General features: G+C 46.4%; 2 protein-coding genes and 1 long non-coding RNA gene across 6 annotated transcripts; 1 reads left to right on the forward strand and 2 right to left on the reverse strand.

Annotated features, from left to right (window-relative positions):
• Window positions 1–441: 441 nt before the first annotated feature.
• Window positions 442–48,394, reverse strand: FBXO15 (F-box protein 15). Of its 3 annotated transcripts, none has more exons than XM_017644507.3 (10): window positions 48,160–48,394; window positions 44,580–44,690; window positions 31,793–31,897; window positions 27,526–27,768; window positions 26,776–26,985; window positions 23,370–23,496; window positions 21,994–22,076; window positions 20,913–21,055; window positions 6,714–6,838; window positions 442–824 (listed from the first exon to the last, which is right to left on the reverse strand). In XM_017644507.3, exons 1-10 carry the CDS (start codon window positions 48,264–48,266, stop codon window positions 558–560), a joined length of 1,521 nt encoding a protein of 506 aa, XP_017499996.1. In that variant the 5' UTR covers window positions 48,267–48,394; the 3' UTR covers window positions 442–557. The 3 variants fall into 3 exon arrangements, with proteins under 3 accessions (XP_017499996.1, XP_017499997.1, XP_073069319.1); XM_073213218.1 differs by lacking the exons at window positions 442–824; window positions 6,714–6,838 and adding exons at window positions 10,320–10,338; window positions 14,451–14,550; XM_017644508.3 differs by lacking the exon at window positions 27,526–27,768.
• Window positions 48,395–48,928: 534 nt separating this feature from the next.
• Window positions 48,929–54,569, forward strand: TIMM21 (translocase of inner mitochondrial membrane 21). 2 transcript variants are annotated; one of them, XM_037007366.2, is made up of 7 exons: window positions 48,929–49,511; window positions 51,625–51,687; window positions 51,782–51,879; window positions 53,089–53,162; window positions 53,248–53,353; window positions 53,445–53,554; window positions 54,352–54,569. In XM_037007366.2, exons 1-6 carry the CDS (start codon window positions 49,214–49,216, stop codon window positions 53,547–53,549), a joined length of 744 nt encoding a protein of 247 aa, XP_036863261.1. In that variant the 5' UTR covers window positions 48,929–49,213; the 3' UTR covers window positions 53,550–53,554; window positions 54,352–54,569. The 2 variants fall into 2 exon arrangements, with proteins under 2 accessions (XP_036863261.1, XP_036863260.1); XM_037007365.2 differs by lacking the exon at window positions 54,352–54,569 and having other exon boundaries at window positions 48,931–49,511; window positions 53,445–53,920.
• Window positions 54,570–64,536: 9,967 nt separating this feature from the next.
• LOC140843558 (uncharacterized) lies at window positions 64,537–76,206 on the reverse strand. Its single transcript, XR_012121411.1, has 3 exons — window positions 76,132–76,206; window positions 65,392–66,136; window positions 64,537–64,985 (listed from the first exon to the last, which is right to left on the reverse strand). It is a non-coding gene; the product is annotated as an uncharacterized lncRNA (long non-coding RNA).
• Window positions 76,207–102,418: the final 26,212 nt, after the last annotated feature.

Genomic DNA, 102,418 nt, shown 5'->3' on the forward strand with positions numbered 1-102,418 from the left:
GACACTTGCACCACACTCGGCTCTTTTAGGCAATGAGTTTCTTTTGTTGATTTCACATGCATCTTCCCTTGTGAGGTAGGCACTTGTCCATTTTGCTTTATTAAGTACTAATGTGGCTGCTGAATGCCATGATAAAGCACTTTCTCATTTTAATGTATACCATCAAGTTTATATTTAAATATATATTCTTGTTTGGGGTTCTAGCCAATAAAGAAAAAAAAACATCTATACAAGACACAGACCCCCCCCCACACACACACAGGACATAATCACATGCTTAAGTAGAATTTGTTTCTTATACTGTAATGTCAGAAGAGATGTAAATTTTTTTTTTATTTTACATGAATTTTCATTAGGGTGTGCTATTTTCATGATTTTAAAATTAAACTTAATCCTCTACACATTAACTTTAAAATGACCCAGGAATCAGAATTTCTGATGTGAAATAAGAAAGCATCAGACTACTGTTTAATTTTTTAACTTCCAACACCAAGAACAAAACTGGTTATTTCAAAATAAACAAAGAGCAACAACAATTTGCCACCTACTGCTAATATTTAGTACTTTGTCCCAAACCAACGGTTTACTTTTGCTACACTCAGGTAAAGAACCAGGCTGACAACGAAGTATTCTTCGGTCTCTTCGATCCACACCAGCTCCATACACACTTTCCCTTCTGCGTCCATGTAGTTGACATTGTATGTCTGTCCCAGGAAATCAGGGCTGTCTGAGGACCTGGGAGACCTCACGCAAACCGGGGAACTGAAACACCAAAAGGGCTTCCCATATTCATCCAAGAGAGTTACGTCCAGGATGGAACAACTCTACGAAACAAACAGACATTTATAAGCGTAACGGCGGGTGGCCAATCATACCTGATTTTCATCATCAAGGATGAGTAAGAGTTAAGTGAAAGGCGGGAAAAGAAAAGAGAGAACAAATTTCCCAGAAGAGGGAACAGCACACACACAGCGTGAGAGTACCAGACACGGCGGCGGTACTAGGAATTCCTCCGCACCACTCAGGCAGAGAGCATGAGACAGAGTCAGGAGCGTGACATCGGGCCAGCTCGGTCCACCGCAGAATCGCTGCCACCTGCACGCAGGAACTGCTGCAAATAAATGTGTGTCAGATAAATAAACACAAGCAGTGAAGTGCGGTGGTTGCTGGAGAAGGACAGAGGTGGCTGCTTCACACAAGGGGAGATGGTGACAGCCCTGTCATCGCAGCAGCGACTCACATGAGGAAAGAGGGAAGAGGGACTCACAAGACAACCTGAGCGTGACCTGGTATCTGGAGGTGAGAGTAAAGGAGGAGGAGGTCTAATCTGTCTCATCAGGGAAGAGGGGGATCTGGGGAAAAAACACAGACTCATTGCAGACACGCTGAATCTAAAACGCCAGGTGAACAGTCATCACTGTATGGGGACTGGAGTCAGGGGGAGGCTACAGGGCCAGAGATACTGATAATTATTAATCTTATGGATGAGCTATATTTCTACATTTACTTTTTAATTGTGGTAAAATGCAACATAAAATATACCATCTTCACGATTCTAAGTGTACAGTTCAGCTGCACTGAGTTCATTCACACTGACGGCAACCATCACCACCATCCATCTCCAGACCTCTTTTCATCTTGCAAAACTGAAACTCTGGGCCCATTAGATGGTAGTGCCCCACTCCTCGCTCCCCAGGCCCCAGGAACGGCCACTCCGTTTTCTGTCTCTGAGTGTGACCACTCTAGGGACCTCAGGTAAGTGGAATCATACGGCACTTGTCCTTTTGTGTCAGGCTTATTTCACGCAGGTTTATTCATGCTGCACATGTGTTAGAATTTCCTTCCTTCTCAAAGTGCAATAAAACCCCACTGTATAGAGACCACATTGTGCTTGTCCACTCATCTGCTGAGGGGCATCTGGATTTCTTCCCCCTTTTGACTCTTGTGAATGCTGCTGCTATGAACATGGGTGTACAACTTAAGCTATATTCTTTAACATGTTCTATGTACCAGACATGAATCCAAGAAGTTTACATATGCTATTTTAATCAAGAAACTGTGAGGTATATCAAGGCTAATATGTTCTAACACCTACCTTGTCAGATACAGCTTATTATTTGCCATGACTTGGGTCCTGTATTAGTGTTTTATTAATTAGAATTTAAATGCTTACTCGTAGGTAACAGCATAAACTGAGAGATAGGAATCAGCCCCATTCTAGACCCATGGAGCTATTACAGATCCCTAGAGAGATGGCGACAGTACAGATGTCAGCAGAGACACCGCCTCCAGAGGTCTCTGGCCACCAGCACTGACCATCTGGACCTGAGGATGATCAGGTCAAAGGGCCTTGACTCAAAAAATATCTATCTTAGAGAAATTTAAGGAACACAAACTTTCCAAAAGTTGGAAAGAAAAAGCCCAGCAAGATGGCTTGATAAGTGAGTAACGGGAGACCTGAGTGAAGGACCAGCCAGCATAAAACAGCCCTAACCCCCGCCCGCCAGCGAGAGTACAAGAGAGAGCCGAGAGCCCCTCCCCTCCTAAGGGGGCAGGGGGGGGTGCCCCCCAGCAGGGCCACCCCAGGGGAAGAGGGGGATCCAAGGCTGCACCTTGCTCCTCCTGCCTTTTCCAGTCCCGGCACAGCACAGGCCAGCCTGAGGGGAGCCCACGCCACCACACGCATGCATCTGGCACAAGAGGGCCTCATGCTCACAGGCCAAGAAGGGCGCTCCTCGCTGCAGCCTCCCTGGACTCAACAGGGGGATCGGGGCCAGTACTGAAAGCAGGAGGGGGTCGCTGTCATCTTCCAGAATAAGAAGCTTCCGGCCACTGTGGCCACGTCAGAGAGGAAGCCCTGTGGCCGTAGCAATTCCCAAGAAAATTCAGCAGGTGAACAGCCAGGCGAACCCGAGCCTTTCTTTACTCCACCCCCTTCACGACCCTAATTACTAGGGCAGCAGTGTCGGCTTTGTAGCTGAGAACCTCACCAAACTCTCCGCCCAGAGACAGCGACTAGAGCCACCAGCAAGGAGGGGAGCAGGGGGAAGGCGAGGCCCCTGGGGAGCCCTGCACTCAGAGGAAGGGGGGGAGGAGGAGGCCCTGAGGAGCTCCGCAGGAGTGTCCGGAGGGACGAGGGCTCCTCGGTGGGGGTGCCACTCCTAAGTCCTGCGCCCCGCAGCCAGCGCCCGTCTCTGCCTGCAGCCCCTCAGCTGCCGGATGAGGGGCTGTGAGCTGTACCCGGAGCTCTCCCAGTGCCAAGAGCCTAGCGTTCTCCACCTTCCTCATGGGCCTGTGGAACAGCCGAGCACACAGGGGACACAGAAGACCCTTAACGATTTCCCAGGACCCCTAGCCCAGAAAGCAGGTGTTCTCCCACGGGTGGTAGGGCACGGCAGGAACTGCCCCAGCTTGCCGTTCCAGCTCCTCTCCTGATGCCCCCCCACCTCTAGTGCCAGCATGGTCCACGGTCCACAGCGAAGCCGTGTCACGCCTAGACTGGAAGGTGCTCGAGCTGCGGGCACCGGGACCCAGGTGGGCAGAAAGCCTCTGCTGGGCTGGGCTCCTCCGGCCCAGCTGCGCCCCGGTCCTCACAGAGCTCCTTGCCTTTGGAGCCCGGCTCCTCACCCCCCATCCTGCGTGGGGCTCCTTTCCCATTTGGTTCCTTCTCCGTAACAAGCAGTCTGACCTCCCGGAAGCCTTCCTCCCACTCACTCCCCACCTTCTCCTCAGGGGAGCTGCTGCAGTTACCCGTTCCCAAATCAGCCTCTCAGCACAAACTTCTAGAGTGTCTCTGCCTCAGCAGTCAGGGAACTGTCCTGCCCTACAGCAGCCAACCAGTTTTCCTCACTGTCCCCCATTCACATTCACCAAGCAACTCCGCCAGAGTCCAAATCTGATGCTGCAAAGCATGCAGTGTCCACACCCGGAAACGGCAGTCCTTCACGGGTGCGTGAGCTCATGGGCGGCCTCATCTTTAATCACCCATCTCGCCACAGTGCTTGTGAGCAAACTGGCCAAGGCATCGTTTTGGGGGGAGCAGGATGTGGAACCCGTGATACGCCCATCAGCAGTCTCTTCTAGTCTTGCTTAACACAGAACCACAGAGTTATACTAAAATATCCAGCTTGAATTAAAATCGATGCCAAGTTCCACATAGATTTAGAAGTTACATTAAAATAACACCAAAAATTGCCAAGACAAGAAAGAAAAGAGGAAAAGGAACAAGTATAAGCAAGGCCATCCCAAGAGGAACCCCATCAGTCAGCGCTTCTGGCAGGAACACAGCCTGAGCTTGGTCCCAGATGATGCCGGAGCCTGCGGGGCACTACGCACGGCCTGCTCGGGACGTCGTAAACTGCATGCACACGGTGACCCGGTGACTCAGTGACCGCCCTGTGTAGATGCACTGCAACCTCAGCCACTGCAGCACCTCTAACAGATACTGAATATCATAATTGGACTTCGGGGAAAGAAAAAAAAAACTGATCTACTGATAGCATTTGTTTTTTGTTTTTTTTTAAATTTTTTAAGTTGAATAATCTACCATGTAAAACTATGGGTTGTTGAAATTAGACTCCATGCACTCAAACTAGATACTTTCGACTTGACCTGCCATGCCAGGAAGCATTGGCTGGAGGTCAGCACACTGCAAGCTCCCGTGAAAGAGGGGATTCTTCCGAGAACGGTAAGGCGGGAGGGCTTCAAAGACGGTGCCCGTGACTACACGGCCCTTCCAGTGATGATGCAAAGCAAGTGCAGCTCCCCTATCTCACTGTCGTCGCCAGTGTCCTGTGGCCAGAACCAGACTCGGGCGACGCTCGCTCCTACTGACCTGTGCTCGCTGGGCGTGTTAAATGACAGTATCGGGAGGGTGTTCCTACAGTTTTTAGGAGAAGCAGGGATTTTTTTCTTCATTGGTTTTTAATAGCTATGTGTACCTAAGAAACTTTGCATCGTATGCACTTACTTACTGTAGGAAGTTTTTTAACTCCTTGAGATCGGTTTCTTAAAGCATAGTTTACGGTTCCAATCTACTTAAAGCAGATCAAGTAGCTGGAAGGAAATTCTTGATTTGCATGGCAAACACAAGGGATATGGGATCACTTACCTTCACTCTTTTCTTTAGAAACTCCAAAGACCCCTTAGTACCGATCCCAAACCCAAAATTATGAGCAGCAGATGCTCACTGGCCACACCCACCTTGGCCCAGGGGAGGGCACAGCTCTGAAGTCCCTCCCCACCTTCCCACAAAGCCCCCTAGAAAAAGGAATTTATAGAGAAAACTGACCACAGAGCATGTAACCCATGCCTGACTTCAAGGACTCAAAGTCCTTTTCCAGATCAAGCCCTTTTGCTGGAAACCTGCCTCCGTGATCACGCTGGCTCGGCGGCCCACCGAGTCACTGCTTGCGGCTCCTTCTGAAGCTCTGCCTGCAGCTCCCACGACAGTTGCTGCAAGAAGCCTGTCGCTGCTTTTGCTGCAGAGACACTGCCTAGGGTTGGGCCATCACGGAGTTCAGCCTGCCCCACAGAGGGCCCCATTGGAGACTGAGTTTCTAATGATCGGAGCTGGAATAAAAAGCTCTGGCTCTTCGTGTAATCACTACATTTTTCTTTCCCCCACAATAAGAACTAACTACCCTCATTCTGCTCTAAATAACAGAAAACACAGACCAAATTATTATTTTATAATTATGCTGACCTTTCAAGTCTGTCATTTATATTCTGCCTTTCTTAGTCCTTAAGGTCTATTGGGATTTTAATGTTTTATTATGGCACATATTTTTATAAGACACATCTAAATCCATAAAAACATTCTTTGTTCTTAAAGATATGAAATAATATTCTTTTGTATATGATAGACATAATCTTTACCAAACTTTAAACATTTATTTACAAATAGGATTAGTAAAACATCTCACTAAACCAAACAGGAAGTACTGCAAGAGATAACGCTTAACAATAATTAAGTGCATTTAATGCCCGATTATAATAGCCCTCTTGGTCTCAGTCAGCATCGCTCACAGTTCTAACCAGGTGTCCGCGCACGGAAGGCAGCAGAGAGCCATGTTACTGCAGGGCACCGGCATTCACAGGAGACAGGTCCCGCCGGTTCCCCTGAATACAAACATCCTATGATCCCACAAAATAAAGATGAAGCCCACTGAGAACCACAGGCAGCCATGGACACAAGGATCGCAGAAGAAAAGGAGACTGTGTCAAAACGACTCTCACCCCTCCCCCTCCTCCTCTCCCCTTCCCTGCGATTTCCGACCATTGCATTAACTCTCCTATCCTGGGGCTAATTCTTGATAGAGGTACAGATTGATTTAACTGTTCAAATATCTGAAACCTTAACAGTAACTTGGTATATGAATCAGTAAAATGCTGAGTACATGCTAGCCGCTTTATCCGACCTATAGCTCTACTCTTTCTCTACAGAACAAGCAGCGGCTGGGAGGAGTTGAGGGGTGTAATTAGCACTGCTCAGAAACACCCCTGCACGCTACTACCTACCCCACCACACTCCATGAGAACAAAAGGCGCTCGATAGACATGTGACAAAGCAATCAGGTGCCTGCAAATGACTAAGAGGATGTATATCAATCTTCAGATGCCAGACCAAATCTAGGACTTTAGAAGTATCAAGACATACATCAACATTTTTTATTATACAGAAACCATGTTACTTTAAGAAAACAACAAATTACCTTTATATAGCCATCAAAAACATCAGTTCTCCAAAAAAGGCCAAGTTTTCCAATAAGGGGTATGTGTTCTGTGTTATTTTTAAAACTTATGACGACAAGCTTCACATATCCATTTTCAATGTACCCTGAGAAGAGTTAAGATTTTTTGCGTTACTATATACCGGTGCAGGACACATCAGGAGTCTTCAGTTTTGCTGCTCCATAAAGAATGCCTCCTGTAGCTATGTGCCAGACCCCAGGTGGAAGGCCACACCGGCACAGGGGATCCAGGTGCCTGGCCTGAGGCCGGGGCACCACACCTGTGCCTCAGAGACAGAGAAGTGAGCATGAACTCTGCAAACACAATCTCAACGGTGATGCGTGGAGAGAACCTGGACCCACTGTCACAGGTGGGGGGCTGCTGAGGAGACGGGCTCTTCTGATTTGATTGACCGAACAGCAATGAAAATGGCAAATCAGAACTGTGGAGCTTAAGAAAGATGACAGAAATGGCCCAGAAAGGACAGTAAATGTGAGGGAGCAAGAAGGGAAAGGCCCATAGAAAGGAGGGGTCTGTGAGCAGGAGACTAATATTAAACAAACATCTCTGCACATGCTTACAAATAAGTGAAAATCTTTGCACACATTTACCAAAAGCTTGAGACAGAGGCTGGGTGCCCCCCGGCCCAGGTGAATGCTAAGAGCAGCCTTGCCTAGTGAGAGGCCCTCACGGGGTGGGGGCCCAGAGCACACTGGTCTGCTTGCCGAGGTACCTGTGGTCAGGGAGCCTCCAGCACCCACTGAACCCGTCGCACACGACGACGCAACAGCACTCTTACTCTTGTGCAGGATTTCTTCAGAGAGAGATGCCCGAGCAAAGGTGAGATTAGTGCACAGGGCACAGCGGTCAGGAAGAAAGGAGAAGAGCAGATGCTGTTTGCCCCTAGGCTGATGATTTCACAGGACAAACCAAACCAGAGCTAAGGTGTCATGGGAGACAAAGCCCTGTTCTAGAGATTCTATAGAGTGTTCTCACTTAAGTGCAGCCAAAAGATTAAATGCTTCGCCAGCAGCCTCTTAAGTGATACGACAACATGCTGTGAGAGGTGCCCTCAGAGGCAGAGGCTCCCAGCCCTGCAGGAGGGTGCTGCTTAGCCCTTCTGTTCCAAGGACAGAGGTAGCCCTCACCTTCTCCTAAGTAATTAGCAAGAACCGTGCTGCTTCTCCCCGCTCTCCCTAGGTGCAGGAGCCAGTGCCAGACGACACTGACCCTTCCTGGCCAACAGCTCTCCTGCCACTTCGCAGGGTCTGCCAGAAGCAGGGAGGAAATCTGTGAGAAGAGAAGCCCCAGAGGAGGTGCAGTAATGACATTCTCCACAGAGCAGATGCGGCTCTCTCTGCTCTATGTTACTGCACGGCCACGTGCACAATCGAGAGACCGCCGACCGGCTGGCATGTGTGCTGGCAGCCGGACGGGGCTGTACAGAAAACCAGGAGCTCATTTTCCATGTGTCTTGTCCTCAGGACACTGCAGAAAATGGACCCCAAAGTGTAACAGCCAAGAACATCTCAGTGGCAATTGTCTGAGCTAATGAACATGAAACCTCTGTAGGGAACAAGGACTGTTGTTATTTTATTACCAAATATTCTCCCACACTAGAACGACTATAACATTTGCAGTATCTTAAAAGGTCAGAGCACTTTCAACCAATTTTCTGTAGCCATTTATATCCGATATCCTTAAGATAAAAAGCTTAAGTCCTTCCTACATTTAAATAATCTGCACACAGAACGTATGTGTGAAAGTGTGTATATATAAAATAGCTAATATTTTTCGGTACTTACTGTACACCATTGTGTTAAGCACATTATGTATAGTAGCTTAAAAGATTACTTTAAAAGAATACCTTAAAATAATACTATTAATTAGGTAATATAATTTTCTGAACTCACAGGTAAGAAAACTATGCAGAGAGGGGCTAAGAGTACCTTGCCCAGGGTCACAGCATTGTTCAGTGGCAGAGACAGGATTCAAACGTTGGTCTGTCTAGAAACAATGTTATCATAATCTAAAACATATACAAAAGGGGGAAACACATAATCACTTATTAGTTTACATACTAGCTGAGAATCTATAATGTAGATTTAAATTCTCATGAAGTTTTACTTTCATATTATCGCCCATAGAAAAAATCTGTAACTTAGCAGACACTATATGTTGGGGCTCATTTATCAGCTCCCCAAAGTTTTTGGTGGTTTCTCCATTGATGAGCCCATGCTCCTTCTCGCCCATTCCCAGCCTCCCTACAACTAGGTCATGGGTGACCTGAGTTCCTTTGCTCTGAGCTAACCACCCTTATTGAATTCCTGTGTTGCTTAAACCATTCAGAATCAATTCTGTTGCTGGAGACTTGAACCTTCGCATTCCAATATACAAGAGCACCCCCAAAATGCAGAGAAATGCCTATTCATTCAGGGGAATACAACTCATCAACAGGAATGGTGATCAATACTTGCAACAGCAGAGATGAAACTCAAAGACATTTCACTAAAAGAAAAAATGTAGACACAAAAGAGTGCACACTGTAGGGTCCCATACATATGAAGTTCTGAAAAGGAAAACTATGTTGAAAAAGATCAGACAGAAGGAGAGGGCCGGGGTTCTTGTACTGTCTTGTAATTTTTTTCTAAATTATGTCAAAAAATAAAAAGTTACGAAGAAAGCAGCACTCAATAAAGGTTAGCTGCTACCAGCTGTATCGAACTTCCTCCGAAGGCCCCCTCGCTTATCACAGCAGCCATTCTTCTCCCTCCCGACCTGTGTCCTCGGCCTTCCTCCTCTCCCCCTACTCCCTGAGGGAGTTTAACCCCTCGAAATTCCAGCACTCACCCCTGCGGCGGATGGCACACCCTGCGACCGACACTAATCTCTTCCTTTTCTAAACCCCAACTGCACACACTTGAAAATTTCATCATATTGGATTATTTGTACATGTTAGATCTGTTTCCTCAAATAAGCTACAGTCTTCTGTGGACTGGTATTTTCACAAGACCTGATTATATTTTCCATGCCTTTGGACCAATTTTCTATCAGTCCAGTCCATTTGAGTATAATTTTCTAGACTGGTCCTTCCCAAGAAGTTAAAAGGTATATGTGGAGCACATGGTTATTTGTTTGGGGCTCTCTGACACCTATTCTGCTTCTGCTAAGCATATCCTAATATTCTCTTAAGAAATACAGGTCAGTCCCCGGGCTTCACATGGTAAAGCCAGGCTCAGACAGGGAGCAGCCCATTCACCTGGCTACATGACTGGGTCGGGGTGAATTCACAGCCTGACCAGAGCCAGAACATGCGGTGAGGTTCCTGGTGGGGAGCAGGGAGATGGGAAGGAGAACCTCCCACTTGGACGTGACATCTAAGGCTAGCCAGAGCTGCCCCAAAGGAGGAAGTCTGACTCGGAATACAGTGAAGCACGATCAATGAGAGACAAAGAGGGACAGAAGGGCTGCCTATACACAACTAGCCCCCCAACGGCAATGAGCCCATGTACCAAAGTGCAGGTGAAATAAAACCTACCCCTGAATTCTTCAACATGATTCCTTTCTGCTAAGCCAGTTTTAGGTTAGGTTTTCTGTAGCTTTCATCTAAAAAAAAAAAATTACTTGTACAGAAGGGTTCTTTTTCTTTTACAATAATGTTTGAATCAGAAAACATGACTATATTTATAGGTGGAATGGAAGGTGCCGGGAGTCAGGCTTGGGGTGCTGACAGGAGAAGAGAGGGGGCCACACCAGGGCTCGAGCGGGCAGGGGCAGACATACGCAGGGACAGGGATTGGAAAGTGCCTCTGCAAAGAAGTGCGACATCATCTTCTCTGAAGCAGGAAAATAAACCAACAAGACTACAAAGAGCCTGTGCTACAGTGTGGACGTGAAGGCTGGCGCAGGGGAAGGTCAGGACGCACAACAGTGACCCTGTTCTTAGCACGTCAGGTAGAGAGGCCAGAACAAGGAGCAGGAGAAGGAAGGCGGCTGCGATCTCACTTAAACAGCCTTACGTGGAACGAGAATTAACAGGAGCTGACTGAAATATTTCTGAGTAGCAACGAGGGATAAGTTGAAATCTGATAGTGACACAGGACATGCTTTTGTGATTTTCCCCAAGGAACTGCTGACATTCAGAGTTCGAAAAGCAACATCAAGATGAGGGGTGCAATTATCACTAGACAGAAGCCACCAGGCAACAAGGGACTCTGTGGTGCTTGGGGCACGAGGCGACACAGTGCAACCCAGGCTGTGTACGCAGGAAAATGGAGCCAGTGAGGAACACAGGACCAAAAGGCTGAGAAGAGCCCCCAGCATTTTATATCCGATATAAATCCGATGAATCAGGCACAGGGACCACGGACGGTGACAGTTCTGTGAGCCGAGAGGTGGCTCTCAGCTCGCCATCTGGGACATCTCAAGTCCTGCCACCAACTAAAGTCACACCAGGGGAAAAAGGAGAAAACTCATTCCTTATGTTTCTGAATAGACTAATCTTCCTCAAACTTGTTTTAAGAGATTCTATTTCCACATGTGTCTTAATGTCTATGAAAAGGGTACAGTACCTTAAACAATATCTTTGAAAATGAACATATGAACAAAATAAAGAACTCAACATTTAAAGAACACTCTTTAAATGATGAAAAGAATTTAAATCACCAGAGAGAAAGAACAAATCAGAATCTGAGGACAGAGCTCAAATGGCCGTCAGAGTGTGGAAATGCGAGAGCGGCTGAGACACGCTCGGCCCCCAGGAGGCTCTGTCCTCATGCCTTGGGCCCCAGCAGGCCCGCATTGGGGTGCCACCTGCACAGCGGGAAGGCCCCTCGTGGCCTAAGGCTCTGTGGCTGGCCGCGCTCTTGAAATCCGCTCTTGAAACAAGGAGCCCCACAGCTGCATTTTGCACCACGTCCCTCAAATCCCATAGCCTGTCTTGCTTACAGGGAAAGTGACACCTGCTCCTGATGAACTGACGTGACACGTATGGAGATCTGAGCTCTACTCTGGGACAGTCATTTGTGATGCTGACTCTTCCTAACAGGTTACCAGATGGACAAAACAGGAAAAATGTACTAACCGCCACCGATGAAGATGCTATAAAGCATTATCTGTTCCCCTAGAAATCACCACCTAGACCAGACTGTACTATTTCTAACACTTTCCTGTTACGACAAATGCTGAGAGAGAATCATCTGGCCTAGAAACATAGAAAGCAATTAGTATCAAGGAACAAAGGGAACAAAAAAGTCATCTATTTTTGGAATCACAACAAAAATGAGGTAACACTATATATGAAAAGTATCTGAAACAAGTAAAACTTTAAAGTAAAATTCCTTAAAGAGAGGTTATCTGGGATGGTTCTGCTGCTGAAGAGCTGAACAACCCTACTTTTTTGGAAGAAAACAAAAGGTTTCTGAGGCCCATAATAACTTCTTTTCATACCTTTAACACTTCCTATTACACCTAATACAGTAATCAATGAATATGTATTATTTAATCAGTACCTTAATGAAGAGCATATTGCAGAGACCCTACAGGACACCGAAGTAATCTGACAGATAATGAAACATAACGCAGAAGGAGTGCTCGACGTGGCCAGAGGAAGTGAACATTGCCGAGTGAGGAAAGGTGCAGGATCTGCATAAAAATTCTCTCAAAAAAATTAAAATAAGCAACTAACATTCAAAGATGTGCAAATTTAAAGCCATCAGATGTCACTTTCACTTCTCAAATAACCAAATTTGTTTCAAAATAGTGCTATAAACATGAAAAATGGAGACTTACATGCCCAACATTAATAGAATGGGTCAGGAAGTCATGAAAAAAACCAAACAATGGAATGTCACAGAACTTTCCAAAACCCAAAGCCAAAGGCTGACACGGGAAAGTTCTCAGAATGTAATAGGAATGGGAAAGAGGAGAACAGGCCGCTGTTCACATAACGTGGCCCACAGGTGTAAACATAGCTATGTATTTGAAAATGGATCAACAGATGAAAAGTAGGTGTCTTTGGCTGATTTTTATTTGCTTCTTTAAAAACGTCTATATATTCAGAATTTTCAAATCCCATAAGAAAAAGACATTTAGTCTCCATGCATTTTTACAACAGCTCAAATAGAAAGTCAAGTGAAAGCAGCAGCACCATGTTATTTAAAAGTGCTTTCCTTTTGCTTCTTTCCTATCACTTTCCCTCTCAATACTGATAAAAAGACTACAAGATGCTTTTTTCTTCAGTTTCTGAAAATTGGTAGCAATTAGCTTGATACAAAGATTAAAAAATTCACATTTCTTTATGCTTTGCACTGCTGACCATGCCCTTTTTCAAGCTCTGTCCACACTTCAAAGACCACTGGCCCACCTTCTGTCCACTCTCCCATGAGGCTGGCCGCCGCTCCCCCGCCAGCGTTCATGCAGGGCACGTTGGCACCGCCGGCCTGAGACCACCTCTCCTCGGCAAGGCCTGCTTGCGGGCTGGCCCTTGGCTGGTGTCTGGGCCTCACATCTCCGGAGAGTCCCCAGCGTTCCTGGCCAACAGAAGCGGTCACTGCGCCTGAAGAGTCTGGACCAGGAGTGCGCTCACGCCACACACCTCCTCTCCCCAGGGCCTGGGGTTTGGGCAATGCCAGGCAGGAGGCCTACAGAGACCCAGCCCCCAGGGAGGGCCCCACGGGGCTGAGGCTCTACTGAGCTTCCCCGGAAAACCTCTCACAGATGTTCTCAACCCATTCTGGGAGAAAATATGGACACCGCAGGTGATCCCGCAGGGAGAGGCCCCAGGAATACGCACCTGAGCCCCCAGCCTTCACCCGGGAGCCTCTGCCCCTGGCTGATTTTCCTCTGCACCCTTCCACTGTAATAAATCTTACCAGTTACAGAACTATATCCTGAGTCCTGTGAGTGCTCCCAAACCTGGGGCAGGTCTTGGAGACCCAACCCAACAGCCCCTCAATGTTGCCAAAAGAAGAGAAGACAAGGTCCACAGAAAAAACCCACAGTACAGGCACCCTCACCAGCTCGCCAGTCCCCACGTACAGGCACCCTCTCGGTACCTCCTCTACAGCTTACGCCCCCCACCCTCGTCTCTCATAAATCCAGTTCAGGCGACAGAATATTTTGTCATCTAAACTTCCTTTTAGCTTGATTTTAGAGGCAGTGCACAAAGCAGTGGTTAGCAAATATGTACACATTCAGGGACATAAATTCCTCTTTGAAAGATAATATGAATCCTTTAAGAAAACTCTTAATGCAGCCATGACTTGTCAAAGCAGCAGAACACATAAAAATACAAAGTTCCTTGGGGGGAAAATGTGACAAAGTCCAAGGAGAAGCAGTCAAATAAACCTTCAGGGAAAGAAGAAGGGACTCAGACCCTTTTTATTCACCATAAGGTAGTGTTGAGAGGTAGGAAACGCCACCCCTTGACAGTGCCTAGCTGAGGGAGGGTCAGGGGCCATCTATTAGGAAATGAGGACTGAGGCTACTCCTGAGGCTACAAAAAAGGCTGCCAGAACAGAACCTGCTCTGATCTGAAAGGGCGGCGATGAAGGGTGAAAAATAAAGGAGGGCTTGGTGGTCACCAGCCTGGGAACTGAGCCCGGCGGACCAGCGTCGGCATGCAAACCCCAGAGGCGTTCTCTACGGCCTCAGGTGCAGGAGGACGGCACTAGGTGAGAGCAGGGGCCTTGCTGGGGGGCCACAGAGGGGATGCTCACCCCTGGGCATCTGCCTCTGCGTCAGATCCGGCCTGATCCTCTCCTCCTCGTCTCAGGAGTCTCACTCCAGGCACCAAGAACCAATTAGGGGTCTTCTGGTCTGTTTTCAGTAAAATGCATTATAAAAAATTTAAAAAATTAAAAAATCCAAAGACCCTTGTTAGCAAAGTACATGAGACAAAGCTCAGAAAATAGAACAAAGGGATTTTTTGTTCTAAGAAAATATTGTGACCAAGAGGCAGTGAGCCCCAAATGGCCAGTACTCAGTCTGAATGCTTCCTTGGGATGGTCCTACCTGAACATGAACACGGCCCGGGTCCTTCAGTGACCCGTTTTCCCTGCAAAGGCAATTCCAGTGGTATCTTAAGCCAATCTGAGGCAAAGCATCTAAACAAGACATTCTAAACTACACTCCGAAGAAATACATACATACCCTCCAAAGGATGAAGACATTCTTAGATATATAGGTATATCATGGTACAATTAATTAAAATAGCTACTGACTGCTCTACTCTAAGTCCAGTATTTATCAGAATAACTTGACAGGAGGAGCCATACAGGTATTCGGCACCACTCACCTGGGCATCTGTCACTCAATGAAACCATACTTTCTGGGTTACTGTGGTTCTGTAGTGAGCTTCACATCTGGTCAGGCCAGTCCCCTTACTATTCATTTTCAAAACTTTAGACCTGGATGGTGATCACACAGGTGTTTGCTTTACAATAATTAATTTTCTGCATTCCTCTATGTATCATTTCACAATACAAAGAAGTTTAATTACAAAAAAGGAAAAGCAAGGGGATAATTACTACAACATACAGAACAGTGCTAGCACAATATACAGAACTGGCAGGAAGGAGGTAGGTAAGAGCAGAAGGGACACGCAGGTGGCTCCAGAGCCCCGGTACTGGGTGTTTCTTACACCGCGTGGTAGCTGCATGGGGTTTTGCTGTTGTTGTGTAGCCAATACACATATCACATACAGTAAAGATTTTAGTGTCTCATACTTAACATTTTAAAGCAAAAATGTTGTCAGCCATTCACATACATATGTCTATTTCTAAATGGATTTTAGACTACCTTTGCAAGTTTTATCATAAACTGGCATTGGGATTTTTAAGTTGAACTGCAATGAATTTGTGGACTCAACTGATACATCTTCAGAGTTCTTAATTAAAGATGGAATGCTAGAAATGGCCCTACAAAATGACCAACACCTCAATTCAAGGGACATGATGGTAAAACATTTTATCCTTGGTAGGAAGAAAATATTCTTCAACAACAGGGGCAAAGTGCTGTCAGCCCCAAGTGCAATACCACAGCCAGAACGTACTAAATATACCACACGGTCCCACAAGAGGGTTTCTCAAAACTGTGGAGGACATTGTAGTCAGTACTTTTTTTAAATGAGAGAAAGACTCTGATGGCAACAGTGCCCTCTGCTGACACCTAATCACAGAGCCACACGCAGAGGAAACGGGAGTCTTTTTTGCTGAAAATTTGTCTTCTTATTGTGAAAACAACAAATGAAAAGTGAATGAGTCCCACGTCAGTTTCCCAATCTCCTTTATTTTACTTAGCCTCTTTCATGTTATAATAACCATGTAACCTTCTCAGTGAGTCAGCAACATTAACAGAAAACGGGTTTAAAGTCTGCTCCAGCAAGCCAGCAGAGCTGGGCCCTACCTGACCACCCTTACCACGCCAGCACTTTGTAAAGACAAACAGAGCCACACACAAGAAGATACACTCTGGAAGCACACCACTGAGAAGTTCAAATATATAGGAGACAGTGTAGCCAAGCGCTTAAGACTCTCAGCTCTGGAGTCAGGCCTGCCTGAACACAGATGGAGCTCAGCTCCGCAAGAGCTCACGTCACTAGAGATCTGACCTACACGACCAGCTCCAGCCACTTCGTCAGTAACACAGGAGAGATAAAGGCACCCAACCCACAGGCCTTGCAATGAAGATTAAGTTAAATAATTACCATAAATACAAAACATTCAGCAAGAACATGTAACAAGTGCCCATAAATGTTCTCTGTCACTATCACCTTCATTAGTAAGGGCACAGCTATGGTTTGAAGAATGCACACAAAGCTTAATCATTATGCTGTATTTGCTTAGAACTGGAGAGAGTAGTAGCTCTTAGGTACCCACGGAAAGACCTAGACCTAACAGACCGCACCCCTGGAGGGCATGGCCATCAGGCCGGGGAGGAGACTGCAGAGCGCGGCAGACAGGCAGTGCTGGAAGTGAGGGGCACCACAGGACAGGGTGTTGGCACCATGGAGAGTGAGAAACTAAGTTCTCGGCCTTCTGTGTCCCAGCAGCCACACACGTGTACGTGTGCACTGCCTGGGACACTAGGAGGAGGAGGACCCTCAGCAGCACACACTGGGAGGAGAGACAAAGTTTTATTCTCTACTGTAAGTTACTGTAAGTGACAAGAGAAAGGTAAATGGGATAAAGCCCAGAGAAGAAAGAATGCACATGCCTTTGAAAAACTAAGTGGGACCCTCGAAGGGCAGGACCACTACCCGAGGCTGCAGAGCTCATGCAAGCCGAGAGGGGCTTGAATTCTCTTGATCACCTGTCAATTCCTTTCTAAATCTGAGTCCAAGATTCTGGGCATAGCACAAGAGCCCTGAAGAGAAACAAGAAACCCTGAAAATTAAATATTCTAAGCAGTCAACTCAAGAAACTAGAGAAAGATCAAAATAAACCTAAAGGAAGATGATTCTCTAGGTAATCATATGAATACTAAAACCAATTCATAAAAAGTAGAAAACCTGATAATTTCATCAGAAAGTTTTTTTTAATGAAAACTACAGATGCTCCAGTATGTGAATATGAATGGAAAAAAAGTAAATGCCAAATAACCAAAACTGATAACTTAAAAAGCAGCATACAAGAAAAGCGTATCTTAGGATTTTAGGATGTTTACCATTAGAAGACATATTAATGAAACTTGCTGTATTAATAGTATAAAGGAGAAAGATCATCAATAGTTACCAAAGATGCATTCGATAGCATTTAACAATTCCTGATTTTAATCTACAGAAATTTTCTATAGAAACTAATCTATAAAACTGATCTATAGAAACTTTCTTAACTTGTAAAAACACTTAACAAAAACCTAGAACAAAAATACTCAGTAACAAAACATTTTATTATCTTAATACCCCCTCCTAGAGGGTTATTTGCAGCGTCTTTCAAAGTCATACGTGCATTTACCCTTGACCCACAATCCTATTTGTAAGAAAGTATTCCAAAGGCAAGACGGGAAAATACAAAGTGCATGAACCAGGCTATTCACTATACCACTATCTTCAACAGCAAAGACTGGAAACCATGGAAAGAAACTATTAACAAACCACCTACCTATACCTGTTTTAAAAAGTGAAAATGGCAAAGACCTCTATCTTGTTCTACAGAATATATTGTTAATCGGGAAAAAGCAAGGAACTTAAAAGGAGGCTCATGTGCCTCATTGTAAAAATCTGGGAGAAACAGGAAAATACTGATGTACAGCATGGTATATACTTTTTAAAAACATTTAAAGCAGCAGCCATGGCTAATGGAAGGGTTACCTGGGGAGGGAAAGAACAGGGTGAGGGTACAAGGAGGCCAGCAAGCCCCCTGCACTTCCCGGTTCACAGTCTCAACTTTGGAAACATGTAAATCTTATGTAATCTTTTTTAAATGCAAAAACAGAAACAAAGCAACCCTGAAAAATGAAAACAAATGAAAGAATCACTCTAATTGTACATCAAAGTGGCAGCACAACCACCCAGAGCGCTGTGTCAGGCAACATGACTGCATGTCTCAACCACAGTGCATCTCAACCACATCAAGAACCACAAGAAAAATCTTAATTTAAAGAGCATTCAAGAGGCTCACTATTATAATATCAGTATTGTTTTTTTGAAATTATGTATTTTGATGTTGTTTGGAACAAAGACTTTCGGCCTAAGAGATATAGGTATATAATCAAATAAGTTAATTAAAAACCCTAAGATCTTTAAATTAATGCATGAATATTTACTCACATTATAAAATCTATAAACTTCTTAGCTCTGCTTCCTCATAACCGTAAAAGGAATGAAAATTCAAGAGGAATGGGCATCCTGGGGATCCAGATTATGGTCTCTAAATATCACGGCGTAGCGGGAACTAAAAAGAACCAGAATTCCCAGGGAAAATGGCTGATTCCAGGCCTGGGGAGGAAACTGACAAACCAAGCTGGAGGTTCGCTCAATGTGTCATGCAGAACACAAGCAAACCGCCAAGGGTGACTGGTCAGAAGAAATGAGCGAAGGCAACGGGTGACAGGGTGACTTGAGCACCACAGCAACACTAAAAAGAGTATGACTGCAAATAGACTAAAATATATAAACTGTACTTTTTAATTCTTGAGTTCATAATAATAATACTTCCCCTAAAAAAACTTACAAGTCATCTCTGAAGACAGAGCATTAATCACTCTTCCACAACTTGAAGAGAAAGAGTCAAGTACACACCCTGCCTTTCCTGTACTGATTGTATTTCATAGTAACTAAATAGCTGATAAGAGGAAACCCTTCTTTACAGAAGAATACTGCATAATAGACATAGGAGGCATGACAGAACTAGGAAGTCATCATTTTGTAACCTCTGATAAAACAATGCATATGGTGCACATCATTTGGCAGGCATTCGTGGAAAAATTTAGAATAGAAGGAGCAGACTGAGAAATCCCTGAACCCACTGATCGTAACATAATTAATATGTAGACAATTTCTTGAAAAACAAAATACCAAAGCTCACTCAAGAAGAAATGACCTAAAAATAGCCCTATATCTACAAAAGAAATTGAAACTGTAGTTAAAAACCTCCCCACAAAGAAAGCTGCAAGCCTTGATGGCTTCACAGATGAATTCTAACAACCATTTAAGGAAGAAATACTACCGATTCTATGCAAAATCCTCCAAGAAATTCAAGAATTGTAAGTACTTCCCAACTCATCCTACGAGATTAGCATGGCCTGAGACCAAAAACACACAAAGAATTACAAAACATTTAGAAAACAAAATGGAAGAGAAGGAACACAGATGAAATGCTTACTAAAGATCTTAACAAGAAATGTGCAAAACTAATATAAAGAAAATTCTAAAACACTCCCAAAAGACATAAAAAAAAAGTATTTTTGAAAAAAATGAAAGACATTCCACATTCTTGGATAGGACATTCAACAACAAAGAGTCAGTTTACCCAGGTTAATATATACATTTGATATAATTCTAATAAAAATGCCAGCAAGTACAGAAAACCTAGCAGTCTTCCAAATCAAAAAGCAAAGAGGACTCAGAGCCTAATGGGAGTGCAATAAAAGGGCACAGAAGCCTGCTCGGGGCAGATCCCACGGACCAAGCTGGGGACAACTGCAGCTTCAAAAGGAGTGATGTCTGTAATCAATTATAAGTTACTGAATAAACAAAACACAAGAGTCCAAAGACACGCAACAAGACAGGGAGCGCAGAGAGCCCACGCAGAACCACCTCACCACAGGAGGCGACTTCACAGCAATTTCTTAGTCAGAAAGTTGGTGGTTAAAAGCAGAAGGACTAAAGCATTTGCCCTCCATTATAAGAAATCACCCAGTTGATGAAAGTTCTTTACAAAAAGCTCAGCTAATGAATGTAGAAATGATGATGTGCTAAGCAAAACACCGTTTTCTAAACTCAAAAAAAAATTGACTTAGGCAGGGATTAATAATGGATGTCAAATCCATTAGGTAGAAGAATTTGGGAGAACAGGATATTTGGAAATAACGTACCTAGTTTCCCCTATGAAATATTACCAAAACTGTTAAACTAGAATATCTGTGCAAGTTTATACATCGAACTCCAAGTTTAAAGGATATGGAGGAATGACACCAAGAGGAGGCAGGCAGACAAACCAGAGCTGAGGGCACTCTACATGCCTTCTCCCCTTCAGGGGGGCTGAAGTCCCACCCTTTCTCTTTCGACTGCAGCCTCTGTCTCAGCTTTGGTAAACGTGACAGACACTGAAGCAGTCTGTACAGAAGGGCTGATGTCCCTTTATTCTTATCTTGGACAGATGCTACACTGGCCCTGTTAGCAAATTTACCAGATTCCTTTGAGATAAAGAGAAGAAGTGGGGGAAGGTGGGAGCAGTCAAAACAACAAGAAAAGTATCGATAGAAAAGATGCACAGAGAATATTCTAGAAGGTAGAGCAGAGAGATGGTGATGAAGACGCCAGAGCCAGAAGCTACTGAGATGAGAGTTGGCCAGGTATTTCACAAGACCTAGAATGCCAGAGGGCCTGGGAGGACAGCGAGCCGACAGAGATGCAATGACTCGTTAGGAGCACAGAGCTTCACTCAGATATAAAACTGGTCCTCTGTTGGCTCCAATCTCCTAATTTCAAACTGAAAGAAAAAGTCAATTCGTTTCACCTTTCTTGGTACAGAGACTGCGAAATGTGCCACTCAGGTAGGAAATTCCACTGCTGTGCATATCAACATGGAGTTGGTAGTCATGCAGTCCATATTCTGGGTTGTCATCCAAAAGGGGGCTATGAGGAGGCGGCTCATAAGGGCTAAAAAGCAAAACAAAGCATATACACAAATTTGTCAACACCAGAGATAAAATGCTCGAATTGAAAAAACCCTTTTAAAATATTAACATCCATTCAAAGCACCAGCTATCATATCAATTCTGTGTAGGATTCCCAATCATATTCATACCATGAACTCAAACAACTCCTGTTTCTTCTATACTTGATTACCTCTGTACTTCACCAACTTCTATAAAAACAGGCAGAGATATGAGTTCCACAGGTGTCCACAGGACCACCACAGGCCAACGTGTTTCTGAGACCTGTCCCAGGGCAGCAGAGGTCGGCAAAGGCGCCCTGCACCCAGGGGGCCAGGAGCCACGGAGCAGACCTGCTCAGCAGGAAAATGCACCACGTAGCAGACCTACAGGTCAGGACCCTGAGCAGAAGACCCAAAGCTAAACAAAGTTTTATTCAGTAAGAAAAACTTTATATATAAGGTAACAAACTCAAAAGCATTCAGGAGCTTTGCAGGTGATTTTTTAAAATGAGCATGAGAGCTGTAGTGAAACTGAATGTATATTCACCTCCTGAAGACCTTCAAACTCATTTGGAGACACAAGCTGTACAGACCCAGTAAAAGCACATCTGCCAGCCCTGCCCAGCCAAGAAGCCATGGGTCTGCATGTGTACCAAGGATGCATACAGAGGATTAGTGCCCTGGCATCTTGGAGTAATGAAGCTATCCTGCCCTTATAAATAATACTCCACTAGGGACATAATCCTTAACCCAGAACAAAGAAAGTAAATGTGTGCTCATGAATAATCCAATTGTTTCAGCAAGAGCTAAATAATTATGCCTGGCTGCTGACTAAAAACAAAGTATATTTGTAATTATTCTCAGGATATTTAGATGGTATCAACTTCTAATCTTTACGTCGACTACACAAAAAGTGATACACCCACACACAAATACATACACAGTGGCCGAGCCTAATGCACTCCTCTCCACAAGGTGATGGAAATGAAGATTTGCCATAACAAAAGCCAGTTCTTCCTCCCTCTGAAAGTTAATTAAAAAGAATACATTTTTCAACTGAAATATTTTAATTTTTCACAATGGCATTGTGAGCATCAATGGCATTCATCCTGCAGATGGATGCAGTTTCTTACAACTAAGGTTTCCACAGTGCACCTGCATTATTACTACTAAAATATTATTACTGCCTAATGAGGCTTAGTGTCCTAGTGACAACCCAAACATGCAGAGTGTGCAGTATCTGAAGGGTTAACATCCTAGTCCTTGTGAGACATCAGAACACTGCATTATGTATGATGGTTTCAATAACACATGTTATTTATTCCAGGTTGTTCCAACTCTTTACCAAAATCAAGACAATACTGGTAAGACCTTCAAAGATACATGATTAATTCCACAAATACTTAACCTTAGTAGCATAACATTCCTCTCTCGAGTACCTGCTTGACTTGGCAAAGCCAGTGAATGATTATATTCAAACTCCACTCATCGGTCGGGTTGAGTAGCAGAAAACGTGACTATACAGGAACTGGTCTCCATTCCTCCCCAAACTCACAGCTGACTCGGGGGAACCCAGAATGTAAATGTGAAGGACCTGCTCTCTGGCAGTCCAAGGGAGGACAATCAGATCATAGTCCTCGTGACTGGGGGGCCAACAAAGATTGACCAGTGCAGGTCAAGAAACACAAAGCAAGCACAGCAGTGCCTGTGCCCGGCCCACAAGTCACGCCCCCTCAGGAAGCTGGAGGGACAGGGACCAACTGCCACGGCTGCTTGAGGAAAGGGTCCGAGGATGCGGCTGCTGCAGACCTGGTTCTGTCCAGTCACCACGTAAAGATGCGCGCTGTTATTCTCAGAACACAGTGTGTAAACTGCTATCTTAAAACAGCCACAGGTCAAAGCCACAGATTTCAACAAACCTGTGGTGCACAGAGGAACACTACACTATGATGCTTTTCACTGAAGCGCCTGCCCAGAAAATGACCCCCGACAAGGGAGCCAGCCAAGAGTGTCACCTAGTGAAAAAGAGACCTTATCTGGTGGGAAAGGATAACTCCTCAGACACTTCATCCTGAGGGCAGAGCACACTCAACGCCACCCCCACAGGCTCAGAACGCGTGCTGAGAGAGACTCGGGCAGCGCCAGGACACTGCAGTAGGAACGGGCACCTGGCAGGAGGCGCCAGCCGTGGCCCCGGCAGGACAGAGGGTCTCCTGGAGGGCACTGGGTGACAGGGCTGAGAGGATGCTCCAGCGGGTGGGTGCAGGACAGCGGAGGGAGGAGACCGCATGGCGTGGGCAGGGACTCGACTCTCACCTTCCACAGCCCCACCAGCAGGCCTGGGTTGAGGCAGAAGATCCGAATGAGCCCATCACAGCCAATCATGGTGGATCCAGTTAGATCACTCAGATTGTACTCTGCCATTAATGAATGCCATCGAGGTCTGTGAACATCCATGCCGAAGAGAGGAAAGAGAAATGAGCTTTCACCTCTGAAGTGTTACCAGTTCTCTTTAGTGTTGTGTTATCTGAAAATATTTCTGAAGTGTGTGCACGCTGTTAACAAGTGACCTACTGACGGGCAAGGACATGAGCAGCTTGTGCAAGTGAAAGGCCAGCGGGCCCATTTCTCATGCAGTGTCCCTCCCTCCCGCCCGCTCACTCAGTGGCCTGGGCACAGGTGGCATTAGGGTCATGAAAGGAAGAGGTGGAAGCGCTTTCCATTCCCTCCAAACCCGGCACAATGCTGCGGTCAAGGCAGACTCTCATTTGCATTCCTGAGTCAGATAATGCATAAAGGCAAAATACATTAAATGACAAGAAAGCATGTGGTCTCGGTAGGCTAGCTGAAAGCAGATATACTTTTTAAAGTTACTATCAAGAATACCTCAGAGAAAATGAAAATTTTAACATCAGAAAATAAATTTAAAACAAAACTATGTATGTTTCTATGAAGGAGATACACTGTGAACTGTAAGAATTAGTGTCTAAGAGTAAGTCAGTCAGGAAACACAACTCAACTCTCTATTCATCATAAGACTTAAAATCAACAGAGTGAAACATTTTATAAGCACTATAATGGCAGACAGATGTTTGTCATTCCCAGGAACGTAAAGATGGTTCAGGCAACTACAAGAGGGATGTGATCTCCAAAGTCAATGACACAGCTCAGCATTAGAGGGAAGCCCCTACGGAGCCGGGGCCACATCACATCCAAGAGTCACTGGCGCACTTAGGGCCAAGCCAGCAGGCGATAGGGGTTCAAATGTTCATTAAGTTAAAGAATTAGAATGTCAGGGAGTTGGGCCCTGGCACTGTTTCACAGCAGAGGAGAGCTTCAAGCATCCAAACCGCTCTGTGGCACCGCACAGCCCCAGCCCCGCATTCTAATCTCGGAGCTCCTCTTTGGGCTGAGAGCCACCTGGGGCAGGGAGAGGCAGGTGGGTGAGCTGCGTATGATGCATCCCTAAACATAAACTCAGCACCGGCAGAGCACACTAGGAGGGTGTCAAACACAGGCTGGGGACCCAGGGGTGGGGTCAGGGGCCGGAGCTGAAGCCTTAGCTCCAAAACGGTCCAGGCTGATCTTCATTCACAGGTGGGGGACTGCCATTTTGGTGGGGACAGATGAGGCCAGGGGGCTGTGAAATCCCCCCTTGGCCACTCCTCAGTGCACCCCTAACTAGAGAACGCTGGTCAACATGGCTGAGCAGCGGGAACAGACCCCGCAGGGAACGTGCTCACCCCATGCACCCTGACTTCCCGGCCTACCGACAGAGAAACCAAGGTGGATGTTAACCCAACCTTTCTCACAAATATGGGGAGACACCCCACAAACTGCAGAATGGAGAACACTAGCAAAGGAGAAAATTTAATGAAAATTGAAGTTGCAAATTACCTAAGGCTTTCACTGTTGTTAAAAAAAAATCTCATGAAGGAAACAAAAAAGACCCAAATGAACTGCCACATCTCTCCTTTGCTGTCACACAGATGCATGTAAGGATCCCTGTTTCTGCACGATGAAAGTATTTGCTTACAAACCTGCAATTAAAATGCAGGTCCAAACGGATTCCTGAAATACACCTTCTGTGTTTGTTCACCACAATTTATCCAATGCTGGCTGAAGTCCACTGAGTTTTAATGGGAAGAAACTCTAGCACACGAATTTTCCCAATGAATTGTAGCATTTCCGTCACTTGCAGTATCTGTACTCCTGACCTGGATGGCAGCTTTCAGGAGCACACTATCTTTAATTGAGCTTCACAGTTCAAAACTATCCATTCAAATGAGCCTTTCACAATCATGTTAATTTTGATCTAATACCGATAAAATATTTCATGACATGCCAAGGAACATGTTGTTTGACTGGTACACACGTTGTGGACTCATGCCCCAACAGCATCTCATAGTGCTTAAAACCACACACCACATTAGACAAATCTTCTGTCCATCATGATACCGTATGAAATTTCAGAGATCTATCCAAACAGAAGTATCATTCTAAAAAGTGTATTTCAAAATATCTTCTGTAATATAATCAGGAAAAAGAACTCGTGTATTCTTGTTCACAGCAGTAAGAGCATTTGCAGAATGCGGCAAAGCCTGGCGTTCCCAGCACTAAGAAGCATGGTCCTCAGACAGACAGCTTGACAGCTGAGAGTGACCACTGGGCAGCCCACAGAGCCGCCCCCAAAGGGAGGAGCCACAATCAAGGTGCCCAGCTAAATGCTGCAAACACGGCCCGGATGGAGGAAACCCAAGGAAGAACACTGCCCCTCCTGGACAGCAGGACACATGAGCTCTCTGCACACCTTCACAGCAAGGGTGTGTGTGAGAGGAACCCACAGGTGGGACCACGGCAGCAAGGCTGGGAGGCCAGGGAGCAGTAAACACCGGTGCCACGTGGAGGCATGAGACACGGTGTCAGCCCGCCCACTGGAGGTCAAGGGCTGGAAGCCAGCCCTGGAGAAGGCAGCCATGACCTGTAAATTGGCTGTAAATTTTACACAAACACAGTTGCTTGCTCAGATCAGGATGCTCCACATGCCACAGTTCAGCTTTTAGGAGAAAATGACTAAAGATGAGAAAAATAAGCAGTTTGTTGGAAAAAGCAAGATGCAAGCCTTATAGTGAGTGGACAGAATAAGTACCCAATACTCACCAGCAGTGTGATACCCATGTGTCTGGTCAATGCACTCACAGCAGCCATGCGTACTACATGCTAGGGCACCATCACCACCACCACCCCAGCTCACAGATTAGAAAGTGGAGGCCCGGCAAAGTAAGTTACTTGCACAAGTAGGGTCAACAGAAAGGCACATAAATATAACTAAAAATTATGACTTTATGACCTAATGTTTGAACTGTGATTACTGACTGCGCTGTTCACTAAAGCAGGAATACATAATAGTTTTGTATATCTTCATGAAAAAATGGTTAAAACTAAAAACTTCCAAAGGTTAGCCAGCCATCAGGGGACTTTGTTAACTAGAGGTCATTCCCCATCACAGATAACCATGGTAGGAAGAACCTAAACTTACATCTGATCAGAAATGTGATCAACTCCTTCTCCTCTTCTATACTGACCCAAAATGAGAGACAAGTCTTCAAGATGCAATCAAATTAAAATACACTGGCTGTATTTTTAAATGACAACAGTAATGCCAACTAGTATTTACGTATAATATGTTCTCACCTGAAAGTTCTGCTGAATTAGTACTTACCCATTTTTGGAGGGGGTTTTAGGCCGGTGCATAAAAACTGGCATCACCCCGCACAGATCTAGCCCTGACAGAGCGGCCAGTCGTGGCCAGTGTTTGCCATACCACACGGCTGTAGCTGACGCGTCATTGATGGAGAGATCGACGTGCTTCAGGACGTGCTCTCTTCCACTCTTCTCCTTCAGTATAATTACCCAACCTAAACCCGATATTCTGGAGACAGAAAAGCAAGCTAAAAACGGGCTCATGGAAGAAAAAACATGCTGAAGTCTACTTCACACGTCGAGTCTAAAGTATCTACGCCCGACAAGCCAAAGCCGAGGGCCAGAACATGCCCGACATCACTTCGCGTCACCAACAGCTCTCTGCTCACGCTTCTTGGCACCTTCCTGCCACTTGCTGAGCACCTCCTACGTCCTCAGTACGGGCTGTACACAGGTACAGAAGACAGACGTTCCGCCCGGAAGGTGGGATGCCTTGACCGTTCCTGCCTTACTAGAGCAGACTGCTAGGTTATTTCTGCTTTTCGTAAAACTTTGGGCCATTTATATGGAATGGGAAGACACTATCTACCCTACAGACGCACAGAAACCCACACAAATATCAGACAGTACCTCACAATATAAACCTCACGTATGTCCTCTGTGCACAGCACTTGGAGCGGACACCATCCTTTTAGAAAGTGACACACACCGCAATGTTTAACAGCACTCTCAAGTGCCCACTGCCCACTGTGCAGATGACACTGCGTACCTGAGCGCCTCCTTGGTTTTAGCTGGGAGGCCCGTGTAAGGGTTGACAGGTCTGAGAACCTCAGCTAGTGCTGCTTTTACAGACACTGTTTGTTTTGTAATATATTCTTTCTTCCAGTATCCAGCTTCTTTATCCTCAACTGACAGTAAGCTCACAGACACAGCTGTCTTCTCTACTGAATGAACTTCCCAATTAAATCTTTTAGGCGAAAAGGCAGTGGAGTAGATTCTGATCCAAATAAAACTAAAGGAAAAGAGGAAACATGTTAGCTAAGAGACACTGTCATGTACCTATAGCAGTAATACACTAAGTTAGAGGTGCACCGTGATTTTTAAATAGTCCAATTCCACAGATAAATCAAGCTGCACATTTCTAGCTGTTCATATTAAACTGAACTGCAGCTTGAGGTAAGTGTTTCAGCCTGAGCAACCTCAGAAATACAAAAGGAAAAGCTTGGCCCCCGGGGTCAAGTTAAAATGAGGGATCTCCTGTTATTTGTGATCATGCGAGCCAGTGAGTGAACAGGAGATTATAGAAAAATCGTAAGAAGTCGTGTGATTCCTCTGATTTTAAGTATACTCATGTTTCTTTTAAAAGAGCATATACATATATATGTATACACAAAGTATCAACAGCGAATAACAGAATTGTATGTTTTCTGATTTCTGTTTCAATTTTCAACAATGAACATGTACTGCTTGCACAAAGATAAAAAATGAGAAATTCATTGCACAATAACAAAAAAAGGAAAAGAAAAAATAACAATGACAGTTAATTTTTGAGCATTATGTTTCAGCACTTCATATACATTAACTCATTTAATCCTCACAGCAACCCCCGAAGTAGCTACTTTTACTGTGCCCGCCCACTGAACAGGTGACCTAACAGAGGCCCAGGCCCGTCTGTACACACCAGGAATTAATTGGTAGAACCAGGACTGAGTCCCCTGCACGTCACCGCCTTCGGTAACAAAGAAACGGACTCAAAGAAACAGAGCAATTCACTCACATTCAGAGCCAATCAGCTACAGTGCTGGACTCAAATTCAGCCCTGTGATCCCCCCACTTGCCATGGGGGCCGGCAGGAAGTCACACAAGCAGGAGCCAAAGCTGAGGCCAGGGCCCCTCTCTCCAGCCAGGCTCCCCTTCGGGAAAATGAAGTAAATGCCTCTTGAGAGAAACTGAGGCAGGGATTAAAATCAGTTTCCTAATGTGAAAGGTGAATTTTACATAAATAAACTTAATTACTTGCTGATTTATGATTCCACATTTCTTGTTAGCGTGGGAAGAGATGAAACGACCAACATTCAAGGGACCCCTGGCACAAGGCACTTTCCTGCCAGGAGGGGATGTCCTCCTGGCTGCAGGAGGTCCTGGGAGATGCTAGACCCTCGTGGTGACAGCCTTCAGTCAGGACTAAGCACAGCACAAAAGGAGTGCTTCTCCAGCACAGGACCTGGGAACAAGTCTCCTCCACCCAGGCCTGACATGGACTTGCCAGCAGGCCCACACATTCTTGGATCCCTACTGGCATCTTTCTAGTATAGATTTCCAAGTCACTTCTCGGCCCACAAAACCATTTCACACCACGCTCTCTGCCTTAACATACTTATATTTTCAATTCAGAAATTTCTGGGCTGTCATATGTGAGCTAATAAATGCAAATGGATGATTTGCATAGTACATCTAGGCAAATCCAAAACAGTTTCTCCAAAAGCCCTTGAACACTTTTAAAAAAATTCCATTTATGCAGAAGCTTGTTTGTGTTTTCTTCACAATTATTTACTCATAATTCCACTCCACTTGCATCTTCTTTTGCTTTAGCAAGACTTCAAATTTCTTACATCAAACTGAGGCTGCCTCCATGCTGACATCAGCCCACACGGACTACACGCACGCTGCCGTGGGGCAGGGAAGCAGAGCCGCCCCACACACAGCTCAGTGACAACAACCGCACCTGACATTGTGAGATAAGCCACTTTCGCACACATCATCCTACCGGATTTACCCTAAGTGAAAACTAAAGAGGACAAAAACATTTTACGCTATAGAATTAAAGTACTGTGCAGATCGTTCCCCTAATCTGTAAAACACAAACATCAAGTTTAAGAGGCTTTTAACAATCTCCAAAACCCAAGCACATTCATCTCTTCATCACCACATGCTCCATCCTGTTAAAAAGCTAAAGTAGACATGAAGACAAGAGCGTATTTATCTGTTCTATCAGTCAGGTCCAGAAAGGCTTTAATCAAACAAGTTGTTCTGAAAATGGGGCCAATTCAATGTTCTGATAAAGTGCTTCTCAGAGTGCTGAAAAATAAAAACCCCACATGCTGATCGGACCCAGCCTGGTCCACGCCTCCCGGACCCACGCGTCCATGTGGACACTGACACGGATGCTGAGGGCCACAATGCGCACATGGAGAACTCACTGGGGAAGGTCAGAACATCTGGGCCCCAGACAGCATCTCTGGAGAGGGAGAGGTGACCCCACTGATGGACGGAGCACCAGCTACCCCACCCCCCAGTAGGCCGCCCATGGGCACCAGGGTAAAGGGTGTGATGTGCCTCCTGGTCTCCTCTTCAGAAGCAATGCTGGGAAAATACTATTAACTTTTCAAAAACATTGGTTCACCCATTTGATTGTGCACACATCGTTTAATGAAGTCAGACTACGACTCTTAAAACTACAATTCAACTTATACAATTAAAAAGAACATACACAACTTCAAAAAGTAAACAAACATGATGGTAATTTCATCATAAACTCAGTTTTTAAGGACAACCATCAAGAAACTGAGATGGGGCATCATTAATAATGCAAGTACACCAGATATTATGAGAACTATGGCCCCAAATCCACGGGGAGGCCCGGTGCCTGCACCACATGGGCCTCTAAAGTTAAGGCAGGAGCTAAGAAACTTATAATTTCTCAGCTTATCTAAGTAATCTGAGTTCTATCCTTAAAGTAAGAACCCTCCAGAAAGCTACTGTTGGGGACATGTAATTGACCCGTTTCTTGCAAAACGCCTCCCTGCATTTTGCTTTAGTGAGCACCTCCACCTCTCATTAAGGGTCATTAAGGAAGGGATAAAAATTGCTCTACATTTATTCTAGGACTATTGTTAAGAACATGATTCATTATTTCACTCAATGTGTGTGTGTGTCTATTGACATAGACAGACCAACACAGTCTCCCACAGAGGAAACATCTTTTTAAATTAAAAGAAAAACCACCCTTCACAACAAGAGAATGGTATTAGGCCCCCTTCTGATTATGAAAACTTGACATTCACTAGTATGACCTGGAGAATTTTTTTAAATGCAGATACCAGAACACACAATTAAAATCTCCAGAAATGCAGGCCAGGGTCCAGATGTTTTCAAACTTCCAGTCAGTTCTCATGCAGTCATCCCACAGATGGCATTCTGAGAGCCACTGCACCAGCTGTTTCTCACCCTCCATGTTCCGAGACGGAACCCATCACAGCTCTCCCTCAGCCGTTCTCCGTGTCATCCGTTCAGCAAACTACCAGTGATTCCGCATTCCCTCACTTTCTCCCTGGTGGGCAGGTGGTTTTGTGTGAGATCAAGATCTGTCTGACCTTCTCATGTTGAAGGGGGGGGCCCCTAAGAGCCAAGCTGTGGGCCATACCATTCCCACCAGAAGTTGGGATTCCACCGTCTCACCCCCAAAGAGGAAATTCTGGGTTGCAGACAATGACCACAGTGACAGAACAGAAGAAAGAGTCCCATCTCTTCTTTCACAGGTGCCCTGCCAGGCCAGGCGGGCCAGGTGGGCCTCATCCTCTCCAGCTCCCCGCTGCCTGGGTAAAGCCTCAGTCGGAGGGCACCCGCAGCCTCTCCTACGCCTCATCCATGCTGCCCTTCGGGTTCTCCCTGAGCGCACCTGACAGAGCCCCTCCTCTTCCCACCTAAGGATCTGCGTGGCCGCCAGCAAAGTGTACACTCCCTGCTCTGCCAACCAAGGGCAGGGCCGGCCGGGGTGGGTGCCCGGGGCTGCGGGAGACGGCGGGGGTAGGTCTGTCTGCTTCTCGGGGAAGACGGCAAGTCCTGCCGGCCACCAGACCGGGCCACTTCTCCCACTAACAAGTTTGATCTTTCCTTGGACCTATTGCGTCTATGCCTAAAAACACTCACAAAATTCTTTTCAATTTTAAAAAACATTTAAAAAGGTCTTACGAGTTCTCGCGACTTCCACATCAAAATGCCATCGAAACCTAACAGGGGTTTGGTTGTCTCCTTACTTGTCATTGGCCAGATGATAGAAGCGCCTGTTCACACATCCAGCACAAAGCAGGGTCGCAGCATCCAGGTAGGAAAAGATCTTCAGCAGGATTTCCGGAGGCATCCTGAGACGAGAGGAGACCGGAGGAGCAGGGGAGCGCTTAAGGCACAAGTTACCCAGGGAACACCTGCCCGAACATCCCCAAACAGGAGGCGACAAACAGACCCTCTTACACAGAAGGCTAACTGCACACTTCTCGTCAGTATTTTCTCCCCTGAAATGTCTGGTTTTCAGTTCCTAGGACACGAACCGACAAGGACCCCAGGGCACAGACGCTGACATCCTCGGCACTCTCATCGCACCCCCACACGGGGTGAACGGGCCGGCCTCCACTGCCCCCTCATGAACACATCTATTATTCTTGTTGAGGTCAGAGAAACTCAGAAACAATGCATCCTTAGCTATTGATTTAAAAATCACAGAACACTCCCCCCACCCCCACACACACACAAAAAAAAAAACCCCATAGTGGGACAGGAAAGAAGTCACTTCCCCCTAACCACCACTGCTCCCCTGGCCCCGCCACCTGCACATCCTCGCGCTGGGACTGTTTGGGGAGACCCCGAGCTCCAGAAGATTTTCTCAAGTGCATTTTTCCTTTGCATTCATTGCCTAACTAAACTGCGATGCATTCTCAGTGTCCCATGTATTATCACAAGCTTAGGACTGTACAAAACACTACAAGAATCTGAAGTGCCTAGAAAGCATCACCAGTGTTAGGAAGTCAGGAACGGGCCCTCATGACCCTCGGGCAGACGACAGTATGAGACAATATGAGAAGGAAGCTAAAGACACTGGGCAGAGGGTGTCTAGGGGTGAAGAGTTGAGGAGACCAAACCTTTTGGCCAATTTAAAATGGCTTGCCACACTCCACTTGTGATTGTAACTAGTTTACATTTTTTTAATTATGATGAAAATTACGTTATCAAATGTTTCATAGGGAAATAATCATTCTTAAAATTCTGATTATACTGAGAAAGAATGAAGTGGATCCCCAGAGAAAAGCTGATAAATGCAAGACATATTTGATGGGTGTCTCTATGTAAGTGTTACTCCATCAAAAGCTTCTGAGATACGTAAGCAGAGACTTTCTGAGAGTTTAAACAGGCAGTTTTTCTTGGGAAATAGATAGATCCCTCCCCCCAAATGAAATGTCTTACATTCAGAGTCAATAAAGCAGCCACTTCTGGAGAGAAAAAGTCTCTCACGCTAGAGATGACAAAGTTGCAGGAAAAAACATTTCTGTGACCGGTCGGATCATCCATTGCATATAGTTTCTGTATTTTGATTGAACTATTTCACAAAAATTCACAGGTATTTTTTAAACCAGTGTAATTAAAAAAACAAAAGTAGAGTCAGGCTTAAAGAAAACATTTTAGGAAGGTGTCCAGCAATTGTAACAATCTCTTAAATGAAATAAAACCTTATTCAAGATGGACATTAGACAGGTTTACCCTCCTACCCCGACTAACATAATAAAGGGGGTGCTTCTAGCAGAAGGAGAAAACCTCTGCTTGTACTTCCAATACTTGAGGCCCAAAGACATTCTTAATTATGGCTCATGAGGTTTCCTCGAAGCTGGTACGATGTCCGCACCCGTCCCGGGTTCTACTTGTCTCACACTGGGTTCTGATGGGTTCTGACTACCTCACACGCTCTGAGTAGGGGAGGAAGGGAAAAGGGAAGAGGCAGGCGAGAGGCAGGTGAGAGACAGGAGGATCGAAAGGGCACACAGTACCGGGCACAGAAAACCTGCTTCAGGCCAACAAGCTTCCCCGAGAAAAGCTAAGTTAATTTGTGCATGTTAATTTTTAGCAGCATAAGAGTTCAAGTCTGAAATGCCCCTGTCCCCGTTCCATACTGTGAATACCCTGCAATATTCCTGCATTTCCAACTTCCTTGCTCCCTGTTCCCATGGAGAAAGCTCAAGACTCCTTGCCAAGCCCGTCCCACACTGAGGTCCAGGGGCCCGGCTCAGGGTCAGAGGCCTTGCCCTTCTTCATCACCCACACCAGCCTCTGAGAACTCTCGCCCCAGTACCGCCTCTAAAATGCTGCTCTCCCTGACCCCCACCTCCCTCCCGCCAGCGCAGAACCCCCTGCTGCTCCCACTGCCAAGCTTCGGGAAAGAGCAGGAGAAAACAAGGCCCTGTCTGCACCTGCTGCCTTGCCTCCACTTGCTTTTTGCACATGTGGATGTGAAACGTAACACACAAAAGCATATCCCTACACAAAGGCCCTGCCCATCCCCCCCCCCCACCCTCACCCGGGCCAGCTCGGGGCTGCTCGCCAGGCCCCACCGCCGGGGCCCGCAGGGGCCGCCCGCGCTCAGCAGCAGCTCCTCTTCTGCTCCACATGCCCCGTCCCGCCTGCCTTGGCCTCCCTGGTCTCTCCTGACTCCTCAGTTGGCTCTAAATGGCCCAGTTCTCTGACTTGTTCCCGGGGCGCCTCACTTTCACCTCCAGTATCTCCCCAAAACGCGTCACCCTCTCCATGGCTGTGGACTCTTCCCACACCCCCCGAACTCGAGTACCCCCCTGCGTCTGCAGCGGTGACTCCCTTCTGCCCCGGCGCCTTCCCATCCCAGCCAGCAGCCAGGGTCCCACCTCCTGGCTGCCTTCTGCTCACACACCTGACTGGGCATGAGTCGGACCCCAAGCAAAGCTCAGACTCGCCAGTGTCTCTCTATCTCCCTCCTCCTCAAGAAGGGACACAGGTAAGCAGATTAGGAGGTATCCCCGCTCTCGGCCCAAAACTCACCACACTGTGCATGGCACAGTCTCCTCCCTCAGGGCCTGCAGAGGTGGCCTCCCCTCCCGCTCACTCACCACCCCCCTGCACCCCTGCCCACGTGGCGCACCTCTTGGTCCCTCTTCTCCAAGCTCTTTAAGGGCACTTTTCATTCTCAACTCGAATGCCACCACCTCAGAGAAGTCTTTCCTTACCTTCCTGCCCCACTACTCTGGATTAGGGAATCCATTTGTTCTCTTGACAGCAAATGCCCCAATTTATAAATTGTTACTTTTTTTTTAATCTCTCTCCGCCTCTAGACTGAAAGCCTCGTGGGCACACACAGGAACGGCTCCCACTCGTGCCCCAGCTCCAAGCACAGTATCTGGTACAGAAAAGTATTTGATGGGTAGTTTAACTGAATAGACATTTGTTCTATTTCTTAGATGAGATTACTTTATGGCAAATTCTATTCCCTGAGGATACAGCTTAAAGCCTAAACTGAGGTCCTTAAATCAATCTTTCCTTTTTGGCTTTTCATTTCTTTTTAAAACACACAAAAAACATGTACACTTTAGCTCACTAAACAGTTATTAAACAGTTTGAATAGTAGAAGCCCAAAACTTGAAATCAGGCAACTTAGGTTTGAATCTGAATTCTGCAATACGTGGACTCTGTGAGCCTTACTTCCTCCACTGTGAGCTGAGCTCTCCGGGTTCCACACAGTGCTTAGCATATAGTTGGTGCTCCACAAATCCTAGTACAGCAAAAACCCACAGGCATTTCAGCACCAATCTCATAAAATTTTTTTAAAAAAAGATTCTACAGAGGCGGGAGCCAAGATGGCGGCGTGAGTAGAGCAGTGGAAATCTCCTCCCAAAAACACATAGAGCTATGAAAATATAACAAAGAAAAATCTTCCTAAAATAGAGACCACAGGACACAGGACAACATCCAGACCACATCCACACCTGCAAGAACCCAGCGCCTTGTGAAGGGGGTAAGATACAAGCCCCAGCCCGGCGGGACCCGAGCGCCCCTCCCCCCGGCTCCCGGCGGGTGGAGAGAAACCGGAGCAGTTTTTTTTTTTGGCGAGCGCTTTTTGGAAGCCTTAGAGGGACGGGCCCCCGTTGCTGGGGAGGCAGGGTGGCGGGACCGGTGAGGAGGTGCCTGGGAACAGCGCCGGAGGACAAAGAATATCCCGCGTTTCTCCCTGCGAGACCTGGGGGCGGGTGCCTGAGACCGGTGCCTGAGGACGGAGGAGGTCGCGCGTTTTTCCCCTTTTTTTTTTTTTTTTCTCTTTATGGCAAGCGCTTTTTGGAAGCCTTGAAGGGACGGGGACCCCAGTGCTAGGGAGGCACGGTGGCGGGACTGGTGAGCGGGTGGCTGGGACCGGCGCCTGAGGACAAAGAATATCCCCCGTTTTTCCCTGCGGGACCGGTGGGCGGGTGCCTGAGACCGGCACTTGAGGACAGAGGAAATCGCGCGTTTTTCCCCTTTTTTTTTTCTCTTTTCTGCGAGTGCTTTTTGGAAGCCTAAAAGGGACAGGGACCCCGGTGCTAGGGAGGCAGGGCGGCGGGACTGGTGAGTGGGTGCCTGGGACCGGCACCTGAGGACAAAGAATATCCCGCATTTTTCCCTGTGGGACCGGTGGGTGGGTGCCTGAGACCAGCACCTGAGGACGGAAGAAATCGCGCGTTTTTCCCCTTTTTTTTCTCTCTTTTTGCCAAGTGCTTTTTGGAAGCCTTGAAGGGACAGGGACCCCGGTGCTAGGGAGGCAGGGCGGCAGGACTGGTGAGCGGGTGCGTGGGACCAGTGCCTGAGGACCAAGAATATTGAGCGTTCCTTCCCTGCGGGACCGGTGGGTGGGTGCTTTTTGGAAGCCTTGAAAGGACAGGGACCCTGGTGCTAGGGAGACAGGGCAGCAGGACCAGTGCGCGGGTGCCTGGGACCGGCACCAGAGGAAAAAAAAAAAAAAAAAATCGCGTGTTTTTTCTTTTTTTTTTCCTTTCTGTTCCCTCTCTCATTGTTGCTGTTGTTGTTTTGGTTTGGAGAGTGCTTTTTGGAAATCTTAAAGGGGCAGGACAGGTCACTTAGACCAGAAGCAGGGAATCTGGGGATCTCTGGGCACTCTAACCCCCTGGGCAGCAGGGAGCACAGAGGCCCCTTACGGAGATAAATAGTCTCCTGGCTGCTCCCCCTCTAACGGGGCTCCACCATTTTGGAGGAACAGCCCCAGCCAGGCCAAGCCCACAGCAACAGTGGAGATAAACCCCAAAGCAACTGGGCAGGAAGCAGAAGCCCTGTCTGCGCACAGCTGCCCAGCACAAGCCACTAGAGGTCGCTATTCTCCCAGGAAAAGGCTACAAACCAACAAGAAGGGAAGCTCTTCCAGCGGTCACTTGTACCAGCTCTGCAGACTATCTCTATCACCATGAAAAGGCAAAACTACAGGCAGACAAAGATCACAGAGACAACACCTGAGAAGGAGACAGACCTAACTAGTCCTCCTGAAAAAGAATTCAAAATAAAAATCATGAACATGCTGACAGAGATGCAGAAAAAAATGCAAGAGCAATGGGATGAGATGCAGAGAAAAATGCAAGAGCAGTGGGATGAGATGCAGAGAAAAATGCAAGAGCAGTGGGATGAAGTCCGGAAGGAGATCACAGATGTCAGGAAAGAGATCACAGAAGTGAAACAATCCCTGGAAGGATTTATAAGCAGAATGGATAAGATGCAAGAGGCCATTGAAGGAATAGAAGCCAGAGAACAGGAACGTATAGAAGCTGACATAGAGAGAGATAAAAGGATCTCCAGGAATGAAACAACACTAAGAGAAATATGTGACCAATACAAAAGGAAAAACATTCGTATTATAGGGATACCAGAAGAGGAAGAAAGAGGAAAAGGGATAGAAAGGGTCTTTGAAGAAATAATTGCTGAAAACTTCCCCAAACTGGGGGAGGAAATAATCGAACAGACCATGGAATTATACAGAACCCCCAACAGAAAGGATCCAAGGAGGACAACACCAAGACACATAATAATTAAAATGGCAAGGATCAAGGACAAGGAAAGAGTTTTAAAGGCAGCTAGAGAGAAAAAGGTCACCTATAAAGGAAAACCAATCAGGCTAACATCAGACTTCTCAACAGAAACCCTACAGGCCAGAAGAGAATGGCATGATATACTTAATGCAATGAAACAGAAGGGCCTTGAACCAAGGATACTGTATCCAGCACGACTATCATTTAAATATGATGGTGGGATCAAACAATTCCCAGACAAGCAAAAGCTGAGGGAATTTGCTTCCCACAAACCACCTCTACAGGGCATCCTACAGGGACTGCTCTAGATGGGAGCACCCCTAAAAAGAGCACAGAACAAAACACACAACATATGAAGAAGGGAGGGGGGGGAATAAGAAGGGAGAGAAGAAAAGACTCTCCAGACAGTGTATATAACAGCTCAATAAGCGAGCTAAGTTAGGCAGTAAGATACTAAAGAAGCTAACCTTGAACCTTTGGTAACCACGAATCTAAAGCCTGCAATGGCAATAAGTACATATCTTTCAATAGTCACCCTAAATGTAAATGGACTTAATGCACCAATCAAAAGACATAGAGTAATAGAATGGATAAAAAAGCAAGACCCATCTATATGCTGCTTACAAGAAACTCACCTTAAACCCAAAGATAAGCATAGACTAAAAGTCAAGGGATGGAAAAACATATTTCAGGCAAACAACAGTGAGAAGAAAGCAGGGGTTGCAGTACTAATATCAGACAAAATAGACTTCAAAACAAAGAAAGTAACAAGAGATAAAGAAGGCCACTACATAATGATAAAGGGCTTAGTCCAACAAGAGGATATAACCATTCTAAATATATATGCACCCAATACAGGAGCACCAGCATATGTGAAGCAAATACTAACAGAACTAAAGAGGGAAATAGACTGCAATGCATTCATTGTAGGAGACTTCAACACACCACTCACCCCAAAGGATAGATCCACCGGGCAGAAAATAAGTAAAGACACACAGGCACTGAACAACACACTAGAACAGATGGACCTAATAGACATCTATAGAACTTTACATCCAAAAGCAACAGGATATACATTCTTCTCAAGTGCACATGGAACATTCTCTAGAATAGACCACATACTAGCTCACAAAAAGAGCCTCAGTAAATTCCACAATATTGAAATTCTACCAACCAATTTTTCAGACCACAAAGGTATGAAAGTAGAAATAAATTCTACAAAGAAAACAAAAAGGCTCACAAACACATGGAGGCTTAACAACATGCTACTAAATAATCAATGGATCAATGAACAAATCAAAATAGAGATCAAGGAATATATAGAAACAAATGACAACAACAACACTAAGCCCCAACTTCTGTGGGATGCAGCGAAAGCAGTCTTAAGAGGAAAGTATATAGCAATCCAGGCACACTTGAAGAAGGAAGAACAATCCCAAATGAATAGTCTAACATCACAATTATTAAAACTGGAAAAAGAAGAACAAATGAGGCCTAAAGTCAGCAGAAGGAGGGACATAATAAAGATCAGAGAAGAAATAAACAAAATTGAGAAGAATAAAACAATAGCAAAAATCAACGAAACCAAGAGCTGGTTCTTTGAGAAAATAAACAAAATAGATAAGCCTCTAGCCCAACTTATTAAGAGAAAAAGAGAGTCAACACAAATCAACATAATCAGAAATGAGAATGGAAAAATCACGACAGACTCCACAGAAATACAAAGAATTATTAAAGACTACTATGAAAACCTATATGCCAACAAGCTGGAAAACCTAGAAGAAATGGACAACTTCCTAGAAAAATACAACCTCCCAAGACTGACCAAGGAAGAAACACAAAAGTTAAACAAACCAATTACAAGCAAAGAAATTGAAACAGTAATCAAAAAACTACCCAAGAACAAAACCCCGGGGCCGGACGGATTTACCTCGGAATTTTATCAGACACACAGAGAAGACATAATACCCATTCTCCTTAAAGTGTTCCACAAAATAGAAGAAGAGGGAATACTCCCAAACTCATTCTATGAAGCCAACACCACCCTAATACCAAAACCAGGCAAAGACCCCACCAAAAAAGAAAATTACAGACCAATATCCCTGATGAATGTAGATGCAAAAATACTCAATAAAATATTAGCAAACAGAATTCAACAGTATATCAAAAGGATCATACACCATGACCAAGTGGGGTTCATCCCAGGGACGCAAGGATGGTACAACATTCGAAAATCCATCAACATCATCCACCACATCAACAAAAAGAAAGACAAAAACCACATGATCATCTCCATAGATGCTGAAAAAGCATTTGACAAAATTCAACATCCATTCATGATAAAAACTCTCAGCAAAATGGGAATAGAGGGCAAGTACCTCAACATAATAAAGGCCATATATGATAAACCCACAGCGAGCATTATACTGAACAGCGAGAAGCTGAAAGCATTTCCACTGAGATCGGGAACCAGACAGGGATGCCCACTCTCCCCACTGTTATTTAACATAGTACTGGAGGTCCTAGCCACGGCAATCAGACAAAACAAAGAAATACAAGGAATCCAGATTGGTAAAGAAGAAGTTAAACTGTCACTATTTGCAGATGATATGATACTGTACATAAAAAACCCTAAAGACTCCACTCCAAAACTACTAGAACTGATATCGGAATACAGCAAAGTTGCAGGATACAAAATCAACACACAGAAATCTGTAGCTTTCCTATACACTAACAACGAATCAATAGAAAGAGAAATCAGGAAAACAATTCCATTCACCATTGCATCAAAAAGAATAAAATACCTAGGAATAAACCTAACCAAGGAAGTGAAAGACTTATACTCTGAAAACTACAAGTCACTCTTAAGAGAAATTAAAGGGGACACTAATAAATGGAAACTCATCCCATGCTCATGGCTAGGAAGAATTAATATCGTCAAAATGGCCATCCTGCCGAAAGCAATATACAAATTTGATGCAATCCCTCTCAAATTACCAGCAACATTCTTCAATGAATTGGAACAAATAATTCAAAAATTCATATGGAAACACCAAAGACCCCGAATAGCCAAAGCAATCCTGAAAAAGAAGAATAAAGTAGGGGGGATCTCACTCCCCAACTTCAAGCTCTACTACAAAGCCATAGTAATCAAGACAATTTGGTACTGGCACAAGAACAGAGCCACAGACCAGTGGAACAGATTAGAGACCCCAGAAATTAACCCAAACATATATGGTCAATTAATATTTGATAAAGGAGCCATGGACATACAATGGCAAAATGACAGTCTCTTCAACAGATGGTGCTGGCAAAACTGGACAGCTACATGTAGGAGAATGAAACTGGACCATTGTCTAACCCCATATACAAAGGTAAACTCAAAATGGATCAAAGACCTGAATGTAAGTCACGAAACCATTAAACTCTTGGAAAAAAACATAGGCAAAAACCTCTTAGACATAAACATGAGTGATCTCTTCTTGAACATATCTCCCCGGGCAAGGAAAACAACAGCAAAAATGAGCAAGTGGGACTACATTAAGCTGAAAAGCTTCTGTACAGCGAAAGACACCATCAATAGAACAAAAAGGAACCCTACAGTATGGGAGAATATATTTGAAAATGACAGATCTGATAAAGGCTTGACGTCCAGAATATATAAAGAGCTCACACGCCTCAACAAACAAAAAACAAATAACCCAATTAAAAAATGGGCAGAGGAACTGAACAGACAGTTCTCCAAAAAAGAAATACAGATGGCCAAGAGACACATGAAAAGATGCTCCACATCGCTAATTATCAGAGAAATGCAAATTAAAACTACAATGAGGTATCACCTCACACCAGTAAGGATAGCTGCCATCCAAAAGACAAACAACAACAAATGTTGGCGAGGCTGTGGAGAAAGGGGAACCCTCCTACACTGCTGGTGGGAATGTAAATTAGTTCAACCATTGTGGAAAGCAGTATGGAGGTGCATCAAAATGCTCAAAACAGACCTACCATTTGACCCAGGAATTCCACTCCTAGGAATTTACCCTAAGAACGCAGCAATCAAGTTTGAGAAAGACAGATGCACTCCTATGTTTATCGCAGCACTATTTACAATAGCCAAGAATTGGAAGCAACCTAAATGTCCATCTGTAGATGAATGGATAAAGAAGATGTGGTACATATACACAATGGAATACTACTCAGCCATAAGAAGTGGAAAAATCCAACCATTTGCAGCAACATGGATGGAGCTGGAGAGTATTATGCTCAGTGAAATAAGCCAAGCGGAGAAAGAGAAATACCAAATGATTTCACTCATCTGAGGAGTATAGGAACAAAGGAAAAACTGAAGGAACAAAACAGCAGCAGAATTACAGAACCCAAAAATGGACTAACAGGTACCAAAGGGAAAGGAACTGGGGAGGATGGGTGGGCAGGGAGGGATAAGGGGGGGGAAGAAGAAGGGGGGTATTAAGATTAGCATGCATGGGGGGGAGGGAGAAAGGGGAGGGTGGGCTGCAAAACACAGAGAGGACAAGTGGTGACTCTACAGCATTTTGCTGGGCTGATGGACAGTGACCGTAGTGTGGTTGTTGGGGGGGACCTGATATGGGGGAGAGCATAGTAAACATAGTATTCTTCAGGTAAGTGTAGATTAAAAATTTAAAAAAAAAAAAAAAAAAGAAAGAAAGAAAGAAAAGGGGGATTACTCCTTAACAGGATAAAACTATTGGTAAATCAAAGATCAACGCATGCTTTAAATATCCTTAATGTTGATCACTTAAAGGGTGTCAGATGATCAGCTATGGAGGTACTCTTTTCTGATAATATTCCTTTCTCTTAATTAAAAAAAAAAAAAAAAAAGCAGTTACTGTGTGCTGACCTCCAATGAGTTCTGCACAGTGGTATAGAGGGCATGTCAAAGTGTGGGCAAAGGGTCTGTTTGTTTCTACGCAGAAGATCAAGGCCTAGCTTGGATACCCAGAAAATGAACCAAGATACGATATGAGGAGGAGCTTCCGGCATCAGCACTCTCTGGAGGACTCGTGCCGGGGGATGATCATCAAAAAGCCTCCACAGGGATCCGGACGATGCTGCGGTTGTGGCTGCATCCAGCCCACCATCTCCTGGACTTGCCATGAGAAGGAGGAGGGAGATGTCTAGGCTGGCATGTGCATACAGTGAGACAACGAATTTGACCGGATCTGTCTGTTGGAACTCAACCAGGAGTTGGGAGGGGTGCAAGTTGTAGCACCCCAAAATCTCATGACTATAGACTATCTATGGTTAAAAGAACATATGGGATGTGAACAGATCCCAGAAATGGGCTGCTTTAATTTGTCTGATGGTTCAAGTACAGTTGGAAAATATCCATCATATCATAGATAAATTTTCACAAATGCCTAGGGTGCCTAAATGGTTTTCTTGGCTTCACTGGAGATGGCTGGTAATTATAGATTTGCTTTGTTTATGTCACCGTATTCCTATTATGTCAATATGTGTGTGCAAATTAGTTAGTAGTTTAAAACCTATACATACTTAAGGTACTATACAAGAAGATATGTCAAAGAAATAATCAATCCTCCCAAGTTTCCTTCATATGCTACATCTATAGCTTTTCTTCTTCCTTCCTAATTACAAACTTTAAATAGAATTCGTGCCTCATATCGAATTTACCGAGTATCATAATTCCTCCAGGTGGTAAAGATACCTCGAGACAAGTGCTGGGCATAGAAGCCACAGGGCATAAATCTGCAAAGAAGTAAAAAGCTAACCTTTGCAAACAATATGGCTTCTCTCTCACTTACCAACTTTACATTTCCCTGTATGGCCCCGGAAGATGACTGGTTAGCCAGAGACGGGTAAGATTCCTCAAGGGAGGAACAACCTAAGACAGGCACAGTCGCAGGGGGGCCATCAGGTGAGAATTTGGGGATCAACAGAGGTGAGGCTCAGAACCTCACCCCCCCTGTTTTGAGAGAAATCTTCTGCATCCGTGGATGTCTTGCTGCCCTTGTCTAGCCTGGATTAATACTTAGTCCATAGGCACACACCTGATCATCTGATCATCTACATTTGCCTTCTTACAGCACTAAACTATGTTTTCTACCTTTATCTTGCATCTACCTACCACTTCAGCATTTTATTAAAAATAAAAATAATAATAATAATAGGAGAAATGTGGGATCAACATATAAATCAAGTACAAAAATCAAATGAATATTCATATTTGACCTGATGGTTTATAGGTCATATTGCATGATCAAAACCGAAAGTTTCTGTGATGACTGCCCTTGTACTGTTCACCATGTAAGAATTTATTCACTCTGTAAGAATTCGTTCACCATGTAAGAACTTGTTCGTTATGCTTCAGAAGATTGGAGACTGACGAGAATTAGGCTTGAGATGGATTAATGATTGTACATTGAGCATTGACCCCCCTATACTGAATTTTATTGTTGTTAACAACCATTTGATCAATAAATATGAGAGATGCCCTCTCAAAAAAAAAAAAAAAAAAAAAAAAAAAAAAAAAAAAAAATTCTACAGATCTTGTTGCTGAGGTCCCAGTGCCAACTCTTGCCACAGCAAAACGGTTCCCAAAACACTGAGAGCTAAGAAATTCAGAGACTTCTTGACCTTTTAGAAGAGCACATTTTAATCTTTCTCCTATTTCAAGGGTCTATGTCAACCAGAAAGTGAATAATTTTGAAGAACATTTTTAAAAAAGGAAAATTAAATGTACTTGTCACTTTTAGAAGTTTAACTTCATAAAAACTAGTCTAATAATGATAGTGGTGACAGGCTGATGACTCATATCAAACTTTCCATGTTGTACATTCTTCCTACACAATTCTATTCTTGGAGAGCAAAAATAGAAACTTGGTATATACAGCGTTAAAATTTCTGTAAGGACTCCATCCCCAGAGCCCCCCACCCCCACCCCAGAGTGACAGACGCCTGTACTCACCTATCCAGGGACACGGAACAGTTAGTGGGGGGTTTCTCACAGTCCTTTTCCCACCTGGCATATTGCTGCAGAGCAGTTCTGCCTGCAGCACCTTTGACACTTGGCTCCTTTCTGAAAGTAAACATGGAAAAATCAGATTACAATGAAAGGTGAACTGTCCATTCCCCTTTACAAAATCATAAAGGATTCATAAACTCCCAAGATTACTCACTGTAAAACTTCATCTCTGCAAAGAAAGATAGGAAGGCAGGTGGGGAAGGATTGTGAAACATTCAGTGTCCTGAGTTAAGTAAACCTTCAAATTGAACTTACTCTGGTGTGTTTTAAACCTAAGATCCAGTACGTGCTATTGAGACTGTCAGCATATAAAAGAGGTGCTATAAAATGTATTTAATAGAAATAAAAAGGATAAAGATAAAATCAATAGATTGGCCAGTTTCAATAATACAACAGGAACCTAATAAAGACAACATCAACAGAGTTAAAAACACACCTGTCAATCTGTGAACCAAAGCCACCAGCATAACCTACTGTTTGGCTGCCAAGGGTCAGTGACTGGCTGCGACTCCGGCTGCATCAGGCCTTGCCATGGAGTACCGATACTCAGCCACAGATTTTTTCACATTTGAACAACTCACATTCAATGAATATATTTTAATTGGCTATCTTTTTTTTTATTTTAGGGGTACAAAAAATAATAGTGAATCTTATAACCAAGGCTTTTAAGATTTGAGGGGAGAGGGTATAACACTTTATGCAATTAATCCTTTCCAGAAGTTCCTAAAGTAAGTTTGTATTACCCAGTCCTCAAAATGAGTAGTACTCAATAGCAGCATGGTAGGGGTCTGAAACACCCAGAAAGGCACTGGGCCCACAGCCTCTGCTTCTGGACAGCAGCCCACAGCAAGAGCCCTTGGTGGGTATGTTGTTTCTCTTGAACAGGTTTGGAAGCTGCTTTTTACCACACACATCAATTGTTGGCCCACCTCCCACCGCACACGTTATTTCAGTGACTAAAACCTAGAGTATACATTATCCCCAGGCTCAGTTCACAAATGCTGTTGCTCTGGGTACATATTTTGTTCACCTGCTTTTCCTACCAAGTTGACTCCCTGATTATATTTGGACTGACACTCAAAAATGATGTGTCCAAAAATCAGGGACAAAATGAGGGCTCCAAGAAGTTGGAAGGAAGAGCAATAACCTCTCTGCAAGCAGAGGAATGAGTGCCACACAGTCAGATCTGAACAGAGGACTGCCTCAACCTGGTGCAAGCCGTCCCTTGGAGGCACAGGGTGGGTGTCACCCACAGACCTGGGGTAGCCTGATGATGACTGTGGAGATGGGTATGCCAAGAGGTCCATATCAGCAGGCCCTCAAACTACCTAACAATTCCCCATGTGCTTCTGGGCAGCTGGAGAAGGAGTTTCTCTTTCCCAGACAGTTTTCCTTTTAAAAACAAGCATAATGGCTGGCACATGGTAAACCCTCAATACACATGAGCTATCATCTGCACAGGGGCATCTCAGGCTAGGAGAGGATGAGTATAATAAACCTTTCCATAGCCTGGAGGGTAACAAATTCACAAGGGCTTAAAAAAAATGCTGGCTACCCATGCCTCTCCATTCCCACTTCAGCAAAAGGCACTCAGTGTGCTTTCTGTCTTATCTGACTTTCTAGGCAATGCATACTTGGGAAATGCAAAGCAGGCGGAACCAGTGGTTTTCAACCTGTTCTCTGCAAAACAAAGAGGGGAAGAGGCAGGAAGAGATGCTAATTTGAGAAACTGCAATGCCCTCTCCCCCTTTAATCTGAGAATTCATTCCACCTGTGCAGTACGTGTGTTTGTACTTCTATTGAAATTTCTGTTTAAGCAAAGACTTCTACAGCAAAGAAGCTTCAGAAAAGCTCCACTGACCTGCCTCTACCACAGTAATCAGAGGTGAAACAATCCTTTCTAGGGCTGCCTTTACAAAGTACCTCAAACTAGATGGCTTAACACAACAGAAATTTGTCGTCTCACGGTCCGAAAGACCGAAAGACCAGTGTTGGGAGGACCGGGCCCCCTCCAAAGGCCCTAGGGGAGGGTCCTTCCTTGCCCCTTCCAGTGGTCTCCAGCAATTGCTGATGCTCCTTACCTTATGGCAGTTCTGCTGGTTCTCAAAGGCATTCACAGCATCCTGGGGTACTAGGTCCCCCCCAGAACCTGGGGCACAGCCTACAGGAAGCTCAAAACTTCTTTGAAGTCTCTTATTTGATCTTAAAAATTAATGCAAATGTTGCATTCTACTGGTAACTTAGCTGTGCTTATTATAAAAATAGATTCTATTACTTGCCAGTGAATTTATTTAATAGTTTCCCCAAAGCTACTGCATTGAGTTTACATGCAGGGAAGATACCCCGCGCAGCCCCTGGCACCTACGCATTTGAGAAGTACAGCCTATTCCTTGGTACTTTGTTTTCCCGTAATTACAACAGAACTTGTAACTAACTCCCTTGCTCCATTGTTTCACAGATTGGAAGACCAAGGCTCTAACGAGGTAATTATAGTCTCTTGTTTAAGGTGCCAGGCTGGAGGCCAAGAGCCCCAGAGACCCTCATCTCCTCACTGCCCTTCCACAGCTCTTTCTGTCGTATTGTTATATATCTTACCAGTATGGCTTTTGGTACTACTGAAAGTACATCTTCATTTCTCTGTAAAATCAACAGCACATTTTTAAGGGCCACACACACACAGCAGTAAGTTCCATGCATGTTCTCATGTAGGTCTGTATGTCTACAAAGTTAACTGCACATAATAAGTAGTAAGACGACATTTGGTTTAAACACTTTTTTTTTCAAGTGACAGATTTTGCCTGATAGCTTTGAATCAGCCCAATATTTTTAAAAATCTTCCTGGACCTGACTTTTAGTGATACATCAAAGAAATTAGACTTAGTAGAAATTAAGCCAACTTGATATGCTTTCAGCTACATTTCTTACCGTTTATATTTATTCATACTCACATTCTGTGTTTAAAATCTGAGAAAGTACTGCCCCAGGAGGAGAGCTCCCAGACCAACCTGCCTGACATAATTATCTGGTTATGGGTATGTCTTCCATCCACGAATTCTGAGGGGGCAGAAAACTGATAATGTTTGAAATTCAGTTTGAAAACTGAAAAGTTATGAAGTCCTAAAAAAGACGCTCCCAGAGTAGGAAAACGAGTTCGGAGCGTGTTCTGGGGGACGCCCTCCACGAGACGCGCAGGTGCCGCCGCTTTCGCACCCGGCTCCGCAGGTGGAGCGTCAGCGCCCGGAGCGGACTCGGCGTGTCCCAGCTCCCCAGGGCCGGAGGAGAAGGACACTTCCCGGGGGAGCTGCTCTACTCGTGTCCGAGCCGGGGAAGCCTACGCTTCCCAGGCGGAGAGAGAACCCCTCCGGTCTTGCAGACCCTTCCGCACTAAACAGGCCCGCGAGCGACACGCCAGAACCCCACGAGTTAAGATGAAGAGGAAAGGGCAGCGGGGAGTGCGGGGTTCTGCTCGCGGAGGCACCCCCGGGCGCGCACCACCGCCCAGCCGCCTCGGCCCGAGAGTCACCTGAACCCGGCCCTCCCCGGGGCTGCGCCGCCGCCGCCGAGCGGCCAACGCAGCGCCCGGAGGCCGCGGCAGTGCTGCTGAACTAGCCGGCCGCGTCCAGTCGCCATGGAAACCCGGCTGGAACGCCCCGGCGGCGCGACGGCCTCGGAGGAGTCGCGGTTCGCAACACGCGCACCGACGCCAGCGCGCTCCCGGTGCGCGTGCGCAGGGGCGGGGCCGAGACGATGCCGCACTGCGCCGGGTCAACACCGCTACTGCGAACTTCCAGGGGCCGGGTTCTTCCCGGGCCGTCTTCCTGGCGCCCGGTAAGTCCCGCAGTAAATGGGCAGCTCGGAACTTGTGACCCCGCGTGGCGCTGTGCCGACCTTGTCCTCTTACTTCCCTCCTCTCTGGTTTCCCTGGGAAGGGACTGAAACGCAGATTACATTTGCAATAGGAAAGGGAAATACCGAGATTTTCCCAGTTTACAGTCCTCTCTACAGGATGTCGAGAACATAACAGTTTGTGATTATTAATTTGATTTCTACAAATACCACACAACGCCTTCTGCGCAAATTCCCCAACGAAATAGACCCACCCTCCGCTGTGTCGACTACGTGTAGCGCATGCGCCAGCCCGCGCAGGGGCATCTGGGAGGTGGTGAAAGGACCAGCGGGCGTCCTGGCCGCCTTGCACTGTGGGAAATGTAGTTCTCATGCCTTCCCCTCTACAGCTATGCCGTGAGGCGTGAGCGCCTCAAACTACGATACCCAGGAGCCCTAAGGGTTTTCAGGTTGCTGTGCACACCATGGCGGGCAGAGTGTGAATGTCCCCCTGGAAGGTGAGCAAAGCTCTTTAATCCGAGTGAAAACGGGACCGTAAAGAAAAGGAGGTGCTATCAACGTCTTTTGGGAGACTTTTCGTCTTAATTTACGCTGCTGGAGCTAACGTATTTTGCCGGACACGCCGTGCAGGATTGCCGTTGTGAACGTGTAGAACTCAGGGTGTGTAGCGGGTGGCGAAACTTCTCAGTCGTGGTTGGCATCTCCCCTGGGGGGAGCGGTTTTCTGGGAACATGCTTTGTACTTTACTGCGAGCTGTACAATATACAGAGAAGCTGCACAGGTCCTCGGGGAAACGGTTGTTTTTGCCACACCTCGTGCTCAGTAAAGCTTGCTTGAAGACAAAGCCCAGTTTGAGATGGGGGCTGCCGGGCCAGGAGAAAACAGTGCGCCCTGGACGTGTGCTTGGAGCCCCCCAGAAGACCCTCTGGACGCAGGGACAGAGCCCCCGGGGAGCAGAGGAAGACAGCAGCAAGCAAGTGTCTGTGCGCAGTCAGAGAGGGGAGCCCGCCATCCCAACGGCACAGAAAGGTAAAGAGGATTCTCCAGTAGAGATCAGTCACCAGCGACAGGCGCTGCCACGCCCTTTTGCACGAGTTCGTGCTGTAGAACAACAGTTCGTAAAAATTAAAAGGTAGAACCGTTTAACACAGTTCAGAATCAGAGAACATAGGCTACAGTTTCTTCAGATTTGAACTCAAATTTTAAAGTTGATTTTGACATAACTTTGTTGAATATACCTAGAAAATCTTTCTCAATTTATGGTTACTTGTGGTGTGGAGAGAGCTGTATAAAATTTAAAACAATTGTTTCACATTAATAGACAGTTGGATTGCCCAGGTATTGTTTCATCTCATTTGAGTCTCGCATTCACTCTCTCAGACATTAGTTTTCTTCCTTTTACACGTGAGGCACACTTCCCCAATCTCACACAAGTGCAAACTTATCTCGAATTTCCTAGTCTGGGTTATTTAATATCCTGGTCAATGCTCTTTAGGACAGCCATTCACAAGTATTTCTTGAGCTTCCATTTTCTCTCTGCTTAGTACTTGAATGGATGCTGATGGGTGTCAGAGAACTCCTATACACAAATAGCTTACCTCTTATTTGGGAAGAAAATAGATACAGAATGTGAAACAGTGAGAAAAGATTCATTGTATTACAAAGAAAGAGTAGAAGACAGCATATGATGAAGAGTAATTGGATAGAATAAGTGGGAGAGATTATCCAGTCATAACCTGTGGGGATTAAGTCATGCAGATCAATTCAAACACATCTCAAGTAAATACTGTTGTGCCCAGATGCTGAGTTAGACTATATATACTACAGAATTTAAAATGTTCAAAAAAATCACTTACCTTCAGATGATACAGGCAGTAACAGAACATATAAAATAGAAAGGTGAAATTAATTCTATCAGAGAAAGGCATCAGTTTTCAGAAGAGATCATTAATTCTATTTCTTTATTTCACAAGGAATTTGTAGAAAACATGAGTTAAAAGGTAGCAGAGAAAGCAGGCTAGACAACCTGCTATTATACCATGCAAAGATGACTACTGTTAATATTTTAGTTTGTCATTTCAATGCACATAGTTTTCAATGTTAACAAAAAATTTAACTATCCTACCAATCATAATGTCAAAAATATAATCATTCATCCATAATAGCCTGGACAGTTCATAAGGGATGACTAAAAGTTTAACACAAACAGCCTGTGTGCAGAAGTCAAAGGCGCATGAGTGTCAGATGGCATGTCAGGCCCTCCGGCCCAGCAGCACTAGTGCACCGTGGGCGGGGCCTGCTGCAGAGCTTCCTCCTGGTCTGGACCCTGTTCAGAGACGACTCATCCAACAGGTGGGAGCATTATTCCCACATACGGAAGATGCTGCCTCCAGAGTCCAGAGGCCTGTCACACATTGTGGTAGAACTTAGAGGATGCCATAGTGTGTCCTTTTTTGGGATAGGGTGCCCAGCGTGCCTCATACAGTGTACTCCTGAGCGGGTCGCCCATGTGGTTGGCAAGCCCTGGCTCTGTTGGGCTCCTTCCCCACACATGCCTTACCGAGTCTGTCACACGTGCCACCTGTTTGAGTTCTAACATGATGGCATAAATATTTACGGTCTTTGGTCAGTCGGGGGCAGCTTCAGAGGCTTCCCTTTGACTTTCTCCATTATGATGGCTTTCACCCCACTCACCAAAGGAGCTGAGGTAGTTACTGTGTGTATTCATTCCAGGTACACAAGGGAAATCAGAGAAATGACTGCCAGGTAAGTCTGTGGATATCTTTATTCTGTGGCTACCATATACCTAACAGAGGGGCCACAATGCCTCTGCCTAATCTATAGCAGAGTTTGCACTCGGAGGGACTGAGTCACTTGTTCAAGGGATTCCCTCATCTTCGGAGGTACTAGAATTGTAACACTAAATGAATAATGGTTCCTAGGCCCAGAATTCTGCTGCAGTCCTTTTAAAAACTTTCAAGTAGTTCTAATTCGCAGGAACATTGGAGAACAGCTGCTCCAGAACACATACAGACCCGCTTACTAGGTCCTTGGTCCTGTCCCACCTACTAGACATGGGAGCTGCAAGCGTTCCTGCTGACGTCTGACACACATGTAACCCCGTGGTGTTTTCTCTTTACAGTGAAAGAAGCTGGAAGAGATTTTACCTACTTAATAGTGGTGCTTATTGGAATCAGCATTACAGGTTGAAATCACAGCAAGTATAATACCCCCGGGTATTGTTTTAACTTAACTTCTGCTCTTGTTCTTGTTTGACCTTCTCTTTCTGTGATTTTCAGGTGGCTTGTTTTACACGATTTTCAGAGAACTTTTCTCTTCAACCAGTCCTAATAAGATATATGGCAAAGCCTTAGAAAAATGCCGATCGCATCCAGAGGTTGGTCCTTGAGACTGAGTTACAGAGACTCTAACGGGGAGGGAATGGTGGTTGAGTGGGGGCTTCAGAATTCAGGCACAGGTTCTGACACTAATGAAGTTTCCTGTACGTAGTAATACAATCATAACGGTCGGATTGTGATTGTTAGCTCTTTGTTCAGCACTTACAATTCTTTGATTAAAAGCACCCACAGATCCATGGAGGGGTGTTACCCTAATTAAGGGAGTCATTTCACTAGTTGTCAAAGATACTAAATACTTAGATTATACCAGAGTATTGAATTCATATGGTAACTTTCTAGTCTTTTAAAAAACCTGATTCATGCCCCTGTGATCATAACAGTAATCGTTGACACCTACTGAAACACATTATGTGCCAAGCACTATGCTCAGTATTTCAGGGCATTATCTCAGATCTCACAAAAAAAAACCTTTGTGTTAGGTACCACTATTATCCCCTTTGCAGAAGGGGAAACTGACACTTCAAAGAAATGAAATAACTCAACACATCACTGATCAGGAAGTGGGGAGCCGGAGCCTGAATCCAAGTTTGTTTGATTGCAGATCTTTTGCTCTTAAGTACAGCCTGCCTGAGGATACCCAGTGGGCAAGATAAGAGAAGCTATATACAGTTGAGACAATGTTTGTTTGTAGTTTGATAGCAAATTTCTATTTTTTTAGAAAGGTCCAAAGTATTTGCATTTTAAATTCAGTAAAAACTACATTGCCACTTCATTGTAAGGTTGCTCATTAGGAATAACTGATTCACATCTCTAGCTCTGGTTTTAAAAAGGTCATTATACTTGTTTTGATTCACTGTTTAGTGATGTAAAAAGTTGTTCTAGGTCTTACAGCCTTTAGAACGAGACCCCATTAGACAAACGGCACTAAAAGTGTTGATTTATATGAATGCTCTGTTGTGTTTGTTTTTTGTAAGGGGAGTAGGAACAGCTTCACTTCAGCCTACAGTGTTCTGAAACTGCAAGTAACACCATAAAGTTACTATTTTGATCTCTGTGCCTGAAATATTTAAGTTACTTATGGGGTGATTTTTGCATAATGTTTTTTCTTTTTCATTGGCGTTGTCATTTTGAAAGGGTCCCAGGCTTACTGAATTCTTTTTCTAAAATAAATCACTTGGTTTGCCAGAAAAATACTTCCTTAGGAAGCTTAAAATAACACTGACTAAAGCATTGTCTTTCTTCTGCAGGTTGTAAGTGTCTTTGGGGAGCCTGTTAAAGGCTATGGTGAAATGACAAGACGTGGCCGGAGGCAGCATGTCAGGTATTCATTTGCTTGACGTTGGAAACCTCGGGGATGATTTTTAAATGAGAAGAATTTAGGCTGTGCTCATTCATTTTCTTGACAGTTTTATTCAATATGTAAAAGATGGGCTGAAACACATGCGTGTGAAATTCTACATCGAGGGCTCGGAGCCTGGGAAGCAGGGAACAGTGCATCTGGAAGTGAAAGAGGTGTGCGGCGCAGTGGGGGGCTGTCTGCGTGCAGCGGGGCAGAAAGCTCTGGAACAGGAGCACCTGCAAAATGCCTTCATTTGTTTTTCAGAACCCAGGAAGTGGCGAATACGAATTCCGGTATATCTTTGTGGAACTTGAGTCCTACCCTAGAAGAACTATTGTCATCGAAGATAATCGATCTGAAAGTAATTAGAAGAGGTGAGCAGGCCTGCTGTTTCCTGGTGGACGGTGAATGGCACTGACTCAGCCTGGGCTGCTCATTTGAGTAAGTCCATTTGAGTAAGACAGGAAAGAGCAGTTAGCTCATAAAGGTGACTGTACTGCTTAATTGCTGCATGTAGACAAACTGCATTAGCTTCTGGGACAGTGAAAAATCATGACTAGAGCATATCTCATTGAATCATCCACCATGGACAGTATTTCTGATCGACTTAACATCATCTTTCATGATAAATTTTTGTTGTCAGTTTTACATCATGTAAATAAGAAGATAGGGGTCAATGTTTTATGCTTTTCTATGTTGTCTAACTGTATAAAATCTGAAATAAAATTAAAACAAAAAGATGTCAGAAGCAGCTCCCTTCCATATATTTTGGAATCTGACTTGAAGTGCATTTGGAAATATTTGAAAACTGTAGGAAACCAAGGATAAATACAGTAAAGCCATCACAGAACGGTTGTGCACGTGCATGAATTTAGTAATCTGGTAAAATCTGTTTCACCTGCCATGAACTGGGGACCTCATGCGCAGTAAACTTGTCAGGGCGACTGACTGAGGGGATAGGCGCAAGGGCCTGGACTGCGGAGGCACAGGCAGTGTGGCCCCCGCCCTGCTGTGGCTGCACTGCCAGCGAGCAAGGGGTGAATGAGTCACTTTGGTCTATGTGTGTGGATAAAAGGAGAGCTCCTGGGGCCAGGATTCTCACCTGGCCCTGGTTGACTAGCTCACTGCACACCTGTGGGCAATAATACATGGCTGTTGACTCTATATAAAGAGCTCCACCCAGTGCTGCAAGGCTGCAGGAGAGCAGAGCAGAGGCTGGCGTGGTGGCAGTGCTGAGTACAGAGGCCCGGAGGACGGCTGTGTGGACAGAGGGGCCCAGAGGCAGAGACCAGCTTGCTGCATGCAAAGTCACTCTGAGTGAACGGGATTCTAGTGACTGACCTGCCCCCTTGGAAATAAAGTTGGGTATAACCCTTTCACCCCAAGAACATTTTGCTGTCAATTTCTTTGGTCACACTGAATCCATAGTGAACTTGCCCCGGGCTGAAACCCATTGGCAAGACAATGGAATGCCTTTTCTGGCTATGGATGCTGTATGTTACTTGAAGTATTTACAGATGTGGAGAAAAGTGACAACCTACAGAAGTGTGATCGCAAGTGTTGATACAAATCAGCATGCAGGGCTGCCCGCCCTGGGAGAGGTCTGGAATGCCCTTGTCTGTGGTGGCTTCAATGTGTCCCTTAAAAAAAGCATCCTCCTCCTCCCACAACAGTCTGCAGTGGGATTTCTGATGTGTACTTGAAATGGGAGGGTACTTGGGACAGAAGGACCCCCAGGCCTCTTTTTAGTCTCCCTGCCTAATTTAGTTCATTCTTTGGTTTAATTGCTTGCTTAAAATGTTTTTAATTTTAATCAAAAATTTCAGACATTTAGGAATTACAGAAAATACCACAGCAGACACCTCATCCTCCCAATGAACCACATTTTAAGCAGCTGGGTGAACTCTTAACTTGGGCTTTGTCTCCTAACCATTGATACACAATCTCGGTTACCCGGTGCTGTGTCCTGTTTGGGTCCCCCAGCATTCATATGTTGAAAACCTAACTCCCGGAGGTGACAGTATTAGGAGGTGGGGCCCTTAGGAGGTGACTAGCTCAGGAGGACGGCACCCCATGCATGGGATTAGTGCTCTTACAAGAGGCCGCACAGAACCCCCAAGCCCTCCCTCCTTGTGAGAAGTATGCCACCTGGAAGAGGGCCCTGCCCTGCCCTGCTGGCGCCCTAATCTCAGACTTCCAGCCTCCAGAAACTCTGAGCAATAAATTTCTGCTGTTTTTAAGCAGCCCCATCTGAGCAGCCCAAACAGACGGAGTCGCCTGGGAACCGTGCAGGCTGAGGAAACGGTTCCGGGATGCGTGTGTTTCATGGTCCCTGCAAACAGGAGGCCGCCTGTATTTACACAAAGAAGGACAAGGGACCAATGCCGCTGCGGGCACCAGCACAGACCTATCTCACAAATAGTTTGAGCGAAAAAGGCAAAATGCAAAGTAACGTGGTTTTCAACATCATTTATATATAAAGTCCAGAAACATGCAAAAGTAAATTATTGTTTGGGGACACAGATAATATGTAGCAAACTCTATAAAGAAATGCAAGGGAAAGATAAGCCAGGTTCCGGGCAATGATACTTCCGCTGGGCAAGAGCGTGGGAGGTGAGCTTTGTGAGGCTGGTCACAGATCAGTTCTTAAAATGGACGGTGGGGTCCAAGGCTGTTTATTCTGCCCAGATGCTTCATTCCTTCCACTGCACGTGGGCAGATTTACTCAGAAGGTAATGAAGCTTCAGTCCAGGGCCCTTCACTTTCACAGACCCCAAAGCCCAGTACTTAATTTTGTATTCCCTTTCTTAGGGAAGATTCCACAAACTGTCCAAGCCTCAGGGCCCACAAAACTTGGGTCCTCCCCTGCATACAAGTGATAGCTTTTATACACACCAAGGACTTCTTAGATTTCAGAATGGAAAAATCACACCCCTAACCCAGCCAGGCTTGAGCTCCAGACCTGCACGAGTCCCCCAGGGAGTCTTGGCCTTAGATGTTATTTAGTGTGTTGCACTGAGACCTGAACTGTCCCCGAGCTCTATGCATAGGTAGATAAACGAAAACCCTACTTTCTCATCTTCTCCCCTACAATATCCTTATGCTGGTTTCTCTCACTGATGTCGTTTCTGTATCCTAAATTGCATCTAATTTTACAATTTTGGCTACGTGTTTTCTCCTCCAGTTTGTAACCCATTTCCTACTCCCTGGCCCCCCACCAAGCTGTGTGCTCCCAGAGGCCTTCAGCTAGGAAGCTAGTAATCTCCATCGCCGTCTCTCCCCCCTCACTGCACACAGGTTGCTTTTTAAAACTTGGATCCCATTGTGCGCTGACCCTACCCGCACACTGCAGGGACTACCAGCTGTCCTGAAATCAGGCCTCAGTCTTCACCCCTCCCCCCACCATCAGACCTTCCCCGACCGTGGTCCAGGCAGCCTGGACAAGCCCACCCTCCGAGGCCCGCTCCTTCATCCCCTTACGTTCAAAAGTTGCACTGGCTTGGTCCCTCCAAAGGAACCGAGTTTGCCGCACAGTAACTGTAAGTTTGTTATGTGTGTTTCACAAGTGAACATTCTCAGCTCCCTGTAATTTCAAGGCGCACCATCGCCTTAAGCAGTTACGAAGTTCCAGCTTTACTGGGAAGACCTCTCCTGCCCTCAGTGGCATTTTCTAAAGCCTTCTAGAGATCTTACATAAAAATGCCACTGGTACACAAATGTCCAGGATCCCGCTGGAAATTTAGACCTCGGCAGCAAGGTCAGGAGGGGTGGGTGGCTAGGTCTTCAGACTCTTTAGCATAGAGATGATACTTTAAAGACAGAAAATTAGAGACCCAGAGGGAATGGAGAAGCAGAAAATGGGCAAGGGGGGGAAAAAAAATACTTTAAGACCGAAGGGCCAAAACAAATCTGAATGTAATGAAAAGCAATAACCCACAAACCCAAGCGGCTCAGAGATAAAGACAAAAAGCCACACTGGGCATGTCAGCGTCAGACTGATGAAAACCAACGTAAAGAAAAAGGGTTAAAATAGGTGGAGAAAAGAAGACACACGGAGGAACAAACAGCGAATCTATAGTGACAGAAAGCACAGCACTGTTACTCCTGTGGGCTGGGAAAGCTAATGGGGGCAGGAGGGGGTTTCCAGAACATTCCAAGGGCAGAAACTGGGTGGAGATTGCACAGATGGTTCCAACCTTTGAAACTCAAAGAATTCTTATGATCTGTATATTCTGTACGTAAATAATACTTCATTTAAACCCAAAGGGGTAGGCAGAGGGAGAACGGGCCAGAAGAAGAGGCCAGAGGCTTCAGGACCCAGGGCAGGGCTGCTTCCAGTGCCAGCAGCTGGAGAGGAGTCGTACAGAGGCCCAACAGGAGCGCCCATCCCCACCCGGGCCACATCTGCACACCCATGACCGCTCAGGTGGCCAGCAGCTCCCCACTTCCTGCACACTGGTCACGCGGGGGCTCGGGTCTCCCGCAGGCCCCCTGACTCCACATCGGGGCGTGGCCTGGGCACCGTGTTTGTAAGCTCTCGGTTCACGGTCCGACAGGTGCCAAGGGCTTCTGAGCCTGTCCAGTGACTCAGGCGCTGCTTCTCCAACCTGTGTGCTGGTCGCAATAACTAGAGCTTTTGGGAACTGGGTCTCACCCCCGAAGAGTCTCTCCAGGAAGCCTGCGTGGGGCCTGGATCAGCCCCCGCAGCTGCCCAAACAAATCACAGCCACAGAAATGGAGACCAGAAGTCCAAGCTTAAGGCGAGGGCAGGGACACGGCCCTCAGGGGCTCTAGGGGCTGCCAGCGTTCTAGGCCTCCTCTGCCGGCGGCCACATGGCGCCAGGCCCTGCCTGCCCCCTACGCAGCCTTCTCTCTCTCTGCGTGTCTCTCCCCTCCTCTTCTAAGGATCCTTGTCAATGGATTTAGAGCCCACTTATATCATCCACGATGGTCCTTCGTTATATCTGCAAAGGTGCTTGGCAAACAAGGTCACAATCACACAGGCCAGATATTAGAACATGGCCATGTCTTTTTTGAAAGGCCACCATTTAATTCACTACAAGGCCCGAGAATCTAATATTTAATGGATTCCCCAAGTAACGTGGATGAATTGGGAATAACTGCCAAGAAAACACCCACCGTTGGCTCTAACTGCCTTGGCGACCTCGTCATTCTCCGAGTTACCTGGTGGTTTTGTCTCTCTGTAGGCTGGCCTTGTATTGGCAGCAACGGCCACAGCAGAGATCCAATAAACAAATGAGACGGCGCTCTTCCCCTCTGCAGCCATGCTACTCGGGTCTGCTCCCACCTGTTCACACAGCATCTGCGGTGACTTCATCGAAGCCAGCGCACAGTTGGTGCCTCGGTTTCGGAAGGACAGTCAACCTGCCGCAGAGGTAAATCATTCGACTACCTGGTGAGCAGAGACAGCTGCCCTGACGGCAGGCGGTGTGGCTCCCAGGTGCCCGAAGGGCAGGAGGCAGGGGAGGTGGGGATGCTTCCAGAGCCACCTTTCCCCAGAGATGGCCCTGCGCTCCGGGCGGGGGAGCAGCCACTCAGAGCCGTGTTGGAGAGTGAGGCAGTAACCGTGACAACAACGTGTCGCAAAAGCTCTCGGCGTTCACAGGGCTACAGATTATCCACATTTACGGTGCCCTCTGATATGGCTGATCAGACGTTAGGAGCTTGGTTAGACATAACCAAAGGGATTCAACAGAAGATTACAACCACAGTCACCCATCTGCTCAAGGTCAAAGCTGAAGCGGATGTCTTGAGCCCCCCCAGAATAATCCAGGTCTTTGTCCACCTAATGCCTCCGACAGATGTTACCTTGAAGTCTTCTTGACAGACTTCCAGAGGGAAATCCCACGTGTGATTTTCCTGCTTACCTGCAAAGGAATTTAGGCGCTCCCCGCGGCTCCTTATGGAAGTAATGACATTCCGCAGTAGCAGTCAAGAAACCAACAGGACATTACAATTCAGGAGACCAGCCTTCAGATTCGAGCATATTTGTGGAATGAGAAGATTGACATCTAATTGCTTTAAGGGTTTAGTTTAATTAGATTGATCTTTTGATCAAAATAATCTACATAGCAAAAAGGAAATAGATCCTTAGCTCTGAAGCACTTTCAGTATGCCATTTAAATAAATACCTTGTGTGGAATTATATTGAGCAGAACCAGTTGGAGAAGGATTAAACCTACTTTATAGGTCTGTTTTAAAGCCTTGTCATAGAGTTCAACTATGTTTCAAAACTTATGGTCTGGGTTTACCACCGAAGGGAGAAAGGGTTCTTTATGCTATGAAATCTTTTCTCATACACTGCGCTCTGCATACAACTGTTATCTTCTCCCGCTGCCCTTGTCCATGGTCATGATTTGAGTCCTGCTTTGTCCTGTCCCGTGGCTGTTTACACATCTGAAAGGACAGCAGGCGCCCGGTCTCAGCAGCAGGAGTTGGGGCGGAAGCATGTGTGGGGAGAGCCGAGGCGTCCAGCTCGCAGCAGAAAGCTGCTGCTCTGTGCAGCTCCTGGTCTGTGCATAGCTGCAGGACAGTGCGGAAGTCAGTTATCACACAGCCGCATTTCCACTCTTTCTAGAAGGAAGTCTGAGATCCTGTGGCACTGTACACATGAAGGGGGTCTTACACTATGATTTGAATGTGATTAATTAGTTAGGGGCGCAGCTGTAGAGCTAGGTAGCCCCAAGAATGATATCTTTGTTCTGCTCTTGACTTGGCTGGGTGACGTGGATAATTCTACTTAACTTCTCTGAGCTTCCCTTTATCTCCAGGTGACATGGAGATCAGGAAGTGGGAAGGCCACGGGGAACATACATTTCTAGCTGAGCGTGCGGGCTGGAACACAAGAAGCTCATCTTCTTGCTTGTGAATTCTGTCTACTTGCTTTTGCTCAAAAATAACTATTTTTGTCAACACGTTCACTAAGACTAGAAGTTCTGGAATTAAATGCCATGTTTTCCTATATTGTGGAAATGTGTGACCACAAGAATTCAATTTTACTTTCCAGGGACAGTCTAATGCATGAAACTCAAGTAGGTAGTGTCAAAATGCAGAATAATGTAGAAATCAGAAACTGGGAAAAATCTCAGCAATACTACAACAGTATGTAACTTATTAAAGGAAAAGTGGGCCCTTCATCTCCCTCCTACTTTATCAGACAGCCTATTTTTTTAAATCTTGTTTTCTCTTTATTTGCCTTCTATAAATTTCCCTCTAGTTAGTAAAAGCCATTTGTTCTGGTTTTCACTTGGAGACTACAAAAATTTTTAATTATTTTTAATTGAAGCTGTGAGCAAAATACTAATTTACAATAAGACACTATTTAGCAACCCTAAGCTAACTTCACAATTTACCCAAAGGGAATATACCGTATAAGGGAAGCAACCCCATAATTTCCTTCCTCAGTCAACCAACAGCAGGACCTGGTGCTTCTCTTTCATTGCCCTAAATTCTCAAATCACCATATCATGATATGGTAGAGAATTTTAGTCTGGACACTTACAAGAAGACCCTCTGACACAATGGAGTTGCTGGGAAGTGGGCCTGAATGGTGGTGGACAGACAGGGGGACAGAGTGAAAGTGAGTTCCTACCAGACATGCGGGACTTAAGGGTCGGGCACGTTGGCATGCGGGGCAGGCCGCTGAATGTCGTGGACTTTGGCACCACTCGGGGCTGGAGACCAGCACCGTATGCCATTCGCTTGCGCACTCCAGGCACCTGGTGAGCTGTGAGAGCAGGAAGGGACGTCACAGTCCTACTCAGGGTGTGACTCTGGGTGCCAGGAATAGAGACAAGCCCCCACACTGATCCTGCACTGAGTTAAAACAGATTTTCCATGAAACCCCAACATTATGTCCACATGGAACCCCAAAATTCATGCTCATGTGGAACCTCAGAATGTGACCTTACTTGGAAAGAGGGGTTTTGTGGGCATAACTGAGGTCAGGCTAGATGAGATCGTGCTGGATTTGGGGTAGGCCTGGCACCCAGTGAGGGCATCCTTAGGAGAAACAGACTGACCCAGAGGCAGAGGGTAGGGGACACAGCCCCAAGCCACGGAAGGCCAAGGATCACCTGGAGCCCCCAGAGACTGCAAGAGGCGTGGAAGGGCCCCCCAGAGCCTTTGGAGGGGGCACAACCCTGCCATCACCCTGGTTGTGACTTCTGGTGTCCAGACCATGAGAGCATACTGCTCTGCTGTAGAAGCCACCCAGTTTGCAGTAACGGGATACGGGGGTCGCAGGCAACTGACCCAGACCCAAAGCAGGAGCAATCTCCAGGACGTGAAGGGAGCATGGCAGGTGCCTCGGGGCTGTGAGGGAGAAAACTGAGAGCAAGGACGCTGGTGACCTTCACAGAAGGCTTCCACGGGCACAGGGGTTTACCAAGGGAACAGTGGATGCGCCGTTCACATCAAGAGAGGCGAGACTCCGCACCCAGCAAGCAAGGCAACAGAAAGGAGGAACTGGGATGGACGGAACAGACTGGTTGGGGGAGTCAAGAAAGGCATCTTCGGGTAGAGAAGGCCTGTATTTAAAGCTGGGAAGGACACATGTTGGCTCTGAGTTTTTGCAATCACGGAATTGGGGGTGAGACCACATCTCACTGAAGCAAAGATCGACTTTCCCTTGACCACTGTAACACAAATTCTGTGCTTCATGGGACCAAGAACTCAGCCACCAAAGGGGCACATGTAGTCCAGGTTCCTGAAGAGTCCTGCTGCTGACTCTCACACCGGGGTATGCTTCCCAGCAAGTGTGAGTGGTCCTTTTCCACCTGTGGTTGATGGCATTTAACACATTGTTCCTGCAGGTTTCAGGATGTCTTCTAACACAGTCACGTGACCCTAGATGCTCTCGTTTTGAACAAGACATGACTAGGTGAAATTTCATGAGCTAGCACATGATTCTGATTCAAGGAAATACGGTCCCGTTATTGCAAAATCAAATCAGTGTGGAGAAAGAAAAGCCATTCATTATGACCCGACAAGGTAGGATCTCCTCAAGTGGGGGTAGAGGGGGAGAACGGGGGCCAGAGCTGGTGACTAGGAGGCCTCTAGGGGGCCTGCAGCCTGGCTGGGGTCAGACCCTGAGTGAGAGAAGGGTGCCACGGGAGTGAGGGGGCGTAGGGACGTCAGAGCTCCAGGGGGAGGTGGGTACAGGGCTGTGCAGCCTGGATGGGCGAGGAAGGAGAGCCACTCGAACAGGCCTGTGGGAGAGAAACAGGAGCTCCTGTGGGCGAGGAGGGGTCACATGAGAGGGGACCGAGGGGAGTGTGGCACAGCTGGGGACAGCGATCCAATAGGCAGCCCACACCTGGTTCTAGCTACCCAGTCCCACTAAGAGGAACCAGGGTTCTCTGGAGAAATGGGAGACCCAGGCAAGGAATGAAGTAAGCCTAGAACGTCCACCCAACCAGGGAAGCACGTGAAGACGAGGTGCCCAGATGCCAGGCCGAGGGCTTGCCACCACCCCACCAACCCAGGACAGTTTGCACATCACAGTGACTAGCGGTAGGGTGCAGCCCCCCGAGTACAACAGGGAAACTGATGCACACTGAAATGCAGAGAGGAATGGAGAGCTCCATGAGGAGTGGGTGCTTATGTCGTCTCGAAATGCCCCCCGACAGAACACAGGATTTATTCATTGCAAAGTAGGAAAGAGCCACTTTCCAGGGGAGGAGCCTGGCAGACACCTCCTCATGGGACGGCTGCAGGGACAGTGCCAGGAAAGGGCCACACCCGTCCTCTGTGACAGCCCTGCAGCAAGGCCTTACGCACACCCAGACTGAGGGGCGTTCTCTCAGTCAGCTGCCTTGTGATAGTCAAAGGTATCGAGGTCACAACAGCCAAGGAAAAAATTAAACCCGAGACACTGACTCAGACTGAAAGAGACTAAAGAGGCGAGCCAGAAGCAGCCCACAACCCCGAGCTCACGGCTCCGTGTCCACAGACGACGGCGGGTGGCGGCCGGACAGAAGGGGTCTGGGGATCAGAGGGTGCTTCCTGCTTCTCGCGCCACACCATGCTTGTCCCTGTGGCGGGGCAGGTGTGCGGTGGCTGGGGACACATCAAAGAGGAGGTATTGTCTCAGTCCTGGAGCCTAGCAGCCTCCTTCGAGGCGTCAGCAGGATCGGCGCCTTCTGAGGCCCCCTCCTGGGCTGTGATGGCCGCCTTCCGCCTGTCCTCACCTGCGCTTCCCGCCGTGTGTCCATCCGGATCCCCTCTTCTGATAGGGACAGCAGACAGACCAGGTTAGGCCCCACTCACATGAACTCACTTAAACTTCATCACCTCTTTAAGGACCTTCTCTCCCAATAAGGTCCCATTTGGAGGTTCTGGGGGTTAGGACTTTAACTATGAATTTTAAGGGGACACAATTCAGCCCATAAAAGCAGAAGAATATCCTCATCTCTAGGAAATGTACAGTCAAGGACCTGGAAGCAATGTGCCATCTGTCAGCAGCTTATTCTCTGATGGTGTAAGAACGAAAGAGGTCTTTCACTGCACTTCCTTGCAACCGCTCAGTAAGGTGGAGATTGTTCCTAAGGAACACGATCAGAGGGACAGTGAAAGTCCTGTTGACAGGCATGTGGCCCCAGAATGACCGGAATGACACCGTGGCACCTCTGAAGCCCAGCTCGGAACGTGTTCAGGCTCCTTCCTATCACTTGCCAAGACAAAGGTTTGACTGACCGAAGTGTTCTTCAGATAACCCATTAGCCAATGTTGGCACCAACTCTCAATATTCAGAAAGAAAACGATCCTGGAAAGTATAAAATATTTACAACTTTCTGTTCTTCCTCACTTGAGGACATTTCTCATCTGTATACAAATGCTCTTTAGCTTTTGGGAACAGATGGTTCAGAGTCATAAAAAGACTGAAAAAAGGAGAAAGCGGGAATTGAGCACCACCCGGCAGAGGGAGGCTGTCCCCGCGGGGGGAGGACGTCCCTGTGCCCCTGATGAAGGGCCTGAGCTGGCACTGAGGTTTCAGGCCATCAGATTCTCCCCGTTACTCCTCTTACTTTATCAAATCTCCCCTCTGCCCTCTAAAGGTGTGCTATGCCTCAGCAGAAACGCCTGGCCTCACACCAGCAGTACCATTCCCGGGGCCGCCAGGCAGGACTGCTCCACCGCATCATCAATCCCCTCGCCTCTGCAGGACGGCCGACTTCAGTGAAGAGACCACACGTGCATCCCCCGTTGGTGGGTCGGTGGTCCATCCAAGTCACCGCCACCTCCTCCGCTCACCTTCCCTCTTCTAGGAATAACCAGCGGCCCCCACACCAAAGCCTTCTCCCTGTGACTTCCTTCAGGTCCATTGACCTAATAATATTGTAATCTTGATCAAAATATGCTGTCAAGAGGCTCCAGCCTCACATACTAAGCCTCACATCCATTCCCCAGGGCTATGCTGTGCAACAGGAATTCATCGGTGCCACACAGATATGGACCTAAAGGGAATACCCGCACACATGCACATACAATGTCCCCTCCTTTTCAAGATGTCTTGCCAATGGGTTTCAGCCCCGGACAAGTTCACCATGGATTCAATGAGACCAAAGAAATGACAGTGGAACATTCTTGGGGTGAAAGGGTTTATACCCAACTTTATTCCCACAGTGGCAGGTCAATCGCTAGAATCCTGTTCACTCAGAGCCAGTCTGCGTGCAGCAAGCCGGTCTCTGCCTCTGGGCTTCTCCACCCCCGCAGCCGTCTCAGTCTCTGTCCTGGGCGCTGCCCCCACTCCAGCCTCTGCTCTCCTGCAGCCCTGCAGCAGCCCTGTGGCCATGCCATCGTGTCATCCAGAGCACTGGGCAGAGCTCTTTATATAGTCAAACAACATATTTCCCACACGTGTGCAGTGAGCTAGCCAGCCAGGGCCAGGTGGGAATCCCAGCCACAGGAGCCTTCCCTTTATCCACACCCCACCCCTCCAGGATTCTCGCCTCCCAATCTGTGAGCCCTCAGTCCTCTGCCCTGGTCCCTGTGTGAGGAAGCTGGGACATCACAACCAAATTCCGTAATAACATAGCACAATATACAAATAACAAATTACGACAAATTATAATAACCCTCAAGCCTGAGGGGATCCATTGCCACCAAGTGGTCATCCCGGCTGTATTCAAACCAGTTCTGCTCACATGAGTTGACCAAAAGGACCACGGGTGGGCCTCCCAGTACCCACCTTCTCCAGCCTCTCCAGCAGAAAGTCCTGCAGACGCACAGGCCCGTCTTGTTGCTTTGTCTCTGCCTCTGCGTCGTCCTCAGCAGCTGGAACTGCCGCTCTGGTCTCAGTTGCTGCCGCAGCTCCAGTGAAATTCTGTTTGGTTTTTCCATCCACCTGCTGTGTTGGCTCCTGCCTTGATCAGATCAGCCCACACCTGGGTCCTTGTGACCTTCACGGGGCCCTTTAAATTCCTCCTCCGAGAAGCAGACCGTATTTCCTTTTGTGCTTTCCTTGCTTGAGCCTGAGGACAGGAGCAGAGCACAGGGGGCTCCACGCCCTGGGGAGGAGGCGCACCCCTCCTGGAGGAGCCCGCAGTGGCCGAGTCCCTCCGGCTCTCCACCAGCTTTCAACCAGGCGGGGTTTCACCCGAGGAGGGGCTGATGCCTGCGGCACCCACAGGGCCTCCACCCCCACCTGTTCGTCAAACCTCTGCTCCTCCACTTCTGGGGGTGATGGCTCCACTGCACCCCCCACCTGCCCCACGGCACCTGGCGGCCTGCGCTCTCGGGCTGCTCCTTCTCGGGCTGCTTCCTCTCGGGCTACCATGGCACCCTTTACCATTTCCACAGCACCTCGTAATGATGCCATTTCAGTCACCAACATTTTTCCCTCCTCAACAACACCCCGCTGCTCATCTTCTCATGCTGCCTTTTCTCGTGCTTCTGGCAGGCGGGCGTCTCTCCCCTGACAGCCTTTCTAAATACTGTGAGAGGAAATTGACTATCACCAATTGTCAGCCCCAGAAAAGTTCACTATGGATTCAATGAGACCAAAGAAATGACAGTGGAACATTCTTGGGGTGAAAGGGTTTATACCCAACTTTATTTCCACGGTGGCAGGTCAGTCACTAGAATCCCGCCCACTTAGAGCGGGTCTGCAGGCAGCAAGCCGGTCTCTGCCTCTGGGCACCCAAGACGAGTACAAATCAAACACGCCCACTGACACCCCCAGTACTTTTTGCTGCATTTGATACTAACTTTTCTTTCCTGAGCATCATTACAAATTCACAGACCTTCAAAAACCTATTTTGTTTGAATTTACGGTATTATTTTCTCTCTGATGCTCACCTTGTTAGAACTAGATTAGTAGAAAGTGCCCTTGTCCTGATGTCACTGAGACCCCACATATGGACTGCATCACCTTTGAAGGAGCCCTGGCTTGTGTGGGGACATATCAGAGACTGTAATCTGGGCCGTGGGTGCACGCGTGGAAGTGGGTGGGCAGAAGTGGTACTCCCACGGCCCTTATGGGCCACTTTTATGATGAAACTGAAGGAAATATTTCAAGGTCATAATTTTAGATTAAACTAATCGAGACTTATTCTAAATTTAACCAATTCTCTACAGGTGAGAATCACAACGAACAGTCTTCTAGAAGGAATATCTGGTTATATGTATCAAAGCCCTTAACAATGTGATTTTTAATATTTATAACCATTTTCTGGCAGATGGCAGTAAAATGTCTTATGTTAACGAAAATGAATGCACTATGACAAGATATACATATAGGTAGATAATGAATTCTACTTCAATTTAAAAAAGAGAACTACATTTGATCAATGAAATTAGACTGCTGTTCTAGCTGATCAACTGATTACTAAATACTTTAAAGTTTAAAAAAAAATAACCCCATTGGTATGATATTGGTGGGTAGCTATAATGTTTCACATCACACTGACAAGTATCTACTCTGCCCAAATGGTATTGCTGAGTTGCCAACTTAAGACTTCTAATACTTTCCTTGTGACATGCTCTTAAGCAGTAATACACCCACTTGCTGTGACAGCCCACAAGGCAAGGATTACATATAAATAAGTTAGATATATTATATCATATGCACTAATTATGGCAATTATTTATTGTTGTGAATTTTCATCAATATAATTAAATGCTGTTAAAATTTAGAAGCATGTGAAATTGTTATAATGTGACCACTTCTGGGATAAAAATACTTCTCAGAATCAGGAAATAAAACTTAGGATCAGAAAAACAGAAAACCAAACACCATTAGAGAAGAAAATGAAAATATGGTACTACTGAATATTTGAAGATAATACATGAAAAGTCAGAAAAAGCTCATGTCACATAGTTATCACAACAAAGCACAAGGTTGAACTTACTATCATCTACTTGGTCACTATAATCGACAAATTTCACAAAATATTAGAAAAGGGAAAACAGATAAAGATACATTAAGCTAATAGCATACTCTGGTGACTGAGTTCCTAATTATTTTGACTCATTTGTTACACATAACTGGGTTCTACAACTTGATTTCTATCATTTGCATAGAACAACGTCACATTTTTTAAAATTCTATTTTGGTATCACTAATCTACAATTACATGAAGGACATTATGTTTACTAGGCTCCCCCCTTCACCAAGTCCCCCCCCACATCCCTGTTCACAGTCACTGTCCATCAACATAGTAAGATGCTGTAAAATCACTTGTCTTCTCTGTGTTGCACAACCCTCCCCGTGCCCCCCACCCCCAACACTATACATGCTAATCGTAATGCCCCCTTTCTTTTTTTTCCCCCCCTTATCCCTCCCTTCCCACCGGTCCTCCCCAGTCCCTTTCCCTTTGGTAACTATTAGTCCATTCTTGGGTTCTGTGCTTCTGCTGCTGTTTTGTTCCTTCAGTTTTCTTTTGTTCTTATACTCCACATATGAGTGAAATCATTTGGTACTTGTCTTTCTCCACCTGGCTTATTTCACTGAGCATAATACCTTCTAGCTCCATCCATGTTGTTGCAAATGGTAGGATCTGTTTTTTTCTTATAGGTGAGTAATATTCCATTGTGTATATGTACCACATCTTCTTTATCCATTCATCTACCGATGGACACTTAGGTTGCTTCCATATCTTGGCTATTGTAAATAGTGCTGCGATAAACATAGGGGTGCATCTGTCTTTTTCAAACTGGAGTGCTGCATTCTTAGGGTAAATTCCTGGAAGTGGAATTCCTGGGTCAAATGGTATTTCTATTTTGAGCATTTTGAGGAACCTCCATACTGCTTTCCGCAATGGTTGAACTAATTTACATTCCCACCAGCAGTGTAGGAGGGTTCCCCTTTCTCCACACCCTCGCCAACATTTGTTGTTGCTTGTCTTTTGGATGGTAGCCATCCTTAATGGTGTGAGATGATATCTCATTGTGGTTTTAATTTGCATTTCTCTGATAACAAGTGATGTGGAGCATCTTTTCATGTGTCTGTTGGCCATCTGAATTTCTTCTTTAGAGAACTGTCTATTCAGCTCCTCTGCCCATTTTTTAATTGGATTATTTGCTTTTTGTTTGTTGAGGTGTGTGACCTCTTCATATATTTTGGATGTCAACCCTTTATCGGATCTGTCATTTATGAATATATTCTCCCATACTGTAGGATACCTTTTTGTTCTATTGATGGTGTCCTTTGCTGTACAGAAGCTTTTCAGCTTGATATAATCACATTTGTTCATTTTTGCTTTTGTTTCCCTTGCCCAGGGAGATATGTTCAAGAAGAGGTCACTCATGTTTATGTCTAAGAGATTTTTGCCTATGTTTTTTTCTAAGAGTTTTATGGTTTCATGACTTACATTCAAGTCTTTGATCCATTTCGAATTTACTTTTGTGTATGGGGTTAGACAGTGATCCAGTTTCATTCTCTTACATGTAGCTGTCCAGTTTTGTCAGCACCATCTGTTGAAGAGACTGTCATTTCCCCATTGTATGTCCATGGCCCCTTTATCAAATATTAGTTGACCATATATGTTTGGGTTAATGTCTGGAGTCTCTATTCTGTTCCATTGGTCTGTGGCTCTGTTCTTGTGCCTGTACCAAATTGTCTTGATTACTGTGGCTTTATAGTAGAGCTTGAAGTTGGGGAGTGAGATCCCCCCACTTTATTCTTCCTTCCCAGGATTGCATTAGCTATTCGGGATCTTTGGTGTTTCCATATGAATTTTTGAACTATTTGTTCCACTTCATTGAAGAATGCTGTTGGTAATTTGATAGGGATTGCATCGAATCTGTATATTGCTTTGGGCAGGATGGCCATTTTGATGATATTAATTCTTCCTAGCCAGGAGCATGGGATGAGTTTCCATTTGTTAGTGACCTCTTTAATTTCTCTTAAGAGTGTCTTATAGTTTTCAGGGTATAGGTCTTTCACTTCCTTGGTTAGGTTTATTCCTAGGTATTTTATTCTTTTTGATGCTATTGTGAATGGAATTGTCTTCCTGATTTCTCTTTCTATTAGTTTATTGTTAGTGTATAGGAAAGCTACAGATTTCTGTGTGTTAATTTTGTATCCTGCAACTTTGTTGAATTCTGATATTAGCTCTAGTAGTTTTGGAGTGGAGTCTTTAGGGTTTTTTATGTACAATATCACGTCATCTGCAAATAGTGACAGTTTAACTTCTTCTTTACCAATCTGGATTCCTTGTATTTCTTTGTTTTGTCTGATTGCCGTGGCTAGGACCTCCAGTACTATGTTAAATAACAGTGGGGAGAGTGGGCATCCCTGTCTTGTTCCCGATCACAGAGGAAAAGCTTTCAGCTTCTCGCTGTTCAGTATGATGTTGCCTGTGGGTTTATCATATATGGCCTTGATTATGTTGAAGTACTTGCCCTCTATACCCATTTTGCTGAGAGTTTTTATCATGAATGGATGTTGAATTTTGTCAAATGCTTTTTCAGCATCTGTGGAGATGATCATGTGGCTTTTGTCTTTCTTTTTGTTTATGTGGTGGATGATGTTGATGGACTTTCGAATGTTGTACCATCCTTGCATCCCTGGGATAAATCCCACTTGGTCATGGTGTATGATCCTTTTGATGTATTTTTTAATTCAGTTTGCTAATATTTTGTTGAGTATTTTTGCATCTACATTCTATTGGTCTGTAGTTTTCTTTTTTGGTGGTGTCTTTGCCTGGTTTTGGTATTAGGGTGATGTTGGCTTCATAGAATGAGTTTGGGAGTATTCCCTCCTCTTCTTTTTTCTGGAAAACTTTAAGGAGAATGGGTATTATGTCTTCTCTGTATGTCTGATAAATTCCAAGGTAAATCCATCTGGCCCGGGGATTTTGTTCTTTGGTAGTTTTTTGATTACCGCTTTGATTTCGTTGCTGGTAATTGGTCTGTTTATATTTTCTGTTTCTTTCTGGGTCAGTCTTGGAAGTCTGTATTTTTCTAGGAAGTTGTCCATTTCTCCTAGGTTTCCTAGCTTGTTAGCATACAGGTTTTCATAGTACTCTCTAATTATTTTTTGTATTTCTGGGGTCCGTTGTGATGTTTCCTTTCTCGTTTCTGATTCTGTTGATGTGTGTTGATTCTCTTTTTATCTTAATAAGTCTGGCTAGAGGCTTATCTATTTTGTTTATTTTCTCAAAGAACCAGCTCTTGGTTTCATTGATTTTTGCTATTATTTTATTCTTCTCAATTTTATTTATTTCTTCTCTGATCCTTATTATGTCCCTCCTTCTGCAGACCTTAGGCCTCATTTGTTCTTCTTTTTCCAATTTCGATAATTGTGACATTAGAAGAGACCCTTTTTCAATTAAAAAGCTTAAATTGGGAGACTGTTTTTCCTAAACAATAACAATTTAAAAATGTGAAGTTGGGGGGCAGAGCCAAGATGGCGGCATGAGTAGGACAGTGGGAATCTCCTCCCAAAAACATATATATTTTTGAAAATACAACCAATACAACTATCCCTAAAAGAGAGACCAGAAGACACAGGACAACAGCCAGCGTCTTTCAGTCTTCTTTAAATATGCCTGGATTGCTATATACTTTCCTCTTAAGACTGCTTTTGCTGTGTCCCACAGTAGTTGGGGCTTTGTGTTGTTGTTGTCATTTGTTTCCTTATATTGCTGGATCTCCATTTTAATTTGATCATTGATCCATTGATTATTTAGGAGCATGTTGTTGAGCCTCCATGTGTTTGTGAGCCTTTTTGCTTTCTTTGTACAATTTATTTATAGTTTTATGCCTTTGTGGTCTGAAAGGTTGGTTGGTAGGATTTCAATCTTTTGGAATTTACTGAGGCTCTTTTTGTGGCCTAGTATGTGGTCTATTCTGGAGAATGTTCCATGTGCACTTGAGAAGAATGTGTACCCTGTTGCTTTTGGAGGTAGAGTTCTGTAGATGTCTATTAGGTCCATCTGTTCTAGTGTGTTGTTCAGTGCCTCTGGGTCCTTACTTATTTTCTGTCTGGTGGATCTGTCCTTTGGAGTGAGTGGTGTGTTGAAGTCTCCCAGAATGAATGCATTGCATTCTATTTCCTCCTTTAGTTCTGTTAGTATTTGTTTCACATATGTTGGTGCCCCTGTATTGGGTGCATATATATTTATAATGGTTATATCCTCTTGTTGGACTGAGCCCTTTATCATTATGTAATGTCCTTATCTTTTGTTAGTTTCTTTATTTTGAAGTCTATTTTGTCTGATAGTAGTATTGCAACACCTGCTTTTTTCTCTCTGTTGTTTGCATGAAATATCTTTTTCCATCCCTTAACTTTAAGTCTGTGCATGTCTTTGGGTTTGAGGTGAGTCTCTTGTAAGCAGCATATGGATGGGTCTTGCTTTTTTATCCATTCTATTACTCTATGTCTTTTGATTGGTGCATTCAGTCCATGTGCATTTAGGGTGATTATTGAAAGGTATGTACTTATTGCCATTGCAGGCTTTAAGTTTGTGGTTACCAAAGGTTCAAGGTCAGCTTCTTTACTATCTTACTGTCTAACTTAACTCGCTTATTGAGCTATTATAAACGCGGTCTGATGATTCTTTATTTCTCTCCCTTTTTATTCCTCCTCCTCCATTCTTCATATGTTGGGTGTTTTGTTCTGTGCTCTTTCTAGGAGTGCTCCCATCTAGAGCAGTCCCTGTAAGATGCCCTGTAGAGGTGGTTTGTGGGAGGCAAATTCCCTCAACTTTTGCTTGTCTGGGAATTGTTTAATCCCTCCTTCATATTTAAATGATAATCGTGCTGGATACAGTAATCTTGGTTCGAGGCCCTTCTGTTTCATTGCATTAAGTATATCATGCCATTCTCTTCTGGCCTGTAGGGTTTCTGTCGAGAAGTCTGATGATAGCCTGATGGGTTTTCCTGTGTAGGTGACCTTTCTTTTCTCTCTGGCTGCCATTAATACTCTGTCCTTGTCTTTAATCTTTGCCATTTTAATTATTATGTGTCTTGGTGTTGCCCTCCTTGGATCCCTTGTCATGGGAGTTCTGTGTAGTTCTGTGGTCTGAGAGGCCATTTCCTCCCCTAGTTTGGGGAAGTTTTCAGGAATTATTTCTTCAAAGACACTTTCTATCCCTTTTTCTCTCTCTTCTTCTTCTGATACCCCTATAATGTGCATATTGTTCCATTTTGATTGGTCACAGTTTTCTTAAAATTCTTTCATTCCTGGAGATCCTTTTATCTCTCTTTGCATCAGCTTCTCTGCATTCCTGTTCTGTTTTCTAGTCTATTAATGGTCTCTTGCATCTCGTCCATTCTGTTTTGAAGTCCTTCCAAAGCTTGTTTTATTTCTGTATTCTCCCTTCTTAGTTCTTGCATATTTCTCTGCAAGTTCATCAGCATGGTTATGACTTTTGTTTTGAATTCTTTTTCAGGGAGACTGGTTAAATCTATCTCCCCAGGTTCCTTCTCAGGGGAAGATGTACAAGATGTTGCAGCTGTCTGGGTTAGTCTTGTCTGGATCAAATTTTTTTACCTTTTCATCTTGATAGGTGCAGTGGTATGCTGTTGACTCGTCCGTCTGTCAGCTGGGAGAGTCAAGAGTCTTTCCACTTGCTCCTGGCCTTTCTTTACTGGGACAACTGCGACCCCTAGTGGCTTGTGTTGGGTAATTGCGTGTAGACTGGGTCTCTGTATCTTGCCTGGCTGTATGGAGGAAGCTCCCTTGCTGTGGGTGTGGCCAGCCTCAGGCTACTGCTCTGCTATGGCGGGGCCCCGGAGGGGTAATGGATGGGGGGCTGTTTGGCTGTTTACCTCCGTGAGGGGTCTCAGAGCTGTTTCCCAGGAGGTTAGTGTGCCTGGAGTTCCCTGGAATTTCCAGCTGCTGGACTGTGACCCGGGATGCTTCTGTCCAGTTGTGGGGACCCTGTCCCTTTAAGACTTTCAAAAAGCACTCTCTTTTCTTTGTCCCAGAGGTGCCAGCTGCAGGGACCCACTCACAGGTCTTACTGTCCTGCTTCCCTAGTGTCCAGCACCCCACGCACGCACTGTGTCTGCGCTCTGGTGTGGATAGCTGGGGCTGGGTGTTTAGCAGTCCTGGGCTCCCTCTCCGTCCCCGCTCTGACTCCTCTCCTCCCGCTGGGAACTGGGGGGAGGGGCGCTCGGGTCCCCCAGGGCTGGGGCTTGTATCTTACCTCCTTCACCAGGTGCTGGGTTCTCGCAGGTGTGGATGTAGCCTGGCTGTTGTCCTGTGTCTTTTGGTCTCTCTTTTAGGGATAGCTGTATTTGTTGTATTTTCAAAAATATATATGTTTTTGGGAGGAGATTCCCACTGTCCTACTCATGTCACCATCTTGGCTCTGCCCCAAACTTTACATTTTTAAATTGTTTAGGAAAAACAGTCTCCCAATTTAAGCTTTTTAATTGAAAAAGAGTCTCTTCTAATTATCATAAATGTGCTTTGTGGGCTGCCTAGGGGGTGGTCAGGAGCGATGGCAGAGGGCAAACTGCGGTGGCTCTCGGGCTCTCATCATAGATGCATACATCGGTATGAATACTACTGTTAGTTTAGCTTCTAACAGGCATGTAAGATAAACTGAAGGCTCTATTTTCTTCAGCTTTTCACAAAAAGAAATTCTAACACATGGGGATAGCAAAATAAAGAGCAACAGCTGTTCATTAAATATTACATACCCACATCAGGCATGGTGTTCTATGCCAAATTTATATGTAATAAAAATGTGAAAAGCAGAGAGTAGTGTTTTAAAAACTTTGAAGTTTTCAGTGACTTAGAATCTCCTGCTGCCTTGGCAGACATTTAAAGGACATATGAGGATCTAGAGCAAGGACCCCCAAATCGGGTGAGGGGATGGGGTGGGAACAGAGCAGAGCAAATGTCCCTGGGGCGCAAAAGCCACAGGAGGATGCAGTGACCAGGAAGTCCTCGCTCACCGCGTGGCCCCCTTACTGACCCTACCCAACTTCTCTTCATCTTTATGGAGGTGTTTGATGAAATGCAAGCACGCATGTATTCCTTCTTGTCCTTTACCCACTGGTTTGCCCTTTTTATTATTTTTCTCTTGATTGTCATAGGGGGCTGTCCACTTGAGTACCCATGGGCCCTTTTGTTCTGCTCACCAGCTACATAGGAGTCCTCTGTCCGAATAGTTCAGTGTGTGCACACGGACGTTCCCATCAGAGTCCTTGTTAGCCCAGGAGTGGGTCAGGCTTCAGCTGGGGTGGATCCGAGAGTCCATCCTCAACAGAGACCCAGTGTTTTTCCAGTCTCTCCACTCGGCTCCCAAGGTGTCAGCTTGATGCCAGGTCTGGTCTTCCTAGACTGAAAGACGCTTCCCACAGCACCAGAGGTGCCTGCCACCTCGTTTCCATCTCTTTCCTCAACCATAGCTTCATTCCCACTGCGTCCGCTTAGGTCATGCAATCTCCTGAATCACTGTGGCTGGAGCAAGCACGGCCCTGAATGGTTTAGGGAGACGTTGGGGCTGCTGCCTGAGCCAATCACTGTGTCATCAGTGCCCACAACCCGGGTGGGTTTGGGTCTCTATGGACCCAAAGAGCATGAACAGCATGGCTACTGGGTCATGGATCTTAGGGAGGCAACTACGATTCGCCAATTTTCCCATCCAGTCTTTTTTCCACTGAGTCCTGGGGACAGATGTGGGGTCTACAGTCTTTTATCCTGACTTTGTGGGCCGCGATCAAAAAGTATAAGAACCATGCAAGGCTTGAAGATGTGACAGGTTCCGAGATTACCAGGTCCCACCATTTGGAAACTGTGTCATTCTCTATGGCTACCATGACCTTAATGGCTTAAAACAACATAAATTTGTTATCTTACAGCTCTGTAGGCCTTTAGCCTGACACGGGTCCCACCAGATTAAAATCAAGGGGTCAGCAGGGCTGTGCTCCCTCTGTGGGCCCTGGAGGAGGGTGTTACCTACTCATTTGGGTCCCTGGCGGGTGAGGGACCAAAGTTCAATGCGTTCTTGCTCTCGGGGCACCACGCCCCTTTCTCCATCTTCAAAGCCAGCAATGGTGAGCCAAGCTCTCCTCCTCCTTCCCTCTCACCTGGCCCAGCTGGGAACGAGTCCCCACTTTTATTGTTGCATGAGAGGCAACAATAATTCATTCACTACTGGACGCAGCATCCGCGTCCATCTACACAGGAAGGCAGTGCCAGTGAGACGGAGCTCAGCTCCCCAGGGAGAGAGGCTCAGCTACACACAGGCACAAAAGGAGGGGGCAGGACGTAACTGCCACAACCTCTATGCAACAGGCATTTCGGCTGCAAGGCTGGGTCTTCAGGGCCTCTAAGATCCTGCTTTCCCAGCAAGACTCACTCTGGGCCAAGAGACCACAGTACCGTGTTGGGCCACAGAAAACCTGGGGCAAAAAGAAAACTCAGTTCTACTGATCTGTCTTTACTTCAAATGGCAATGTTTTGTGTATCATGGCTATTTTGCATTCACTTTGATTTTTAATAACATTTCATCAAGCTGTCACTTACCTGGAGGGCAGTGTTCTGGCAGACTCTCAGGTGTGTTCCTGCGGTGGAGGGCCCACTGGCCTCGCCCCGGAGCCCTGAGGGACAACAGCACAAAGCTGACCGGCCCTTTGTGGAATCCAGGTGCACAAACAACTTCCCTGGATGCAGATCTGCAGCTGCTTAAAATACAGTGATTCCGCAGGATGGAAAACAGGATCCCAAACTGTGCATGCTGTTCTTAGCTTTATATTCTCCGCTGATCCTAAGGCGAGACGAGCAGTGGAGGGAAAGACAGGACTCGTTCTGCTCCTCAAGGCCTGCACCCAAAGCGCAGTAGGCGGCCCCGGACACCGTCCGCACACCGTAGTCACAGGATGGGTCTAGTGTTCACTTCCCCAGACTAAGGCTGTAGGGTCTCCTCTTAGTTTTGTAAACAGAAGACCAGCATTAAAGACTCTATAAAAGGCCAGGTAACCATTTGAGTTGATTACACCGTTGCTGTGTGAAACAGTCATCTGCCTTCTGCCCATCTCTGAATGCTGCAGCCACCCTGAGGTCAGGATTTGCTGAGCCTAGAACTAATGCTTTGACCCTTTGGGGCCACCAGAGGGCCCCTGACATCCACTGCCATGAATTTCAGATTCATGAAGTTTAGCAAATCGGTAATCATTTACCCTATGAAGGCACTGTTTTAGGAGAACCCTTTCTTTAGGGTAGTCTTTCAAAGATACGCATTTCTTTGGGATTTATTTGCTATAGCATTCATTTAAGTTTCAAGATCCCCTAGTAAATGCAGTTATATTTAAGGTGAGACATTATTTACATAGCCTCCATGTAGTCCAGATATTTACATGTTGCAGCCCCCTTTCTATGCTGTAAGAGTCTGCTGGACACTGAGGCTACGAAATTGAGATTCAACCGTGTGATCAAGAACAGACGCATGAGAGGCAACAGTAATTCATTCACTACTGGACGCAGCATCCGCGTCCATCTACACAGGAAGGCAGTGCCAGTGAGATGGAGCTCAGCTCCCCAGGGAGAGAGGCTCAGCTACACACAGGCACAAAAGAAGGGGACAGGACGTAACTGCCACAACCTCTATGCTCTTCACGGCTTTATCAGACTTAGGAAGTCCAAAATCACCCCACGCTCTCCCAAGAGATCACGTCCACCACTGGGCACACCAGAGAACACAAACCAGAGGGGGCATAGTGTCAGGGTTCTACGGTGTGCGGACGGTGTCCAGGGCCGCCTCCTGTGCGTTGGGCGCAGGCCATGAGGAGCAGAACAAGTCCTGTCTTTCCCTTCACTGCTCATCTCGCCTTAGGATCAGCGGAGAATATAAAGCTAAGAACAGCATGCACAGTTTGGGATCCCGTTTTGCATCCTGTGGAATCACTGTATTTTAAGCAGCTACAGAGCTCGAGGACGATGGAGGAGGCTCCGGAGGGAGGCCGGCTGGGGAGAACTCCAGGCCCAGCACTTAGGCCTAAACCCTGGGGTCCAAGGGAGAGGGCCTGGGGGGGTGTTTACTCAGATGGGCAGGCAGTGTGAGATAGCAGGTCAGGCAGACACAAAGGACACCTGCCCGCCTCCACTGAGCCAGCCCAGCAGCCCTGCAGGGAGCACCAGCTGCAGCCCAGGGGACCTGGGGGCAGTGAGAGCTTAGCCCCTCCCAGTGGGGAGACAGCCTGGCAGGAAGTGGCTCCCTGCAGGCAGGGGCTGGAGATGCAGGTGACATTCCACCAACGGACGGTCAGGAGGACATGGACTGGAGAGAAGGTCAGCAGTGGGCCCCCCATGAAGTACCACCGGCTGAGAGATGGCCTTGGCCTTGACCACCAGAGCCTGCAGCCTGACTCCAGGCTCTGGTGGGGGCGGGGACATGTTAGAGGGGGCAGGGGCAGGCAGGGGCAGGAAGGGGGCCAGGAGGCCCGGGCGACTGCGCCCTAGGGCCAGAAACTGAAAGCTCCTTGAGGTGGGCTCCCAGCGCTGCCTTTGTGCCCCTTTGGTGCTTTCACAGCTGGCCGGCCACGTGCTCTTCTGCAGGCAGGTCCCGGCAGGAGGCCGGTGGGTGTGGCAGCCATGGGCCAGGGAGAAGGCTGGGACAGCAGGCGGTGGGAGGTCTGCCACCAAGTGAAGACACGCTCAGGGAGTAAAGGCAACAGGATTTGGTTTCTGAGTGACCACGAGGGTTGAAGTGGAAGTAGATTTGAAAATGTCAGCAAGGTTTTGAATTCGGATAACAAGGGACAAGCTGTCAATGAAGAGTTCAGTTTGGAAGATATTGAATAGAAGGGGTAAGAAATGAGCTGATATGAAGAATTTAGGTAGAAAATAATATATGGCAAGTACACATCAAATGTGACCACTGTCAATGACATGTAAGTAAAATTGGTCTATGCCTCCCAGTAAAGTCTCAGGGGGCTCGAGCTGATGACTATGTAAGAATGATCAGCCAGTGGCACAACAGTGATGAATCATGCTCCTGACACACTTCAGGGCACTGAGAAACTTGCATTGGTCACATCAGTGTTTAGACACCTTCGGAAGTGTGTTTATACCATTAACCTGCTCTGTTATGCTCAGAAGGGTCCAGAAGAAAGCTCAGTTTAGCTTGCCTACATCTGACGGGGCTCCCGAAGGCTGACTTTACTGTCTCATGGAAATGCGAGCGCCGCCAGAGAATAAAATGGTCGTGGAACTAGAGGCTGAAAGACATGTTTGGCTTTTACTTTCCAAGTTTAAGTTTTCCTTATTCCTCTAAACATAGGATCTTTGTTCTTGTGGTATTTTTAAATTTTGGATTTCATCTATTTCTTCTCCATTTTGGCGCAATTGAGTCCCAAGAAAAGGTTCATAACATCCAAATATTTCAGAGTAGAACTGGACCAGCCTTGTGTCAAGCACGGGGCACCTGTCAGAAGGCTTTCCAGTCTCCTGCTGAGCACCACTGACCCACTGACCGTGGCCCTTCCTAACTAGCCCCTTCCTCTGGATTGTCCATGCTGAAGATTTTGTCTGGGGCGAGGATCAGAGGACAGAAGGAAGCACATTTTCAAAGCCCGGGGTGGGTGTCCTGGAGACGGCAGACTCGTCCGGTATACCATTCTGGGAACCATCAACAAGCCAGAGTTACGGAAACGTCCTAAAACTTCACTTGTGGTTATTTTACCTTGCGTGATAGGAAAAAGAGGCAAGTTGTCACCTTGCATGCTGGGAAATTTCCCACCTAAGCAGCCTTGTGGCCATTAGAAGCATGGAGCCTGGAGTTACTGTGAGGCCTGGAATGAACTCCTTAATCTCTTGGTAGCTGTTTTCTTGTCTATAAACCAGGCATATTTCTGGCCCTGTCCTCAAAATCTGAGTGGGAGGATAAAAATGAGCTGATCCACGGCACTCAAACGGTGCCTGGCACACAGCAACTGTTACCAACAATGGTAAGTCATTTTCTTCTCATTGGAAAGAGAAGTGAGTCATACCAGCTCCGTGTTGTGTGCAATGAATGACTTCACAACAGCCAGCATGTTTAGACAAGAAAAGAGGCGTTGGGATAATAATCTTATTTTATGACAATCACATTTTGTGCCAATAGTCCTGAGGCTGAGATAAGCCCCTGCCCTGGGAGAGATGTGAGCATCAGATCCTGCTCTGTGGACGGAGGAGGAGGCGGCGGCGGCCCCATAAAAAGGCGGAGAGTCAGCAGTGGAGCGGAGCCTGCCGAGTCCAGCGGGAGCCACGGGCCATCAGCCGCCTTCCACGGGGCAGGTGGCCCCCAGCACAGGGTGCAGTTTCTACCCTTGTTCACAAAATTCAAATGCATAGGCTTATTTTCTTCCTAAACACCTGGCATAAAAAGTGCTCAATTTACCCAAAATCCACAGGCAAATAATTTTAAAAAATTGGAAACTTGAAATGCAGTGTCTGTAAATGACTCAGATTACCAACAGGAGGACCGGGAAAGGCAGGGGGAAGCTGCAGCTGAAAAGCTCCGCTTCTTGTTGAGAGTGAGACCTACTCCACGGGCCACCTTTCCAGGGCGCCCAGCCAGAAAAACTCAGGGCATCTGTTCGCTGAGGGTATTCGTTAAATAAGTCGAATTGATTGACCTTCCTCGTGTTCCTCTCATTTCCCTTTTATTCCTTCTCACAGTTTGTATTTCAAGAACCTAAAATGGTCCTGAAAGGCTGAGTGAGGGGACCGGACGATGCTGCTGCAGACCAGGGTCCCGTTTATTCTCTGCTCCCGAAGGTGGGGCCCAAGTCTCCGGCCCGCGAGCCCTTGGCCCGGGTCCCCAGCACGCGGCCGGGGCTGCTCCCACCCACCGCCGCTCACCGCGTTCGCGCTCGGGTTTTGCCTTCCCCCAGAGCCCGCATACGTTCTTTCCATTAAAAGCAGAACACTGTGCGTCTGACCCTAACCTCCTGGAGAACCACTGATGCACGCCCCGCACGGGTGCAGGAGGATCGGTGCGCACCTAGGACAGAATTGGCTTTGAATCCTGGCTCTGCCTTAAAATGTGTGAACGGTCTTAGCTGCCCTGAACCTGGGCTTCATCACCTGTAAAATTAGCTGTTGGAGGTCAGTTGTGTTCCCACAAGACTTGTGAACGTTGCCTTATATGGAAATAGTGTCTTTGCAGAGGTAAGTACTATGTAAGTTACGGTAGACATACAGGGTTAGGTAAGACCTGTGTCCGTACGAGGACACAGGAGCCTCCGGAAGGACGGCGAGGCGAGGACGCCTCCTCCACCAGCCAACAGGCGCCGAGGACAGCTGACGACACCCGTTGCCGGAAGAGGCAGGAGGGCACCCCGAGCCCTCAATGGAAGCATGGCCCGCTGACACCTCGGTTTGGGACATACGGCCTCCAGAACAGTGAGAGGACAGATCTCTTGTTTCAAGCCACCCAGCCTGGGACACCTTAATATGCCCACCCGGAGAAACTCGTAGGGTAAGGAGACCTGGCTCACAGCTGTTTGTGAGGATTAGAGCTTGTGTAAGTAAATGCTCGTGAGGTGTTAGATAATCATCCTCTTTCCTCTTCCCCGGGGACTGGGAGTAGAAGGAATTCAGGAAGGTTTTGCAAGCCCTCCTGTCACCTGAGAACTCAAAGTTGAGCTGCACTGGGCTTGATGAATCTGACGTAAAACGCTCAGCCAGTTTATACACAGCTGCGGCCTGGCGGGCCCTGCATCTTGCCTTCCAGGAACGATTCTGAGCTGGTGACTGGATGCTTCAGCTGGCCACGTCTCGGCCAGCTTGGCCCCAGATGTTTGCTGATGAGCAGAAAGCAGCTGCCATGCTGACTGCCCACATCTGTGGCGGCAGAGGGACCTCGGCCTGCCCCCTCCCAGGCCTGCAGTGACTGGCACAGGCCGGGTGATCTCTAAGTCCCTTCAAGCTCTGGCTGCCCAAATTCCAAGACCCGAGGGGCCAGGTCCCTAGAGACCAACCCCCAAAATGGTGGCACCTTCAAGCTGTGCTATTCCAACCACAAGATCTCAAAACCCTGTGTGTGTTTGACACCCACTTCCAGCAAATCCTCTCACTTGTGAGAGCTTTTCATTTGCTGAAATCCATTCACTGTGGAAGATTCACTGGCCTTGAGGCTCTGGTCCACCAGAAAAGTCAAACGTTTGAATCCGATGGAGGGACACAGCCTTGATAAAGCCCCCGCTTCCCTCCTGCAGCCGGGAAGCCGAGCGAGAGACTGGCCAGTTGCCAGGCCCAGGCCCAGCCTGAGCGCAACCCTGGACTGACATGGGGTCTGGCCATGGGAGGAGAGGAGATGCCCCCTGAGGAAGGACCCCTGAGAGGGAAGAGCAGGGGCAGCAAAATCAGTGCAAAGGCAACAGGTCACTGTGGAGTTGGGCTGGGGTGCTGGGCACCAGTTGCGGGTTCAACTGTGTCCCCCTGCCTCTAAAATTCAATAAAGGAGGATATTACACTAAGAAATGTGTACAGGAGGGCGGTGGGCTGCAGACTCCAGAGAACCAAATTGGAAGAATTTGTCAGCTTGTGCTTTGCAGGCATGAGTGACCCCAGGGTCAGAAGGTGCACTTGGGGGCAGGCACGGCTTCAGCACCCCTGCAGCACCGAGAACTCTTCTCCTGGACATCTGCTCCCCTTCTAACCGCTGATTCAGCGTCTCTGGTCAAACACATCAGATAGGTATGTCTGTGCAGGAATAAGCCGACATTGTGCCTAACTACTAATCTCTTGGAAGTCAGGCCTTCTTAACTTCAAGTGTCAGAAACCAGCTCGAGCAAGTTAGGCATAAAAGAAACTTAACAGCCCCTGGAATCCCAAACAGCCAAACGTTAGGAAGGTCACGGAGGCACTTGGGCCTTGGGGACATCTGGAGCCACCGCCGTCTCCGTTCTTCGGCTTCACCACGCCCAGCGCAGCTGGCTTCCTTCGCTGCCCAGAAACAGCTCCAAGGCTCTGGCCTCATGGTGCACAGCGAGGGAAGGGGAGCCATCCCCCAAAGAGACAAACTGTTGGTGGGGCCAGAGAGGAGAGGGGATGGTTCTCACCCAGCAGCACACAGACATCCCTCTCGGAAGGTGCAGGGGGCAGGCACCACTTTCCCAAGGCCTCGTCAGCTCCCAAGAAGCCAACTAGTGAAGTGCCTTAGGTGCTAAAAACCTAGACCCTGGATAAGGGTGAAACAGGCAGGGAATTTTGTCACAAGTCTGTCTAAAACAGCTTTGAGTCTTGCCAGACACATTATACCCAAAATAGGATCATGTCCTACCCATTTCACTTCAGCAGCAAAATGAGAAGCTCTGCTTTTATTCAGTGACCAAGTGACAAGTCAGTAAGCTGATCTGGGATGTTCTTGGGGCCAGAACACCTGTAACACAGTCTTCTACACCTTTTTAATGAAGACTAGTCTATGCTGAGATGGGCTATTCAGACACATCTTCGCTCCAGCACTGACTGAAGGCACACCAAGCATACCTCAGATGTTAGCACAAGGGCTAAGGGTCGAGGTCAGACAACCTGGTCCTTCTCAAACTGTCAAGCCAGGCACACAGCCTCTTAGAACCTCAGTTTCATCATCAGTAAATTGCCGCCCACCATCCCCGCAGTGACGAGACAGAGTTCCACCACCCTCTAAGGCATCCAAGATAGGTTATGCTCTCTACTGACTTGATATTAAACATATGATTTATTTTCATTTTGGGAATCCAATTATGGCAAATATTTTTACCTTCAGTTTTCCACCATGCTAGATTTATAATAATTGTTATAAATTCAAATAATGTTGGTAATGTGGCTGATAGTTTGGGACGATTTCTAATTGTTCCTCAATTATTTTGAAAAAATTAGAGCTTATAGTAATAGCAGACAAGAAAAATTAAGTCTTGGGAAATGAAGTTAAAGAGTTTTAAAATAGTAAAATATTTTCAAGTTTTTTAATATGAATAATGTCACTCAAGAATAAGAAACTCTAAGGTGCAATGAGGTAGACTTGGATCTTATCAATATATTTGTGTGAAAACTTAATTTGTCATGGTCGTAAGGTCTTTAGAATATTTTCTTAATGTCTTGGAGATTAAAAGCTGCCACGCTTAAGTGGCCTGGGAGTAAGCAACTCACTTTCCCTTAGAGCCATGAGATTAGGAGGAATTTTGTCTTTCACTGGCTCTGACTGAGCACCAGGGAGTTCCTGCTAGAATATTCTACTGCATGGGGAGCAGCAGTGGTGGATGGGGGTTGGGGATGAGAGTAGCAGGCGGCGGACAGCTGTGTGTCACGCAGACATTTATACCAGGGTAATGCCAGCAGGAGTCAAGTTGTAAGACATTTAGTTCCTCTTCCAAAGGGCAAATGTTCTAAGATCTTGAGGACTGTCAACCAAACATGAATCAGTAGAGATGAATGAGAAGTTCTTCTACCAAAAAAACCAACTATATTATTTGTGTGACATGTGAATGAGGTTCCCAAGTCCAGGACACTGTCAAGAGAGGATACCACAGCACTCCAACGGCAGAAAGGAAGCCTGGAGGAGGCAAGGCCTGTCAGTGTTTGGTTCGGTGAACAGCAGGCGCTGGAATTGCTCCCTCTCATGCCGTTCCAACCAACCCGGTGCACAAGCAGCTTAAGAAAATGCATGCCCACATTTGATAATAAAAGTGCCGAGTGTTTACCAATAATTTTACTTGGTCTCTTGTGAATGATCATCAGTAAACTAATACAATTTTATTATGCTGCATGCACTCAAAATTAAAGATCTTCATGGGAGAGACATAAGCCAAAATAACGAATTACAAAATGTTTACTCTGAGCTACTGCCTGTTGTGCACCTCATATTATATATGAAAATGCAATCGTATATCAAAAGAATCAGACATAATTTTAACTGTGGGAAATGACATAAATGAAACCCTATTTTTAGATCTGCATGTCCAATAATTGTGTTACATTTCAATTTTGAACAGTATTCCAAATTTAGAATATTTTCCATTCTCAAAATAGAGCATGTATTGGTATGTGAATTATATCTCAATAAAGCTCTTAAAAAGATAGGCCATGTACAGTCCCAGGTAGCACACTCATACCTTCCGGGAGTGTTAACTATGACTCACTATTTAGGTCTCATCAGTCCAAACACAGTACAATTCTGGCAGTGGTCTCCAAATGCAGCACTCAGTAGCACAGCCCTGGAACTGGGCGCCACACGCCTGAGCTTCTGTAGGCCCACTGGTGGACCTCTGGCCACATGCCACATAAAGATGCCATGGAAAGGCGCAGAACTGGAAGTCAGGTTAAAAGACCCTGGAATAATGTAGCTGTAAAATATCGTGGCGGTCCCACAGGGCCACGGAGACACCTTCCCGCCCTCCCATCACTGACATCTATGGCGAAGGGCACTCCATGGACTTCCAGGGCCGACGCAGGTCAGGGCCCCTCGCAGAGTGATTTCAGACCAGGGACTCGGGAGCCACGTGGAGCAAGGCGGGGCTGGGGCCAGGTAGGCCCAAGCACAGGCAGGCGGGGCCAGAGGGCTCGGCCTGCACTGCCCCCCGCCCCAGGGCTGCCTGGGGCCTTTCCCAGTCTGTCCCCCGTCCCAGCAAGCGGAGTCACCAAGTCACTCCACGCATCCTCCGTATCACGGTTCTCCCCAAAGATGGGGCTGGCTCCCGCGTCCTGCTGTGTGTCTGTCCTGGATGGAAACTTTGTCCAGACAGGTGACCTGCTAGGACCCTGAGAGATACACCAGCCATTAGCAGGTGGAGAGATCCCTAACCAGCCCCAAGCCTCCCTCAGAATCGTAACAAAGAACATGAATCAATGCAACAGCTTCCTCCCCCTTCTGCCCCGATGTCCTACGGCATCTGAACGATTGCTTTCTCTTTCAACATTCAAATATTTTCATGCTGAGATTTATTAAGTTTACCTAATTTTAACCCTTCCCTGAAGTCGTCGAAACGTGGTGTTACCCTACCTTCAAAGCTTCTTGGTTGCCAAAAAGGTAGATTAGAAAGTTTGACATAACTGCTTATGCAATAAAAGGTTCAAGAGGGCAGCAAAATGAACTCCCAAAGCCCGAGTTTGGGGATTCATCGAATGTGGCTGTGATCTCAGCCATCCGCACAGGAGTTATTCCACTGACAATCCGGGTGACTACATATCACAGACAGACCACAAAATCAGCTGTCTGGCCAGCGGAATTTAACAAAGTGATCTTTTTGCTACTTCTACAGATTTTATTTAAAACACACGTCAACAAAAAAGGAAAACCCTTTTCTTCTAGGTTTACTCCTGATTTCTTGCTCTGAAGCTTTGATTTAGTAACTCTCTTTCCCTCTTTTATAAACAGTGATGCAATTGTAAATACTTAACTATTTTTGGCCCTTAAATTGATTTCTCGTATCTTAACCAAACAGAGAGCAAAAAGAAATAAAAAGATAGACATCTAAGGAACATCATAGTTTTTGTTAGAGCCACTGCTGAATGGCCTGTTCAGTGAAGGAGTAATTTTAAAAAACATAAGTTGGAATGATTTGTTTAAATTAGGGATAACATACAGGATGCTCAGCTTAATTTGAATTTCAGGTAGACAATAATTTTTAGTCAAAGCATGTCCAGTGAGTAATACCCTCAGAATCTATCCCCACAGGAATCTCCCTGGGTCAGAAATCAGTAAACTTCGTTGTGGAAGTTGTGTGCTCAGGAAGCAGACCTGAACTCCCTCACACCCTGCCTTAACCCTGTGGAAAATGCCGGACGCCGCTCTGGTTAGGTCTGGAGGCAAAGGCAGATGGTCATGACAGCCCCAAGGGCACAGGACCCGCTTCCCTCAGATGGAGACATCTATCCAGGCGGGCTCTGGCCTGGGGGCAGGGTCACCAAGGCCCTGGGCCGGTCCACTTGAGCATCTCCTGCCCAAGCCCCTGGGTCCCACACCTCCTCCCCACTAACGCCGGGAACTACAATCAGGGACTGGAGTGCTGTCCCTTCTGCCTCCCCCACAGTTACATGTCGGGCCTGACCCTCAGCCATGCCTGCCTCCTGGCTATGAAAAATGAACAGCTCCAAGGCTGACCTCTGGAGGTATCTGTGCCTGATCCAAGATTTCCACCTTGGGTCTGACCTCCACGGTCCTTTTGAAAACTCACCGGCACCGTCCTGTGACCACCACTGACGCTCAGCAGGACGCAGCCTTTGTTCACTGTCCCAGAGCCTTGAACCCAACCAGCTCTCAAACTCAAAGGTAATGGCTTAGACAATTGTGACACAACTCCATGTCACAGGTGAGTGATTCTCCTCCTCCCTCCGCAGGAAGGGCACCCTCTGCACTCAGACAGGTACGCAGCCCAGGATCCTGTCCTGAAGATCTGATTCCTGCACCCCTTCAGGGCCCAAGAATTCATCGTTCAGGGCCAACGGGAAAAACAGAGATCACCCAGATTTACATCACAGGGAATCTGGGGAAAGGGAATCGCATACACAGGCGATGAAAGGGCAGGGGACCGAATCAAGGACAGAGGCACAGGGGGGCCACCAGGAAGGCACCGCCGTGCCGGGCTGGAGGGAGGACGTGGGAACCACACCCAAGCCCGGGTGGCAGAGAAAGCACCTGAGACAGGGAGGGGACCCCGGTGGCTTTCCCCTTCCTCCTGCTGCCCGGCCTCCCACCACTGTTGCCACTGGCTGAATCAGCCTTCCTGAGTGAGAAATGGCGCCCACAAGGGTCACCTCTGAGTGACACAGAAGGGAACATGTGAGGAACACATCTGACTGTAAAAACTCCCTGCCTGGCAGCCTTGGGGTCCCTAAACCCAGGTATGTAAAGCAGGCTCTGCTCAAAAAGACGACCTCTGGTACACACAGGGCTCAGGACTCAGAGCAATGCTTTTGAATGAACTCTTGTGACCTGTAAATAGAACTACTGAATGTGAATAAACAAGAAGAAAGAAAATCTGATGTAGGAAAAATCAAACAAGCAAATATTTACGCCAGTTAAGGAGTTCATTATTCCCAGTGTGGTGTTCTGGCTGCAGCGGTCTGGATCCTGTGTGTGTATGATGGAAACGCGCACAGACTCGCTCTGTGCAGCTGGGAACTGGCCCCTCGCCCGTGCACCCACCTGACACACCTGCAAGTCCACAGGTAGATTCAGAGCCACACAAGGCTAAACGCAGGTCAGACTTAAAAACCTCCTTTGTAACCCTGTACATATCATTTTCAAGACATATCAAGTACCTCAAAGATGACAGATTAAACCCCAGCTATGAGCTGAGGCTAGAAGAGGGGCAGCCAGACTTGCAGAGCAGCAAGAGGCCTTAGAGAGGGACCCGTCAGATCACAAGCCACCTGCACACAGCCCCCTAACTTCCGGAGAAATCCCTGGTCCTGCAATTCCTGACTGAGAGGTACCGCTTCTTCTCCTTTTCAAAAGGAGACCTGTCAGCCGGGTTTTCCTTAAACTGGCTCTTGCACAGCAAAATGTTGCTCATTACCAGTCTATTATTTTACAACTGAAGTAATTTGGACCCAAAGAATTTCAGTGACTTAGTTGCCCAAGGTCAAAGTCCACTAACTTTAAACCCAGATTTAAAACCTACTTCTCCCAACTCCTAGTCGACTGCTGCTCCTGTTTCAACCACCACGGTTGTGAAGAACAAAAGCTGTGTTCGCACTTGTAGCCCAGGAGATAAAATGAAGAAACAGAGGTTACCTTCTAGAATGTCCGCGAATTCAGCCAGACCTGCTGACAACTGTGCCCAGCTAAGCTCTGCTGCAAGAGAGCTGGAAATATCAACTAAAATTGCAACAAACTGTACTTCAAATAAAAAAATTTGTTACCGAAAAGGCCAGACTTTGGACAACGCTAGCTCTCATTTGGAAAGAAAGCATATCATGTTTCAAATTCTACATTTCAAGCCCATATACTTCATCTCGGCTGCCTCTCACTCTGGGCCCTCCTAGGGCCTGGGGCGAATGTCGGTCCCAGCACACACCCGCCTCCTGCGCGAGGGGCTGGCCGCTCAGGACCTCCAGTGCCAAACGGGTCCCACACACACAGTAACGCTTGACGAACATTTGCCCAATAAATTGACGCGTGAATGGATGGGAGGTAATGGCCAATTGCTGCTCCTTCTGGACGCTGGCGATGCCACCCTGTACAGGTTCATGTGTACATATTTTGCTGGTATTGTCCATCAACCAGGCATTATATGTGAAGCCGTAACAAATCAGGTCAGAAGCCCACAACATAGATTTCTAACCCCCTAAGAGGTGACACATATAATCCCTAAAGTATCTGTTGGAAGAAGAATAATTACAGGAGGCTCCGTTATCATACAGTGATGTCACAGGCCACGCGCATGCAGAGGTCCTTGCTTCCAACTCGGACTTTTCTGAAGTATTTAACATGCCCTGGTATCTTGTTCTTCAATGTATTCCAATTTTATTGAGTGATTCATTTAGAAAAGTCTTTCTAAAGGCGACTCTGAGAGCACTGCTATCCTAAAGACCTGACAGAGGCCGGGAGGCAGACACACAGGAGGGGGCAGCCCCCAGGACAGCTGGTCTGACGTGACTCCCCGGGTGGGCCAGGAGGGCACGGGGACACTGGCAGTACCCACTCTGCTGGAGAGACCCAAGGGCCCTGAGCACTAGACCAACTGAGGGGTCATCCGCCCTCCCAGCGGGTGAGCGTCAGCTGCAGCTCCGGGTCATGCCCCCGAACTTCAAGGCCTGTGCTTCCCCGAATGCTCTGCCCACCTGAGCTGTGGTCCGGGAATGATAGTGCTTTCGATAAACTATATTTTCATTTATGAAAATATAAACACATTTTAATTATACAAATTTCTCTATTGGAAATGCCATTTCAGAAACAGAAATGTACTGAGAATACACACAAAAGTAGAGCACCATACTTAAAAAAAAAAAAAAAACACAAGGGAAGCTATTCATTAACTACTCGCTAAAATAAAGTCAAATGTACCAGAAATTGTCCTTTAGCTCACCACTTGGCAGCCGGCCCCTGTGGCCCTCCAGGGAAGCCTGGCTGGCTCGGGTGGGGATGGGGGGAGAGGGGAGGCCTCGTGGGCACACCCACGCAGGTCCCCCCAGGAGGCCCCTGGATCGGCATGTGCAGCAGACACACCACGGTCATCGTGAGAAATGCCCAATCCTTCCCATCGCCACAGCCAGTGAGGGCCCTGTCCTGCTCCAGCTGTGCACACTGACCCAGGTACTCGTTGCCACATTCTTCCGTGTGGTGTCACCGCCACGGATCCTACACTGTGCCCATTTGTCCCTGCTGTCACCTTTACTCTAGAACACTCCTCCGGCCTTCATCACATATGACACTGCATTGCTGAAGAACAGCCCCCTCCTCTTTTTAACAGCATTGCCCTCTTTTAGGGGATGATGCAGTCCCCGCCACTAAACCACACAAGCGACACTGTTACCCTCTCAGGGCACCCTGCCTAAGACATGTGGTGCCCATGGCCCCTCCCTGGGGGCAGATCTCGAGCAGCCCATCAAAGCCTTACCCAGTTTCTCTACCACACAGTTTCTACTCCTTCGCTTGCAACGAGGAAGCCGTCTCCAGGGAGATGCACGAGGGCCACACACATATGCTGGTCCTCACACAGCGTCCCCTCGGACTCAGCATCCACCCACGGCTCTGGCCAGAACCTGTCTTTACTGCAATGGCTGCAAATGGTTTTCCATCTCTGCTGCTCCCCCCCACATTACCAGTCAACATGCAGCACTCCTGCAAGCAGATCCCTCCCTTCCTATTGATTTATCCTTTAATTATCACAGTAGACTCAAGGACTCCTATTTTTTCCAATGGTTTACAAGTCATTACTGTACTTAATTGTATAGCTGCTCAAATCAGGCCAGACTTGGCCATGGGAATGCTGCCAAGCTGGCTCTGCATCCTGACGTGCCCTATCTTTTTAAAAATCACTCCATATTTTGTGGGAAAAGGTACTGCATGCTCATATACCTATACTGCCCTGGCCCCCAAATCAGACATTTTCTGAGGAGCCCTGGCTCCTTTCTGTGGGCACACCAAGGTCTGGGCACAAGTGTACCCTCTGCTGTGTAGTGACACAGAGCTCCACAATTTCTTGAATGACTAAACAAATGAGTGCCTTTTATCCTGGAGGTGTCCTTTCCAGGGGTCAGAGGTCACCTCAACCAGCACTATAAAACAAGAGTCTTGGTTTCTCCCTCAGGACCAAAGTACTCGAGGTGGGTTGGGAGAGGAAAATCAATACTGACGTTGTGGTGAAGCCTTGTGGCTGGCCGGGCAAAAGGGCCCTGCCGGGGGCGGCCCTCCACGCAAGAAGTCACCAAATCAGAGTCCCCACTCTGGACAAATTTGACCCCCAGCACCAGTAACATGGGTTTGCATGTTGACTCGTAGTTTTGAGCAGCAAACCACTGGGTTGTTTTAACTGGAAAACATAGCACCAGGTTATGCTCGGGGACACCACGGAGAGCAGGGGGGCACTCGACTCTCCATCTGCTGCCATGTCCATTACGTGAACTCAGCGACGCACGAGTCTGGGCAGCAGCGACAGCAAATAGCACGTGGCTTTCTTCTTGAGATGCCACACTGCGAACATTTTCAGACACACAGCAGAAATGACAGAGCTGCACGCGGCCTCACCCGCTTCTCTCACTTACCCCCACACCTTGCTCCCCAGGCTTTCTGGGGAGAAAATTTTAAAGCAAGCTGCAAACACGCTTCAATATGCATTTCTAGCAGTGAAGGACAGCATCTTGATGACCTGATGACCAGATCGCCGAGCAGCTCCCAGTCCCTGCTCAGTCCTCTCCAATTGCCCCAAAAATGTCTTTGCACACTTTTATATTAAGATCTGAACAAACAACGCCCACGTGTTATACTTGGTGGCTATTATCTCCTAAGAGTATTTTAACCCATGATAGTTCTTTTTTACTGGCATTTACTTGCTGAAGAAACCAGATTCTTACAGAATTTCCTACATCCTGGATGTGGCTGATGGTCAAATTAGTTCTTTATGTCTGAGGAAACTGCCCTAACGAGAGACCACAAGCAGGTGGCTGAAAACAGAAAGGTATTCTGCAGCCCGGGGGTCCTGAGTCCAAATCCGAGTTGCCAGCTGGGCTGTGCTCTCTCTGGAACCCGCCCCTCCATCCTCACTCATTCCTTGACTTAGAGCTGTGCCACTCCTGTCTCTCCTTCATCCCAGGCCTTCTCCTAAGGACACCAGTCACACTGGACTAGGGGTACACCCTGCCTCACTTGAATGAACACATCAGCAGCAACCCTGCATCTGAATAAAGCCCAGTTCTCAAGTACTAGGGGTCTGGACTTCAACACGTCTTTTGGGGACATGTAATTCAACCCATAACATTCCTCTCACGAGTTCAGTGTAACTTCAGCACACATGCAGCCCCAAAGTACAGACTATCAACCTCTCCAAAACTAATCATCTGCCTCATCCAGACTGAGACAAGAAATTCCACAGGCCACCAGTATCTCAGGGGCTTGCACAATGCCACAACCCTGGAGAGCAGCGCATAAACATTCATTTACCTGGACAAAATAATCAAATGAGCTCCTGTAGGGCTGGAGGAGGGGCAGTCAGGGAGGGGTGTGAAGATGCTGGCACCAGAGGGAAACACGAATGCAGAAAGCAGGGCCAGGCCCCCTGAAGCTGTGCCTGTGAGAAGCCAGAGCGCCAGTGTAAGGATCAGACCCACTTGGGTCACTGCACTGACCATGTGCTGAGCAGCCTTCTGCAGATTACTGAACTTTGCTGAATTTAACTTATGAATCTGCCAATCAGACAGACGATCACTCATCTGTAGGGTCACTGCAGGGGTAAAGTGCATGCTTAAAATGCAATGCACAGGACACAGTAGGGATTGCCATCTGCCCCAAGATTCTGTAGGTTTTTAAGAAGTTAGGGACCAATATCTGAAACATGAGAAAAGATGTAATCATTCTTTGGGATTAAGTAACTTGTATTCATATGTACAAGATAGGGCAGTTATAGACTCTCAGCCCTATCAGACTCCGCACCTACCTTTTGATAACTCATGCTTTGTAATATCATCTTAATCTGCAATAACATTCTTAGCTGAGTTAAACCGTACATACTTTTAAAAAGTCATAATGACCTAAGTCTAATATACAGGAAAACTAAAATGAACATAATTTATAAATAATCATGTTTATTCCAATACCCAGATGCTTGCGTACAGTTATGCCAGGAGGCAAAAAGGTCCCAGTTTGCTTCCAGAACACCCCGGAGGAGGCGACACCACCCCCACCAACAAGCACCAAGTCTGCACTGGGACCTGGGCCACCGACTGGGCCCCCGAGATCCCCACCCAGGCGGGCTCATCCCTGGGATGCAGAAGGCCCAGCTCAGTAGAGAAGGCACGGCATACCAGCCAGCCGGAGGCAAAGAGAAGGTGGGGGGAGGCGGGGGGCAAACTTGCTAGGGAAGTAGCATCTCATGAAAGCAGTATGCTAGACTGTTAATTCTGTCAGTCACAAACTCAACACAGAGATTTGGAGGGGGGGAAAAAAATACAACACTGCACCCACTGCAAATGCCCCTTCCTCCCAGGTACAGACGAAAACCTGCGGTTAGTTGACTAGTGAGCTTAGGGGTGGAGCTGCCTGACACGCACCTGTACACACACCTGCAGGGGAGAGGTGCCTGGGAGGCCTGGCTGCATTCTGCCCTTAGCCTCAAAGCACCTTTGGCAAAGCTCCCAGGTAGGTGCTGAGTCATCTGCATGCAAACTGCCAAGCAGGTAAGAGGCTTTCAATTTTGGAAACAGAGCGCAGTGAAACTGCCTGTAGCCGAAACCACCCATGACAGACGACGACGAGACCCACCACAGAGATGTGTGGGCTTCTGCTCCGGGTTCCATTAGGCCAGGTTCAGGAGCTTCCCAATTTGCAAAACACGCCTGATCCGGGCTCCTGCCCTGTGACCGTGTCCATTCCTCTTGCTCCGCCTCTCTGCCTCCTTGTTCTCGGCTCACCTGGGCTTTGTGATGACACCTGGGCCCAGATGGGGACCAAGGAGCTGGTGGCCCGCAGAGCCACCTGCCCCTAAGCAGCTCCACGCACCACACGCCCCTCCACAGCACACAGGCCGGCGGGCTCCAGGATGCTGTCACAATGCCAGGCTCCCGGAATAGAGAAACATCCGTCTGGATCTACTGGTTATTTCGTTTTGTTTTTCTTTCCCCCAATGAGTGGAATAACTGATTTCTATCACAGTACTTTTCTGCTTTAAAAATTAAATTTCTTCACTATTTACAATAGCCAAGAATTGGAAGCAACATAAATGTCCATCGGTAGATGAATGGATAAAGAAGATGTGGTACATATACACAGTGGAATACTACTCAGCCATAAGAGGGCAAATCCTACCACTTGCAGCAACATGGATGGAGCTGGAGGGTATTATGCTCAGTGAAATAAGCCAAACAGAGAAAGAGAAATACCAAATGATTTCACTCATCTGTGGAGTATAAGAACAAAGGAAAAACTGAAGGAACAAAACAGCAGCGGAATCACAGAACCCAAGAATGGACTAATAGGTACCAAAGGGAAAGGGACTGGGGAGGATGGGTGGGTAGGGAGGGATAAGGGGGAGGAAGAAGAAGGGGGGTATTAAGATTAGCATGCATGGGGGGGAGGGAGAAAGGGGAGGGCTGTACAACACAGAGAAGTAGTGATTCTACAACATTTTGCTATGCTGATGGACAGTGACTGTAAAGGGGTTTATAGCAGGGACCTGGTATAGGGGAGAGCCTAGTAAACGTAATACTCTTCATGTAAGTGTAGATTAAAGATAACAAAAAAAAGGGGGGATTACTACTCCCTGATAGGATAAAACTGTAAATCAATGATTAATGCATGCTTTAAATATCCTTAATTTTGATCACTTAAAGGGTGTCATACGATCGGCTATGGAGGTACACTTTTCTGATAATATTCCTTTCTCTTAAAAAAAAAAAGTTCCTGTGTGATGACCTCCCATGAGTTCTACACAATGGTATAAAGGGCATAACAAAGTGTGGGCAAAGGGTCTGTTTGTGTTTATACAGAGGATCAAAGCCTAATTTGGCTACCCAGAAAATGAACTAAGATATGATATGAAGAACTTCCAACATCAGCACTCTCTGGAAGACTCATACCTGAAGATGATCATCAAAAAACCTCAACAAAGATCCAGGCGATGCTGCAGTTGTAGCTGCATCCATCCCACCAGTTCCTGGACTTGCCATTGGAATGAAGGAGATGATATCTAAGCTGGCCTGTGCTTTCAGTAAAACAACAAATTTGACTGGATCTATACTGTCGGAACTCAACCAAGAATTAGGAGAAGTGCAAGGTGTAGCGCTCCAAAATCTTACAAACTATCTACTGTTAAAAGAACATATGGGATGTGAACAGTTCCTAGGAATGGGTTGTTTTGTCTGATTTCTCTCGACTGTTCAAGTACAGTTGGACAATATCCATCATATCATAGACAAATTTTCACAAATGCCTAGGGTGCCTAACTGGTTTTCTTGGCTTCACTGGAGATGGATGGTAATTATAGGTCTGCTTTGGTTATGTAACTGTATTCCTATTATGTTAATGTGTGCGCACAATTTAATTAGTAGTTAAAACATATACATGCTTAAGATACTCTACAAGAAGATATGTCAAAGAAATAATCAATCCTCCCATGTTTTCTTCTGTCTGCTACTCCTATAGCTTTTCTTCTTCCTTCCTAATTACAACCCTTAAATAGAATTCGTGCCTCAAATCAAATTTACCGAGTATCATAATTCTTCCAAGTGGTAAAGATACCTCAAGACAAATACTGGGCATAAAAGCCACAGGGCATAAATCTGCAAAGAAAAAGCTAACCTTTTCAAACAATATTGCCTCTCTCACTTACCAACTTTACATTTCCCTGTATGGCCCTGGAAGATGACTGGTTAGCCAGAGACGGGTAAGATTCCTCAAGGGAGGAACAACCTAAGACAGGCACAGTCGCAGGGGGGCCATCAGGTGAGAAATTGGGGATCAACAGAGGTGAGGCTTAGAACCTTACCCCCCGTTTTGAGAGAAATCTTCTGCATCCGTGGATGTTTTATTGCCCTTGTCTAGCTTGGATTAACACTTAGTCTACAGGCACACACCTGATCATCTACATTTGCCCTCTTACAGCACTAAACTAAGTTTTCTACCTTTATCTTGCATCTACCTACCACTTCAACATTTTATTAAAAATAAGGGAGAAATGTGGGATTCACATATAAATCAAGTATAAAAATCAAACGAATATTCATATTTGAACTGTTTATAGTTCATAATGCGTGATCAAAACCAAAAGTTTCTGTGATATGACTGCCCTTGTACTGTTCACTATGTAAGAGTTTACTCACTGTGTAAGAACTTGTTCGTTATGCTTCAGAAGATTGGAGACTGATGAGAATTAGGCTTGAGATGGATTAATGATTGTGCATTGAGCATTGAGTCCCCTATACAGAATTTTATTGTTAACCATCTGATCAATAAATATGAGAGATGCCTCTCAAAAAAAAAAAAAAGTTAAATTCTTAAAATGCACCCAGGGCCACATTCCCCCCGAAATTTTGACCCAATATTAGGTTTACTTATTGTTAGGGGGTGAACACACACAAATTCCTGTGTGGAAGTCCCAACTCCCAATCCCTCAGAATGCAATCTTATTTAGAAATAGGGTCATTTCAGATGTAGTGAGTTAAGATAGGGTCCCCTTAGAGTTAGGTGGGTCCTAATTCAATATGACTGGTGTCCTTAAAACATGGCCACAAGACAGACTCAGGAGATGCCACATTTAAGGCACAGATCCGGGGTAAGTGTCCACAGGCCAAGGAGCCAGACTGCCAGCAGCCAGCCGCCAGGCACAGCTCCAGAACTGGGGGTCAATGAAGTTGTTAGTGAAGCCACCCAGTTCACGGTATTTCAGAACAGCAGCCCTAGCGAACGAATACACTTCCATTGATTTTTGAATGTAAATTGGCCACCTAACAAACAACAAATAGGTATTTAATATATAAATTCCACATTCCAGGTCATTTCTCATTAATTTCTGACAGTTCTTAGAAGAGACAAATGCATTGTCCAGTGGAGACTCCACCTGAGGACCCTGCTCTTTAGAATCCAATTCTTTTCCAGGAATATCCCTGGCATCGCAATATGCCCACTTAGTGTATGTTGGACAGAAGTGACTGGATTAGGGGTCTACACTGTCCCACTTGCCCAGATGTCTTGACACTCTATCCCCAGCATCTCTACAAAAGCTGACATGAAAACTTCTCGGTGTGCTGAGTGGATGGTCCCTGCTTAAGAGCTTCCGAATGAGAGTAGGGTCATGAGATGCTACTTTTAAGTCCTAATAAAAGCTGATTTCCTCCAAGTAGTATGAAAAGAGCAGAGAGCACAAGACAGCCTCGTCCTCTGCAGGCCTCCTGGCCGGCCCACTTCTCCATCTTTGGGGCACGAGAACCTTCCTTCAGCAAACTCGCTGCCACCACTGGTCTGCAAATCACACGCTGAGCAGCCAGGGTGAAGGCCTAATTTCCTTTAAAAATGGGCTCATGTGTGTTTTACCATAGTAAAAAATACTAGTAATAGATTACATTCAATAATGTAAACTTAGCTGTTTTAATATGGACATATTTTTGCTATTTATTGAATGAAAAACAGTCTTTTCAACATGATTCCACTTTTCTAAAGGAAGATAATTCTGGAAGTATATACTGAAATATTGATCATAGTCATTTTAGAAATAGTTTCAGAAAATTTTTAATTTTATATATTTGCCTTCATTTTTTGTTAATATAATCTAAAAATGCCCATTTTGAAAAGTCTAAATACATAAAAACATATTTATAAATACATGAGTTTATTCCAAAACTTAGGCACTTGTTTTTGGCCACCCCTAGTCTATAATCTCCAAATGGATCCCTCTAATGTAAATCATACCATGGCTATGGAAGCCAGGCTGGCCTGCTTGTTCTTCGAATATGCCAGGCACAGTGCTGCCTCAGGGCCTTCACACCTGCTGTCCCCGCCCTCAGGGGATGCTTTTTATCAGCTATTCACAGAGCTCATTGCCTCACTTCCACCAGATGTCTCCAAATCAGATTTCCTAACCACCCTGGTTAAAATCTCATTCCTTTACACCTCGCACCCCGCTTTAATCTCCCCACAGTGCCGCTCAGTGACTGCTGACCCATGCATGTCTCTTTACCCACTGTTTGTATGTGTCCCACGATGTGCAGTTCCCCCAGGTAGGTGCTAGGGCATCCTGTTCAGGGTGTTTTATCCCCCCCAAGCAGAGATGGCTCCCGGCTCAGAGCAGACACGCAAGGCACATTGGGGGATGAGTTTTAGAAACAGTAATGAACCAAAAAAGATTCAATTTTTCCTTCATCCTTACAACTAGCAGTTCTTGATGTGTGGGGAATAACATGCCCCTTAAGAATTTAAGAAAAGCTACTAATACTAATACCATTCTCAGAAAAATGTGCCTATGAACAAAATGTCTCGTAATTTCTGGGGGTCTAATGACCCCTGGAGCTGCTTTTTGAAGTAAAAACCGGCAGCCCCAACCTTCAGGTGCCACTCATTTAAGCCTAATTGCTATTCGGACTGCACAAGATCTTTGGTTTCCTCCCACTGATCACTACTGTCAGAAGGGCATTTGTGAGAATGCACATAACATCAACACAAATTATAAATGGAAACTTGTACTCAGCTTGAGATGGGTGAGAAATCAACAGTGCAGAATCAGCAGTACACATAGTAGGAGCTTTATCCACCCATCTCCGCTTCATCTAGTCACTGGCTTAGCCGCTTCTCTCCGTGCCCACTGACATGCACAGCCGACCAGCATGCTGACACAGTTGAGGCTGCCTTCCAAGAGCCCACACCCCCCAGTTCTGACCAGCTGACTCTAGGTTTCTTATCTGCTTATATGGGCTATATCTGAAACAGCAATTATGTGAGCTGTTACGTGACTTTAAAAAAAAATACGGTGCAAAAGGACAATGTTTCTATAAAGACCACACAGACCAAGCTGAATGCTTTTTGGAGGTTTGGATACAGGAGCTGTCAGAAGGACTACTCAGGGGTGGACAAGACAGCTACGAGAGGCCAGATGAAAATTCTGAATCTCTAGGAACGCCACAGCCACAGCTTCCGAGGTCTTCATTCCACCTTAAGAACTGTATGTGATGTATCACTGATGCTGTTAATAGACCCACACTCAAAAGCTCTTGACTAATGAACATCTGAATGAACTCAAAGCAATGATGATTTTCCACTTTACCTGACTAATCAGCTATCCACCCATACAGTAAGGGGGCTTCTACTATATCCTCAAACACAGAGGAGACAGCCAACCTGAAATCATGAAAGAATGGGAATCCTGTAGCATTATGAAATTAATTTTTATAAAGATGTAATGTATCAGATCAGCTTTTTCTCCTGGCATAACTTAGCAAACCGATGAATAGGCCTGCAATCCTTGAGGAGAGCTTTAAACTGACGAGGAGCACAGGAGAAGAGGGTGTGCCACAGGCCACGCACTTGGTCTGGAGGGGACAGCGACCACAGGAGAAGACGGTGTGCCACGGGCCACGCACTTGGTCTGGAGGGGACAGCGACCACAGGAGAAGAGGGTGTGCCACGGGCCACACACTTGGTCTAGAGGGGACAGCGAGCACAGGAGAAGACGGTGTGCCACGGGCCACGCACTTGGTCTGGAGGGGACAGCGAGCACAGGAGAAGAGGGTGTGCCACGGGCCACGCACTTGGTCTAGAGGGGACAGCGAGCACAGGAGAAGACGGTGTGCCACGGGCCACGCACTTGGTCTGGAGGGGACAGCGAGCACAGGAGAAGACGGTGTGCCACGGGCCACGCACTTGTTCTAGAGGGGACAGCGAGCACAGGAGAAGACGGTGTGCCACGGGCCACCCACTTGTTCTAGAGGGGACAGCGAGCACAGAAGACGGTGTGCCACGGGCCACCCACTTGTTCTGGAGGGGACAGCGAGCACAGGAGAAGACGGTGTGCCACGGGCCACGCACTTGGTCTGGTGAGGACAGCGACCACAGGAGAAGCAAAAGGCTATGAAGTCCAACTTAAACCTGAAAAATACAGGGAGCAGCCAAGAAAGGGGGTAATGCTGAGCGAAGCCGATTCTGGAAGGAAAGCGGTGAAGAGCACTAGAGGGGAGGCAAAAGTCTACTCCATGACTCCCTAAACAGATTTTGTTTTTGCTAATATATGAACACTTTGGCCCAAAATAATGGAGTTGCTCCAAATTCTTATCTGAATTCTCCTGCAAACTATTCAGTCTAGGGACAAATGTGTAACCAACCTCACACCAACAGGCGAGAGAGAAATGCATTCTAGTTACGGCTAGGCCTTCGTGGCAAGTCTTGAATGCTGAAATAATCACCAAGAGGAAAAGTGTCACTGAGGCCCCCAAATCAACAGGTTTTAGTTAAAAGGCAGGCCTTGAGGTACTGGGCTTACTGCCAAGTAAACTTTGCAGCTTGGAGAGCCTACAGCCCCAGGTCTGGGGCAGGTTGCTGAAGTTAGGAGATAGGGAAGCTCAGCAGAGATAACGAGTAACTTGGTGTACGGTAATCAGACTCAGGTCCAAGAGCACAGAACTTTTCTGACCTGAGATGTAGTAAGCCTTGCCCTTCCCTCATGTTTGCCACCGATAACCCTCAACCCTCCCCCTGCCCTCAATTTTTTGGACAGGCTCCAAGGTCTAGGCACTAACACAGCCTCCCATAGGGTCTCACCAGCCAAGAGGATCTGTCGAGCCAGGAATAGCAGCTTTGCCAGCCAACGCTTTTCTCTGCCTCATACCATGCAGAGAAGCTGCCGGACTCTAAACGCACCTGTGCTGCAGGATACACAGCTCTGTCCGCCTTCCGGCTGCAGTTCTTACAACTCACTATCCTTTAAGGCTACGGGGTTTGTGGGGCCCCTTCAGCCTGCATTAGACTGGGCATTACCACCAAGGCTCTGGGGCAAGAGTTCAGTTATCTTATTAGGAAGTGACCTAGGTATTCAATGACTATTAACTAGCAAAATCTTATGGTTTCAGGTTACCAAAAAGAATGGGGAAAACTATTCTTAAAATTTACCTTTTATCCCACTTACACATATTTCATTCACTTGTTCTCAACAATTATGTTCATTATACTAAGTTATTTTCCTTACCAACAAATTCTGTAACAGATACAACATCAATTTATTTGACCAATAAACCCAGGTAGAATAAAAGTTGTCTTCATATTTAATGTTAATTCTAAAGACATATCTATTTTAATTAAACCAACAGCTTTAACACCAAATATTTTCTCACAGAAGAATCCGAAAAGCATGTATTTCTATTATATTTGAATATAAGTGCTTAATTGCCTCTAGACCAACTAAGAAGAGCTTTCACAAATTTTGGAAATAACCATCTGGAGGTAGAAAATACCACACATATACAATACATATATATACACAAACATACAGACCAGCACAGAGACCTTATCGCTTTCATTTCACAATTTTAGCCCTGAGACGGGTAGAATACAAAAGCTCACTAATTTATGAAAGAACGGTGGGATCCAAATCATGTTTCTGGCAGGTGAAGTAAGCTAAGGCTTTATCTGCTCAAATAGCTACATCTTTATACTAGTATTTGTGGAGGAGACACTTTATATTCTTCATTCACCTAGTTCCCCCAAATCTTTCCTTTTTCTTTGAGGAATTAGTCCCTGAAGTTGGCATTTTAAACAGATGGCCTGGACAAGAGTTCCTGGAGACGCCCAGGTAGAACATTGGCATCTAAAGGCATAGGAAGGGTCTTTGTTTCCAAGGGTGAGGATTTTTACACTTATAAGCCTTCTGAGACAAACTGGGAGGTTTGGGGATTGGTCAAAGGAATGGGTGGACTTTGAGGTGTTTCTAGGGCTGCATTTCTAGTTTAAAGTACAGAGCATAGCTCCAGTATATACCAGAATCTGGCAAGGTTTTCCTTTCATTTTAATTTTAGTTTCTTGGCTGTTTAAGAGAATGACATAAAAGTTTGGCAGCAAATTCCTCAGAGTCCCATCAACCCTGGGAGGGGCCTACACAGGAGCGCCCCTTTGGGGGTGCACATGGGGGCATCTTTAAGGCCACTAACTTGGCAGCTCTGTTCACTGTCTTATTCCCACGTCCTTTCAATAGTGCTCAACTATGGTTATGAGTTCAGTCAGACCGGGGGCCTTCCATCCTTTTTTTTTTTTTTTGTCTTTTGTTCAATCCACTAATCTCAGAGCTTATTTACAAATAGGGAAACTAGAGCAGGCTGGGTAACCTCATCTACTGTGTGGAACGAACCTGGGGCGCTATGGGAGGAGAGCTTCCAGATGGGCCAGATTCACCTGCCTTCCGTTTGCACGTTAAAAAAAAAAAAGACCAGTCAGCACAGGCAGGGAAAACTCTAGGAGTGGCTTGAAAAGAGTGACCATTATTTTGTGATCTTTTCCTGTTCCATGGAAAAACCACGTCGGAGATCAAGGATTTCAAATTCCCTCTTGGGACTGCACATTCCGTGTCTCTGCTCCGCCGGGGGCTCTCCTGGCAGGCATAGCATGTGCACAAGCTGACTGAGATCTAGCATCCAGGGTCACAGGCCCTGACTGTGATTCTGAATTCTTCAGAAAACTTTTGGGGCTCCTCCCTGGGTTTGGATATTCTTTAAGTAGGGCCCT

This window comes from Manis javanica, chromosome 9 (genome assembly GCF_040802235.1).
Source record: "Manis javanica isolate MJ-LG chromosome 9, MJ_LKY, whole genome shotgun sequence".
Taxonomy (NCBI): Eukaryota; Metazoa; Chordata; class Mammalia; order Pholidota; family Manidae; genus Manis; species Manis javanica.

Bases quoted from the DNA above. Each gene is read 5' to 3' on its own strand.
- FBXO15 (XM_017644507.3), bottom strand. From the start codon at position 48,266: ATGGCGACTGGACGCGGCCGGCTAGTTCAGCAGCACTGCCGCGGCCTC. The intron at 31,898-44,579 runs GTGAGTACAGGC...CTCTCGTCTCAG, and splicing joins TGTTCCGTGTCCCTGGATAG to GATGCCTCCGGAAATCCTGC. The intron at 6,839-20,912 runs GTGAAACGAATT...AACTCTTCTCAG, and splicing joins CAGTCTCTGTACCAAGAAAG to GGTACATTGAAAATGGATAT.
- TIMM21 (XM_037007366.2), top strand. From the start codon at position 49,214: ATGCTTTGTACTTTACTGCGAGCTGTACAATATACAGAGAAGCTGCAC. The intron at 49,512-51,624 runs GTAAAGAGGATT...TTCTCTTTACAG, and splicing joins CATCCCAACGGCACAGAAAG to TGAAAGAAGCTGGAAGAGAT. The intron at 53,163-53,247 runs GTATTCATTTGC...TTTTCTTGACAG, and splicing joins GGCCGGAGGCAGCATGTCAG to TTTTATTCAATATGTAAAAG.